Source organism: Mesoplodon mirus (genome assembly GCF_964341445.2).
Source record: "Mesoplodon mirus genome assembly, chromosome: 4".
NCBI lineage: Eukaryota > Metazoa > Chordata > Mammalia > Artiodactyla > Ziphiidae > Mesoplodon > Mesoplodon mirus.
The window spans coordinates 137,662,186-137,806,364 of NC_138979.1; positions in this window are offsets into that span (position 1 = coordinate 137,662,186).

The window sequence follows — 144,179 nt, forward strand, 5'->3', positions numbered from 1 at the left end:
TGAAAAGTACATGAGTGAGAGTAATGAGAAATAAGTTTCTAGAGATAGGTTTGGACCCAAACTTAAAGAGCCCAGATTTTAAAAGTGAGGAATTTGGACATTATTTTATGAGCCATAGCTAAGAAATTCAACATTAAAATATGATTATAACATGAGGAACTTAACTTTCTATGTTTAAAAAAATGGGTCTAATGCCAAGTAATAAACTTCAATCAAATTTACATGAATTCCCTGTGGTTTACCCCTATGAGAGCCTTAGATTTTTTTCCAGGTTTTTATTTGTTTTGATTTTTTACTCATAGCAAACACTCTTTTTAAGGTAACTAAATGTATAAATGTTACTTTATAAAGAAAAAGACTTTGATGATTGAAGAAAAGAACCACTAAAAAGTCTACCAAAACTCTGATTAACTATGTTTATACACATACTGAATGGCCTTTAAAATCCACATAGGAGATGGTCATAGTACCAAAGTCTCAATGAGCTCACCATATTATATGTTTTTAAATTTTTGGTGTATTAGCTCAGCTAATTTTAATAGAAACTCAGTTGACCTGAGGAACAAAACCAGGGATACATTAACTTGACACAAAAGTGATGCTGCAGCAGACAACCCCATTTCATTCTCATAGGGCAGCTCATTTTGGCAGCAGGTTGCACCCAAGTTAAGAACATGCACAGTTTTATGCCAGATCCACATGCCCAAGAACATACAGAGACCAGCACAGCAAGCTCATTGCCAAGGTAAGGGACATAAGAAGGGAAAATGTCAGCATAGGTAGGTCCAATGCTACTGAAAGAGCTTCAGGGTAAAAACAGCTTTCCAATCTAACCCATATATGGTGATGCTTCCTGGCTCTCTCCAGGGGAGTTCTATACAAATAGTTGGGCCAGAAGGTAGTTATACCCAAATGTCTTAATTTAATTGTTCAACTGAGCCAGAAATCTGTCTTCCCTGTAAAATAGAAGCAGCCATTTATGTATTTAGTAGCCACTTCTTTGGGGCTTCTCCAGGGTTTCTAGGGGTTTTAGTAAGTGCTTTTTAAGCAATATTTATGATAAACAGCTAATCAGTCAACTAACCAACAGAATTTACTTCTTCACTTATTTATTCAGAAAATTTAGTGAGTATCCACTATATCCAAGCACTGGACACTGAGGTTATAATGATGAAAAATATAGTCAGTACTTCCTCTCAAGGTTATAGTCTAACTGGAAAAATTACATCAAGTATCTGTTCTTTACTGTTATATGCTAAAAACTGTGGGTGCGTTAGTTGAGGAGACGCAGAAAGGGAGGAAGAGAGGGAGGAAGGAAGGAAAAAATAATACACCATGATACTGTCCTGATCTCAAGATTTTTTCAACCTAGTTGGAGACTCAGACACAAAATCAACAAAAATGAAACATCATAAACTTGGGAATGAGAATTTCAGCTTCAGAGAGATCACACACACACACACGCACACACACACACACAAGGTTTGAACTTTAGTATCATCTCAGTAATGTGTCAACAATTTTCCCTGTCAGCAAGGGAATTTGTCTGAAAAAGTCCCAATTAATGAGTCTTCCTCTGAAATCTGAGTTGAAATGCTAAAAGGGCTCTCCATGCTGTCACAAGGAAATTTGTACACATTTGAGAAATGGTTCTGTAAAGAGAAGCTTCAAGAACATCATTGCATTTGGAGTGCACCTGATGGGGAGACAACTGTTGGACATTATTAGATGATACCTCAGCAGCCGATGAGGTTTGAATGTGTAACTACTGTATTCAGATTCTGCCAAAAGTCTACATTGGCCCTGGTTCATTTGCTTTCCTAGTGTAACAGTGACTTTCTGTTGGTGACTGTGAAGCACAGAATCAAGATGTCCCCTTGAAGATAAACAGAAAATGCCCCTCCCCCTAATGAAAACTTCTTAAAAATGCAGAAAACATAAACATGAGCCATTATGATATATGTATCATATGTTAAAGCACAGAAAACTGGCGTGAAAATAGGTTACCTCTTGAAATCACCGTTTTTGTTAAAGCAATTTTTTTAGACAATAGAGTTATGACTCTAATACCACAAAACCAAGGGTAACAGAATATGCCAATTCTTCATTATCTTAAAACGGATTGACAAACTTGGAGTGATAGAAAGATATTTTTGCAATCTCTGTAGACAAATTCATCTCAGGGTGCACACCCTATGTGGCCACAAGTAAAACAGTGGTTGGCACTTCTTAGGAAAAGCTTAGTAAATATTTGTTGACTGAATGGATGATTTGAGTGAATGAATAAGTAAATGAATGCTTGCAAAGGCCCTCTGAATGAAAGGAGCATGGGAGGTTCCTTTTTACAAAGCAGAGTGAGCAAGGGAGAGAGTACTGTGAGACAAGGGTGAAGATGAAAACAAGGACCGGGTAACCCAGCATCCTGTGCGCCGTGGTAAAGAGGTGGACTGTACTCTTGGTAACATTGGGAAGCTTCTGATGGATTTGTAGCAGTACAATGACTTGATTTGTGTTTTAACTCTGATTACCACACTTAGAATAGAGTTAGGACAGAATATAAAGGACAAGTAGAGAGTTACGGTGACTGGGACCATGTGGGGTTGGTAAAGGAAAAGTAGATGGATCCAAGACATTTTAGAGGAAGAGTCAAGGATGACCACCAGGTTTCTGCTCTAGTGACCAGGTGGATAAGGAAACCGTTTGCCAGGATGGAGAAGACTGGATAGAGCCAGGTTTGGAGGGGAAACTCAAGAGCTCAGTGTTGATGCTAAGTTTAAGTTGCCTGTGAGACATTTGAAGGGAGATGACAAGAAGGCAGTTACAAATGAACCCTGAGCCCTGAAGAAATATCTAACTAAAGATAAAAAGTTTGGAGTCATCAGCATAGAGATGATACTTAAAATCATGGAAAGATCACATCATCAAGGGAGAGAGTAAAGACATGAAGAAGATCCAGGATCTAGCCCTGAGGACCTCCAGTAGGGGTTGATTAGAGCAGAGAGGCCAGCTAGGAAGGCAGAAAATCAGGAAAGGGTGGTGGTGTCACAAAACCCAAGAAAGGAGAATTTTATGAGAAGGAAGGCACAAACAACTAGGTGGAAGGCAAGTAAGCAGACGTTGGTAAAATGTTTCATTGGCTTCTGCACAGTCACTAGCAACTCTAGCAAAAACCAGGTTGGAACACAAAGGGCAATGAGAAAGAGGACATTGCATTGTAGACTATTCTTCCTAGACCCATGAACTTACCTCCAGATTTCCATAAATTCTCTCACTTGTTTTATTTTTAAAAGCAAACAAACAATTTCATATATGCTGCCAAAACTGACAGACCACTTACCATGAAATAGTTTCAGCCATTAAAAAGAAGAATTAAATGAAAAAAATTGAGAGTTCAACAAAAGATAAAACAAAGAAAATAAACATATATGTTGAAAAACAAAGTGTTAAAAGAATACATAATAATAAATTATGAAGGAATACACAGCAAATTGACAATCACGATTACCTTCGAGGGGAGGACTGTGAGGTATTTTCATTCCTCCATCATGTATTTGTGTAATATAAATTTTATACAGGCATGAGTTATTTTTATAATTCAAAAAAATAAGTTCTGTTTTATATTGTTTTGTTTCTTAGTGAGTACAGAGACTAAACAAAACACTGTTTCCAAAAAAGTGGCCATAATTTAGAGGGCTTTTTTTTTTTGGCCTTGAAGCATTATTTTTCTGATTAGCATTTATTTTAATATTTTGTTTTGTTTCACGTGTCTTTGCATTTGCTTTCTTTAAATGAAAAAAGCTACTTTTTTTTTTTTTTTTTTTTTTGCGGTACGCGGGCCCTTCACTGTTGTGGCCTCTCCCGTTGCGGAGCACAGGCTCCGGACGCGCAGGCTCAGCAGCCATGGCTCACGGGCCTAGCCGCTCTGCGGCATGTGGGATCTTCCCGGACCGGGGCACGAACCCGTGTCCCCTGCATCGGCAGGTGGACCCCCAACCACTGAGCCACCAGGGAAGCTGAAAAAAAGCTACTTTTTCAGGGCAGTTTGAAAATGTACGGCAGTGTTGGCATAGAGCAAGATACTTTCTCCATGGTACTTTAAATGTCATTTTGTTCATCTATAGTCACAACCAATGATTTAAATTCAGTCTGTCTTAATGTTTCCAATCCAGATGAGTGCTCAAGCTCACTCTTAACCCAAACATAACTGAAGCACAAATTTCATTGGTTGATATATTGTGGCCTAAAAGGGCTTAAACATTCTAACAGCTCTGTAAAGGGAAAGACCCTCCATTTTGCCAGAGAGCAGCAGGGTTTGGTTAGGGCTCATCATAAAACATTCAATAAGGGAAATCTTCCAAATGTCAGTCATCAACTTCCAAACTTTCCACCAAAAAAGAAATATACCTCAGTGCAGAGTAGTATCTGATCTGATAAGTGCCACCATGCCACCACAGAGGGAAGGCTATCTTCAAATGTAAGTTTAAATTCTCTTCCTTCTGTTTCTGCTTTTATGGTGAGTGTTTGATTGGTTTACTTTCTTTATTCTACTAAATCACCAATAAGTAATTTGAGGAATGCAGTGTTTTCAAAGCAAGGTCAGGCAATTTGGGATACTCTTACAACAGCTGACACATCAAAAGATCTGAAACTAGAGTATGTCAAAGCCATGTTTATACATCTAACATGTGTATCCAGCCTACTAGACAATGCTGCACAGAGGTTTTCTTCCTTAACCTTCTGGGTAACAGCTGGTTTCCAAGGAGGAAATTTCATTATTCTGGGGTATGTGTTCAACTATAGGTCCTGCTTGGCTTGTAAACTTGTCATTTTGAGTCTGGTTTCTATGTTTGTTGCTGAAATAAATACAGAGACAACAAATCTATGTGCTGAGAACCCAGAGTAGGAATAGTTTTCCTTTCATTTGCTCTGACTCACCATCCAACCAGTGCCACTGACCTACTGAACTGGTGGGAGGGAACACAAAACGAAGATGATCAATTAGCTCTGTGCCCTTCACGATCCTAAAGATGTCAGTCAGGACACACTCCAACTCCTATCTCTTCCCGGACACATGAGTTTTCTATTACCGAACACATTGTCTATCTTATTTTTATAATCCAAAATAAAATTGGCTGAGTTTTGTTCTATCAATTCTCAAAGTGTATCTAATTCCACCTGCTTACCAAACATCTGTGCACCTTACATTTTTTCTCTCATTGTTCTGTTTTACATTTATATAATTTCCTGACCCACTCAAAAAACAACACAACCCCCCCCCAAAAAAAAAAAACTCTGGGGAGTCAATCATTCAATTGTTCACATGCCAGGTTATTATTACCAGTCTGGGAGAAATATAAAATACTATTTTATTAATAATTAAAAGAGACTTAAAGCTCAAATATCCCAGCTTCCTCATTCTACAAATAAGTAGATGACTAAGCCAGTGATATGTGGTGACCCAATCAGATCACAGAGAGGTGGCTCTAACTAACCTAGAACTGATAATGGCAAAGCATTGGAAAATTTTATTCCCATGCACCAGTCAATAATAACAGCACTAAAGGAAGCATCAAACTGGCTTTGTATTATCATTCTCTAGGACTCTTTGTCTTGCCAGTAGATTTTAACATTCGGGAAAGAGGGGACAATGGTGTGTTCGTTTTAATCACAGCAGCACATCTTGGACATAACACTGCTTAGGAAATAGTTTCCATCTTCAGTGTGTTTGCTGGCTTTGTAGTTGGCCTCGTGGTAACAAGATGGTTTTTCAGTAACTAGCACCACTTGCAAACACAACTGTGCCCTGCAGAAGAAGGCCTGGCTCTTCCTCTGCATCTCCACTTTCCTAAAAGCACACCCAGCAGACCTCTGTCACATCACATTGGCCACAGCTGGGTCACCATGTCAGATCTGTGAACTCACCCACATCTGCGTAACACACTGCATAACAGCATGAAAGCTTGTTTGTATAGACACAGAAACAAAAATGCAAGCTGCAAGGTTATGTGTATATTATAATTCAGATTTATAAAAGTTGGCCAAAAAAAGACCTGGAATATACACTAATTAAAATAGCTTTGTTAGGTGGTATAAATGTTCCTTTTCCTTCTGTTGTCACTTTCTTCCTTCATATTATAAGATTGTTTTAGAATTTGTTTTATCTGATAAACTTCAATATTCCCATACGTAGCCCAGTTTAACTCGACACAAAACTTGGACCTCTGATCTCTCCCTTCAGCACTGAGTACCTGGGGATCTGGATGGTCTTTCCCAGGGCACGTGTGTCCCAGAAGAAGCTGGAGGTAAGCTCCCTGGATGGCAAGTGCTGATAGCAACTTTACTTTTCTTGTCACTGTCCAATGAGAGAGAACTGAGGGTCACTGAGATAAGTGGGGACAGGTCACATCACACTATTTGTGGAAAGTTGAGAAGGATGGCAGGGTTAGAGAGAGGTCTCATTCACCCTTGTGACTTCCCTATAGTCTCCTCAGATGCTGACTTCCAAAGGAGAGTGGTGACACTCTGTCGGATGACACAGGCACCTCACACACTGTGTGGTGTGATGTGATAAGAAGAACAGGAGCCCACAGAGCAGGTCAAATAAGCAGCCCACGCCTGCTGGGACACACTCATTGCAAGCGAAGAAGCAAAGGAAAAGAGATCAAAGCCATGAAACTTTACAATATTGGCTGTTGGATGATTTTCAAGACTGGGAGCTTATACTGTTTGTTTTATAAAACTTCCTTCTTATAAGTTGTGGCCAGGAAACTTAAAAATGAGAATACGGTGCCAGGCTACCAGGGCAACTCAGGATAGAAATGTTCTAAAGCTCATGGATGGGCTTTAGAACAAGCCCAAATGAACCCTCCCCAAACAGAGCTGCACCATGGGCTTCTGAAAAGCTCTACCCAGTTGCCGTCCTTCTTGAAGTCCTCCAACAGGTGCACAGTACTAAGATTGAATCTACTAACTAATTTATAGTAAACAAACATTGCTTTCTAAAGGTACAAAATGTTTGATATTGCATTTCAGGAAATAATAAATTAAAAGCATTAAATAATCACTACAAATTAAAATGAATTTTTAAAAATATATATTCTACTGACCTAATAAGAAATACAAATTAAGATGACACCAATGTTTTTCATTTACTATATTAAAAAATATATTTAACAATATTAAATGCCAGAGAAGACGTGAAACTGTAATTGATACTTCGGTGCTCATAGCCATGTAAATTAGAATTGCTTTTATGGAGAGTAATTTGGCATAAAAACAGAATGACCATTCTGTTGGAAAAGGCAAACCCATTGCAGAAATCTAATTCAAGAAATAATCCAAAACGCAGAAAAATCTGTATGCTCAAAGATGTTTGTCATCGTATTATTTACATTAACCTAAATGCTTGGGAGTCATTAAAATTTATCATAAAATATATCAATGGACTATTGTGCTACTGTTATAAACTGTAGTGATGAAGACTATGCTGAAGCACAGGAAAAACATAATTTAACTCACACTTTCGTTTTGAAATACAGAGAAAATGCAATATCCTTATTTTGTCTACAATTAATTTGGTCATCCTACTGAACTCCCACTCATTGATTAAAATGAGAAAAAAAATAACTTTTTTCTATTCTGTCCAGTTCTGAGATTTTGTCCAATGTAATAATTTAATAATAACAATGATAATATTCCCTTCAGGTTTTATTCGGGCTTTCTTGGATAAAATTTCTTGTTCTCTCAGCCAGCCTGTTTCTCTCTATAAGAGAATGGACTGGGGTATATGGTGACAATGAAGGGAGCAAACGGGGCCCCTAGCCTTGGCTGGACCTTCCTTAACTGCTGCCTCGCCTCCTCTGCTCTCTATGCTGCCCTGCTTGCATTCATGGATGAGATCTGCCCCTGGTATAACACGTAGCCTGGTCTCTCTTATTTCAGTGCATTAGGATCCCCTGGGTAATTTGGCCTCACCTCGGTGTGCACCACTGCAGAACTCTGAGCCTCAGCCGGGTGCCCACCCAGCCCACTGGCTTAGCCTGCATCCCAGCCTCCGCCTTGAGTGGGGCTGTGGCAAGCCCGCTGGTCTTGTTTCAGTATCTGTGCTGCATAGCAACTACTGCCCCAAAGGTTAATATTGTTTCAGCATCTGTGCTGCATAGCAACTACTCCCCCAAAGGTTAATCTTGTTTCAGCATCTGTGCTGCATAGCAACTATTCCCCCAAAGGTTAATCTCAGCTCCATGCCCTTTGCTGGAGCATCTTGCACTACTTTTCTCTCTGGCTATAGCCAAGGGGAGAAGAGGCAATAACCCCCTTCTTTCTGCTCAGGATTACCCTGAAGAGTGTACCTCCACTACTAACCTAGAAAAAGGAGCTCAGGAAACTCATATCTGAACGCTTTGTCCTCTCATTCCCTTTCTCCCCACCCCCCTCTCTCTCCTGCTCATACCTCCCACAGTCCCACAGTCTCCTGAGCCCAAAAAGTTTTACCTTTTCCTTTACTGTCCCTAAAATATACCTTCTTTCTTCTAATTCCCAATTAAGGCTTAGGGGTTGGCAGGAATACCTCCACTATACAGTTGGAGAACACTGCGAGCTAAATCTTCCAGATTCACTTGTTGATGTGCTGGCGGGGGCGGGGGGGTGGGAAGGTGGACACACAGAGAGTAAGAGGAGCTAGAGAATGTAATCAATCTCTCACTGTTCTTGACCTATTGCATAATTCTATTTTGAATGTCAAACCAAAATATGACCTTCAGCTTTCAGTTAGGATCCTTTATCCTTGAATATCAAAAACCCAATTCAAATGTGCTTCAACAGGGCTTCCCTGCTGGTGCAGTGGTTAAGAATCCATCTGCCAATGCAGGGGACATGGGTTCGAGCCCTGGTCCAGGAAGATCCCACATGCCGCGGAGCAACTAAGCCCAAGCACCACAACCACTGAGCCTGTGCTCTAGAGCCCATGAGCCACAACTACTGAGCCCACGTGCCACAACTACTGAAGTCCTTGCACCTAGAGCCCGTGCTCTGCAACAAGAGAAGCCACTGCAATGAGAAGCCTGTGCACCGCAACGAAGAGTAGCCACCGCTCACCGCAACTAGAGAAAGTCCGTGCACAACAACGAAGACCCAATGCAGCCATAAATAAATAAATAAATAAATTTATAAAATGAAAAAAAAGATGTGCTTCAACAGTGAAGAAGCCAGAGGTTTCAGAGGTAATTGATTTAGTGGTTCATCAACACCATCCTAGGTTTCTTTCATAACTTGGGTCTGCCATCCACAGGTACAACGCTGGACATGATGTAAAAGAACCATCTCTTCTGGTATCTTCATAAGAAAAGAAAAGACTCCCCACCATCACATCTTATGAGGAAGACTAAGGATTGACTCCTAAGCCACAGACTGGGTCACCCTCCCCTGAATCATGTAAGAGAAGACAATACCCGGACAAAATCAGGATTCTGTTAGCAAAGAAGACTGGTGAAATAGACATGGAGTAAGCAACCAACAAGCGTCTGGCCTTCTGGCTTGGGGCCTGGCATTTATTCTGTAGCAACCTCAGACTTTCATGTGCCTAGGGAAGTTAGGCACAAAAGTTGGTTACCCATTAAAGCAAAAAAAGAGAAAAGGATATTGAATATTTTTAAATATTATTAAATATTTTTAAATTATTTTTAAATATTTTAAATTTTAAATTTTTAAATTAAATTGAATATTTTTAAATTTAAATTTTAAAATTTTTTAATTTAAAATATTTTTAAATTTAAATTTTTAAAATATTTTTAAATTATATTTTAAATGTTGCATGTTTATAACAGAATGTTTAGTGACAAAAGCCAGTTGACTACAACTAAAACTGTGCTTAAAAATACATTTTAGGGAAAATAATTACAGAAGATGGCGGAAGAGTAAGACGCGGAGATCACCTTCCTCCCCACGGATACACCAGAAATACAGCTACACGTGGAACAACTCCTACAGAACACCTACTGAACGCTGGCAGAAGACCCCAGACCTCCCAAAAGGCAAGAAACTCCCCACATACCTGGGTAGGGCAAAGCGGAGAGATCCGCACACAGAGGATCGGTGCCGAGCGGCACTCACCAGCCCGAGAGGCTTGTCTGCTCGCCCGCCGGGGCGCGCAGCGCTGGAAGCTGAGGCTCGGGCTTCGGTCAGAGCGCAGGGAGAGGACTGGGGCTGGCGGCGAGAACTCAGCCTGAAGGGGGCTAATGTGCCACAGCTAGCCGGGAGGGAGTCCGTGAAAACTCTGGAGCTGCCGAAGAGGCAAGAGACTTTTTCTTCCCTCTTGGTTTCCTGGTGCGCGAGGAGAGGGGATTAAGAGCGCTGCTTAAAGGGGCTCCACAGACGGGCGCGAGTCGCGACTGAAAGCGCGGAGCCCAGTGACGGGCGTGGGACGCTGGGGCTGCTGCTGCCGCCGCCAAGAAGCCTGTGTGCGAGCGCAGGTCACTGCCCACACCGCCCTTCCGGGAGCCTGTGCAGCCCGCCACTGCCGGGGTCCCGGGATCCAGGGGCGGCTTCCCTGGGAGAACGCACGGCGCGCCTCGGGCTGGTGCAACGTCACGCTGACCTCTGCGGCTGCAGGCTCGCCCCGCACTCAGTGCCCCTCCCTCCCTCCCGGCCTGAGTGAGCCAGAGTCCCCGAAGAGGCTGCTCCTTTAACCCTGTCCTATCTGAGCGAAGAGCAGACGCCCTCCGGCTACCTACACGCAGAGGCGGGGCCAAATCCAAAGCTGAGACCCAGGAGCTGTGAGAACAAAGAAGAGAAAGGGAAACCTCTCCCAGCAGCCTCAGAAGCAGCGGATTAAAGCTCCACAATCAACTTGATGTATCCTGCATCTGTGGAATACACGAATAGACAACACATCATCCCAAATTGAGGAGCCCGGAGTCAGTGCTGTGCCTCTGAGGTGGGAGAGCCAACTTCAGGACACTGGTCCACAAGAGACCTCCCAGCTCCACATAATATCAAACGGCGAAAATCTTCCAGAGATCTCCATCTCAACACCAGCACCCAGCTTCACTCAACGACCAGCAGGCTACAGTGCTGGACACCCTGAGCCAAACAACTAGCAAGACAGGAACACAACGCCACCCATTAGCAGAGAGGTGGCCTAAAATCATAAAAAGTCCACAGACACCCCAAAACACACCACCAGACGTGGACCTGCCCACCAGAAAGACAAGATCCAGCCTCATCCACCAGAACACAGGCACTAGTCCCCTCCACCAGGAAGCCTACACAACCCACTAAACCAACCTTAGCCACTGGGGACAGACACCAAAAACAACAGGAACTACGAACCTGCAGCCTGCAAAAAGGAGACCCCAAACACAGTAACATAAGCAAAATGAGAAGACAGAAAAACACACAGCAGGAGAAGGAGCAAGATAAAAACCCACCAGACCTAACAAATGAAGAGGTAATAGGCACTCTACCTGAAAAAGAATTCAGAATAATGATGGTAAAGATGATCCAAGATTCTATTTCCCAGATCCAAAATCTTGGAAATAGAATAGACAAAATGCAAGAAACAGTTAACAAGGACCTAGAAGAACTAAAGATGAATCAATCATCGATTAAAAACACAATAAATGAAATAAAAAATACTCTAGATGGGATCAATAGCAGAATAACTAAGGCAGAGGAACGGATAAGTGAGGTGGAAGATAAAATAGTGGAAATAACTGCTGCAGAGCAAAATAAAGAAAAAAGAATGAAAAGAACAGAGGACAGTCTCAGAGACCTCTGGGACAACATTAAACGCACCAACATTCGAATTATAGGGGTTCCAGAAGAAGAAGAGAAAAAGAAAGGGACTGAGAAAATATTTGAAGAGATTATAGTTGAAAACTTCCCTAATATGGGAAAGGAAATAGTTAATCAAGTCCAGGAGGCACAGAGAGTCCCATACAGAATAAATCCAAGGAGAAATACGCCAAGACACATATTAATCAAACTGTCAAAAATTAAACACAAAGAAATCATATTAAAAGCAGCAAGGCAAAAACAACAAATAACACACAAGGGAATCCCCATCAGGATAACAGCTGATCTCTCAGCAGAAACTCTACAAGCCAGAAGGGAGTGGCAGGACATACTTAAAGTGATGAAGGAGAAAAACCTGCAACCAAGATTACTCTACCCAGCAAGGATCTCATTCAGATTTGATGGAGAAATTAAAACGTTTACAGACAAGCAAAAGCTGAGAGAGTTCAGCACCACCAAACCAGCTTTACAACAAATGCTAAAGGAACTTCTCTAGGCAAGAAACACAACAGAAGGAATATACCTACAATAATGAACCCAAAACAATTAAGAGAATGGGAATAGGAACATACATATCGATAATTACCTTAAATGTAAATGGACTAAATGCTCCCACCAAAAGACACAGAGTGGCTGAATGGATACAAAAACAAGACCCATCTATATGCTGTCTACAAGAGACCCACTTCAGACCTAGAGACACATACAGACTGAAAGTAAGGGGATGGAAAAAGATATTCCATGCAAATGGAAACCAAAAGAAAGCTGGAGTAGCAATTCTCATATCAGACAAAATAGACTTTAAAATAAGGACTACTAGAAGAGACAAAGAAGGACACTACATAATGATCAAGGGATCGATCCAAGAAGAAGATATAACAATTGTAAATATTTATGCACCAAACATAGGAGCACCTCAATACATAAGGCAAATACTAACAGCCATAAAAGGAGAAATCGACAGTAACACAATCATAGTAGGGGACTTTAACACCCCACTTTCACCAATGGACAGATCATCCAAAATGAAAATAAATAAGGAAACACAAGCTTTAAATGATACATTAAACAAGATGGACTTAATTGATATTTATAGGACATTCCATCCAAAAACAACAGAATACACATTTTTCTCAAGTGCTCATGGAACATTCTCCAGGATAGATCATATCTTGGGTCACAAATCAAGCCTTGGTAAATTTAAGAAAATTGAAATTGTATCAAGTATCTTTTCCGACCACAATGCTATGAGACTAGATATCAATTACAGGAAAAGAGCTGTAAAAAATACAAACACATGGAGGCTAAACAATACACTACTTAATAACGAAGTGATCACTGAAGAAATCAAAGAGGAAATTAAAAAATACCTAGAAACAAATGACAATGGAGACACGACGACCCAAAACCTATGGGATGCAGCAAAAGCAGTTCTAAGAGGGAAGTTTATAGCAATACAATCCCACCTTAAGAAACAGGAAACATCTCGAATAAACAACCTAACCTTGCACCTAAAGCAATTAGAGAAAGAAGAACAAAAACATCCCAAAGTTAGCAGAAGGAAAGAAATCATAAAAATCAGATCAGAAATAAATGAAAAAGAAATGAAGGAAACGATAGCAAAGATCAATAAAACTAAAAGCTGGTTCTTTGAGAAGATAAACAAAATTGATAAACCATTAGCCAGACTCATCAAGAAAAAAAGGGAGAAGACTCAAATCAATAGAATTAGAAATGAAAAAGGAGAAGTAACAACTGACACTACAGAAATACAAAAGATCATGAGAGATTACTATAAGCAACTCTATGCCAATAAAATGGACAACCTGGAAGAAATGGACAAATTCTTAGAAATGCACAACCTGCCAAGACTGAATCAGGAAGAAATAGAAAATATGAACAGACCAATCACAAGCACTGAAATTGAAACTGTGATAAAAAATCTTCCAACAAACAAAAGCCCAGGACCAGATGGCTTCACAGGCGAATTCTATCAAGCATTTAGAGAAGAGCTAACACCTATCCTTCTGAAACTCTTCCAAAATATAGCAGAGGGAGGAACACTCCCAAACTCATTCTACGAGGCCACCATCACCTTGATACCAAAACCAGGCAAGGATGTCACAAAGAAAGAAAACTACAGGCCAATATCACTGATGAACATAGATGCAAAAATCCTCAACAAAATACTAGCAAACAGAATCCAACAGCACATTAAAAGGATCATACACCATGATCAAGTGGGGTTTATTCCAGGAATGCAAGGATTCTTCAATATACGCAAATCAATCAACGTGATACACCATATTAACAAACTGAAGGAGAAAAACCATATGATCATCTCAATAGATGCAGAGAAAGCTTTCGACAAAATTCAACACCCATTTATGATAAAAACCCTGCAGAAAGTAGGCATAGAGGGAACTTTCCTCAACATAATAAAGGCCATATATGACAAACCCACAGCCAGCATCGTCCTCAATGGTGAAAAACTGAAACCATTTCCACTAAGATCAGGAACTAGACAAGGTTGCCCACTTTCACCACTCTTATTCAACCTAGTTTTGGAAGTTTTAGCCACAGCAATCAGAGAAGAAAAGGAAATAAAAGGAATCCAAATTGGAAAAGAAGAAGTAAAGCTGTCACTGTTTGCAGATGACATGATACTATACATAGAGAATCCTAAAGATGCTACCAGAAAACTACTAGAGTTAATCAATGAATTTGGTAAAGTTGCAGGATACAAAATTAATGCACAGAAATCTCTGGCATTCCTATATACTGATGATGAAAAATCTGAAAGTGAAATCAAGGAAACACTCCCATTTACCATTGCAACAAAAAGAATAAAATATCTAGGAATAAACCTACCTAAGGAGACAAAAGACCTGTATGCAGAAAATTATAAGACACTGATGAAAGAAATTAAAGATGATACAAATAGATGGAGAGATGTACCATGTTCTTGGATTGGAAGAATCAACATTGTGAAAATGACTCTACTACCCAAAGCAATCTACAGGTTCAATGCAATCCCTATCAAACTACCACTGGCATTTTTCACAGAACTAGAACAAAAAATTTCACAATTTGTATGGAAACACAAAAGACCCCGAATAGCCAAAGCAATCTTGAGAACGAAAAATGGAGCTGGAGGAATCAGGCTCCCTGACTTCAGACTATACTACAAAGCTACAGTAATCAAGACAGTATGGTACTGGCACAAAAACAGAAAGATAGATCAATGGAACAGGATAGAAAGCCCAGAGTTAAACCCACGGACATATGGTCACCTTATCTTTGATAAAGGAGGCAGGAATGTACAGTGGAGAAAGGACAGTCTCTTCAATAAGTGGTGCTGGGAAAACTGGATAGGGACATGTAAAAGTATGAGATTAGATCACTCCCTAACACCATACACAAAAATAAGCTCAAAATGGATTAAGGACCTAAATGTAAGGCCAGACACTATCAAACTCTTAGAGGAACACATAGGCAGAACACTCTATGACATAAATCACAGCAAGATCCTTTTGGACCCACCTCCTAGAGAAATGGAAATAAAGACAAAAATCAACACATGGGACCTAATGAAACTTAAAAGCTTTTGCACAGCAAAGGAAACCATAAACAAGACCAAAAGACAACCCTCAGAATGGGAGAAAATATTTGCAAATGAAGCAACTGACAAAGGATTAATCTCCAAAATTTATAAGCAGCTCATGCAGCTCAATAACAAAAAAACAAAGAACCCAATCCAAAAATGGGCAGAAGACCTAAATAGACATTTCTCCACAGAAGATATACAGACTGCCAACAAACACATGAAAGGATGCTCAACATCTTTACTCATTAGAGAAATGCAAATCAAAACTACAATGAGATATCATCTCACACCAGTCAGAATGGCCATCATCAAAAAATCTAGAAACAATAAATGCTGGAGAGGGTGTGGAAAAAAGGGAACACTCTTGCACTGCTGGTGGGAATGTGAATTGGTACAGCCGCTATGGAGAACGGTATGGAGGTTCCTTAAAAAACTACAAATAGAACTACCATATGACCCAGCAATCCCACTACTGGGCATATACCCTGAGAAAACCATAATTCAAAAAGAGACATGTACCAAAATGTTCATAGCAGCCCTATTTACAATAGCCCGGAGATGGAAACAACCTAAGTGTCCATCATCGGATGAATGGATAAAGAAGATGTGGCACATATATACAATGGAATATTACTCAGCCATAAAAAGAAATAAAATTGAGCTATTTGTAATGAGGTGGATAGACCTAGAGTCTGTCATACAGAGTGAAGTAAGTCAGAAAGAGAAAGACAAATACTGTATGCTAACACATATATATGGAATTTAAGAAAAAAAAAATGTCATGAAGAACATAGGGGTAAGACAGGAATAAAGACACAGACCTACTAGAGAATGGACTTGAGGATATGGGGAGGGGGAAGGGTAAGCTGTGACAAAGTGAAAGAGCGGCATGGACATATATACACTACCAAACGTGAGGTAGATAGCTAGTGGGAAGCAGCCGCATAGCACAGGGAGGTCAGCTCGGTACTTTGTGACCGCCTGGAGGGGTGGGATAGGGAGGGTGGGAGGGAGACGCAAAAGGGAGGGGTTATGGAAACATATGTATATGTATAACTGATTAAATTTGTTATTAAAAAATGGGAGAAAATAAAAAATATATGCATAAAAAAATTAAAAAAAATAAAAATAAAAAAATAAAATAAAATAATTACAAAATCTACCTTCCTATCCAAAACTAAATATAGATTTGATATTTTTTATAACTCCTAATACTATGTGTCTTAGCCTAGCAATTTTTATTAGTCCTATATTTTAAAAAATTTACACCTTTCATATTTCCCATTTCATTTTTTACAGGAATCTATGTTTTGATGTTAATGTAATATATTTTCTATCATAAATTATTTTTGTCTTTTGATTGATAAAAGCAGGCTGAGAAATAAAGCAAGGAGACCAAAAAATATATATATATACATTTTAGGGCTTCCCTTGTTGCACAGTGGTTGAGAGTCCGCCTGCCGATGCAGGGGAAATGGGTTCATGCCCTGGTCCGGGAAGATCCCACATGCCTCGGAGCAGCTGGGCCCGTGAGCCATGGCCGCTGAGCCTGTGCGTCCGGAGCCTGTGCTCCGCAACGGGAGAGGCCACAACAGTGAGAGGCCCGCGTACCGCAAAAAAAAAAAAAAAATACATTTTAATATGAGAAATAAAATACATCAAAATAATAATAGTGATTGTAGCTGAGGTCTTGGGACCGTTGGTGCCTTTTCCCCTAATGCCTTTTCCCCTAATTTCTAAGTCTTCTATAATATGAACAAATTTCTTATATGATATCAATATTTTAATTTTAAGAATTCCAAACTCCATTTATATAAATTCTTTTAAAATTCTCATCACCATTGTCCTCCAGCTTTATTTGAACATGCAAAATAATCTGTAAAGTCTGTCCATATTCATCTTACATATGAGGCACAAATACTCTCCATGAACAGGATAATTAAACAAAATAGCCCTCTGTCATAACTGCATGCTCACTGCATCAAAACTTGCCTTTAAAAGTACTCCTTCATTAAATCTGGAGCAGTTATTTCTACAATTTTTCCCACGACCACAAAAAAAAATTGTAATTATTTCCTATTTTTCAAGGCACTTTCTAATGTGAACAACAGTGACACAGAAACATTTAAGCTACCATTTTTGAGATAATATCCACCCTTAAAAGGGAACTCCTAATTCTATCTCCTGTTTTCCTCAAGCCCAAGAGTTAGCTTGGCTTCCCGAGTAGTTCACATTTTCTTTGAAATATTTAGGAGATTTTTACCATCATGCCAACTCCCATTTATGCAGAAGCTGATCCAGAATATATCGTGTTCTCCTGCCCTGCAGCCACCCGGCCATCCATCCTGCTGGGCTTCCCCACTAACTGCTGCTATTTGCATGCCTTCCCCCGTTGGTTGTGGGTATTGCCAAACATCTGAAAATCAACCTGTAATTTGCTTTCTTCTATCAATTCCAACCTATATAATTTATTGGCATAAAAATTAGTGAACTGTTAGCATACAGTATTTGTCTTTCTCTTTCTGACTTACTTCACTCTGTATGACAGACTCTAGGTCTATCCACCTCACTACAAATAACTCAATTTCATTTCTTTTTATGGCTGAGTAATATTCCATCGTATATATGTGCCACATCTTCTTTATCCATTCATCAGTTGATGGACACTTAGGTTGCTTCCACGTCCTGGCTATTGTAAATAGAGCTGCAATGAACATTGTGGTACATGACTCCTTTTGAATTACGGTTTTCTCAGGGTATATGCCCAGTAGTGGGATTGCTGGGTGAGAATGGACTTGAGGATATGGGGAGGGGGAAGGGTAAGCTGTGACAAAGCGAGAGAGAGGCATGGACATATATACACTACCAAACATAAGGTAGATAGCTAGTGGGAAGCAGCCGCATAGCACAGGGAGATCAGCTCGGTGCTTTGTGACCACCTGGAGGGGTGGGATAGGGAGGGTGGGAGGGAGGGAGACGCAAGAGGGAAGGGATATGGGAACATATGTATATGTATAACTGATTCACCTTGTTATAAAGCAGAAACTAATACACCATTATGAAGCAATTATACTCCAATAAAGTTGTAAAAAAAAAAAAATTAGTGAACTGAATAGTGGCTACTGCACCTTCATTCATATCTTCCTCACGACAATTCTAGAGTAGAAGAGCCTTGGGAAAGGTGACACAGTTGCTTTCTCTCTACATAACACTTGCTCATTTCTCCATTAAGAGACAGTTTCACTAAAATTTCTTTCTAATTCTATTTTTTGTTTTCCTTCCAATTAACCCTCTAACCTATATGTAGTCAGGGATGTGCATCTGCAGAGAAACAGAACCAGTAGGGTGCATGTGAGTGTATGTGTGTGGGTGTGTGTGGTGTGTTTAGTTCATTATAAGGAATTGGCTCATGAGATTATGGAGGCTGACAAGTCCCAAGATCTGCAGACAGCAAGCTGGAGAGCCCATGGTGTATTCCAGTCTGATAACCTGCAGGCTTGAGACATAAAAAGAGTCCATGTTTCAGTTAGAGTCTAAAGGCAGGAAAGAACTGGTGTCCCAGCTCGAGGTTGTCAGGCAGGAGTTCCTTCCTACAAAGGGGAAGGTCAGCCTTCTTGTTCTACTTGGACTATTGACTGATTGGGTAAGGCCCACCCACCTAAGGAGGGTGATCTGCTTTACTCAGTTTATTGATTCAAATGTTAATCTCATCCAAAAAAACACCTGCACAGACACACCCAGAATAATGCTTGACCAAATATCTGGAACCCTGTGGCCTAGTCAAGTTCACACATAACCAGCCCAAGGCTGGTTTTTTAAATAACTCTTTTGCTTTACCTCCTCCTCATCAGACTATATTTTCTTAAACTGCTTGCATATTGATTTCCATTTCTCTTCAACCACCTTGCCCTGTTGCTCCTTTATTTCCATTTAGATATCACCACTACGAGTTTCTTCTTCTGCAGATTCTTAATGGGGTCAGTATAAAACTTAGAAGATCTCACGTTGTTTTGGTGCTTTAAGCAGTAAGAGCTATTACTGTTAATACCACAGAGCAGTAAATGTGAAAGCATCTTTAAAACTTTTCTTGCTTCTTAGACAAAAAAAAAAAAAAAAGATGTTCATGTTAACTAAACATCATCAGCAGTTTTCAAAGAATTGAAAGCCTACTCTTTGTGAGAAAGGAATATAAAAATATGTGTAATCCCTCACAAATAAAATCTTTACAAAAACTGGGGGAAAAAAACATTCTTTTACTCTCATAATGTTTGGGACTTCCCTAGTGGTGCAGTGGTCAAGAATCCACCTGCCAATGCAGGGGACATGGGTTTGAGCCCTGGTCCAGGAAGATCCCACATGCCACGGAGCAACTAAGCCCGTGTGCCACAACTACTGAACCTGCGCTCTAGAGCCCGTGAGCCACAACTACTGAGCCCATGCGCCACAACTACTGAAGCCTGCACCTAGAGCCCGTACTCTGCAGCAAGAGAAGCCACTGCAATGAGAAGCCCGTGCACCATGATGAAGAGTAGCCCCCGCATGCTGCAACTAGAATAGCCCCCACTCGTGTGCAGCAACAAAGACCCAAAGCAACCAAAAATAAAAATTAATTAATTTTTTAGAAAATCACATAATGTGTACTTCACCACCTGTATAGATAAGAAATTTCCCTTTATTGTTCATGAATCTTGTAAACATACACTGATTTGGGCCGTACTGAAAAATACAAGCACAAAATATTATATGCTACTTCTTGGGAACTTCTTTCTGTGGAATGGAACAAATACTGAACCAAATTAAAATCCTGCAAAGGACACTGGCCATATCAAATGCGGGAGACTGTTTGCAAAAATGGCTGCAATCGTTCCCTTCCCTATCTTTGCCCTTGGTAGTCACATCTCACACTGACTCTGGGCTTGGCCATTTGACTTGCTTTGACCAATAGGATAATAGCAAACATGATACAAGCAGAGACTCAAAAAGTGTTTGCCAGGGCTTCCCTGGTGGCGCAGTGGTTGAGAGTCCGCCTTCCGATGCAGGGGACATGGGTTCCTGCCCCGGTCCAGGAAGATCCCACATGCCATGGAGCAGCTGGGCCCATGAGCCATGGCTGCTGAGCCTGCGCGTCCAGAGCCTGTGATCCGCAACAGGAGAGGCCACAACAGTGAGAGGCCCGCATACCGCAAAAAAAAAAAAAAAAAAAAAAAAAAGTGCTTGCCTTTTTCTGCTGCTTTTAGTAAATTGCAACTAGCACAGTATAAGAAACGAAAGACACTCAGCCAAGTCAGCTCCCTCAGCTGTACAAAGTGCTTTCACTAAAGTTAAGGTCCCCCTGAAGCCCAGTACAGCTCCCATAGAAGAGAGAGGCCTAGCTCAGAATCACAGGTGAGATTTGTATTGAATGTAGTAGATCTGAATCGGAGTCTTAGAGAAACCCGCAGAGATTTTAGGAGAGTTGTTTTGTTGCAAGTAATGTCAGCTGGGACTAACATGGACTGAGACACAAATGAAGAAAAGCCTCTGGGCCTCCAGCTTTCTATAAGAAAAAAAAAGCAGACTCAGAAAGTGATGCAGTTGCCAACACCAGCCATTTCTTACAGAAATGAAAGACATCTTAAAGGGTGGAGCAGGGAGCTATGAAGAACAATGGACTCAGGAGCCACACCAGGGAGCAGAACCAGTCCTAATCAAGGATCATTCCATGATCCCAAAGGGAATATGTCCTGGCAGCATGTGTTCAGTTGGATTTCAGAACTGCTGTGGACTATTATTAAGTTCTATGTGATTCCTGTTTTTTGCCTTTTGAACAGATATTTCCATTGTGGTTATCCTGGCTCTATCTCACAAGGCAGCTGTATAACTTATCTTTTTAGTTCATAGGTCCTTATATCAAGAGGATCTCCAGGCAAAGAGCCTCATCTGGACCTGATGTGGATCACAAGATCTTAGACTCAAGCTTGGTGACATAATTAAGAAGAGAGTTTTGGGGTCCTGAGCTGGGAATATTTTGCATGAGAGGAATGTGGATAACTGATGGCCAAAAGTCAGGCTATGGGTTGATTGTAATAATGGCCACAAGTTGTGAACAGATGTATATGTATAACTGATTCACTTTGTTATAAAGCAGAAACTAACACACCATTGTGAAGCAATTATACTCCAATAAAAAAATAAAATAAAAAATCATGGCCACAAGTTATTTCCATTTCAGTATGTTCCTCTGCAATGTGACTGAAACTGAGTGGGACCCTGTAGGGCCTCCCAGGTACAAATCCTTTCCATGTCCCCAATTTCTTGTTTGTAGGAAATAGGCTTCATTCAGCCTCCTTGAACTTCCCTGAGTTCCAAAGGGCAGATTCAAACAGTTGCTTATCAGGGAAGGGAGAGAATACAGAGACAAGGGAGGAGCAGTCAAGAAACAATAGTGCAGCCATGGGACAGGGTCCTGCTTCCTCCTGAAGGAATATACATAACAGTATCTTTGAGTTCTTCTGTAGGAACTAAGACCCCTACCCAGGTGGAGGATGGTAACTTCAGGCTGAGCACAAGATTCCTGGAGCACCACCCTGTTACCTCACCACCAACCAATCAGAAGAAAGAATCCACACAGTGGAAGATAACAAAGACTCTGACTCCCTCCTCAAATGATTCTCCCCTTAAAAACTGTCATGGTCGAGCAGAATCTTTGGGGTTGGTTTTTGGACACAAGTCTGCCATCTCCCCAGGTTGCCAGGCTCCTGAATAAAGCAACCTTTCCTTTCCAACCAACACTTGCCTCTTGAGTATTGGCTTTTGAGCAGCGAGCAGCTGAACCTGAGTTCAGCAGTATGACTATACAGTCACCCCCATTAAGCGGTAGACTCTACTTCTTCACTCTTCAATCTGGGCCATTATTATTATTATAATAATGTGGCCATTATTACAATCAAAGCATAGCCTGCCTTTTGGCCATCAGTTATTCACATTCCTCTCATGCAATCATATGATTGCTCTGGGAAATGATACTGGCAAATGTGACACAGCAGAGACAAAAATCATAGGGGCTTTCCCCCTTCCTTGCTGTGCTTTAAATCCTGAGTCCACCATATGAACAAACCCAAGCGTGCATTCTGGAGGATTAGGGGTCATGTGGCCTCTAAGAAAATAGAGGAGAATTTTGTCATTGTGGAGAGAAGGGAGGTCAAGGGAGACTTTTTAGAAGGAGGGAATGTTAACTGTTTGAACCAGAAGGAATGCTTTAAGTGTGGAATAATGTGAGATAATGAAGGAGGGATTACAAAGCAGGTGAGCAGCAGAATTTTAGGGGATCTTTCAAGGACCTATTTAGCTTCTACGGAAATAGTCAGCAGAACCCTGCCTCATTCTGGGGAATAGTAAATACAGCCAGGCTTTACCCACCCACCCCTCTTCAAGCCACAGCTGAGGACCCCTGGGATTCATGGTCCTGAGTTCCATAGGCACACCCAGATGGCCCTACTGGGTGAAACCACCCATCAACCTATCCAAGATCCTGAAACCCCTTCTCAGGCTTCTTCACTGAACTCCGCTCATACACATTTCCTGATGCCCGACTTCAACCCTGACCCTTACTCCAGCCTGATCTTCCCTGCCCTCCAAGGACAACCAGAGGCTGTTGCCCCAATATGCTTTTGACTTCTAGCCTTTGAACCTACCCCAAGTTCCCCATTTTCACCTGATGTTCAGACACCCAAATTTTGGCTTCCTGTGGGACTCAAGCTAATCTTTCTCTACATATGAATTCAGTTCAGCCAATGACTATCAAACACATGCTTTGTGAAAAGCCCTAGTCCCTGTGGTGCAGGATGGTCAAGTAAAAGTTCCCGCTCTCAGGCAGCTTAGAGATGAAGCCAGGCACGTGTCATAGAAGCTACAGTAGATTATTTGCAAAGATGGCGGCAACAATTCCTCCCATCCATGGAGGCAGGCCTCCTTTGGCATGAGACAGGTTCTCTCAACAATAAGTTGAGTCTGTTATTCCACTCCTTGAGTTCTGGCTGACCACTGACCGACTTTGACCAATAGAATGAGACAGAATGGCATTGTTTGATGTCTGAGCCACAGTATGAAGAGGCCTTGCAGACTGAGGTCTCATCCTCTTGGAAAGCAATGCTACCATGTGAGGAAGCCCAAGCTGGCCTGCGGGAAGATAGGTCCACAGGCCTCAGAGAGGAGCCAGTCCAATTTAAGACCCCTAGATAACTGCAGCGATATGGGTGGTCCCCAGAGAGACCAGCAGGAGAACCCCTCACCTAATGCCAGCTCAAATTGCTGACACGCAGAATCATGAGCAAATAAAATGACTGTTGTTTTTAAACCACTAAACACTGGGTGATTTGTTATACAACAAGAAGTAAACTTACAGAATTAAGGTAACTTACAGAAAAACATAGAGGAGGAAGAGATTAATTCTACCTGTGAAAACATCACTCATGCTTTCTGCAGATAAGTGCATGTTTTTAACAGGTGTTTATTTACCCAAATGAGTAACTGACTGGTAGGATTTCAGGCTGAATTACAAAGTGAAATAATGGGGCTGGAGGATCAACATTAACTAGAATGGTCCTACCTGGGAGCTAGCCTGGGTTGGGGAAGGAGTTTTCATTTCCCCTAAACTGCTCCTGATTTTCACAGCTTCTTCCCCATCTCACCACCAACTCTGGACTCACAATTCATTTTCAAGCCCTGGTGTATTGACAATGATGCCCATGTCAGTGAAAAGCAAGAAAGGACAGAATTAGAGTGGAGATTTCCTGTATAGAAGAATATCCATTTGATGTACATAAAAGACATGTATAGGTATTACTTCCATCAGGTAATAGCTTCCAAATAAAGTTTTTTCTGTTCTCTGCTAAAACTTTGTTTTCTACCTTAAACACACAAAAGGGAGAGTACTTAGGGACTTCCCTCGTGGCGCAGTGGTTAAGAATCTGCCTGCCAATGCAGGGGACACAGGTTCGAGCCCTGGTCCAGGAAGGTCCCACATGCTGCGGAGCAACTAAGCCCGTGAACCACAACTACTGAGCCTGCACTCTAGAGCCTGTGAGCCACAACTACAGAAGCCCGTGTGCCACAACTACTGAAGTCCATGTGCCTAGAGCCCGTGCACCGCAACGAAGAGTAGCCCCTGCTCACCACAACTAGAGAAAGCCCACGTGCAGCAACAAAGACCCAATGCAGCCAAAAATAAATAAATAAATAAATAATAAAAATAAAAAAGGGAGAGTACCTGCCATCTCCATCAACTAAATATGAAATGAATATTTAAAAGTTTGCAAAGCAAGAAAAAGTCATTATAGTCTATTCTTATACTCAGGTTTCAAACAATAAGCCCATTCCCCCCAGGAGTGAAAGAAGACCTACCACCGAAGATAATTAACACTACAAATAGTCCATGAAGATTGTGCGGGGTAAGATAAAAGCCCAAAATAGGAGCCATAACCCCAAAATCTAGGGCAGGACCAACACCATTTAATGACTAAAATTAATTGTAGTTGTGCCTCCCAGGAAGTGCTAGCCAGGATCTGGAGACCATAAATCTGAGATGAGCCATCTATAGCTTTCCTAAAGCAAGAAAGGATAGTATACCATGAGTAAATTCTAGACAAAGGGAAAACAAATTACTAGCTATAGTCTATGGGGAAAGGCAACATGGGTTCAAATCTCCCTAAGAGTAACATTTCAGACTTTCAGATTCAAGATGGAAACTTGAGCTCACAGATTGACCACTCATCCCCTAAATCCCATTGAAAGGACCAAGGAGGTCTAAAAAGTAAGACCTCTGCAACCAAGCAGGAATACAGGGAAAAGTGCCAACACAGAGTTAAAATGGAAATCTGAATTATGCAGCAGAATATGATCAGATTGAAATTAAAGTCCATTCGTGCAGAAGAGCCAACCCCTTACACAGGGAAAGGAGGCTCCCCTGAGGAGCCAAGTTCTTTAACAAACCTTAATAGGGACTTGGGAACCAATTAGAACCCGTAACAACTGTGGGGCTCTCTAACAAAACATTTTTTTCCTTTCTCTTTTGTCTCCCCTTTCCCTCCTCCCACTGCTGTTTTCCCACTGCTCATTTTTATATTCAACAAATATTTGTTGGACTTTCCAGGTGGCGCTGTGGTTAAGAATCCACCAGCCAATGCAGGGGACACAGGTTCGAGCCCTGGTCCGGGAAGATCCCGCATGCCGTGGAGCAACTAAGCCCGTGCACCACAACTACTGAGCCTGCGCTCTAGAGCCCATGAGTCACAACAACTGAGCCTGCAAGCCACAACTGCTGAAGCCCCTGAGCCTACAGCCCGTGCTCCACAACAAGAGAAGCCACCACAGTGAGAAGCCCACGCACAGCAACGATGAATAGCCACCACTCACCACGACTAGAGAAAGCGCAGCAACGAAGACCCAACGCGGCCAAAAATAAATAAATAAATAAATTTATAAAAGAAAAAAGAAATATTTGTTGAGCACCTCTTCTGAATCAGGCACTGTTAAAAGCACTTAAGATCCAGTGATGGAAAAGGCAGACAAGGTTCAGGCTCTCTGGAGCAAATATTCTAAAAGGAGACAAACAATAAAAATACCAGAAAACAGTGTATAATGATAAGTGCTCTAAAAAAATAAAAGAGTGATTTGGTAGATTTTCTGTGAGATGTCCTTACATTGCTCACGGAAAATTCTCTGAGAAGGTGACCTTTAAACTGATTATCAAGGAGTCAGCTATGCAGAGGTCAGAGGGAATAGCATTCCAGGCAGAGGAAACAGGTGGTACAAAGGCCTGTGGCACAAAACAGCTAAGCATGTTTACTGTCTCAGCTTAGACATCACTTCCTCCAGTGCATATTCCCAACCTGCCCACACACACAAGGGCAGATTCTAGCTGTTCTCAAAGCATCCTGTTCTCCCTCACTCCAGTATTATCACACTCTATTAAGATTGCTTGCTAACTTGCCCACAGCCTCCTCTGGAGTTACTCCCTAATGGTAGTAACCATGCTGTATTCTCAGCACCCAGCAATGTCTAGACATGGAAGATACCTAAACAATATTATTTAGTGAATTAACTAATCACTCTCTTATTCTAAGCCCAGTCCTCCTTCCACTGTAATATCAGAGAAGTGTTTGGGGTTTTTTTTTTTCCTTTTTTTATGTCTACTTCTTCCATCTCAGATTTCCATCAGTTCATATCTGGATAATTAAATCTTTGTTCTCTGTATTAAGCTCTTATATATTGTTGAGAACAATGGAGAGATGGATGTTACCCAGTCTACTTTCATTTTTAAATTATCAAAAATAATCTCCCTAGTCTTCATAATTTTCCTCTGTCATCAACTCTGTAAACAGCAGTCAAAAATACCTCTATATACTTGTTTCTATCAACTCAATGACATCTTTCCCAAATGCCTCCTTCTGTTTTTTTACCCTTCTTTTGATAAAGCCAGATCTCTGACTTTATTATTATGATTAGTCTGATTTTTAAATCCCCAATCACTTTCCTCAGATAATCACTCCTTTATCATTCCACTCTGCTAGCAACTGCCTATATGTTGACTTTACCCTTGGTACATTAAGTTCAAACTCATTCACTCTGTAGTCCCCAGACCAAGTAATGCCACATTCAAACATAGCAACCAGAGTGCTCCCAGGTGCCTGCTGCGATAAACACTGCAATCAATTCATTTGATTTTACTTTCCCAGGTTCCTAAGCTCATAACTTTTCTGCATATATGAGTATAATAAAAGAGGGGAATTTGCAACGCCTACAGCACATACACTCAGAAATGAGAAAGGGCAGCTGTCACTCACAATCTCAGAGGTTGCACTGTCCAGTGGTCTCTGTGTTCCCATGAACCTCCACACACATGATCCTATTCAACTTTCATAGCACTGTGTGGTGCGTCTAAATGGTACTACTTAGGATCTCTATTCAAAAAAAAAACAACTATGAAGCTCAGCAAGGTTAATAGAATGACAAAATATGATTCATATTTGGTGGCATTTATTCATTTATTCAACAAATATTCATTAGCACCTACTATCTGCCAGGTCCTAGTCTAAGTGCTGGAGACAACACCATGGAACAAGGCAAACAGCATCCCTACTCTTGTGAAACACATTCTAGTGAAGAGAGACAGATTATTAAAAAGTAGTCAATCAATAAGATACTTTCACAAAATTCTAATTGCTATTTTAAATATATATATACATATATATATATATATCCTGATAGCATGCCTGGTCAGGGCTCGGAGGAGTGGTGCTACTTGAGATTGGGTGGTCAGAGACAACCTCCTTGAGGAGCTAAGCTGAGATCTATCTGCATGAACAGGAGCCAGCCATGTGATGATACAGGAAAAAAGAGTTTCAGGCTTGGGGAGAACAAGTATATAGGCCTGGCTGGGAAGTGGTAGAGTTTAGTGTTTGAGTGATAAAGATAAGAGACTGGTTCAGAGGCCAAATAATTTGAGTCAACATCTCTGTAATTCTGTAGGTCTTTTCTTCATGGTCACAAGATGGCTGCTATGGTTCCAGATATTATGTCTATACTCATGGCAGAAAGAATGGGGAAGGACCAGTGTGCTAGATGTATCACCTCCTTTCAACAAGAAAGGGATAAAGAAAACCTTCTCAGAACCCTCTAGCAAAATTCAATTTGGCATTATTGGCCTGAGTGGTTTATAAACATCCCCCCGCCCCCAACCACCCATCTAGCAGGGAAGTAGGCTTGGAAAGCAGGGATTTTTCATAATTGGCTTCGATTAGTCTTGTTATATCAACTGGGAATATTGACACCATGGGAAAAAAATAAAAATTCTGTTGCTAAGAAGGGGAGGAAATGACTATTAGGTAGTCCATAATAGTGACTGCCATGATAGAGGAGAGAAGTAAAGATGAGGTCAGAGAAACTAGGAAGGACCAGATCATATTGGGCCTTGTAAGCCATGGTAAAGATTTTAGATTTTTTTCTAAATACAATGTAAACCATGAAGTATCTAAGTAAACACATGACCTGGTCCTATTTATATCTTTACAAGATCACTGTGTTGCCACATGAAAAAGTAATTGTAGAAGATAAGAGTATAAACAAGGACTTAGAAGGCAGTTGCAGTAAAACAGGCAAGAGACGATAGTGGCTTGACTAAGACAGCAGTAGTAGAGATGCAGAGGTGAATGAACTCAAAATATATATTTTGGAGTTATTGTTGGGAGGACTTGCTGGCACATTAGGTGGGGGTTGAGACAGGAAAGAAAAAAAGAGAGCTATGGTCTGAATCTCATAGATCCATTATAATAGCATTTACAAAAAAGACTCTGAAAGGCCTGGAGAGAAAAAAACACACGGGCTATACTTTATGTACATTAAGCCTGTGATGTCTGTTGGACATCTGAGTAGCAATCTCAGATCACACTGTAGTGGATGCTATGATATGTCCCAGTTCCCTCATCAAGATCAAGGTACTAATTCCCTCACCAGCCAGGAATGATGGCTGCTCATAGCTTATAGCTGAGTTCCTCCATAGACATTGTCCTTGGCCGAAGGAAATTGCTCCATCCAAGGTTATCCCCTCTCCTTGAGAAGGGTCCACATCCAATAGTTGGTTGATGCAGGGGTGCAATGGCCTGGCTCCCTTGCCTCAGTTTGAAACTACTTTGAAGCATGATCCTGTACCAAGAGTTCCCCATGGAATTGTCTGAGGCTTTTGCTGTGACTGTGTTGTACCTCATCTTCTCCCTCTGCCAAACCTGCTTCCTTCACTTCCTCACAAGAATTGTTCCCAAGATCACTCCCCAGTGAACCTCCTGCATATAAATCTCTGTCTCACAATCTGTTTCCCAGGAAACCCAACCTAAGGTACATGGTGCCAGGAGCAACTGAGAAAGCAGAATCTAAAATGGGATTTTGAAGTTTGTCTACCTGCTAATTGGCTGGCGATAAAGACCCCATCACTGGTGGAAGGTGCAAGACTGAAGCCCCTGGCATTTGGTAGGAGTACAAATGTTAAAATCTTCACTGTAGTGAACCAGGATGGGATACTGGCAGAAGGGAATGCACTGACAGGTGTAGAAGTAGCTATTATAGGGACAGTGGAATCAGATGGCAACTACTGAGTTTTATCAATATACTGGAGAAAGACAATGAAAAGCTGAGGGTGATTAATCAGTAATTTAAGGTGAATTATGAAAATCAAAGATCCTAGTTGATAAGGTATAAACACATTTTTATCTGCTGCCAAAAGATAGAAAAAATTAAGAATTAGTCTCAGGACTTAGTTACAAGGATAGCAGAGCTAAAGAGAAGGTTGAGTTCTCAACACTGACAAGTTTCCTGTGTCAAAGTCAGAGCTTTGGGTGGGAAGATTCCTGAGAATTGAGATGTAGACATCTAGGCTGAAGCACTTTGAAACCGTAAAATCCCAGATTCCCCTACATAAGTGTCCCATTCCCCTGTGTTGAAGATTAGAGCTCCCTCCCTGTGCAATTAATACAAAGTCCTGTACATTGCAAGACAATATGAGTGCCCCTTTCATGATCTTCCTCCAGCACCTCCCTTCCTAGTTAGTAACTAAGACCAGTGATCAAGATCAAGTCAAAATACAACCCAGCCAGAAAGTACTGGGTCTGTTAGAGGGACAGGCATCATACCCTGAAGGAACTACAGGACCTAGTCAACGTTTACCAGCAGGAGCCAGGAGCATATGTACAGGGTTGGATCCAGAAGGAGCTTGATTGGGAGAGACTGGGGAATAGAACAGAAATTTGTAAAAGGAATATAGGATTTAACACCCTTTCCAGGACCCCAAGAGATGGGACAAACATGCTGCTGAGCTAGTTCTTGGATGCTTGGAAATACTGATGGTCCATACTAAGTGACATAGAAATGCCAGAATTGTTATGGCAGATGATAGAAAATGGATCAAAAGACTCAGAGAAGTGGACATGCTAGAGTGGATATACTATTAAGTGTAGGGAACCCATCAACCCTCTATGTTCTGTTGGAGGACCAGAAGGACACTCTACTTAAAGCAATAAGTAAAGCAGCAAAAATGCTGATTAGAGAAGGACCAGCATTGTTGAGAAGCTCAAAAAAGGCTGTCCTTCATAAGCCAGGGCTAACAGAAAGAGGTACCACTACATAACCTTGCTCCCTAGTAGGAAAGAGGATGATGGAATCCCAAAATAATTGAGGCCAGGGGGCATACTTAACCATAAGCAGCAAGATAAGTGGCATTGTCAGAGTGGGATCCAAGGGCCTGATGTGCACAGAAAAATGGAGATAGTTAATAGAACATACCATCCACAGCTCAAGACAAATAAGTGGCAAGGGTATTTCTCAATCTATGAAATAAGAAAAATCAAGAATGGATAACCAGGAGGATTAGAGAAAACTCCCCATTAAACAGTTATGATTCCCTGTCTAACTAATTTCTGGATCTGAGCCTATTTTTTTCAGACCAGAACCCATAGACTGAAGGAAAGACTAGGTCCCCAGGATGAAAATCCTGAAGCACCAAGGTAAGTGTATATGGTAATGATTACCCAGTCCTTTGCCAAATGGACCTATGATCATATATTTGGATAACCATACATTGGTTAATGAGAAATACCAAGATATTTTGAGGAATACTGGACACAGGCTCCAAGTTGACATTAATGCTTGGAGACCTGAAATGTCATAAGGACCCCACTATCAGAGAAGGGATGTAAAGAGGTCAGATAATAAATGCTTCTATTCCAGGTCCACCTCATAATTAGTCCACTGGATCCAGAACACACCCCATGGTCATTTTTCTGTACCCCCCCTAAAAAAATATAAACATAATAGTTGGCAGAATCCCCAAGTACACTGGTTTTTGGCCTCTGGAGTAAGAGATGTCATGATGTGGGATGCCAAGTGGCAGCTTCTAAGCAATGCTCCCCAACTTGGCTAAGATAGTAAAATGAAAACAGTAGCATACCTGGAAGGAATAGTGGAGATTTGTGCCACCCTTAAGGACATAAAGGATACAGGTGTAGTCACCTGTATCATACCCCCATTTAATTCCTTGTTGCCTTCTACAGAAACTGAATGAATCCTGAAGAACAAAAGTGGACTGCTGCAAACTCAACCAAGTAGTGGCCGCAGTTGCAGTTTGTTGTGTCATTGTATCATCATTAGAGCAGATGGAAAAAACCCCAGGTACCTTGGCTCCAGGAATCTGGCAAGTGCAATTTTTTTCCATCTCTACTCAGAAGGATCAGGAAAAGTTTGTACTTATATGGGATATACAATAGTATACATTTATTATCTTGCCTCAGGGCTATGTTAATGCCCACCATCAGTCATGATAGGGTCAAACAGCCTTTACCAGCTAGACATGCTTCAAAACATCACATTAGTTCACTACACTAGTGATATCATGTTAATTGTATCAGATGAGCAAAATGTGACTAGTTTCTGACATTGGACCCCTTCCAGGCTAGAAGGGGCAGTAAATCATCTTGAATAGAGTCAATACTTACTCTAAGTATGGGTCTGCCATTTCTTCTGCAGGACATTAACCAGCACCACTATTTGAGCATCTGTATGGCATTCACAGAGTGTTTTTGATTCACCAACATAGGATCCCACATTGTATCTCATTAGGCCAAAGAGCATACTTCACAGTAATGGAGGTATATCATATACTGTAGCATCTAAAAGCTGCTGGCATTATAAGACAATGGAATGGCTTTTGAAGACATAGCTGAAGTACCAGCTTTGAAATGATACCTAGTAAGGAAGGGGTGCCATCCTCAAGGAAGCACTATTACCCTAAATCAGCCACAATTATATGGTGCTCTTTCCCTGATAGGTAGAATATGAGAGTTTGGGACTCAAGAGGCAAAAGTAGGAGTAGCCCCTCTCACCATCACTTCCAGCGATCCCTTTTAAAATTTGTGTCTCTTACAAATGTTAGGACTCTGGATCCCACAAGTTTAGAGGGAGAATACTTCCACCAGGGGACACAGCAAATTTTTCTGAGTTTCAGGCATATAGCATTATAATTTGACATCTAGATACATTACAAAGTGATAACCACCACAAGTCTAGTTACCATCCATCACCGTACAATTGACCCCCTTCACCCATTTCACCTACCCCTCCTAGTAACCAGTAATCTCTTCTCTGTATCCATGAGGGGTTTTTTTGTTTTATCTTGTTCTTTTCATTTGTGAAATCATTTGGAATTTGCTTTTTTTGTCTAACATATGACTCAGCATAATACCTTCAAGGTCCATCCATGTTTTTGCAAATGGCAGGATTTCATTCTTTTGTATGGATGAGTAGTAGTCCATTGTGTATATACACCACATCTTCTTTATCCATTAATCAATTGATGGACACTTAGGGTTTTTTTTCCATATGTTGGCTATTGTAAATAACACGGAATAAACAAAGAGATGCATATATCTTTTCAAATTAGTATTTTCATGTTCTTCAGATAAATACCTAGAAGTAGAACTGTGGGGCCATATGATGTTTTCCATGGTGATTACACCAATTTACATTCTTACCACAGTGTACTAGGGTTCCCTTTTCTCTCCATCTTATTCAACATTTGTTCTCTCTTCTCTTTTCAATAAAAGTCATTCTAACAAGTGTAAGGTAATAGCTCACTGTAATTTTGATTTGCATTTCCCTAAGAATTAGTGATATTAAACATCTTTTCATGTGCCTGCTGGCCATCTGTATGTCTTCCTTGGAAAAATGTCTATCCAGATCCTCTGCTCATTTTTTAATCAGGTTGTTTGTTTTTGTTATTGTTGAGGTGCATATATTTTGGATATTAACCTCTCATCATGTGTATTGTTTGAAAATATCTTTTCCCACTCAGTAGGTTAACTTTTGGTTTTGATGATGGTTTCCTTCTCTGTGCAGAAGCTTTTTAGTTTGATGTAGTCCCAGTTGTTTATTTTAGCTTTTGTTTCCCTTGTCTTTAGTCAGGTCCACAAAAACTCTTAAGACTAATGTTAAGAAGTTTGCCACCTATGTTTTCTTCTAGGAATGTTATGGTTTCAGGTCTTGCATTCAAGTCTTTAATTCATTTTGAATTAATTTTTATGTGGTGTAAGATAGTGGTCTAATTTCATTCTTTTGTGCATGGCTGTCTAGTTCTCCCTGTACCATTTATTGAAGAGACTACCCTTTCTCTACTGTATGATGTTCTTTACACCTTTGTTGAAAATTAATTGTCCACATATACCTAGGTTTATTTCTGCACTCTCAGTTCTGTTCCATTGATCTGTATGTTTGCTTTTGTGCAAGTATCATACTGTTGTGATTGCTATAGCTTTGTGGTATAGTTTGAAATCGGGAGCATAATACCTCCATCTTTCTCATTCTTTCTCAAGACTGTTTTAGACTTTTTGTGGTGCCATAAAAATTTTTAAATTATTTGATCTATGTCTGAGAAACATGCCATTGTAATTTGATAGGCATTACATTAAATCTGTAGATGGTTTTGGGTAGTGTGGACATTTCAACAATGTAATTCTTCCAATCCATGAAAACAGAATATTTTTCCATTTATTTGTGTATACTTCAATTTTTTTCATCAGTCTCATAGTTTTTACAGGTCTTTCACTTCCTTGGTTAAATTTATTCTGAGGTATTTTATTCTTTCTGATGCAATTGTAAATGAAATTGCTTTCTTAATTTCTCTTTCTGATAGTCTGTTATTAATGTATAGAAATGCCACAGATTTCTGCGTATTGATTTTGTATCCTGAAAATTTACTGAATTAATTTATTAGTTCTAACAGCTTTTTGGTAAAGTTTTTAGGGTTTTCTATTTACACTATCATGTCATCTGAAAATAGTAACAGTTTTACTTCTTCCTTTCCAATTTGGATGTCTTTTATTTCTTTTTCTTGCCTAATTGCTCTGACTAGGAGTTACAATACTATGTTGAATAAAAGTGGCAAGAGTGGGCATCATTATCTTGTTTCTGATCTTAGAGGAAATGCTTTCAGCATTCCACTGTTTAGTATGATGTTAGCTATGAGTTTGTCATATAATACGGCCTTTATTATGTTGAGGCATGTTCACTCTATACCCACTTTGTTGAGAGCTTTTATCATAAATGGATGTTGAATTTTGTCAAATGCTTTTTGACAATAGCTCAGATCTATTGAGATGATTGGTGATTTTTATGACTTTTATCCTCCATTTTGTTAATGTGGTGTATCACATTGATTGACTTGTGGAAGTTGAACTATCCTGGCATACCTGGAATAAATCCCACTTGATCATGGTGTATGATTCTATTGTATTGTTGGATGCAATTTGCTAATATTTTGTTGAGAATTTTTGCATCTATATTCCTCAAGGATATTGGCTTGTAATTGTGTCTGTGTGTGTGTGTGTGGTGTCCTTGTCTAGTTTTGGTATCAGGGTAATAGTTGCTTTGTAAAATGTGTTTGGAAGTTTTCCCTCCTCTTCAATTTTTTGGAAGAGTTTGAAAAAAATAAATATTAAATCCTCCTTGAATGTTTTGTAGAATTCACCATGGAAGCCATCTGGTCCTGGGCTTCTGTTTGTTGGGAGACTTTTGATTACTGTTTCTCCTCACTAGTAATCGGTCTATTTATATTCTCTATTTCTTCATTATTCAGCCTTGAAAGATTGTATGTTTCTAGGAATTTATCCATTTAGTCTTCACATTTGTGTGGTTTTTCCCATTCGTTTTTTCTTGTGATTGATTTCTAGTTTCATACCATTGTGATTGGAGAAGATGCTTAATATGATTTCAGCCTTTTTGAATTTATTGAGACTTGTTTTGTGGCCTAACATGTGATCTGTCCTGGAGAATGTTCCACATGCACTCGAGAAGAAAGTGTAACTGCTGCTTTGGGTGGAATGTTCTGTATATGTCTATTACGTTCACGTAGTTTAATGTGTCATTTAAGGCTGATGTTTCCTTATTGACTTTCTGTATGGATGATCTATCCATTGATGTAAGTGGACTTTTAAGGTCCCCTACTATTAGTCTGTTAATATTTGCTTTATACATTTTGGTGCTCCTCTTTTGGGTACATATACATTTATAAATGTTATATCTTGCTGGATTGACCCCTTTATTATTATGTAATGCCTTTCTTTGTCTATTATTACAGTCTTTATTTTAAAGTCTATTTTCTCTGACATGAATACAGCTACTCCAGCGGTCTTTTCATTTCCTTTTTCATGGAATATCTTTTTCCATCCTTTCACTTTCACTCTATGTGTATCTTTTCTTCTCAAGTGAATCTCTTGCAGGTGGCATATAGATGGCACCGTATTTTTATCTGTTCAGCCACTCTATGTCTTTTAATTGGTGAATTTAATTCAGTTACTTTAAAGTAGTTATTGATAGGTATGTACTTATTGCCACATTGTTCATTGTTTTCTGGCTGTTTTTGAAGTTCCTCTCTGTTCCTTTCTTTTTCTCTTTCTCTCTTCCTTTGTGTTTTGGTGGTTTCCTTTAATGTTATGTTTAGATTCCTTTCTCATTTTCTTTTGTGTATTTACTATAAGTTTTTTCTTTGTGGTTACCATGAGATTCACATATAATATCCTATGTAAATAGTAGCCTGTTTTAAGTTGGTAGCAACTTAAATTTGAACATATTTCAAAGTTTTATCTTTTTACTCCCATCCACATTTTATACTCTTAATGACACATTTTACTTCTTTTCATTGTATGTATTCCTTAACTAATTACTGTGATTTTAGTTAAGTTCACTACTTTTGGCTTTTAACATGTATACTTGCTTTATAAGTGATTGATCCACTACCTTTATTATATATTTACCTTTTCCAGTGAGATTTTTACTTTGACGTTTTCTAATTATTAATTAGTGCCATTTCTTCACTTTAAAGAAGTTCTTTTGACATTTTTTGTAGAAACAGTTTGATAGTGATGAACTCCTTTAGCTTTTGCTTATCTGGGAAACACTCAATCTCTCCTTCAATTCTGAATGATAACTGCTGAATAGAGAATTCTTGGTTGATTGTTTTCTCCTTTCAGCACTTTGAATATATCATGCCACTCCCTTCCGGCCTATAAAGTTTCTGTTGAAAAATCTGCTGATAGACTTATGGGATTTCCTTGCATGTAACAAGTTTTTCTCTTGTTGCTTTTAGGATTCTTTCTTTATCCTCAGGTTTATCATTTTAATTATAACGTGTCTTGGTGCGGGTCTCTTTGAGTTCATCTTATGTGGAACTCTCTGAGCTTTCGGGACCTGGATGTCTGTTTCCTTCCCCAGATTAAGGAAGTTTTCAGCCACTATTTCTTAATATTTCTGGCCCTTTCTCTCTTCTCATTCTGGGATCCCTAAAATGAGAATGTAATTCCACTTGATGTTGTCCCAAAAGTCCGTGAAGGTATCTTCACTTTTTTAAATTCTTTTTTCACTTTGCTGCTCTGTCTCTATAAGTTCCATTGCTTTGTCTTCCAGCTCACTGATTTGTTCCTCTAGCTCATCCAGCCTGATTTTGAACCACTCTAGAGTGTTTTTCATTTCAGTAATAATGCTGTTTGGTACTTTCTTATATTTTATATCTGTTTGTTAAAGTTCTCATTGTGTTCCTCCCTTCTTCTCCCAAGTTCATTGAGCGTTATGACCATTACTTTGAACTCTTTATCAGGTAGATTGTTTATCTCCATTTCATTTAGTTATTCTTTCTATTGGAACATATTCTATCTCTTAATTTTGCCTAATTCTCTGTAGTTTTTCCTATGTATTAGGTAAATCAGCTATCTCTTCCAGTCTTGAAGAAGTGGCCTTATTTGGGAGATGTCCTGTGGGGCTCAGAAGTGCAATCCCACCTCACCACCAGAGTCGGGCACTCAAGGGGTGTCCCCTTCATGGACCACATATGCTCTCCTGTTGTGGTGGGGCCAGGGCTGGCCTCTGGACCAGCTATGGGGACTGACAGTGACTGCTGTAGGGTACTGGTGGAAAGCTGGCCCTGCACTGGCTGGGGGGCTCAGCAGCTGCTGCCATGGTGGGTGGGTGGGCTATTGTTCAGTCAGCTGTGAGGTCTAGGTGATGCACAGGGTTGGGCAGGGCTCTCAGCATGTGTGGTGCCAACAGGTTAGATGGAGAATTCCCAAACAGTGCCCACCAGTGCCAGAATTAAAAAGGTAGCCTGAGATTACATAAATGGCTCACGTCTTGGTTCTCAGGAATCACTGCACTGGTTCCTGCCTCTCCATCAGACACTTCAAGATTAGTAAGTGGGTCCCCTTCACCATGGTCCATGAGCTTTTCAATCCAGTGTTTTTGTGCTGGTTTTCGAGTCAAGTGAGTTTGTATATTAGCCCTTTAAGAGAGAGTTTTCTGTTCCCTGAAGTTCCATAGTTTTCCTGTGCACATTCCCTATTGGTTTTCAAAGCCAGGTGTTTTGAGGCTCATCTCTCCTGTGCAGAATCTAGGGGTTGGGTGCCTGATATGGAGGTTGAATCCTTCACTCTTCAGGGAAAAGATTCATATCTCTGTGATCCTTCTGAATTATGGATCAGCACATCTAGGGTGTGAGTTTTTCCTCAGTGAGCTTATATCTCTGCCTCTTCTATCTGTCTTGATGCTGTCTTTTTACCCTCTGTTGGGAAGACTCTGTTCATCCAGTTTTCAGGTTTCTTTCCAAGGGAATTATTTCATATGTAGAATTATAGATTTACTGTGTCTGTGAAAGGAGGTGAGTTCAGAATCTTCCTACACTGTCATCTTGAACCCTCATATCCCAGTTTTCTCATACCAGAAGACCAGCAGGCAAGGAAATGAATTGTCATCCTGTCAGTGGTGATTGACCCAGATCAACAGGGTAAGGTATGGGGTGCTGTTAGACAATGGGGACAGGGAAAATTATGTTTAGCTCCTAGGTGATCCACTGGCATGTTTTGGTACTCTCTTGCTCAATTTTGAAAGTAAACAGACAAATACAGCCACCATGACCTGTGAGGGGCATGGTGACCAGGCACTCAGACTACTGAGGGATGAAGATCTGGGTCACCCCACCAGGTAAGCCACCTAGACCATCAAAAGTGCTGAGGGTGAGGGGAACCTAGAGCAGGGAGATGATGAGTACCAATAGCAGCCCTGAGAGCAGCTGCAGCAATAGAGGTTGTAGTTTATGTCACTGGCTTTTCTTTTGCAAGTTTCCCCAGTAAAAAGGAACCACAGATAATCTTAAAAGAGTTGTTCTCAGAAGGGGTAAAATTATTATATGAAGCGAGTGGATCCAAGTGGTATGAGATGTGGAATTTGATGGATCCTTTGGTGCACCATCCAGATCCCTCCTGAACCAAAGCACTCATTCTTTCCATGTGACAAGCATTTTGGGTGCTCCCAGGTGAGTCCTCAGGAATTGCCCTCAGCTATATGGAGCAGCCTGAATCCTAGGTTACTCTTTCTTCCCAGGGGCAGCTCCCATCACATTACTGGTCAATGCAGGGATACAAAGGCCCAGACCCCGCCTCTGTTAAGGACACTTCTGGAGGACTCTCTCAGCTCTAGAAACTGGCCAGGTATTTTGTTGCCATTGCATTCTTCAACTTGCCTTTTGCCCCAGTCTGCTTTCTTCATTCCCTCACATGGGTTATGCCCAAGGAACCTCTTGAATAAACTTTCTGCTTGCAAATCTCCACTTCAAAGTTCGTTTCCCAAGGAACCCTCTTCTGCTTGCCCCCAACTCTCCTCTTCTCTCTCCCTCTCCCCTCAAGAAAAACGAATTCACATTTGTAGTTTCGAAGTTGCAAAATCGAACTTTTAAACATGGGTAGTAACAAGTAAACTGAAGGAAGAAATAGCAATAGTCTTTGATTACTTTAAAAAGATGAACATGAAGAAAATGAAGTCATTATTACATTCCTTTTTACTGACTAAATTAGCAGCAAGCCTGTTAAAATTAGAGATGCCCTAGTTAGCACCATGTATATACATTTAAAAGTAAGAAGCAGCCAATCTCTCATCCTTCCTCCTGATATGGAAAAAACTTTTGAAAACTTTTTGTGCAGCACTAGAAAATAGTGAGAATGTAAAGAAATTTCTGATTTTTTGTTTAAAGTAAGAACTAAATAAGGGCTCATTAATAGTTTAGTGAGAAATTAGCTTAGAAGTCCTAAAAGAATATACACATGTTAAAATAGTTTGTATGTTGAGATTTAAAAGATTTTTAAAATATTTTTATTAATGTTTTTCCATATTAGCTAAATTTTTATTGTAGTTGATTTACAATGTTCTGTTAGTTTCAAGTGTATAGCAAAGTGGTTCAGTTATATATATATATATATATATATATATATATATATATTTCTTTATTAGATTTTTTCCATTATAGGTTATTACAAGATACTGAATATAGTTCCCTGTGCTATACAGTAGATCCTTGTTGTTTATCTATTTTATATATAGTAGTGTGTATCTGTTAATCCCATACTCCTAATTTATCCCTCTCTGCCTCCGTTTTCCCCTTTGATAACTAAAAGTTTGTTTTCTACGTCTGTAAGTCTGTTTCTATCCTGTAAATAAGTTCATTTGTATCATTATTTTAGATTCCACATATAAGTGATATCATATGATATTTGTCTTTCTCTGTCTGACTTATTTCACTTACTATGATAATCTCTAGGTGCACTCATGTTGCTGCAAATGGCATTATTTCATTTTTCTTTATGGCTGAGTATATTCTATTGTATGTATACATACCACATCTTTTTTTGTCCACTCATCTGTCAATGAACACTTAGTTTGCTTCCATATCTTGGCTATTGTAAGTAGTGCTGCTATGAACATTGGGGTGCGTGTATCTTTCCAATTAGAGTTTTTGTCTTTTCCAGATACGTGCCCAGGAGTGGAACTGCTGGATCATATGGTAGTTCTACTTTTAGTTTTTAAGGAACCTCCATACTGTTCTCCACAGTGGCTGCACCAATTTACATTCCCACCACAATGTAGGAGGGTTCCATTTTCTCCACACCTTCTCCAGCATTTATTCTTTGTGGACTTTTTGATGATGGCCATTCTGATCAGAGTGAAGTGATACCTCATTGTAGTTTTGACTTGCATTTCTCTAATAATTACATATTAGCTAAATTTTTAATTAAAGAATAAAGCTCTTTTAGATTGGTGGTTGCCAGAGGAGGAGAAAGTGGGGCGCAGTGGTGTAAGGGTGAAAGGAGTCAAAAGGTACAAACTTCCAGTTATAAAATAAGTCAGTCCTAGGGATGTAACATGTAGCATGGTGACTATAGTTAATAATACTGCCTTTCATATTTGCAAGTCATTAAGAGAGTAGATCTCAAAAGTTCTCATCACGAGAAAAATAAATTCTGTAACTATGTGTGGTAATGGATCTTAAATTGTTGTGGTGATCATTTCACAATATATACAAATATTCAATCATTTTGTTGTATACCTGAAACTAGTATAATGCTGTATGTCAATTTTACCTCAGGTTTTTTTTTTTTTCAAAGATTTTTTTGATGTGGACAATTTTTAAAGTTTTTATTGAATTTGTTACAATATTGCTTCTGTTTTGTGTTTTGGTTTTTTGGCCCCAAGGCAGGTGGGATCTTAGCTCCCTGACCAGGGATCAAACCCACACCCCCTGCATTGGAAGGTGAAGTCTTAACCACTGGACTGCCAGGGAAGTCTCTACACCTCAGTTTTTTAATGAAGTTGGTTTAACTTTGAAAAAACTTTAAGACCACTATGTACATAGAGCCTCTTAACCCTAAACATGTGTACTTAAAATTGTTTGACCCTTTCCATGAATGTATTTGGATATAAAAGCTCTGGGAAGTTATACACAGACATAAATTAATATCTCACTGATGGTCGAGATATTTGAAAAGTCATCCTCAGTGCTTTCTCCTCCCTCTCCAGTTTTCCCACATATCCCTCTGCCACCAAAGCTCAAGTTCAAGACCCTCACCACTCAGACTCACATTATCTTTCACCTGAACCACTCCAACGACCTCTAACTCTTCTCTCTTCCTCAGGTTTGGCCCCCTCAAGTCTCTTCTCCACAAGGCACTAGCTCACTCCCTTTCAGGGTCTTCTCAGATCACCTCTCCTACCTTCTTTTCCAACTTCACCCTCAACACTCTCTACACACTAACCTGCTTATGGCTCTACACTGCAAAGTAGGCTGTTTCTCCCAAATTTCTACAGTGAGTCTATTTATTTATCAGTTTGTTTGTGGTCTTAAAAAAAAAATTGAGGGTGGCTACTTGTTTCTCCACACATAAGTAAAAAAAAAAAAAACGATCAGAGGTGATAAGGGCAGCACTGGTGAGGAAGAAGGCAGAAAGAGGGGGTTAGAGGATGCTAGTAAGAGTGAGAATGGATGAGAACAGTCCCCGCCCTGAGTAGTTTGCAGGCTTTTCAAGAAAACTTTCCTTTGGATAGGAATTCATAATGTAATATACATAAACATTAAGTCTGGTTGACAGCTAAACAGAATTGTAATGTAAATACAGCTTGTTTGAATGTCCTCCACCTTTTAGCACTTTCTCACAACCACCAATTCAACTTGAAATTTCTCAGACTCTCCTCTACAGAATGTTACTGTGTCCTGAGCTATTAGGAGATACGTGAGAAAGAGTCTTGTGTTAATTGGAAGTCCCATTAACTTATTAAAAGCTCTGAAGACATTACTTCATTGTCAAGTATGTGAAAACACATATATTTAGCAATGAGTCTCAAAAGCCTTTCAAGTATTTATAGTCTTTGACCCAGCCACTCCAAGTGTAGGACTTTATCCTAAAGAAATAATCCTGGACACATGCACAGATTTTCCCACAAGGATGTTTATCCTCCTGTGTTGTATATTTAATAGATTAAACAAGGAATTAACATGAAAGTCCAATAGAGTAGAGCATTGGCTATATAAAGTACGGGATAGCCATAGAGTAGAATGTTATGCAGACAAAAGCAATGATATAGAACATTTAATGACATCTGAAAATGTCTCTAAAATATTAAGAGGAAAATGCTTATACCTGAATATGAAAGGACAAGTCCCTTTTTTAATTAACTGCTATCCAAGAGGGAAAAGTCCAGAAAGACTTATAACTGGGGCTTCAAACGCAAATATCTCACCATACAGGCAGATAAACTAGGACTAGGGGGTTCTTTCCTAAAGACAGCAACTCCTACTCAGTTCTGAGCCTTGACATGCCAGAATGCAGAATGCAGGTCACATGATACTAATCCTCAATATTTCAGAAGCTAGAAGATATGTGGGTTTATGAGACCCAATTTTTATATGTTGACACTCTAATTCAAAAAAATGTAAATATTACACAGTCAAATAAAACACTTCTGCAAACTACTGTTAGCAGCTCTGATTTATGCAGAATGTCAACAGAGGTTACTTCTGGGTGTCAGGATTTCAGGTGATTTTTATTTCTTCCATTTTGTTGTTTAAGCTTTTTCTGAACTGTCTACAATGAAAAATATCATTCTTATTTTTTTTTAAAAAAAGCATTTTGTTTGAATTTTTAAGAGTTCAATAGTTATCCTTGCCACTGAAAATAGAATAGCTGGAATTTAAGAATTTTGGCTAGAAATAAAGACAAAGTATTAACCAACCCATATAGTGGCAGTATGAAGCATAACATTTACACAAAGTGTTACAAAATTAGTGTATGTCCTTCCAGGCCTTGGGATTATCTGGAAAAAAATCTTTCTGGGGCTTCCCTGGTGGCGCAGTGGTTGGGAGTCCGCCTGCCGATGCAGGGGACACGGGTTCATGCTCCGGTCCGGGAAGATCCCACATGCCACCGAGAGGCTGGGCCCGTGAGCCATAGCCGCTGGGCCTGCGTGTCCAGAGCCTGTGCTCCGCAATGGGAGAGGCCACAACAGTGAGAGGCCCGCGTACTGCAAAAAAAAAAAAAAAAAAAAAAAAAAATCTTTTCTGACATTTTAACTGATTCTTTGCTTTTATTCAAAACATTGGCAATGCTACAAATATAAACAACCTAAGGTTATGGAAATTGTGTTATAGCAATTCTTCCCCAAAAACCATAAGAAAAATAGATCCATCTATCCAGAATCCAAACTGGGTTCCTTAGAAGTTCCATGGTCAAATCGATTTGGAAAGTACTGCATCTAGAATCCAATGCATACTGACAAGACAAGGCTCTGAATTGTCCTGCTGTTTAAGCATGCACCCACACACACACACCCAGGTGGTTTTGTTTAGTCAGAGAGTTGCAAACTGACGTGTTCACAGAACTCTTTTCTTGGAGCATCTATTACCACCCCCTACATGCTCATATTCTTCAGGCATCAGATCAGAAAACATAGAATGAGTCAGAAACAGGAAAAAACTAATCCCTTAGAAATCCATTCTGTATAATTGATCATCTGGAGTGAATTTCCATATTACATCGTCCACCTTTTTTGAAGAGGAAGACATACTTCTGGTATTTAGAAACTTGAGGAACAAAGAACAAAGATTAACACAGCTGTTACCAGTAAGGTGTATGTCAAAAATGCACACATTATAAAGGGTCCTTTGAGGTCAGGCTTTGGAGTCTAATAACAAAATGATGCTGAACTAAAAGTCGGCGGGTGTCAGCTATGGGACCAAAAGGAAAGACTGCCTGAAAATGGTTTTCGTTTTTTAAACAATTTTACTTAGACTTCAGTTAATAGGACTTCTAGTCAGTACAACGGTAAAAAATAAACTGCCTCCTTTTATTTTAAAAGAAAACAACTACTGAAGCTCTAAGTCAGTCTAAGGCAACCTGGCACTTCAAAACCATATCCCCTGAGTCAATTGTTTTAAAATAGACTCTATCTTCCAAAAACGCCTGACATTTGACTATTAGTTTCTTTACCCACCACAGCTGCATCAAGGGCACCTAGAGTGATTAGAGAGTAACATTTCTTCATTTCCTTTCTCCCCTCCCCCTCCCTCTCTCTCTCCCCTTCTCCCACTCCCCTCCCCTCTCTCTCTCTCTGTATTATGCTGGTTCCCATCATGATATGAGACCAAGGGAGCAAGGCAGACTAACCTGTTTGTGAGGTTTGTGCTTGCATGTGTCGACTTGCATTACAGGATCATAACACTGATGGCTATTTATTTTTACATGTATTGTTTTGTCTGCAAAGGATAATATATCAAGTTGCTGTCTGACAGCTTCCTTCCAACAGACCCCAGCCTCAAGGATCCAGCTCAGCCTGCTTTCCCTCCCAGCTAAACTCCAGATGTTACCTCCTCTCCCACTGAAAATGGGCAGCATCTTCCACACAGCAGAATTGTTTTTATTTGGGGGGATTTTATTTTTGGTTTTCCCTGGTTTTGACTTGTCCAGGAGCTATACTATTCCCCAGTGATTCAGCATTTTGCTTGCAAAGTTCAGAAAATGGCCCCTGGAGAAGAACGATGCCTCTGTGCTTCTGTTTGTTTGTTCACTAACTCTAAAGAAAACAAACTTCTGGTCAATAACCACTTGTTTCAGAAATGGCACAGCCACTAAAACACACCAAAAATCCGAAAGACATTTTTCAGGGCCAGGAAAAAACAAAAACCAAAAACTATCTTTTTCAAGGATCCCAGTAAATACAGGGAAGAAGATAAGAACCCTACAGTCTTTGTGCCATAATAAACTTAAGTGAACGCAATTTTCCAACCCAGAGCTCCCCTTTGCAGTTTACCACACAAAAAGGCTGTGAGGGCATATTTTTTCCTTTGAATCATGTTCCCCTTCACATTCAGTTAATAAAAAGGCTTCTTTTGTGAGAGCCATTTAATGTTCAAAGGGCTCTTCAAAATGCATGTGAATAGCCTTTGGAGAATTCTTGGAATACCAATCTAAATGTGTATCAATAACAGGAAAGCTTCATTAGCGGTAAACAAACCCCAATGCCAAATTCCATCGTCACTGGTCCCTGAAGTCAAAGGCAGGTTAGAGTTTGACCTTCCACACACCTCCATCCCTCATCATTCAAATGTCAGAATCAGCTACTACTGGACAAACAGCTGTGGCAGGCTGTCACAGCTAAACTCAATTCTGCTGCTGTTGTCCAACCATAACACAAAAAGCGCAAAAATGTCCATGGTCCCCATGTTTCAAAAAACTCCTTCCCCTAAGTCACAGCTCCCCAGTGCATCTGAAGCTCCATGAAAATCCAGGGGAAGACATTAACAAGGCTTGCGTCCTTCCCTACCCCATCCCAACCCTGTAGGCATCTTTAAACTTTTTCCAGCAAAGAAACAGACCATAAAGCCCTAGGAAAAGTAGGTAGGAACTGGGTCACAGAGAACAGACCGATTGATGTGGTTTTCCATTTTTCACCATTTGGTCCGAAAACAAACCACTTTGGGTTTGAATTTTATTAGGGGCTTTTCTTTTACTCTTTCAGGGGGAGTCCAAATCCTGCACTGAATGCAACATGGTCTTGCAAAAAAAAAAAAAAAAAGAACTCTGGAGAACTCTGTCTCTTTGTTTTTTGTTTGTTTATTTGTTTTTATTTGTTTGCTGATACTAAGGAAAATGTATTTCTGGTAAATAACCCCTTGTCCTGAGCTGTCACAGCCTCTGGAACACAATGAAAATTAGTTTTATAGTAACTGTCGTCCATTGACCATTTGATTCACATGTTCTAATTTACATCAGCTTCTTGCTAACCATAATAACAGAACTAACCAAATATATTGGGCATTTATTAGGTGCATCTTACTATTTCACAAAATTCTGTTTAATCCATACAGATTCTCCTTCAACTGGGGGTGTGGAAGGACAATGCTATTTTCACCTAAACATAAGTTATACAATCAGTGAGCTCAAATAAAAGCTGCCACTAGCTCCATATATCCACCACTCCCAAACCTACCTTCCAATCCACACCTCTTCTGGGTCATAGACCCATACATCCAACTCAACTTGGATATCCCACAAGCCCCGCAAACGCAGTTTATCCAAAACTTAATTTGTCTTTTTTAGCAAACTTCTATTCCTCCTCTGTTCTCTACGACAGTAAATGGCATCAACAAATCCAAGACCAAAGCCAGAAATCAAAGAATCATGTGACCTCTCTTCCCCTTAACCCCCACATCCAAGTCCACTGACCAAGACACCCTTAACACTCTCCCCTGTTGGACGTAACCTTAGGCAGAGTTCTTCCTCACTCTAGGCCCTTACTTCCCTTTTCTTAGAACATTCCCTTTAGAAAACCTGTAATTATAAATTCTTTTTCTGCACATTTGAGATGTATGTAAATCTTTTAAAAACCCTAGGGCCAGTTTTACAACCCAGGACTGTCTTTCTCCAGGACCTGGGAACCATCTCTTTGAACTGTAATCATCAAGAAGTGTGCCCCCATCTCCCGGTCTCTGTGGGAGGGCAGAACCCTAACTTTGGCTAACACCTAGCTCCACATTATAAAACTACACCCTGTACTCAGCCATAAAAAGAAACAAAATTGAGTTATTTGTAGTGAGGTGTATGGACCTAGAGTCTGTCATACAGAGTGAAGTAAGTCAGAAAGAGAAAAACAAATTCCGTATGCTAACACATATATATGGAATCTAAGAGAAAAAAAAAAGGTCATGAAGAACCTAGGGGCAAGGCGGGAATAAAGACATAGACCTACTAGAGAATGAACTTGAGGATATGGGGAGGGGGAAGGGTAAGCTGTGATAAAGTGAGAGAGTGACATGGACATATATACACTACCAAACATAAAACAGCTAGGGGGAAGCAGCCACATAGCACAGGGAGATCAGCTTGGTGCTTTGTGACCACCTAGAGGGGTGGGATAGGGAGGGTGGGAGGGAGGGAGATGCAAGAGGGAAGAGATATGGGAACATATGTATATGTATAACTGATTCACTTTGTTATAAAGCAGAAACTAACACACCATTGTAAAGCAATTATACTCCAGTAAAGATGTTAAAAAAAAAAAAAAAAAAAACTACACCCTGTAACAGAGACACAAGAAAGCTTACTTTGGGGGAGGTGGGTGGGTAAAGCCGATCAGTAAACACAGATGACCTGTGTTTTCTCTTAAAATCCTCCCGTCGCAAGGAGCTTGTCCAAGATGGTGGAGTAGGAAGACCCTGAGCTCGCCTCCTCCCATGGGGACACCAAAATTATAACTATTTACAGAGCAACCGCTGATGAGAAAGACCAGAATCTATCAGAAAAGATCTTCTACAACTAAAGACATAAAGAAGGAACTACAGTGAGACCAGTAGGAGGGGCAGAGTTGAAGTATAGTTAATACCCCTATACCCAGGTGGGTGACCCAGAAAAGGGAAAACAATTACAATTGCAGAGATTCACCCCAAGGAGTGAGGGGTCCAAGCCTCACATTGGGCTCCCCAGCCTGGGAGTCCTGCACTGGGAAGACAAGCCCTCAGAACTTTTGGCTTTGTAGGCCAGCAGGGCTTACTTTCAGGACTCCCAGAGGGATGTGGGAAATAGAGATTCCACTCTTAAAGGGCACACACAAAATCTCATATGCTCTGGGACCCAGGGCAGAAGCAGTAATTTGAAAGGTGCTTGGGTCAGACCCACCAGCTGATCTTGGAGAGCCTCCCAGAGAGGCAGGAGGAAATTGGAGCTCACCCTGGGGACATAGACACTGATGGCAGCCATTTGGGGGAGCCCTTTCTACCACATGGAGACTGGTGCTGGCAAGCACCGTTTTGGAATTCTCCCTCTAGCTTATTAACATTGGGGCCTGGCCCTGCCCTTGCCAGCCAGCCTGTAGGCACCTGTACTGGGATGCCTCAGGCCAACGAACTAGCTGGGGGAAGGGGGAGGCCACAGCTACACACACCAGCAGGCAGGTTGTCTTAAGACACCACCACCCCCAAGTCCACAGCCATCTGAGGATTCATCCCTGTCTACCAGGGGGCCCAGAACGTGGCCCCACACACCAGCATGCAGGCACCAGAGCTGGGACACCCAGGGCCCCACAGCCAGAAACCCTGGGACCCAGCTCTGCCCACCAGTGGGCAGGCATCAGCCCCAGGACCCACTGAGCACCAGGCCCTCTCACCAGCAGGCAGACACCACCCTCAGGACTATCGCCTCCCCACAGCCTGCAATGGAAGGGCCTAGTCCACGCATCATCAGTCCAGCACCAGCTCTGAAACACCTTGAGCCCCTCAGTCAGCCATCCCAGGATCCAGGCCCACTCACCAGCAGACTGACACAAGATTTGGAACACCTTGGGCACCACAGCCAGCTGTGTCAGGAAGTAGTCTCACCAGCAGTCCCATACCAGCTCTGGGACCCTTGTGTCCTACAACCAGAGACCCCAGAACCTGGCTATGCCCACCAGTGGACTAGCACTAGCCCTAGGACTTGGCTTCACACACCCACATACCATGGGTAAGCATCAGCCCCAGAATATCCTGGATCCCCACGCTGCCCACCAGTGGGTAGACACCAGCCCCAAAACCACCACAGCCTTGCAGCTTGCCTTGTCAGAAACTAGCCAACACACAAGCAGAGCAGCACCAGCCCTGGGACACCCTAGGCCCCATCCCTGCCCACCAGCAGGCCAACTCCAGCTCTGGGACACCTTGGGTCCCTTAGCCAGTGGCCCTGAGATCCAGCACCACCCACCAAAGGGATGGCACCAGTGTGAGGACTCCCAGGGCCCTGCAGCCAGAGACCCAGGGACCCAGCTTTGCCCACCAGTGAGTCAGCACTAGCCCTGAGACACCTCTGGGCCCCATTCCCACCCACCATCAGGCCAACATCAGCCCCAGGAGCCCCCAGGCCCTGGCCCCACCCACCAGCATGCCAACACCAGCTCTGAGATACCTTGGACTCCTCAACCAGCTGCCCTGGGATCAAGGCTGACTCACCAGCAGGCCAGAACAAGCTTTGGAACATCCTGTAACCCACAGTCAGCCAATGCAGGAAACAGCCCTATCCACCAGTAGGATGACACGAGATTTGGGAACCCCAGCCCCACAGCCACCCACCCCAGAACCTGGCTCTATCCACCAGTGAGCCAGCAGTAGCCCCAGGTCCCCCAGGTTTCTGCAGCCAACTTCCTCCTGACCCAGCCCTATCAACCAGTGACTGGCAGCCTCTGCACAAAGCAGACCTTGGCAACCAACTGGATAGGAGACAGCAATGCTTACCAGACAGCCCACAGCAGTCAGCCCACGACAACAGAAGGACCCACGCACCCCTAGAGAATACAGCTCCAGTCACCAGAGTGGGGTGCACTGCTGGGACACACAGGACATCTCCTACAAAAGGCCACTACTCCAAACCTAGGAAACATAACTAACCTACTAGATACACAGAAATAAAAATAGCAAATTGGGCAAAATGAGGTGACAGAGGAACATGTTCCAAATGAAGGAACAAGATAAAACCCCAAGACAAGAACTAAGTGAAGTGGAGATAGGCAATCTACCTGATAAAGCATTCAGAGTAGTGATCATAAAAATAATCAAAGAACTCAGGAGAAGCATGGATAAACAGAGCAAGAAGTTCGAAGTTTTTAACAAAAAGTTAGAAAAGAAGAACCAAACAGATATGAAGAATATAACAACTGAAATGAAAAATACACTAGAAGGAATCAATAGTAGGTTAAATGATACAGAGGAACAGATCAGCAAGCTGGAAGACAGAGTAATGGAAATCACTGAAGGTAAACACTAAAAAAAAAAAAAGAATACAAAGAAATTAAAACAGTTTAAGAGACCTCTAGAACAACATCAAGCATACTAACATTCACATTAAGAAAAGAGTCCCAGAAAGAGAAGAGAGAGAGAAAGGGGCTGAGAACACATTTGAAGACATAATAGCTGAAAACTTCCCTAACCTGGAAAAGGAAACAGACATCCAAGTCCAGGAAGCAAAGAGAGTCCCAAACAGGATCAACCCAAAGAGTTCCACAACAAAATACACTGTAATTAAAACAGCAAAAATTAAAGATAAATAGAGAACGTTAAGAGCAGCAAGGGAAAAACAAGACAGACAGAGAAAGACCATCACTGTATGTCATCACTCATAGGTGGAATCCAAAAAATAAAATTAACAAATGAATATAACAAAAGAGAAACAGATTTACAGATATAGAGAACAAACTAGAGGTTACCAGTGGGGAGAGGCAAGGGGTGAGGGGCAAGATAGGTGTAGGGAATTAAGAGGTACAAACTACTACATATAAAATAAATAAGCTACAAGGATATATTGTACAGTGCAAGGAATATAGCCAATATTTTAAAATAACTTTAAATGGAGTATAATCCTTAAAAATTTTGAATCACTATGTTGTACAACTGAAACTAATATAATATTGTAAATCAACTATACCTGGATAAAAAAAATTTTTTTTTAATTCTCCCAACCTTTGTTTTAGGGGAGCTGAGCTCAGAGTAAGCTCTGCTCTCTCTCCCCTATTGCAATAGCTTTGAATAAAGTCTACCTTGCCTGTTTAACTTAGCCTGGTACAACTTTTGCTATTATACCAGCCAACCTAACCCCTTAATACCTCTTTCATTTATCTCATTCTATAGCCAAATCTTTAATTAGGGCTGTAGTCTCACTCATCTGGATGATTACAGTCATTTCCCAACCAGTCGCCCTGATTTCAGTCTTCCTCCTTTACAATTCCTCCCTACACTGTTGTAGCCAAAATAGTTCCAAAAATGAGGTTTAATCGTACACTATCCCTACTTAGAAACCTTCAAAGTTTTCCCATAGTTCATATGATGGTGTGACTCTACAACCACATTTCCCTGAAACAGTCCTGGTTTTAACCTATTATTGCAGATAAATTATTATTAACATCTTTCTTTCACTCTCAGAAATGTCCCAGTTTAGAAGAGAATGACTTCTTAGTATGGAATCTAAGGGCTAACCTCTGACTTCATCTACCCCACTCTTGTATACACACCATACTCAACCACAACAAGCTGCTTATGACAGTGGACCTCAATGCTGGCTGCACATTAAAATCACCTGGAATGCTTTGCAAAAGTGTATATAATTAAGCTCAACACCAGACTAATTAAATCTGACTCTCTAGCAGTGGGTCTTAAACACTGATCAATTTTTTTTAAAGCCTACCCAGTAACTCTAATTTGGAACGCAACTGAGAATCCCTGACATCTGGTTGCCAGATCAACCATATCGTGTTATTCTGTTTCTTCCACTTGCAAGATCTTAAAGCTTGGTGAGCCTCTACTTTTCTTAACTGTCCTCTCATCTGTGAAGCTCTCTCTGACCTTTTACAGTACCCTGTACATGCCCTTATTATAGGACTAACAACAACAAATTACAATTATTTATTTACATGTTCCTCAATAGCTAAGTCCTATTGATTCATATTCAATGTGTCTCACATCTGTCTCATCTCATTTCCTCACACTAGCTCAGTTTAACCTCTCAGGTGCCTGACTGCATAAGCTCCTAATTTCTGTTTCCAATCCCACCCCCCTCCAAATTGCTCCCAGTTATCTTTAAAAATCAATTGAATGGTATCATTCCACTATTCAAGTTCCTCATGGCTCATCACCTTCTAAAATATAATATCCAAACTCCCGGTGTGGAATTCAAAGGCCTTCCCTAGTGACTCCAACATACACCAGATTCCTCTTCCCCTCACTCCTAACAACACCCACTTCCAACCCCACAGGGTGACTCATCCATCCCGATCAAGCCACCATGCTTTTGCTTGAGCAGCTCCTTCTACCTGAAATGACTTACTCTCATTTTCCAAAAGGCAAACTCCTTACTTTCAGAAGTTCTGCTAAACTATTACTTCTCTAAACCTGTCCACCACCAAGAATTAATCACTGCCTCCTCCTTGTCACATTTTCCCATTTTAAATCGCTATAGATCACTTATCACAGTTTGGTTTGCTTTATATAAATGCCTGCCTCCCTCCTCAACAGTGAACATCTCTAGGACAAAAGCCAGATGATACTAGCAATATCCCCAATAAGTGATTGTTGAATTCATTTGAGAAACCATTCTTAAATCACTAACTGGTAAAGTTAAGATAGGCATCTCTAATCATTTCTGTCCCCTAACCCATGGGTGGAATTGGAAGTAGAAATAGCTTAGATCTCCAAGTCTTAGTATTATAAGAATTGTAGAGCTTAAAGAAGTCTCTGGAGACTGGGTTGAGACTCTTTCCAGACAAAAGTTGAGACTCTTTCCAGACAAAAGTATTTTCAAACATGATCTTTATTAAGCCAGTGCCTTCTAACTTCTAGATTTTGATTCTGTATTTTAACCATGCTCACGGGAAGCTCATTTATTGATAGAAGTGACACAGCCAAGTGATTTCTTACCAGATCATCTTTTTTTTTAATATTTATTTATTTTATTTTTACTTATTTGGCTGTGCCGAGTCTTAGTTGTGGCAGCATGTGGGATCTTCGCTGCTGCATGCGGGCTCTTAGTTGCGGCATGCATGCGGGATCTAGTTCCCCGACCCAGGATTGAACCCGGGCCCCCTGCATTGGGAGCACAGAGTCTTAACCACTGGACCACCAGGGAAGTCCCCTTACAAGATCTTAAGAGAGTTCAAGGAGATCTTCTCATTTCCAACCTTTATAGCAGAATTTCAAAGCCCCTGTTTTTACACTAAGAGCTACTACAAGCTGCAAATTGGAGAGTTCTGAAGCCTTCTTTGTGCCCTCAGAAGATTGATACCACTCTAAGACATATGCTATATCCTTAATTCTGGGTTAGCAGTGGTTTGTACAAAAAGTAATATCCAATGATAGGGTCTCCCACACACTTCCAGGAATCATTTTCACTGCCTTATCAAATATCAATGGTACCTGCCTCTGCATTTAGGATAAATGAGGTATAGAAGAAATACATTAGGGATAAGATCCAGAATTTTTTCTGAAATATCCTAAAACATATCATTCTCTGAAATTTCTCATGGACAAAAATGCAAGTAAAGACCTTGGTGCAGATGAAAATTTCTTAATAGTTCCTTAAATCAGTGCTCTTCTACAGATTGTTACCTGAGCCAAATATATGTAAGACCTCTTCCTTCATGGGCAATACGATGAGGTCAGTGATCATCGAGTTATGAATTACACCAGAAAACATTTTTTATAATTCTGTATTTATTTTGAAGTATCTTAGGAAAAAATATTATATATAACTAGTACAACACACCCAAGGGTCTTGTGGCTTAGAGTGAGACAATAATTGCAACTGCAGTAACCCATCTTATTCTGACTGAACAAGGCACTGTGCCCTGGCATGAGCTTGAATGTTTCACATCTTTAGGAATTGACTTTCTTAACTTCTTGGGAGTATTACTAATGATGATGGCCTAGATCTCTAACACAGTTCCCCACATACCATGTTTATACATACAAGAATTCAGTGAAGGGTATGGAAACATGGCTCTTTTGGACGACATACACCTGTGAGTGACACTCTCAGTGCTAAGTGACACCAAAATCAAACAACAATACTACTGAAGTAGAACTTCAACTTTATTTTAAACTAGGTGACTTTAAACCTACTATCTCCTTATTATTGACTACTAAAAAATTCCGTTCTTCTCCTTAAGGGACTTACTTTTAGGTATACATTTTGTAAATCAATTACATTTATAACGATATTATTGTTTTTCTTTGTTCTTTACTTAATGACAGTGCGGAGTAGGGGTTATTTTCATTTTATTTATTATTATAGTTATCTCCTATTTGTGACAATTGAAACTGGTTTTTACTTGTGATAATATTTCTTTTTTAAATGAATTTAAAGATTTTTAGAAAGGGAGTATATTTAAAGAAAAACAAGTAAATAATAGTACAGATGAGAGGAAAATCATAAAGATGGCATAACAGATATGTTTTGGAAACACTATCCTAGGGAAAAGCTCTTTATAGAGATGAGCCCTCTTCCGCAGATGGTAAATAACACACACTTTTACCACTGTCATTTCCAAAAGCTAAGAACACATAAGTAGGCAGCCACAAAGAATATCACTCTAGAAGACAGAGGGAAAAAAAAAATTGGAAAAAGCATTTGGGTTTTGGATAGTACAGAAAAACTCTAGCAGGGATGAGTAAATTTTGAATCAACACCAATATAATCAAAGACTGCTTTAGTCCATTTTTAACCCCTTAGGTCATTCCTCCTCTACATAATGTAAAATCTCAAGCTTTCCAGAGAGAATCAGTAATAAGAAAAAAAAAAAATACTATCTCCCAAGCATCCTCACCAACCAAAAAAAAAATGTTTTTTATGCCTTATGTTTCACTGTTTGTATTTTTTAAATAGGGCTCCACATACAGACATCTGAGGAACTGTATTCTGGTAAATATGCTTTTACAAACTCCCCATTTTGGAGATTTCCTAAGACACACCTTAGGGAGTCATGCACCATTAGTTGGGAATTACTCTCTACCATATATTACCATTATGAAAAGGAGAAGCTGCTCTCAGTAACCAAGACACTATTCATTACTCCCTACAAAGGCACATTATAATTACTTCAGACTGTTTAAATTTTCCCAGTGATAGTGAAATGCACTGTTAGAAGCCATAGTTACCTTGCTCCAATAAAGACAAATTATAGAGCAATACAATTAAACTAAGTTATTTTCATTCTTATTTTAATAACATGAGAAGATTGAATTTGAGGTAACATAGCAACTCTGTAGCTTGTAACAGAAAAATAGAAGTAGCAAATATGATTTTTATAATGAAAATGAAACAATTGGTATGAAGGGAATGTAAGCCTACCCTGATGAACATTCCTAACCTTGCAAATTTGCATGAAGATAATTTTTATACAATGTCAAATGCCAAGACTAAAAATGGTTCAACTATACTTTAACGGATAACACATCTACAATGTGTATTGTCAAACACATGTCAAACAAGTTGTAAAATAAAATCACAAACCAGGAAAGGTAGGAAAGCAACACCATAAGGTACATATGGAAGCATCAGTGTTCTTCCAAAATTTACTTTCTATGTAGCAGAGTAACCATAAAGAACTTCCAATGTACCCAAAACTTGTTACATAATAAATAAAGGACAGGGCTTCCCTGGTGGCGCAGTGGTTGAGAGTCCGCCTGCCGATGCAGGGGACATGGGTTCGTGCCCCAGGCCGGGAAGATCCCACATGCCACGGAGCGGCTCGGCCCGTGAGCCATGGCCGCTGAGCCTGTGCGTCCGGAGCCTGTGCTCCGCAACGGGAGAGGCCACAACAGTGAGAGGCCCGCGTACCGCAAAAAAATAATAATAATAATAAAGGACATTGCTAAAAAGATGATTGTAGGCATGTATTATAGCAAATACCACTAGTTGTCCCTCAACAACCATTCTACACTCTTTCATAGTAACAGAACCCCTTGTTTTTAATTGAGTACCTGGCAGCCCAGAATAAACACTACATTTCCCAACCACCATTGAAGATAGATGTACCAATATGACAAATTATGAACAATAAGATGTAAAGAAGAATAATAGATGCAACTTCCAGGAAATGTCCTTCCAGGAAGGAGGCTTCCACTTTGCCTTCCTCCTTCCTGCTGGCTGGAGGACTAACATGATGGCTGGAACAGGAACATGTTACATGTCATGTTACATGACATGTCTCATGTCTCAGAGCATGACACGCCTTAAGAAGAGCATATTAACGCAGACACATAATGCAAATCCAGAGCAGAGAAGCAAAATGTAGGAAGCCTAAATGTCTGAAACCACAGAGCACAGGCCCTGAACCACTTACCTTTAGACTTTAATATGAAAATCAAGTAGATGTCTATCTTGTCTAAGCCACTGTTATTTGGGGTTTACTGTCACTGTCAGCCAAACCTTAACCTAATGCACACGTGTATACATTTTCAACCACACGTGAAATTTGTTCCTTCTGACAACTTGTCAAATTGCTTGAGTTTTACTGTTTCAAATCCTTTTAGAACACATTTATTGTGGATTGTTTAAAGCATTAACTGCTATGAATGAATTGTAGCAAATATATATATACAAGTAATGCAAAAAGAGTTCAGTATTTATTCATCTAATGTAAATGTTTCCAATGCTTTTAAAACTCTTGCATTTCACTGATGAGTAAAGGAAGGCATAAAAATAAGTAAGTTTGTTCAAGTCCACACTCAACAAACATTAAGTAAATGATAAACTTGAAGTGAAGCTTAGGTTCTGTCAGGTAAGATGGACAAAAAAATAAGTAAACAGATAAATAAGGATGAATGGAGACACAATGAAGGCAATAAAGGGTTGAGATAGAGCCTAGCAGGCAGGAGGAGGGGGATGGCAAGCCAACTTTTGATCAGCGTCATGGAAGGCTAAGGCCTACGGGTAAGATAGAAAAGGTTGCAGGAAAAGACAACTCAAGCAGAAGCAGGTTCAAAGACCCTCAGGTGGACAATGCTTTACACTTAAGTAACTGGAGATGCCTCTTCCACATTCCTGCAGGATGCTGTACTGTGTAATGATGCCACACTTCCCTAGGTACCATGAAAGGATTTGTAAATGCATGATTGCTTATTCTCCCAACAGAGCACATCAGTGGAAGCATTTGCACTGAGACTTGAATCTGCCAACATCCATGCTACCATGTGGAGAATGGATAGGGAAAGAGACACCAGGGGCTATCATGGATCCTAACAGCCACTACAGGACATTGGCAGAAGAGCCTATCTGAAATAGAGTCAAGATCAGTAACTCTAGCATGAGCATCAGAAAAGCTCACCAGGCTTCTGACCTGGAACATTCTCCAAAACCATAATACCTTCTGCTGCTCTTTTCCTCAGTCCCTCTTACACTTTCTTCTTGCTCCATGTCTACAATAAAAAGAAAAAGAAAAAACCTAAAACAGTACAGAAAGCTACTAAATGACAAGTAGCAGTTCGTGGCCCTTTTCTGACCTACCAATAATCTCTCTTCTCAGATAAACTCACTTCCATCAGTTTCTGCTTTTAGTTCCTTTGTTGGTTACCACCATATAGCTAAATGGTGAATTATGCCTACTTCCTCATTTATCAGTTTTAAACAGTTTCTATTTACTCCTTGCTTTTGTTTTTTTTTTTACTTACTAAGCATCTTTCAGATCTTTCCATTATCAATATAAAGAGTCTCTTCATTGCTTTTTTACAGCTGCAATAAGTTTCTCCTAGATACCCACATAGGTCACTCCATCACTTTCTTTAAATCTTTATTCAACTCACCATAAATTCCAATGGGCCCAGCAACAATTCAGAATAAAAGGAAGCAGTACATTTAAGATCAGGCTCAGGCTGATCCATAGGTCTCAAGTAAGCTGGCCTAACAAGTGTCCCAGATCCCCATGTCACCTACCACTCTTGCTCTGATGCCTTCCTCCCAGCTCTTGGGGGGTGGGAGTGGGGGTTCCCTGTGACCAGCTGATGGAGGGTGAAAATTCCCAAGCTTGAGTCATGGGTGGGTCAGCTCAGTATGTGTGGGCAGGCAGACATGGACCACTGCTGCACTGTAGCCCCTTCAATTGGACCTGAAAGACAATGGAGAGGGGAAATTCTCCCAATGGGCACAACAGCCAGTCACCTACTTTGTGTGGAGAGTAAAGGGGCATGAGGTAAAGATATACAAAGACTCATAGGTGCTTGGTCAGGGGCCTGGAAGACTAGAAGATCAAGAACAAGGAGGTCTGGGAAGAGGTAAGTTGATAGACCTATGGGAGTGGGCACAAATGTGAGGAACGTTGAATCACACATTAATATCCACCAGAGAGAACATACTTCAGAAAAAGCACTAAAAAGTCAAGCAGACAGGATGACTCAGCCAGTGGATGTCAGCCAGACTCTGTCTTGAGCCACCCTTGCATGTACACAATGTTCTCATGAGCAGAGTAATCACCTTGGCAGAACTGGAGACTATTCTTGGGATCACAGGTTGGGCTCCCTCTCGTCAAGGCTGATCTGGCTATAGCTGCTGAGAAATATCTGACCTACCAGCCATAGAAACCAACAATGAGCCCCTGAGATGGTACCATCTTTCTTACCAATGGGTCACTTAGTAGTAAATTAATTACATTAGACCCCTTCCATCCTAGAAAGGGCAATGTTTATGCTGGCTGGAAAGGATATATACTTGAGGTATGGAGTTGCCTTTACCACCTACAGGTGTCTCATCCAGCACCATTATCCAAGGACTCACAAAGTTTCTGATATACCAACATGGATCCTATATACCATCACCTCAGACTAAGGAATGCACTTAAGTAGTATAGGCTGACAACCATGGCATCTATAGACCCTATCATATATCACACCATTCAGACGTTACCAACCTGACAGAGCTATGAAACAGCCTTTTGAAGTCATAGCTGATGTGCCAGCTTGGAGATGACACCTGGAGAGATGTCATATATATATATATATATATATATATATATATATATATATATATATATATATATATAGTACTGTGCCTCAATAGCCAGAACACATAGGTTCAGGAACCCAGTGATAGAATAAGAGAGACCCTGCTCATAAACTCCTAGTGACCCACTTAGGGACTGTTTTCTTCTCTACCCCCAAGACTTTAGTCTTTGTGGGTCAAGAGGTCCTTGTTTCCAGAGGGGGAACCCTTCCACTAGGGAAAAAAGTGAGAGTTCCACTAAACTGAAAGCTACAGCTAATTCCTGGTCACTTTGGGATCCTCAAAAAATACACCAGCAGCAAAGAAAAAGGTTACCATACTTGCAGAAAAACTGCAATAATCATCGGGAGGTAAGACTGCTGCAACAACATAACAGGTGCTTGGAAAAAATGTGTTAGGCATTAAAGTGATCCAATGGACATATCTAGCTATTACCATGCCCAATCATAACTGTAAATGGACAGGTCACAGCAACCACAGATTAATAAGGACCTGGAGCCAAAGGCTCAGACCTCTCAGAAAAGGCACCAAACAACTAAGCAGACAGGATAACAAAGCCAGTGGGATCTGGATTGATTCACCAAGCAAGCCACCTAGAACAGCAGAAGTATTCACCAAGTACTCACCAAAAGGGAATAGGAGTCTGGTAAGGGTGGGAATGGAGGGAAACTATGAGTATCAGTGATGAGCTAGGACAAACTACTGCAGTGGAGGGTTGTATCTAATCCTGCTAACTTTCCTCTTCTAAGTTTTTCCAGAAATTGTAACCACCCAGAATTCTCAAGATGTATTTGAATGGAGTGAACTTAATGTGAGAACAAAATGATCTAAGCACTGCAAGGGGTGGGTACTTTAATGGATGCTATCAGTACTCTGCCCAAATGTCCTTTTTAAGCCAGCACACCTAGCCCTAGCTATGAGTATTGAGTAATGACAACTCTGTCCTTCTAGGAGAATTTCCCTCTGTCAAATGGGAGTTGCCTTGCACAGGAAGCTTCACCCACCACCACCAGGAGGCAGATCTTGGTCAATGACTGGATAGAACGTGTCTCAAGATGGGATCGACTCTACAAAACAATTTACACTGCAGGGCTTCCTTGTGGGTTCAGAGTGAGCTGGCCTACAGCTGAGACTACATTCTTGCTTATCTTTTTTTCCCTGCTTTTCTATAGATAGTACTTTCCCCCCAATAAATCATATGATTCACTAAGGTGCCATCCCAAGTTCTTCTCCTGAGGAACCCAATCTAGAAACCATCATACTGAATTGATTCTGGAAAAAATAAAATTCACTCACTACAGTTTCACAGTTTACATTGTATTTTTTTCCTAACTAATAAAAATAAAACTATTTAAATAAGAAATAGCATACTTTCTAAACTGAGTCTACTAGGGTACATCCACTTAAATTATTTTTCTGAGTGGTTTAGTCAAAGCATGACCCTGTGAATAAAATATTAGGGTGATGTGATCTTTCTATAATCATATTACATGGCAATGTACCATGAGCATTTCAACTTAAAGTTAATATAGCTTCACTAGGAAACAACATACTCTGACACAGCAATTATGATCATTGAAAGCAGGCCCTACCACCAGCTCTATCATGGGAAAATTACAGAACAAAACTCTTCTCACTCTACCTATAAAATAAGCAGTCAGCCAAATAGCCTCACCTACCTACCTTAAGACCTCCTAGGGGACTTTTAATCTGCCTAAAGCAAAATTGAGAAGACGAACATGCTCAAGAAAAGATGCTCAACATTGTTAATCATCAGAGAAATGCAAATCAAAACCACAATGAGATCTCACCTCACTCCTGTTAAAATGGCTATCATCAAAAAAGACCACAAATAACAAATGTTGATGAGGATGTGGAGAAAAGGGAACCCTTTTACACTGTTTTGGGGGATGTAAATTGGTGCAGCCACTGTGGAAAACAGTATGGAGGTTTCTCAAAAAACTAAAAATAGAACTAGCCTATGACCCAGCAATTCCACTCCTGGGTATATATCCAAAAAAACCCAAAAACACTAATTCGAAAAGATACATTTACCCCAATATTCATAGCAGTATTACTTACAATTGCCAAGATACAGAAGCAACCTAAATGTCCATCAACAGAAAAATGGATAAAGAAGATATGGTATATATATGCAATAGAATATTCCTCAGCAACAAAGAAAGAATGAAATAATGTCACTTGCAGCAACATGGATGGACCTAGAGATTATATACTAAGTGAAGTAAGTCAGACAGAGAAAGACAAATATCATATGATATCTCTTATATGTGGAATCTGAAATATTGATACAAATGAACTTATTTACAAAACAGAAATAGACCTACGGACATAGAAAACAAACTTATGGTTACCAAAGGGGAAAGGGGGTGGGTGGAGGGATAAATGTGGAATTTGGGATTAACATACACACATTACTATATGTAAAATAGATAAACAACAGGACCTACTGTATAGCACAGGGAACTATATTCAATATCTTGTAATATCCTACAATGAAAAAGAATCTGAAAAAAGAGTAGTTAGATAGATAGATGACTGAATCACTTTGCTGCACACCTGAAACACTGTAAATCAACTATACTTTAATTTAAAAAAGAATATTATAAGATGATAAGTGCTATGAATAAAAATACAGCAGAGAGGGTGGATAAGGAGTCCCATGTATTATGTGATGCTGGGAAGGAGTGTACAGTTTTAATTGGGTGGCTAAGAAAGACTCACTAGAAAGGTGACAATTAAGTAAAGACATGAAGTAGGTAAATAAATTAATGCATTAAATGCTCATAAAAAAAGATTACCCCAAACTATTCATAGTCCTTAAACTCTTCGGTTTAATTACACTCTGTTCCCTGAAATAAAATGTTAAATTCAACAGATATCCCAAACTCATAATGTTTTCAATATTTATTCAACTCATCTCTAGTTCTTTAACCTTTTCTCTTCAAGCTTATTTTATTTTTTTTCAGTGCTCAATGAATTCCTCATGTGGTCTACTGAGTCCTACTTACAGTCCATAATGGGAGCTTCAGATCAAGAGAAGTGAATCTTGAGTGCTTCATAACCAACTCAGGCTACTACATTACTTGTTTGGATTTTGAATTTCTTCACCTCTTAAGATTTTAAATATCCTTCCATCTAGTTACAACTACCTTTGCATATGACAGAATCCTGCAATTTTGCATATTCTCCATATCTGATAGGACCTTATAACTCATAAATATATTAAAATGATGTTCAAGTAAATTCTGGTTCTCATGGCCTTATCTGGCTTTGCCATCCCAGCTCTTTAAGGTCATTCTACTGACAAGCACTTTATTAACACCTGCCTTAAAGCAGCCTAGAATAGATGATAGGAATATTCACTCTGGAGTCAAAACATGGCTATGCCAATCATTGCCTGAGTCACCAAAGCAAGTCACTTATACCTTCTAGGGTTCAATTTCCCTACTGTAATATGGAGAAGATAAAATTGATACCTTTCTTATTAAGTTGTTGCAGGGATTAAATAAGAATAGTGCTTAAAATGCTACCTAACAGGGCTTCCCTGGTGGCTCAGTGGCTGAGGGTCCACCTGCCGATGCAGGGGACGCGGGTTTGTGCCCTGGTCCGGGAGGATCCCACATGCTGCGGAGCGGCTGGGCCCGTGAGCCATGGCCGCTGAGCCTGCACATCCGGAGCCTGTGCTCCGCAACAGGAGAGGCCACAACAGTGAGAGGCCCGCGCACAGCAAAAAAAAAAAAAAAAAAATGCTACCTAACATATAACATGTGCTCAATAATTTTAAGTATTATTTTTATCATTATATTTCCAACTTGTGACATATAGTTTTTTATATACATTTGCTATTTGTCCTCCTTGATAGTAAATTCCTATATGTCAGAATCTAAGACAATCATCAATTTGAGATGACTTCCATATACATCCTTTAAGTAAAAGTTGAATCGAGCATATAGCTTGGTTCTTTGGCTCCTAATATACTTAGGCATATGCTAATTTAAATAGTTTCAATGCTCTACTTTTGCACTTGCTCCACTAGTGAATTTTACTAACATAACACAGGTTGGCCAAAAGGAGTCCCCCTATTGTTTTCCTCAGGCTGACAGGACCTCCCCTCACTACAGCTGGGTGCTATCACCCATCTTCTCTCAGATGCAGTACCTCTGCTCCGTGTTCCACCTCTTCAAGATGGCTGATGGAACCCCATTCTTCAGTATCAAGTGTCCTGATCACTGATGCTTTGTGCCAAATTTTCTGGCTGTCTAAATTGGGTGTATAACCTGCTATGTCCATCTGGACTTGAATTCCATGTTTATGTGGATCCATCTAAATCCATTGCCCATTCCTACAGTTCTAGTTGTCTGAATCATTACAATAGTTATATGGCTTTATATTTTATGAAGTACTTTCAAGGATATTTTCTTCTTTGATCCACCTATGAGATAGAAGTATTCATATTATTATTCCTAATGTGGACTAGGAGGGATTAGAAAATGTCAGAGAAGTAGTAACTCACAGAACAAAGACTAGAACAAGAATATACAGTGTGAGTGTACTGTATTTATGCTAAGAGGAAATAAAGACCAGAGGCTGTCCTGAATCCAAGAGAAACAACTGAAGTTGCCTTGAGTATAAGCATAGAGGCTTCCTCTCTAACACAAGCCTTTGAGAACTACACAAAGAGTTGATTCTATGAAAACTTGATTCTAAAGTAGATACTAGATTCCCTACAGTTTTTCTCAATCAGAGTTCCACTAGAGAACTGAATCCTACAGAATATGATTGGTATGTAACTTTTTCCTCAATCCTTCCAAGAATGGAACAAGGCTAGTACCATTCTAGAGACATAGGCAAGAAGTTAATTCATTATATCCATTGGATTCGTTAACACATTAGGGCATAATTCCTTTGTGGAATCTTGGTTCAGAAGAACTAAATGCATATGAGAGAGCTTACATTAGACCTACTATGCAGAATAACAACTCCTCCTGAAATAACTGCTTCCTCTTAAGAATTAAAACAAAATATCAGACCTAAATAAATGACTCCTCTAAAGAGTGGGCAATCCATGACCATTTACAGTTACTTCTCCAACAGTGACCTTCTTTTTTAGGTGTCAAGCTTAACAAGGGCAATGCCTTATGTTTAAGCCCTATATATATATCAGTGCAGCAAAAGAAAAAGTCTACTAATAACCTCAGACTATATGCCTATTGAAACCACATGTTTCATTATGTGGGGACCAGGGAAGATAATGTAAAAAGTTTAGTGCCTTCCAGTCCTTCTAGGTGGGAGAACATCTCCAAAAAATATTCTTCAGGCAGGGGACCAGCCAGAGCAGCTCAGACTATGAACAAGGGTGACATCAGGGGTCAAGACAGATGATAAACTTTGGAAGCAGGCTGATTGAATCAAGCCGGACAGTTTTTTCTGCAAATGGCTTTCAGAGATTTGTGGAGGCTGTTTCTAGAGGCTGTAAAATTGATCCCCATTGACTTCAGCAGGGAAATGATGACCTACGAGCCCTGTTTTGATGGTGGATTGGTGAGCCTAGGCCATCTGGCAGTAAAAACAAACCAACCAGGACTGTTCTGAGCTGACTAACCACCTCCAAGCAAGGAAACAAATCTGCCTTTGCCATTAATACATCTCTTAGTTCAAATAACAAGCAAAAGGAAATACTACCAGCCGGATTCAAGGGAACAAAGTCAGGGGAGTTTTGCCTCCCATTTATTTCCAACCATAAGCTCTTTTTTTACACGTTAAACATGTTTAATTTGAGAATGAAGTAAGGAAGGAAATGCCCTCAGAGAGGAAAAAAAATTGTGAATTTAGAACAGAAGCATAAAGGCCTAAGGAAACAGACCCCCAAGGAATCAGAATAGAATATTATTTGAATAAATTGGCTTAATCAAGATTAATTCTGTTTCTTAACAAGCAGAATTGTTATTAAAGCTAAGTAAGCAGTGGCCTGTGTCCAATTAGGGCAGACAGTTCTTAGGGGAAAGATGGAACAGGAACCAGAGAGAAAGCTGCCCTCAATGTAAGGAGGAAGGGAAAGCCCTCTGGCGAAGCTGTTTAACACAAAGACCTAAAAGTGGGATGAAACACAGCTTTAGTGGAGACAAAGCCTCCATTTATTCTCACTCTTAAAAAATTAAAATGCCCTTGAAAAAGATAAATAAGTATAGAAATTTGCATTTAAACACGGCCTGATCCATTTATGAAAGTATAGCTAACACTCCATCTACTCCAGATGCCATACTAAGTGCATTGTGAATTCCCTCCTTTCGTCCACTCTCCTCTAGCCCCCACTACAACCCTAGGGGAGTATTATCTCTTTTGACTGAATTAATTGCTTCCTTTTCTGCTATTTGGGATTTTTTTTTTAATACTCATTGTGTACCTGTGCAGGTACTGTGTGTGCCAGGCACTCTGCAGGACTCTAGATATGGTTGCTGCCTTCAGGAAACTTAAAGACAGTACAAATTCTTAGGAAAAAAAACAGAGGGCTGTGGAAGAAACAATGAGGGGAGGAGGCACCTATTTAAGTGGTCAGGTCAGCTGAGACCTGAAAGAGGAATAGGAACCATCATATGAAGAGCAAGAAGGGAGAGCATACCAAGCAGAGGACACAGCATGTGCAAGGGCCAGGCTGAAAAGAACTTGGTGTATTAACATTTTAAGAAGGTAGGTTGGTGAGAGAACAGTGAGCAAGATGGAGGGGAGTAGGAGACATGTTTACAGAGAGGAACAAGGGTCAGCCCCTGTAGGGGGTTTCAGAACTTGTTACAGAGTTTAGTGTATATTAAGTACAGTGGAAGCTCCTGGAGGGTTTTAAGCAGGGGTGATATAAGATCTAATTTGCATTTTCTAGATAATTAGTTGATCTTTGGAGAGTATCTTGTAGGAATTCAAAAGGGGAAGCAGAGAGACAAATGAGGAAACTATTGTCCAGGTAACAGAGACAGTGGTGGCTTGGACTATGGGATGGCCATGGAGAAGAAATAGAGTCAAGATATGTTTTGGAGGCAGAATTAATAGAACTCAATCTTGTACACTATTCTGTAATAGCACTTACCACACTTCCTTGTAACTGTTCCTTTGTCTCTTTCTGCCAGTGACTGTGAACTCTTTGAAGGCAGGAGCAATATTTTACTAACCTGGGTTCCTCAGAGCCAACCATAAAGTCTGATAAACCCTCAAAAAGGATTTGATAAATGTATGTTGGGCTTCCCTGGTGGCACAGTGGTTAATCCGCCTGCCAGTGCAGGGGACACGGGTTCGGGCCCTGGTCTGGGAAGATCCCACATGCCGCAGAGCAACTGTTGCACAACTACTGAGCCTGTGCTCTAGAGCCCACAAGCCACAACTACTGAGCTCACATGCCACAACTACTGAAGCCCGCATGCCTAGAGCCAGCACACCGCAACAAAGAGTAGCCCCCGCTTACCACTACTAGAGAAAGCCCGTGCACAGCAACAATGACCCAATGCAGCCAAAAATAAATAAAATAAATAAAATAAAATAAATAAATTTATTTTTTTAATGTATGTTAATAAGGTAGGAAAATGCAACTACCTTGTCTTACGTAGGTTAGGACTACAAAAGATCAAAGCCAGCAAGTACTATCCTGAAAGAAATACAGTCATCCTAGTTACTCCTCTAGGTCAGGGACCCACGGCCACTATGTGGAGCATGTGCAGGTTCTAGCTAAGGGGCATGTTGATATTGTTGAACTTGGATGATCCAATCTCCTGCTGGTAAAATATCAGTAGAGATAGTATAGTAGAGTGATTAAAAGAATGGACTTTAGTGTCAGGTTCAAATTCTTCCCCAATCCTTCATAGCTATATAACTTTGTGCAAATTACTTAACTTCTCTGCATTTTATCACCTGTAAAATGGGTAATAATAATACTTATTGTGGAAGGCAGAATTATGCCTCCCCCCAAGTATGTCCACATCCTAATCCCTGGAACCTGTAAATATGGTACATTACATAGCAAGGGGGAATTAAGGTTGCAGATGGAATTAAGGTTGCTAATCAGATGACCTTAAAATAGGGAGATTATCCTGGACTAGCTGGCTGGGCCCTAGGTAATGACAAGAGTCCTTAAATTTGGAAAAGAGAGATACAAGAGTCATTCTCCAAGTGATACAGTGTGAAATAACACTCTACTGACTGCTGGCTTTGAAGGAATGCAGGAATCTTCTAGAAGTGGGAAACGGCAAGGAAATTGATTCTCTCTTAGAGCCTCTAGAAGAAGGTGGCTGTGCCTAACGCTTTGATTTTTAACCCAGGGAGACCCATTTTGGACTTCTGACTTACAGAACTGCAAGATAATAAATGTTTGTTGTTTTGAGCCACTGGATTTGTAGTAATGATACAGCAGAAATGTGAAGCTAATACATTATTACCCTTCAGAAATACTGCGTACCTCTAAATGAGTCAGTATGTGTTAGAGTATTCTTAACACAGACCAGAGCATTATAAGCATTCTCTATCACCCTGTATGAGGATGTCTGACCAGTTCAATGTCCTTGGTTGCAAAGCCCACTCAAAATAACACTTCATTATACAATTACATAAGTTATGATAAATACAGTCAAATATAATTATGTAAAGAGAAGCCTTCAATACACAATTTTAGACATTTTGGCTTAAGATACAGACAACATTTTTAAGCATTTTCTAAGTGCTTAATCATTTAAGTGCAATATCATTTCTCTCTCACCAAGTTGCTCTATCTGGATAGCAAACAATTGAATTAAGTCTAAAGATCGGCTTGATAACTCCAGATGCCAGTTCTAAAACTCTGAATTGTCATGGGATTTCTTGCCTCCTCCTTCCCATCGCCCAGAAGGGAAGGATTTTTATATGTGTTGTTAAACATCTCTGTCATAAATGAATAACCTGAGCCAACGTGAAGAGAATCATTTATCTTCTACCAATTAAGAAAGGACACACTTCAACTATAATCACTAGCTTCAACTAAAATCTCCTTAGTTTAATAAATACATCACTGCCATTTATTAAAATACAATACGCTTTGCCAGGAACAATCTTCTACCCTGTATACCTGGTTAAGTCTCACTGGAGATTCAAAGTGTAATAGCAAGTGAGAATTTAATGCCTGACCCCACTCCATTCATGATTAAACCAGTCTTATAAAAACTGGACCATTCCTGGAATGTTCATGACCTACAAGGCTAAAGATGTCATTGTCTTCATGAGAACCATGTATTGAGAGGAAGGCTCTGTTTATTCCAGTCAGGTTTCACCCATCAATTTACAGCTTTCTAATTTCACTTCTTGGTAATTGTTCCCTCAGCATTTCCTGTAACTGTGCCTTATCTGATTCTTTCACTCCAGACTGTTATTTTTATTGTAATGCAAAACAGAAAACATTTTTGAATTATAATTGCAAGTCCTGACTGGTTTCCCATTTGATGCTGAATAATTTAATCCTGGCTAATTAGGTGTGTGGAACCCCCAACTCGCCCTGCAGCAAGGCTTACCCTGACTTCTGATGATGCTTCTGGAGTATGGCTAATTGTCAGAAGCCAGGTATAGTGATAATGAGCACATCTTTGCCTCTCTTGCCCTCATGAGAGAAAGTGGAAATTTCTAAAGTGGTATTTAGATGAGCTATGATGCTTTTGCAAGTATTCTAAATTATCAAGTGGAACATCCTGAAAATGACCAGACCATCAATCTTATCTACCTCTCTCTTCAAAGGGAAGGTGGCCACATTAAGAGTCATACTGTAGGGTTCCCAGGAAATAGAAAGTTAACCTTAAGCCACTTTTCACTTTTTTTATTTTTTAAGAAAACTGGGCAATTACCTTTGCTCTGCAGTCTTCACAAACTCGAGTTTATTCTTTTGAAGATTTAAGTAGTGTTACAAGGTGAAGATTTGTGTCTGTGCTAATTAGCAGTTCCTACTTCAGTTTGAGGACTTATTCTAAGAAAAGACAAGGGAAGCCTATAAGATCAGAGTACCTCTGGAATCCTCACAGAAATGCTTCTTTGACAAATATAAATTTGCAGGCTGAGAAATCACATCTACTCTTAAATATGTTTTCATCAGAATCTGACAATGCTGCAAGGACCTTCTGCCTATATTCATTTTATTAAATGTTGACTTCATATCACCAACCATTTTCATCTTTTAGAAAATGTCCTCTTTTCCTAAAAGGAAAAAGAAAGCTGCCAACATAACTTTAATTCTCTTGCTGACACAGCTTTTTATGTTCTTATATTTGCATTTTTTTTCTTTTTTGCATTATTTGGTCTATTATATGAAAGGATCTCCTTGCAAGTATCGATAACAAAAAATTCAGGAGGACATCAAATTCAATTGGTTTTCTTTTTTAAGGGATGAAATATATCCAAGGAATAAGATTTACAGAGCTGAAAAGGAGCTTTAAGACCCTTCTACATCTGAGAGCATATATTGGAAGTCCTGCTCAGTATGCCTCTCCCACAGGGACTTTTGCTTGGCTGCTCTGCAAAGCCAGACCAGGCTTTGTAAAGGCTGTGCAATAGGGCAGGTATCACCTTTGACCACAATACAGGCAATTTTGCATCTATTGTAGTACACTCCTGCAACCTCAGCCATTTACACTAACCACATGCCCTTTGCACACAGGTTTGACCAACAGCCTCATTTCTTAGCAAATGGCACTGCCATCCAATCATCTGCCCATGACCATTGCTGGTTAGTGACTGTACCAAGGGTGAGAACCAGAGACTCTCAATTCTCTCCATGCTGTTATCACCTTCACCACACCCAAGGGACTGAAAGATTCACTAATTCTTTTTTTCATTTAATCAATTTTTATTTATTCAAATTACATTAAAATGTTTTGTGGTTACAGCAGAACATACATTCTTAGAACTTACAGGCTGGTGAAGGCAAACTGATGCTAAAAAAAAAAAAATCATAGTATTGGAGAGCCAAGAAGTGGTATATGAAACATCTGAGGAGAAGGATGTCACAATTTCAGTACCAGATATTTTCTGATAAACATTCCCTCAATGAATAAATGTAATTTTCTTGGTTAAAAATGAATTCATCTTTGCTCATAGCACAAAAAGTTTCCTCAAATTTTTTATTTCTTAATAAAACATTTTCTATGAGTACTAGTTATAAAATAAATATTTTAAATTTATTGATGAATTCACTGAAGATTCACTAATTGTTATCTTGCCTTTCAGCACTGCTTCTCATATCGGGGACCCTGAGATCCACACCTATTCACAGAGAAGTTACCAGGTAACTGACAGCTGAATAAAAACTAGAAAATTAAGAGACTGTGAAAAGTCAAAGATTTCTTCATACAAGCTCTAATGAATAAGGCTTTTTTACTGAAATTCCTTCCAGTTTTTGGCTACTAGTTATTGTTTACTGAGCAATTAGTATGTGCCAGGAGCATGCAAAACAGTTTACATTTAATTATTTCATATTATCTCATTTAATCCTCACTCTCCTATGAAGTAGGTCTTGCTTTACAGATAAGGAAACCAAGGCTTGGAGATAATTAATAAATCTGCTAGGGTTACACAGCTAGTAAGTGACCAAAGCAGAACTTTATCTGAAAACAGAGCCCAATATACTGCTATAATCAATTAGTAACTCCTCCCCCATAGAGTCAAATCAAGTAAAATTTATTGAAAATAATTTTCACTCTATTTGTGCCTTTTATCCTGGACCATCCTTGATCAAAGGAAATATGTTACTAGCGTTCTCCCAAAGCTTGAAAATTTTATTATTATAACTTTCTTAAACATCTCTCAAAAAAAAAAGGATGAATGATACATCCCAATGGTAGAACCCTTTTGGGCTCTTGTCTAAATTCATTATATTGATTCTTATTATGTTTTCAATAAAATGAAGAGTAACTGCTCACTACCCACTGGACTATATCCTTTTATATTCCTTTCCATTCTCTTGTTTTTCTCACACATTAAACAACTCCAAATCCTTAAGGTTTTATTCCAAAAGGGCCCATTTCCAATAGTGTAAGCATATCTACATTGTTCCTGTCAACTAAAAAAATGCACAACCTAAAAGTTGAAAGTTATGTTTAATTCAGTGGACAAATCTGAGGACTTAAGCCCAGAACAGAGCATCTCAGATTACTCTGAGAGACTGCTAGCTCAGAAGAGGCAAGGTGGGGAGCCAGGATATATAGGAGTTTTTGCAACAAAGACCACGTAGTTGGAACATCAAAAGATCACTGTTAAAAGAAAACCAGATATCTCAAGTTAAGGAATTTAGTGCTGTTCTACGTATGGGAACATGCAAGAGTCTGGGCTCACTGAAATCATTCCTTTGATATGCACCTCAGCTATCTGGGGCCAGTAACCTGTTTTCTCACGAGTTTCCTCAGAGTACAGCTTTGGTGGGGGGGAGGGGAGGGGGACAGTGTGGGGATGGCTACAGTGGTAGATGATGATTCTATGGCGGACATTATGTTTCCATCCTGAGCTCCCACAGGGCTCACCTTGGGGGAGGGGGATGGAGGCTGTGGTGTTGCTTGATGGCTGCAACATTCTTTGTTAACTGATATGGCAGGCAATACTTTTCATTCACATTCCTAAGTGAGTGGTCTTCTAACTGGGGTAGGAGTGTGCAAAAGCTTTCCCTTAAGCTCTCAAGCAGTCCTTAGAGGAGCCCATTTCAGGATCCTCAAATGTCTAAAAGTGATCTTCCTGAGAACAAATGTCCTCAGGGCACCATGCTGACTCTCCGTTCCCTCCTGCTCTTTCAGGAGAGACCTTTCCTAGTCTATGAAAGAAAGGCAGACCTTCCCGAGCTAGATCTCACATCAGTACATTGCCCTGCAATGTAGAAACCTCAGGCAACAAAGAGACAGTTCAAAACACTGCTGAGAAAGTCACTCTCTAACTGAGCTATGTATCCTTCTATAAACCAGATGATTTCCAATTTCCTGTTTTTAAGCTGGTTAAATAAAGACCAAGTCAAACAACTCACTGATAAAAACTTTTTTCCCCTATTCTAATGAAAGAGCACTAGTTGATTTTTCTTTGGCATTTAACTTGAAAGGAGTCCAAAGAATCGACTGACACAAAAATAACCAGCTTTCCATTTCTTCTCTAATGAACGAGGTTTCAAATAAATACAAATATAAAAAATGAAAACATTTTATACTGATGTTAACTCTGTTTCATTCTAGCAAAATTCATCCACAGATACAAGAACTAATTTTTTAAATTTCTGTCTCATTACGTGATGCATTTCCAATTTTTTTTTTTTTTTGCAGTACGCAGGCCTCTCACTGTTGTCGTCTCTCCCGTTGCGGAGCACAGGCTCCGGACACGCAGGCTCAGCGGCCATGGCTCATGGGCCCAGCCGCTCTGCGGCATGTGGGATCCTCCCGGACCGGGGCATGAACCGGTGTCCCCTGCATCGGCAGGCGGACTCTCAACCACTGTGCCATCAGGAAAGCCCTCCAATTAATTTTTTATTTAATAATTATCCCAACCTGTAATAATAACCCTGTACAGGACTTCCCTGGTGGTCCAGCAGTTATGACTCTATGCTTCCAATGCAGGGATCTCGGGTTCAATCCCTGGTCGGGAAATTACAATCCCATGTGCTGCGCAGCACAGCCAAAAATAATAACAATAATAATAACTCTACACAGCAAAAATGTTAACACTTTGAGACTTATGGTGAGAGAAATACATAAGATAAATCCAAGTTCAATGTAAATTGCTATGGTCTTTAGACTCTCAGAGAGTTAAAGGGAAATGCAGTAAAATAAAATAAGAAGAAGGTAACAGTCTTATTTTGAAAAGTCCACATTCACATGTGGTAAAGTACATCTTTTCATTTACTCAAATTTATGTTAAAATTTTTAGAAATTAACTTAAAAATGTGGGAAGGAATATTTTGTTTTTCAAAATTCTTTAGAGGTACACAAGGGGAAAAAATTAAAGATAATCTCTTCAGCCAACTCTAAAGCTCTCTTTATCCTTCTTAGTATTTATTCCTGTAAGCCTAAGTTGAATAGTCTTTAGCAGAAATATCCGAAAAAATCACAATGTCTTGATTAAATCTTAGCCCAGTACTGCATCTAGGAGAATTACATTATGATTCCTACATCTTTTTCTATTTCCTGTTTAAACACCTCAGACTCACACTTTTTGAGATAGTTCTCATTCCTCACTGGCCCACAAATTCTCTTCTATCTTATGTATGGTTAGCCACTGTATACGTGTGTTATTACACGTCATGTTAAGATAAATTAGCAGTGAACCCAGAAGGGGCAGAAAATGTTCACTCTTTGGTCTTCTTCCCATTCACTGCTAGGGAACAACTTCAGGCAGATGACTTGGAGTGACCAGACATCCCTTAATGGCTTTCCTTTGTTCCTTTTCTTCCCTAGGTCAAATATGCCTATAAAGCTTGAGCCCAGTTAAATTCCCTCTGTCAACAGGGATAAGGGAGAAAAGGAAAAGAATATAAGTGTCCCCCATCTGATATATAAAATCAATAATTTAATACTTTTTAGATTTGGCATGGGGAGCCAAGGAGTCTGATTATGTTTTCAGACTCTTTAAAAACAAGATTAGACCTCAAAGGACCAAGGGTCAGGGTTGCCATATATACAACGAAGGTCTGGATGGTGAATATAGTCCAGCAATTTCATGAGAAGGATGGATCTGTTAGCTTTTGGAAAGGATCTGGGGAATTACTGTAAGTCTGGTGCTTAGGTCTTTCTCTCTCTGAACTGCCTCTAGCTTCTGAGAGTTGATTGAGCTCATGTGGTCAACAAAATCTCCTAAGTTCCTGCCTGACAAATGGTGTTTCTCTTTTCTTACTCTTGACAGTGTGGGCCACAGCCTTCAGAGAGGATGGACCTGGTTACCCCAATATCTAGTTCTTTTACCAACCCTCCTACTCAGGTTAGGGTATATCTAACCATAGAGGCAATGAAAGCAATTTTCCCTTATAGATATTAATGGAAGGCACTCAATGAGCATTTGGGGGCCTCTAGGTTCAAGAGCTGCCGTGGAAAGAAGAAGCATCAGGAAGGAAGGAGGGGGGCCAGGGAAGGAGCAGAGAGAAAGAGGAAGAGGAGGAAGAGGGGAAGAAGGAAGAACATCCCCAGCCATAAAGAGCATATCATCCAGCTGGGAAGGCAGGATAACAACAGAGAACATGTTCAAGTAAGGAAACCATTCAGATGCTTAGTCATGACTTAAAACCAAATATGACTATAGACACAGCAGGGAATAAAAATAAGCACATTTCTTAATTAGGATACTTCTTAACCTTCTAGAGCCAATTCTAATTTTTTTCACACAACCAAGAATTCTTGCTACTTGCTAAATACAGAAATAACCGTAAACAAAAATAAAGAATTTCCACCAACACTTTTGCATTTCACCATCTCACATTTCTTTACAGGGACCCAGGTTCAGTCAATGTCACGCTGTGACTCCCACAAGTAAGGTATAGGGTAGAAGTGAAGCTAGCACTTTCCTTCCAGATAAATGTATAATTAAAATCCTGATTCATGGATTTGCTAACTGAACATCCTGCCGTGGACATAGGACATTCTTGGCAGGAAGAATAAGGAACTGTTCCAGAGGGCTCACATTGCCTTATTATTATTATTTTTTTTTTACCTACTTCAATATGCCTGTCTTAGAACAGTGATTGGAAATAAAAGAATGTGAGTGGGAGTTAATTCAAGAAGGAGATAAAAGAGAAAAATGGTTGTAGAAATGTGATAGGTGCTTCGCAAATGAGAGGAAATTGGAAGGGGAGTTCACCTCCTACAATGGGGCTCTGCTCTTGAAACCCAAGTCATTAGGAGGAAGGAGTTTGCTCTGTGTTTCCATCCTGGCATGGAGAGCTATGTCAGCCCCTGGCTGACTCCACCTGGTTGTGCTCTTACTAAGTCACCAGGCTGTATGTTAACCACCCATGTCCTTCTAAGTAATGGGGTTTGGAAATTACAGAGAGTGCCCCTGGCCCCAGGGCAGAAGCGCCAGTGTGCTCCTGAGCAGTCCAGTTCTGCAGACCACCCCCACCCATGCTTTTCAACACCTGCACAGATGTCTTGAGTATCTGATTTTCTCCATTCTTCTTCCTCTCCACTCCATTTGAACATCAAGCTAGCTGGGAGGCTCTCTACTTGGTGACTTCAATCCTGCAAACCCTAGCTCTAATACATAGTAAATATCTGATTAATTTATGAATTTATGAATATTCATGCTCATTTCCATTTCTTTCCCTTCATGATTTTCTGACAATTTTAGCACAGCACTTTCAAAGCCATTTCTCTGTTCCACAAGCCCCTGGTTGTGTCACCCTGTCCTCTAGATTCTCAGTGCCTACCTGGAACTGGGTCAGATTTATGGACCATTTGGTCTGGATCTCCCGTGGCTGGTACCTTCGTGGAAGTGCTCCCCTACTGACTTCCAACTAACGCTTGTATTCTCGACCTCTGAACTCAGTTGCCCCCCTTCATCCCAGTATGTGCACAGTTAGCATCATCTAGTCATAGAGTCTAACTTAGCATTCCCAAAGGCAATACTGTTCTATGGAATGCTAATTCCGTGGGATGTTAATAGTTGTTACAAGAAAAAAAAAATCTATGAGCAATGTGTGGAAATGCCATGTATTATTTTCCCATCTTGGAGATTCACATCACTGAGAAGTTCTGGTGAGGAAGTCGGGGGATAAGGGGACAAAACTTTGTCTACACAGGATTTCTAACTTATTTCAACATGGGCACCTTTTGTCATGTGACGCCTATGAACATGAACATCCCATAAAGCGTTAATCCCTACAACACATTTTGAAATACACTGATATAAACCTGTTCCAGGAGAAAATTCTGAAATTAAGTATGGAGGCCACACCAGCAAGAAAGTCATCAGTATCTGATTAGTGTAAATTAAGGAAGACTTGGGAACAAGGGGAGTCTGGGGGTTGATCTCTAGAAAGTGATGGATAAAACTAGGAAAGAGAAAGTAAGGGATGCTTTCAGGGTAGTGAGAAAGATAAGTCTAGGACAGGTAAGTCTGAAAACTCTGAGAGTTGGCAGTGAGAGTTGGAAAGGAGGAAATCATAACACACTTGGTACAGTCTTTTAAAAAAATGTTTTACTTAAAAAAATAGTCTATTCTAAGGTCAGTAGTTATAGCTTAGTATCTAAAAAATAAACTTCTTTTCAAATTCTTGGTTCCCTCTGAGCCTAATTTTTCACATTCTGATTACACACTCCTCCATTTGCTCTTGTCCTTAAAAAAAAATCATCATACAACTAAAATACTACATAAAAGAAAATCGTGTCCAGACTTGCTATTTACCTTTCTGATTTTACCTATAATATAAGCACATTTATCTCTCCAGGGATTTCTAGTGTAAATTGAACAAATCTTTCACTTTAATAATACAGCCCCATGGTAATTTGAATCTCAGCAATTTCTGAAATATCATATTGGTAAAGTAATCCTACCACACAAGGTTTTCCTTTTCACACATATGCCAAAATGAGATGTACCCACTAAATTGTACCCCAGGCGCTGAATGGCAGTCTGTTATTATTAAGAAAGGTTGCAAAGATCCCAGCTCTGCCAAGTGTTTGCATATATAAATTTCCAGAAATCCGAGGTGACAGACGATCTGTTGTGTGCCTGAAGATAAAAGCACCTCGTTCACTGGGCTTCCCTGGTGGCGCAGTGGTTGAGAGTCCGCCTGCCGATACAGGGGACACGGGTTCGTGCCCCGGTCCGGGAGGATCCCACATGCCGCGGAGCGGCTGGGCCCGTGAGCCATGGCCGCTGAGCCTGCGCGTCCGGAGCCTGTGCTCCACAATGGGAGGGGCCGCAGCGGTGGGAGGCCCGCGTACCGCAAAAAAAAAAAAAAAAAAAAAAGCACCTCGTTCACTATAACCAGGCGATAAGCAGCACAGAACATGAGTAATGCTAATCCCTCACTAGTCTTTCTGCCTTCATAATTGGGTTGCTGTTGTGTCCAAGACAAGGGTGGGATTAATTTCCTATAAAACATAAATAACAATTTTTCTGTAATGCCTTCCTCAACTCTGACATACACACACATACAAGACTCAACTCTCCTATTCAAAGAATAGGGAATCTCTTCTCTTGCCCAATATGGAATCCTCACCCTGCTAATGCTCCCGTCATTTTAAAAGGTCTTCAGACGCACTGGAGCCACAACAGCATATACAGCTTTATTTGCACGTGGGATTTCAATTCACCTTTTCATCCTTCACTCTCACAAATCCCTCAAGCAGCAAACTCTGGGACTGTGATGTTGGCAGAGGCCTATGACTGACTCACGCTTTCCCAGGAATTTTATTCTTTGGTTTGTAAAGTATTTATTTTGTAGTTCCTTTTCATAAATGTTCTTCCCCAAGCAACTTTTTGTTAATTACCACACTGGTTGAGTGACTGAATTCAGCATTTCATTAGAATCCCTCAGTAACAATAATTAGTTTGAGCATTCACCCATAGAGATTGCATACCTGCAAAAGGGCAGGGAAAGGGAAATGTTTTTAAGACAAATGCATTTGTTTTCCTTCACTTCCCCATTTAAAATGAACTACAGCCCCCCAGCCAAAATAGAAATAAAACGCACTACTTTAATTCCTTCAATCAGAAAATATCTGTTGAGTACCTCCTTATGGGTTAAATACTCTGCTAAGTCTTGGGGAAAGCAAAGGTTATAACTCGGTTCATACATCAAATCAGTGGTTATCAACTGAGTACAGTTTTGCCCCCCAGAATATTTAGCAATGTCTAGAGACATTTTGGGTTGTCACAGCAGTGGAGGTGGTGGGAGCTGCTACTGGCATCTACAGTGCACAGGAGAGTCACCGCACAAAGATTTATCCAGCTGCAAGTACTAGTAGTACTGAGGTTGAGAAACTCTGCCCTAAATGGGAAATGTGGCTACATACTAATTTGAAATACTAACTTATTTTTGTCCCTGACTTTTCCCTTTTCCTTCCACTGCAGTCAAATAGGTACAGTCAGCCCTATGCTCCTTGCCTCAGGGCAAGTAGGCTCACAGCCAGGAAACAGAAGCTTACAAGACTGCGATTTTTATGGGAAGAAAATCTGAGAGCAAAGACAGAGTTTCTTGCAAAATTTTGAAAGAGGAAGGATTTCCCCAAGATTAGAAAGACGTGCTTCTGGATTAGGGGGAGAGAGACGAGAAGGAGAGGGTTGATGTGTCTCAAGAACAGAGGGAACTGGACTTCCCTCGTGGTGCAGTGGTTAAGAATCTGCCTGCCAATGCAGGGGACATGGGTTCGATCCCTGGTCCGGGAAGATCCCACATGCTGCGGAGCAACTAAGCCCATGCACCACAACTACTGAGCCTGCGTGCTGCAACTACTGGATCCCATGCTCTGCAGCAAGAGAAGCCACCACAATGAGAAGCCCACACACTGCAACGAAGAGTAGTCCCTGCTCTTCATAACTAGAGAAAGCCCACGCCCAGCAACGAAGACCCAATGCAGCCAAAAATAAATTAATTAATTAAAAAAAAATCTCCAGTGTTTGGACCCAGCCATCAATATTTAAAAAAAGAACAGAGGGAACCTAAGCCTTGCTTACTGGCAACACTCCTAGGGATCCAGAAAGACAGGAGTGGTTCATGGGTTGCATCTGGATCTTAGGTAGCCCTGCTGAAGATTCCCACACCCCAAGCATGGCCAAAGAGGTCACATCCACAGGGATGATGGCCATCTGAACAAAACCCACTACTCCTGGGCTTGGGGCCCTATGATAACTGTAGTACAATCCTAGGGATATATTTGAGGAGAGGGGATTCCAAGAAAGGATTAAATTGTTTGGGTTTTTTACTTATCCAGCAGCATAGAGGCTTAGAGACAGAATTATTATAGAAATCAAATCCATTAAATTTCTTGAACACCTGCATTTATGAACTAAAGAAGTTTAACTCTACTTTGGGAAACAGAACTTCCACGGGAAACAGGAATTGATTAGAAAATCTTCTGTGGTGACAATCCCCTCAATCTCCTAGACACACAACAAACATTTATTTTGTGCTCACGTTTTAAGTCAACTCCTGCAGCATCATATGTTTTCTCATTCTAGGACTCAAGCAACTCCTGTGTGCAACAAACCAGTCTTGTGGCAGCGGGGATGAGAAAGAGAGCTAGCAGAAACACAATTTCTCTAAGGAGAACATGGTACTTGTCACATGTGCTCACATTCCATTGGCCAAAGCAAGTCACATGATCAAGCCCAACAGCAATGAGGTAGAGATGGATAACCCTCTTACAGGGAAGGGGGAATAAACTGTACACAATATTAATAATTACCACAAAGAGCAAACATCAGAAAATATAACAGTGGGCTGGTTTGAGAGACTGCGGAAATCCTCAGAAGGTGAAAGAGAAGATGGTCAAAAAAGGCTCCAGGGACTGTGTGGACATGAGATGGGAATAAAGGCAAGAAACAGACCTTGTTTGATGTCCTACTATGTGTCCAGAGCTAAACAACTCCATTTCTCACTTTGCTTCAGTTAATCCAACCATCCTATGAGGAAACAAACACACTACCTTGCCCATGATCACTCACGTTGCAGGTGATTAAATATCTGGTTATAAAATCCACACTCTTTCCAACACATGGCATAAATGAGGAAAACTTAAGACCATTAAAAGGAAGAGGGACTAGTATTGCAGGCAAAAGAAAAGCTAAGAACATAGTCACAGACACAGGATTTTCACTTTCACCTCACAGTTAAAAATCTGCCTTGATCAGGACAGCAGTTTGAGTTGGAGAGTTGTAAGAACCAAAGATTAGCCGGAGATCAGGTCATGGAGGGCCTTTAGAGCCCAGAAGAGTAATAAGGGGAGAAATGATAGATTTGGGGTCAAGACATCTTGCCATTAATAGCTAGATGAACTTGGGCAAGTGCCTACAGGCTCTGGAGTTCAGCTCACTCATTTATGAAATGGAAAGGTGTGGGGACAGATGATTTCTAAATTCCCTTAAGGAGGCAATGTGTAGAGGTCTAATAGATTTTAGGGAAAGGTCATTAACTCAACCTCTTGCTTTATTATCCCTTCCCAGTTCACCAGGCAGCCAAAGTTGCTGGGAAGGAAGCAAGATGCACCAGACTCACAAAGCCCTGACTCTGAGGATAGGGAAAGTGGCCACATTTGTCCATTTTAGCAGGCCGAAAATTTTGACTTTCTCTAAGAAACCACTGTCACTGATGTGATGAATGAGGTGTTTAAGAGAGATCAATGTGACAGGGAGATGCTACACAGAATGGAGAATGGGGCTGGCATCAGAAAAGGCAATTGGAGGCATCTGGCAGCCGTTTTGGTAAGAAGGCTTAGAAGGGGAAAGCAGTGGGAACAGAGAGGAAGGGGCGTTTAGGAGACTTTTCTAAGGTAACAATGGAAATGTACAGGTCTCGGAGTGTTAATTGGGGTGTGAAGTCTAAACCGGGTTCTCTTCTGAAATGGATTCTGGAAATCATTTGTGAGTGACTCAAATCCTGCCCCTTTCACCTTCTCAGGGTAAAAACCATTCTGTGCTTTTTTAACAAGCCAAACAAATCAGAACTTGGGCCACTTTAAAGTGCTCTAATACCACACAGATGGGAGCTGTTATACTCCGGTAACCTGGCTAAGTACATTTTAGGTCCAATTGTAAAGGGCCCGTTATTTACAGCAGCACCGGCAGTGCCAGGCGCCCTGTGGTTGTGCATTGAATATGAAAAGGCAGTGATTACCTAGTAAAAGTTTTAAATGCGACCTCCACCAATTTGTCTCCTGGCTCAACAGGGGGAAAAAATGACTTTTATACAGGAAAATACATAAAATAGGTACTTCCTAGCCACACCAGCTGAAACATGACACGTTTCCAACATCTTAGGTGACTTTTCATTCCATAAAGTTTAAATGTCAGAGTGAGGACATAGGGATTCTAATCTAATGACCACCTTGGATATTTATCCAATCTAGAAGGCAGACAGCAGATGAAATCCAAACATTCTGGGAGGAGGAGAAAGGAGAGTGCCAGTCCTCTCAGTAGAGATATATAAATCAGACAACACTGATTTATATATTTTAACCAGAAATTTGAGCTAAAAGTGTACCAGAAATGGGAAGTGGAAGAAAAAAACCTATTCCCAGGGTCAGCGCTCAGCCATGGTCAGCACTCAGCAAAGGTTTGTCCTCTCCCCCAAAGCTTGTGGTCTCACAGAAGGACAGACACCTTCAGGAAATTTTCCACCAGTTTAGCTCACAACAGTTGGTCTGTCAGGACTTAGGGTTTGAAGGGATACAAGTGAAAAGAAAAATATGATCTTATCCCTGAAGAGTGAGAACAGAGAAGAAGTGGCATTGAAGAGGTATTTCCAAGACCTTTGAAGAATTCAACTTCACAATTATTAAATAATCATTCAAGAGAAAAATCCACCCAGTTCTGTAGACAAGAGCTGTGCTGAGAACAACGTAGACTGGGAATCTCCTGAAGCCCTGGTCGACTGCCGCCGATGGTCTGGGCCTCAGTTTCTTTTCGTTTCATCATTGTGCCCAGCACTGTGTGCCAGGCACTGTGGCAGGAATGGGAAACCATGATATGGCCCCGAGTCTAGCAGAGGAGACAGTACTAAGGGTATAAACTACATGACCAGCAGAAAGAACCAATGGACTCAGTAGCTGCTCAGGCCTCTGGCAGTTCCAACATCCTCTGGAGCCTCCAAGCTCAGAGAAGGACCCAGTCAGTATGGGCAGAAATGGACAAGGAGGGATTCGTCCAGAGGTGAGACTTGAGTTGTGCCCTTGAGAAACAGGTAAGTTTTGAAAACAGCATAGGATGAGGGCGAGGCAATGTAAGCAGAAGTGAAAGAAGAAGAAATTAAAGAAATCACCTTCCTAAAAATTGGATCCATGTAGGGGAGTAAAAAGAGATAAATCTGAGTCAGATTAAAGAAAACCTTAAAAGCTAGATCAAGAAGTTTGGCGCTTTTCCTATGAGAAACCAATAGAAGTTTTGGGGTTTTTTTCTGTTTTGTTTTGTTTTTTGTTTTTTGTTTTTTGAACAGGGCTCATAGAATCTGATGAAAACAATGTATTGCAAGGACTGAGCCTATTAATAATGTTAAACACAGGATGGATTGAAGCAATAGGGACCAAAGCAAGGAGATGAACCAGAAGGTTATTGCAACACTGGTCCTTGAACTGGGGGTGTGGAGGTGACACTGATCGGAAGCCACAGTCCTCTGCCAAGATGAGACAGATTTTAAACAGAGGAGTGGACAAGACCTGGCAAGTGACCACAATTACAGGACAAACAACAGAAGATCCAAAGTGACCCAGAGATCTTAAGGCTGAGTAAGTTGGATATTAATAGGGTTACTTACAGAAAGAAAAAAGCTGGGAAGGGACATGTGCATGTGGACAGGTGACAAGCTCATCCAGAGTAATGCCAGGCTTGAACTTTAGACATACAGGGAAGAATGGGCTTGCAGCTGGTATCTATCTGTTGCACCTCTTTACTTTTACAACCATCTATGAATCATAAAATGCCTTAGCTCAGCTAAAAGACAAACTGCTCCATTTTTAGCTGTGTATTTCAATTAAACTTCAGCCTGGTCATTTACAGTCACACTGTATCCTCGCTCTAGTTAATTGTGGGGACCATACAAGGTCACTCTTGCCAAGAAAGAAATTCAGTGACAATACATAGTTCCTTGTTTTAATCACAATTCTGTACAACACAAAGATAGACACAGACAAGGAGACTGAATGAGTAATTGTAATGCCTTCCCCCCAAAACAAAGAAAAATTCGTTTACCCAAAGCAGGTAACACAATTATCATCATAGTGACACCCCTGGAAGGAGAGACTGGATGACAGGATACTGAAGTAAATTCTTGAAACACACCCAGTCTCAGGAAATAAACAGTAGAAATGGCAAGAATTTAGTCTTTTCAGAGAAAAGACACAAAAGACAGCATTCCCAATAAACAAAGGAGACGAAGGAGACAAACTGGCAAAAGAAGGAAAACCCAGTGGAGAGAGCTGTTCCTTGAACAGTCACTATTGAGAACCAGAATTTTTCTGAGGACTTTGGGGAAAAATTAAGAAATAAAGCAAGCATGAGTCAGATAAGACCCTTTAGGAGGCAAACATTTAAAACAGAATGTGAACACTTTCAAATCTCAGACTTCACTAGAAATGATCAAAGCTGCTTTCCCCAAGTACAGACCACTTTGTTTAACCTATTTAATGTATTTTTGTAAGCTAAAGAATAGATTTACAGTTGAGCTCTCAGTGTAAATATTTGGAGATCTTTTAAAGGGCTAGCACACTAAAGTATTAGAAGTATTGGCTTAATTTCTTAATTCTTTTCTAATGAGAATTTTTTAAGACTGCCCGCTCTTTTAAATTTGCATAAATGATTTAAGCTTCTTGAAACCAAACAAAATGGGTGTGCCACTGACTTTGAGAGAAGTTACAACTTTTATTTTTAAATCCTTCTGGAGGTGGGCTATCTAATATAAGGCAACTTCCAGTTTGATCCTTGCTATATCCATACCCAACCCTAGGCACAGACTGCTTCTACGACTAAACTGTTCAGCATCAGAAAGACTAGCATCTCTACTGGAGTTCCAGCACCCTCTGGGATTTATCACTCCCCATTTCTCAATTTACACAGGCTTTCATACGTGAAAAAATTCTCACACTCAAAGATAAAATTACTATTAAAGTTTTAGACAACCTGGAGATCATCCAGTGATGATTTTCTTCAAGGAAAAAGAAAAGGTGAAAATGCAAATACTCAGAAGAGAAAATACACTCACGCAGCTACTTTGAGTGTCCCATGAACCAGAATGTCGCCTAGCTATTTATCATATTCCAGAAAATGGAAGTTCCCCATTAATGAAAAACGGCAACCTTCCCAGGTCAGGGAGTTTAACAATTGGGGTCTCTCTACTCCACTAATAGTCTTGCAACATGGAAAACTCTCTCTGATGGGTTCCAGTGCTCCCCCCAAAAAAATGAAACTCACTTGCTCAAATATGATAAAATTCTAACCTGATCAACTGCCAAACCTAAAAATACTCATTCTAGTAGGACAGAACTATAATAGCACTTGCCTTATTCCAACTGCCAGCAAACTCAGATGCCTATGCATGGATCCATGCTTAGTGATTAAGCAAAAACCACAAGAAAATAATCAAAAACAAAAATATATAAATCATAATGGTTTACTAATTTTTCAACAGCCTTCTACATTTTCAACAAAAAAATAATTCTTAGGAACATAGATTCAAGCAGACTCAGTCTTATGTCTTCACATCAAGATCCAGATGGAGATGACTCTAACCCACCTTTTTGCCAGCTCATGTTTAAGTTCAGCATGGAATCATTGTCTGTGGGACAGACTGCTAATTGTCTCACAATATCCATTCTCCCCCTACCTCTCACTGTTACAGAGTGTCAAAGTTTTAGGTAGGCACATGGCTACCCAGCATAAGTAATACAGTTCCTTCTTGGTCATGTGACTAATTTCTGACCAATAGGATGGAAGCAAAGTGATACGTACCTGCAGCTTCACCCAGAATCCAATGTGAGTGTGACAGTGGTCCCAACTCAGGCATCTTGAGATCAGCAATATCAGTAGTGGCGTTTGCACTCTTCAGTGATTGGCTACATAGTGCTGAGCCTGGTTCTCTATCCCTCCCAGAATTCTGTGAGCTGTTGGATATCCTTTCCTATTTAAATGAGCTAGAGTTGGTTTACATTGCTTACAACTTGATAACACTGACTGAGACTCAGGTGTGAATAAACATGTGAGGTCCCTGCCCTTGTGGAGTTCTCAAAGTCCAGACATTACATTGCTCTCTTTAGCACCTTCCTGCCAATGTGGAGTCCGTCTGTAAAATGAGATTAAAGTCGTGGAACATATCTTTAACAAACACATCAGAACATATATATTATGAATCTTAGGCCCCCTCCAAGTGAAATCTTTCTTCATAGCACAATTATTATTTATTTATTTAAAGAGTGGTACTACCACTCTTTAAAACTTATAGGAATTGCTTGAGAATCACCTTGTGCCTGACATTTATTCTATTTGTTTTTTGAAAACGTGTATTTAAAATTTTTAATATTACGAAATGAAAAATTATACCTTTCTCAACCTTTGCTTTGGTTTCCTAGTTCCCCTCCCTAGAATTAGTGTGCTACCTGTTTCTTCAAATCCTTCCAGAGATAATACAAATAGAGAGAAAGATATATATATATAGATAGATAGATTCTTATAAGCTTAGAAGTCAATATATTTATATCCTTTTTAACAAAGCTGGTGGTATACTCTTCTGTGCCTAGTTTTTTTAATATAATATCTTGGAGATTGTTCCCTATCAGCACATATAATTCTGCCTCATTCTTACTAATGATGGAATAGTATTCTAATTTATGGGTGCTCCATAGTTACTTAACCTGTCTCCTATTGTTGGATATTTGTTTCCTCTAATCTTTTCCTGTTGTCGTAAATAATCTGTACAAGATTCTTTCTGCACTTTCATGAGTGTATCTATCAGATAAAATCTAAGTGTAATTGCTAGGTCAAAGGTTAAGTTCATTTATAACTGATGAGTATTTCCAAAGTGCCCTCCAAAGAGACTGTGTAAATTGTTACACTCTTAAACAATGCATGAGAGTGTCTGGTCCCTCTCTTCTCCCCCACTCTGCCCCTTTTTTAACTCTCTTTGGTGATGGTAAATTTCCATCTTCTGAGAATAGGTTTAACTTCTGAAAACTGCCCCCAAGTCATTCAAAGCCAACCCTGATAAATAAAAGCACAATCTTCTTAGGTAACACAATTCTGAGTACAAGATGAGCTATGGCTCTAAAATAATTAAATGTGTTTTCTTGTTTGGTTTGTAAAGTGATTCTGAAGTTAGCTCCAAAAGGAGGTCCAAACATATTCTGGGCAACAGTATCGTCATTCAAATAAGTGCACTGCCTCCCAGAGGGATTCTGTTGAAGGGATACTGCTTGACAAAGTTCAGTCAAAAGTAGAAGATCTGGTGTATCAATTCAACAATGCTTATTGCATCATAGTCACACTACATGTGAAATGTAAAGATCAAGTCATGAGGCTTCTTGGTGTCTGGTTTATGCAAGTCAGCATCATTACTTTATACCCAGTTTTTTATCTTTTATCCTTATGAATCCTCACAACTTCCTTGGGTTGAAGGTAGCCAAGTGGTATTTTATCTCTGCTAAACCTAAGAATTCCAGAGAATCTCAGTGACTTACGCACAATAACACTCACATAAAATTCCACAGAACACAGTGCGTCGCCACGGAAATCCTGGAAAGTAATCAGTTTGTTTTTCTGTTGACCTAAGAAACCCTTGGGTTCCATTATGATTCCAAGGGTCATTGATAGAAAGGACCCTCAGAATCATAATTCTGAGAATTATGCATATGTTAATAGCATTACAATTAACTAAAATTCCTCCAAATACAGGGTGAAGACAAGTAAAACTTAGACATACAACTAGTAGCATTCAAGTGATGTTTAACAATTACTCTCAGTTCTTGAGAGGGAAAAATCTCTCTTTGTGATATTTGCCAATATCCGTGTTCCTACCATGGCTGATTCCAAACTACCTACATAACATCAACTGGCTCACAAAATTCCTGAAAATTTAACAGTAGACACCACTGCATGGCAACCTTAGTATTTTCTTTTTAGTCTTTGCAGATAAATATATTTCATTAAAAATATATGTGATTTTACAATATCCCTCTAAGTTTCAGGGAGAAAAAGGTTATCTGAAATACAGATATTAAAATAATTATGGCTTTTACAAAATGCTTCTCCAGTTCACACATCTTTGATTGTCTTTCTCTGGTGAAAGAGGAACTGATTAGCATTCTTATATTAACCTTAGTATTTTCTAATTTTTATAGCATGAAATTTTTACCTGAAATTTCAAATTCTTCAGGGCATCAATACACTACACCTCTGACTTTTGTACTACTGTGGATTATTGTGTTTTTAGTTCATATATTTCTGAACTCAAACTTTGCTTTAAGCTTCATTATCCTCAATGTACTGTGCTTCAAAGCATGTAAATTCAATTTTCATAAAAATATATTTTTACATAGGTTGATATGTGAGTCTATTAATGTTCACTCATTCAGCACTTCCCTTCTAACTTTTTCTCTATCTCATAAATATGAAATGGGAAGAGAGCAGGAAGCATGTACAAGACCATTTTTCTATATTTACATAATGAAAAAGTTACAAATAACGTGAACAAAGGAGTCAAAAGGTAATTCAATACATAGCAATTCAGGACATCTTGATAGATGGAATATTTTGCAAGGAATCTGCTTAAATGGCTGTTGAGACAACACATTGCTCTTGAAAAGATAAGTCTCCTAAGCCACAAAAGTGTTCAAAGACTATTTAACATGCTAATCAGCTCAGTCTGTACATGTGTATATGTGTTTGTGCAAGGTGTATCACAAAATAAAACTCTATGTGGACTTCCTGTAACATTCTTCAAAGTAATCGCCACAACATATGTACACACTCAGTCATGCTTACATTGCCCAAAATGTTTCCGGAACTGCAATCAGGACATGTATAAATCACAAAGGGAAATTAAGTCCATACATGTCTTTATAATCACACCTTATTTAGACGAAAAACTAGAACCATCCCACCATACAACTTGATGATCAACCTTATTCACCAGACTCAACTCCAAGTGACTTGTAGACATTTCCAAAGATCAAGTCCACCCTCAAAGGATTCAGATTTGTCAACATTCAAAAGAAGCTTCAAAAATATTCTGAGCAGGGCTTCCCTGGCGGCGCAGTGGTTGAGAGTTCGCCTGACAATGCGGGGGACACGGGTTCATGACACGGTCCGGGAAGATCCCACTCCGCGGCTGGGCCTGTGAGCCATGGCCGCTGAGCCTGCGCGTCTGGAGCCTGTGCTCCGAAACGGGAGAGGCCGCAACAGTGAGAGGCCCGCATACCGCAAAAAAACAAAAAACTCTGAGCAGTAGCTGCTTCACTGAAATAACTGTGTGACCTTTCAAGGTGATGACTAAAAGGACACAGTCCTTGTTTAGATGTATATACTCTGGCACATTTTTTTTTAATCTCATTACATTATGGGAGGCCATATCACATAGTGGTCAAAAACACACATCTGGGAGTCATTTGTGGTCTGTCTCCAACATTTCCCAGCCATGTGAACTTGGACAAGTTATTTACTCTCTCCATGCCTCACTTTCCTTACTATCATCTGCAAAATAAAAGTGATAATATACTCCTCTTGTTATCGTCTTGAGACTGACACAAGGATAATATGTGTAAGATCCTTAGCTCTATGCCTCTAATGTGATACCTACTCAATCAACAGTAACTATTTTTTCTTTTTATCTTTATTATCAGTTACATCTCACATAGCCCTGCATGTCCTTTTTTACAGGTGACTTTCTTTATACTTTTATCTCATCTGTTAGAAATCTAGAGGCACTACCACACTTTTACTTTATTGAGAGGGCTAAACTGGGCACATTGGAGTCCCTCGAGCTAGAAAGAAGAGACATCACGGTAATAATTACTATTCACATGTGGTAGAAAAGTAGGGAGAAATTATACCTAGACAGCAAAACCATATTCCTGGGAAGAAATTATGATTCAAATGGAAGCCTAATGGAATATAATCAACTCTATTCTTAGCTGAAAATGTAGTAGTGGTTACATTAAACAGAAGTTTCATATGGGAAAAATAAGCAGTTTCATTATTCTTGATCTCTTCATCCTTACACACCACCCTAAGCCCTAATCTCTTGCCCCTGTTCATGTAACATTATGAGCCCTATGGGAACTCCAAGGCCCCACACTCTGTGCCCAACAATGAAGAAAGTCCCAGAAGAGTCACCACATAGGGAAGAACAGGATGGAGCTGAACCAGGCAGGCCCCAGGGACAAATTCTCCCTCCAGCGCACCAAGAGGAGTCAGTAGCATCTTCAGGGAATTGTGTTACTCACCAAGACACCTTCAGATCAGGGGCAAGAGGAAGACAACTCAAAGAAGCAGAGAGAGATGTCAGCTCTCCTCACCTTACTTTCAAGCTAGCTTTGCCTCCTTTCTTTAACATAGCCTTCTTGGGGGTCCTTTAATATTTGCTAAAAACTCACAAAGTGTTAGGCGTGGCCCAGAACCTATAGGGAACATTCTCTTCCCACTAGGAAATATTTCTAGACATTAACTTCTGGGAAATGATAAGGTGCATACATTGCACATATAGAGGGTTATATAAATACTTAACAATTGAAGCATTTTTAATACTCTGCCCACAAAAAGCCATTACCTCTGTCTTTATGACAGAAGGTTTAATGTCGCTGAAGCTTGCTGAAGTGTAATATTCACTTGAACACTAAGGTCCAATTTTATAGCGGCAATTTTTTATCCCAAATCATAGTCACAACCCAATCCAATTCAAGTATTCTGATACCACATCTTCCATGAAATAGCTTTTCTTCAGCCATGCTTACTTTCCAGCTCACTGCCTTCCTACAACCCCAGAGCCTGGTCTAGTGCTCGACACAGAGCACATACACAATAAATTATGGGTGGAGAGATGATCACTTCAAAATCATAATGCGGCTCCTTAGGAAAGGTGCCCCAAACAAGTGAAAGAATAGTAATAACTACCATATGTGTCAGGTACTTTAGGTATGTTATCTCTAATCTTCACCACCACCTTGCAAGGCAGATGAAATTATTATCCACTTTACACACAGGAAGCTGAGACGTAGAGCAGATCAGTAGCTATCTTGCCCAAGAACTCAGAATTACTAAATGGCAGAGGTGGGATATAAACACAGTCTGTCCATCTCTAGAAGTAGAACTCTTAACCACTTTGGTAAATTGCCTCTAACCTGGGAAGTCCCCTCAAAGAGATCCCTCATCTACCATGTAACAGCCACCAATTTCCTCCTCTCCTGACAGGATCACTATGATATTGCCTCTTCTTGTCACCAAGAATAAAATCAAAGCTTCCAATGCCACCCAATTATGACACCCTCATCTGCTTCCTCTCCGTTTGCAGAGGTGAGCAGGTGTAGCCCAAGGCTTGGTCTTCACATATATTCTGGGCTCCCAGAGACCTGGAGAGGAAAGTACCCTCCATTTCTCCTCCTGCTGTTCCCTTAAGTGCTGTAGGGCTAAGTCAAGCGACCATGTGCCTTGTGAAGAGGACCATGCTGTATTCAACCTCACTCTTCTTGTCTTACACCAAATTCACTCTCCCCAGGACATCTTTCAGTCCTTCATGCAAACAGCCTCCTGGAGCATGTGAGGATCTACAGCAGAATTACATTTTATAGAGACTTGGGTTCTAAAATCAGAGAGCCATAAAAAAGAACGAAATAATGCCATTTGCAGCAACATAGATGGACCTAGAGATTATCATACTGAGTGAAGTAAGTCAGAAAGAGAAATATAAATACCATATGATATCATTTGTATATGGAATCTAAAATATGATACAAGTGAACGTATTTATAAGACAAAAACAGACTCAGAGACACAGAAAACAAACATGTTTACCAAAGGAAAAAGGGGGTAGGGGAGGGATAAATTAGGAGCTTGGAATTAGTAGATACAAACTACCATATATAAAATAGATAAACCACAAGGACTGATTGTATAGCACAGGAAACTGCATTCAATATCCTGTAATAAACCATAAGGGAAAAGAATATATATATATATAACTGAATTACTTTGCTGTACACCAGAAACTAACACAACACTGTAAATCAACTATATTTCAATACGAAAATAAATAAATAAATAAATAAAATCAGGGGTACAGCAAAATAAAATAGATAAAATTACCCTTAAAATCATACACAATAAATGTAAATAACTATAATATATAAATCATATCTAAATTAATTCTCTATATAAATTACCCTTAAAATCACCCACAAAGTACCCTGTTTGTGATTTTGTGTATTCAATTCTGTAGTCAGAATTCTTATGCAGATTTAATTTTGAGAACTACTAAGCTAGAAGGAAAGTCTAGATACAGATGCCTACATACTCCGGTCATTCTGCCCATCAGAATGGGGAAATGTTCCTGGCTGCTTGGAGGGTACACTCCAGTCTTTTTAAGGTATAACACCTTTATAACACATTAAAAGATGTGTTATGACATTCTACTCTAGGGTAGGTTCTGAAGACAGAGAGTAGGTTGGGTCTTTGAGTAGCAGCAGTGTAACCCAATTACCTGCCCAGAGAGAACAAAGAAATCCAGGGATAAATACAGCTCAATTTCTCAAACTGAGATCTCTGTTATATAAGGAAAGATGAGAAAGCAACTCAGGAGAAAATTAACCCCTGGCTACTTGCCTCTGTCTTGCATGGCTGTGTCTGATTCCTTTCTCCTCTTATTTTTTTTCATTCTTTTATCTATGTGTAGTTTCCTTCTATAACTATTTCTTGGACATCTTTATAAAGTGGTTAGTCCTGGGCTCAGTTACTACATAAATCTCCAAATTTCCTTAGACATTTTCTTTTCCGTGGAAGTTTCCTACTTGTTTCCTCCTCTGTTTCCTCATAGCCAGCCAGAGCTTTTTTTTTTAAGACTATTTTTATTGCAACATCTTTAATATTTATTTATTTATTTGGTTGAGCTGGGTCTTAGTTGCAGCAGGCTGGCTCCTTAGTTGCGGCATGTGAACTCTTAGTTGAGGCATGCACGTGGGATCTAGTTCCCTGACCAGGGATCGAACCCAGGCCCCCTGCACTGGGAGCACAGAGTCTTAACCACTGCACCACCAGGGAAGTCCCCCAGTCACAACTTTAAGGAGCAACACCACACTTTGGTCTTCTGACACTTTGGCCCATTTTCAAATTCACATCTCCCAGCTCCTTTTATTGACCAAGGTGTGACTGTGGAAGAGATGCCATCTGGGTGAATTCTGAATTATGTATGAAAAGCAGAAAGTCTGAGGATGAGCCAGCACAGCCAACAGATCTGGAAAAACATGCTGTGTCTGAAGCTCAAGGCTCACAGATGTCCCCACAGCATAACATGAGGCAGCTGGCCCTGCACCTCTATCCGTAAGTAAGATGATGTCTAATCTGTTGCTTTCATTTTCTGAGTAATTCTCAAAAGTTTTTAGGAAATGTTCACAATAGTCCTTTTTATAAGAAAAATCACTTTTGGAGGAACACAAAAGGAGACCAATTTAAACTGGTAAAGAGCCAACACAAAAATAGAGCAAAGATCTTCCCAAGATGAGTAGGGAAGCCAGAAACTCTCAGGCTGGAAGTTAACTTGGTCAGGAAGTCAAAGTCTTGAAAAAGGAAAAGCTGTAAAGCTTTGATTAAAATTCCCATTGCTGGTTATATTTATATGACTATTCAGGTGCTCATAAAGGAAGGGCATTTTTATGAAGAACACTGTATATCACTTTGAATACATTTCCCTCTACTTTCCTTTGCTCCTTCCTCCATCTTTTTATAATGATATAAATTAAAGGGCAGAGGCATCATGTGATAATGATGGATTTTCTCTGCTATTTGGCTTGTGCCACAACAAACCTTAATATTATTTTAGCGATGTGAGTTGTTTTCCTAGAAGGATCAGCCTGTTCAATACAGGCAGAGGTAGTGCTGAAGAATTAGCTGGCTTGGCCTGAGGCAATCAATAGATTGACAAACTAGCCTTTTTTAAGTCCAAGACCTATTTTATAGGAATATTAAGCTAGCAGTATTCATACAACAAAAGGACCTGAAGCCTGCACAAAAGGTTTCACAGCTGAAAGCATTCACAGGACACTTTTATATCTTTAAAGAGGTTCCAGTATACTCAGAACCAGCCCAAGGCAGGAGGGAGGGAGCACTAAGTAGACACAGCCATTTATCTGAAATAACTATGGACAGGTTTAAAAATACACAAACACAGCCTTGAATATCTAGGAAGGAAAAAAAAGGTACTTTGAATTATCCTGTGGCTGCAGCAACTTCAAACAATGCTCCTATAGCTATTTTAAAAACATGATGTGAGAAGCAACATAAGTGAGTAAAAGATGAAAACATGATAATGGAGAGGCGCAATAGTGGTGCCCTTTCCCCAGGTGTCATGCAGAGTTTTCATTGCCCAGCCCATATGTCCCTGTGTCCGAAGGTGGAAAAGTATTTTAAGTTCAAAGGAAGTTTGCCCTGAGACTTGCATAGACCCTCCTGACAAATCATCTTATTATGCTTATTATGCGATTCCGGCTGGCTGCAGATGGATTGGAAGGGAAGTGTCAGAGGAAGAGATGTCTGGGATGCAGATTTGTAGGGGTTTCAGCCTACTCAGAAAGATGCTGCCATTAGCCTCATGATCAGTCGCTGGGAACTGCTTAAATGCATTTCCCCCACCAAAAGCTAATATGGAACATCAGCCTCTTCAGTCATCAAAGTCTACAGGGGGCCTTGCACTGAAAAAATGAGCTGCTTTCTCAAGGGAAAAAAAAAAAATTCCTCCAGTGGACTCCTTCACTATTATCATGGACTTTCCCATTATGGTGCTGTTTATTGCTTTTCCCCTCTCCCAGGTTTTTTAAATGTCCCCTATTGAAAAGCCAGAACCTCATGCAGTGAATTTTGATTAGAAGTTCAAATCATCTCTCTCCTAACTTCAACCTAGTGTTCGAAGTGTACTGGGATGGAGACCTGTAATTCCTAGCTAGAGCACTGTAATATTTCAGACAAAGGATATGGTAAATGATAAAACAGGCAAGAAATCATTCGATTAAAAAAGACAGTGTAAAAAAAAAAAAAAGACAGTGTGAGCTATTTCCCTCTAGACCACATGAATAGCACTCCTACTGACCCCTCTGGTATCTACGTAAGGTGAAATCGAGCCTTTCCAAGCAATCTGCTGCAAGGCCAATGCCAGAGAAGGCAGCTGGAGGATGAAAATCAGAGCCCGGGAGAAGCAGGCACAACAGTGAGGAGAAACACTGATTACACCCCAAACCAATGCAAGATGCTGACAGGGCTCTGCGGTAGGAAAACCTGGCAACCAAATTGCGTCTCCTGAGCCCTGCCCATCAGTAGGTGTTACTATTCATACATGCAAATCAACAAGCACTGTGCAGAGATTAAAAGAGAGAGGGAGGCAGAAAATGGTAGGAGGAAAAAGATTTCAGCTCAGGTTGCAGATCAGAGTGGCAAGCATTATCATAAATATAAAAACTAAAATTCTCTCATTCTGGTTCACAGGTGCTTTGCTTTAAGGAAAAAAAAAGGTAAACCACAGATTTCTTTATGTTAAAAAAGCTGCCTAAATTTTGTTCTATCATTGAACAGCTGTTCTTTCAAATTCTGGCTAAGCCCCTTCAATCTCTGTCTTGATCAGTCTAATTATGCAGTGGGAGCATCTACTAAAAATCTAATTCCAACCTTGAATTTAGTTCATCACTACCCACAGCAATATCATTATTTATTCTAGTCCATGGATCCTGTCCTGGAAGTGCCTGGGGAACATGTCTGAGGGTAAATACAGCTAAGGGCATGTGTGATGTGCAGAATAATTACTCAGATGCCCAGGTAATATACAGCAGAGAAAACCCCATGAGTAGATTCCTGTTGGCATAGGATTTTTCCATGATGAAGTTAGTGCTTATTCTCCCAGGATGCTTCCCTGAGATGTTAAAACTCTGACTGTTCATTACGATTATGCACATACAGCATCACTGTAAACCGAATTATCAGCTAATGGGGACAATGTGAAGATCCACAGCCAACATCAAAAGAGTGTCTTCTCCACCCTGGGGAAGCCAATGATAGGCCAGGAATAGAGTCTGGGCATGAAAGCTCCAGGAATCACTAGAAACACCGGTATGAAAAACATTACCACCAGCCTGGATAAACTGAAGGTCCATTACCAGTTCCCAGCCCTAACACTCAAATAGAGATGTGTCAATCAGCCAGATTTGTGACCCCCTGACTCAGCCAAGCTCTGGTTTCCCCTGGAATGAAAATAGGCCCCAAATGGGGTCCAAGTTAGATGTAGGATAAGCATCTCCCCTTCCCATTTGGAGAAAAGTACCTCTTTAAACAATTTGTGTCGATGAGAGCCATTTTTTTTTTTTTTTTTTTTTTTTTTTTGCGGTACACGGGCCTCTCACTGTTGCGGCCTCTCCCATTGCGGAGCACAGGCTCCGGACGCACAGGCTCAGCGGCCATGGCTCACGGGCCCAGCCGCTCCACGGCATGTGGGATCTTCCCAGACCGGGGCACGAGCCCGTGTCCCCTGCATTGGCAGGCGGACTCTCAACCACTGCGCCACCAGGGAAGCCCGATGAGAGCCATTCTACTAGTAAATCTTTTTAGGTCTGGAGGCATTTTAGAATGGTGATTAATAGCCCTTCACATTTACCTGATCCTTTCATACACTGATTCATTTATCTCATCCTACCATCTAGAAATTCTCCCATCCAGAAATCTACTGCCATGACTAATTCACCACTTATAAAATATTCTCTATAATAATTACCATCTTCTGCTTGGTTTTAAAATGTGCTGATTATTTTTGCCAAGGATGTTAAAGTGTCCTAAGTGCTATCAGATCCCTCTTTAGAGCTGAGAAAACAGATCCTAACTAAACAGCTGGAGCAAAGCTCTCATGTTCCCAAAGTTCAGAATTAGTCTTTGATAAAACCCAGATTTGACATTTGGGGGGAGGGGGGTCCATTGTTGAAGTAAAAGAAGATCCAAATCACAGAGGAAACAAAGTAGGGTCTTCTCTCACCCAACCTCATCTCGTATTTCCAATTATATATGTATCCCCACATCCATTCTAGAGAAGAGTATACCTCACCATCAATAGTAAAAGCAGAGGTTTTTTTTTTAAAGAAGAAGGTCTGAGATAAGTCATGAGGAAAAGAGGATTTCAATTAGGATCCTGATATTAAAGCAGGGAGCAAATGAGGCCAAAATCCCATACCCAAACATTCTTTATGAATGAAATACCTCAAACTTGTCTCTTTCTAGTCGACTCAAAATAAAATTCACCATCATCTAAAATTTGAAGAATCGATCCTCACATTTAGCATTAGAAAGTTGGTTTCTCTTCTCATATGTTTCCATGAAAAGATGATTTTTCCATCATTCTTCTTGTTGACTTGTTCTGTGACAGTGACAGTCTTTCTGGATTCATGTCAGAGACATTATCATCCTCAGAAGTAAGCTGTTGCTTTTGTGAGGAATTTACGTATTCTGTTTTGCACAAATCTTACAGGTCACTGTCGTTGTTTTCAAATAAAAGAATTTCAAATCAAATTCTTTGATACTCCTTCCTTTGGTGGAGTTTAACTCCCCCTCCTGTGTGTGGGCCAAGTGACTCTCTTTTAATAAATAATTTGTAGCAGAAATGATAGAGCATGACCTCCAAGGGTGAGTCATGAAATACACTGAGGCTTCCGTGTTGCTCTCTCTGTTGGGTCACTGGCTCTGGGGAAATGCCATGTTGTGAGGACACTCAACCAGCCCCATAGAAAGGTCCATGTGGTAAGGAACTGAAGCCTCCTTCCAACAATCTGCACAAATTGGTCAAGCATGCGAGTCAGCCACCTTAGAAGTAGCTCCTCCAGCTCCATTCAAGCCTGCCAAGGACTGTGGCCCTGGCCACATCCTGACTATAATCTCAGGAGAGACCTTGAGCAGAAGTTCCTAGCAAAGTCCCTTCTGGATTCCTGAACCACAGAAACTGTGTGAGATAATAAATGTTTATTGTTTTATGCCACAAAGTTTTGGGGCAATTTGTTATACAATAGATAACTAATACAGTCACCATTATCACTAAAAATTTATAGGGCACCTACCCTGTGTGAGGCATGCATGTAACCCACGTATGTGTGTGTGTACAGTTTCCTTTCTGAAGAGGTTATGCTTTTTCTTCAATGGAAGTCCCCAATCTTGAGGGAAAGTTTTGAAACAGGAGTCTACAGACTCCACTAAACTCATTTAGAGAAACAGGTTTTCCCCACCCACTCTTTTCTTCACTCTAGAAAGGATTTTGTTTGTCATTTAAAAACAAGTCTTGCTGTTATCATGAGTGTCTTCAGAATCTGATACTGTGCCATATTTATGCTTTGTCCTATTTGTTGCTTTCCAAGTGCAGCTGAGACACAGCAACACTTTCAAATAACAGCCGAAGAACACAAATTCTTGGAAGAAAGCTGTCACCCGGTTTTATTGGCAGCACAAAACAGGTTTTAGCTGACAGGACACATATAAATATTCCTGATGCCTGCTTATTCTGAATGTTATGTCTCCCTGGCTTGTCATTAACAATACAGATCAACACTTTAGACTCCCAAATAGGGAAGGAACACCAATGCCAACAGAATGACAGTGCCCATGGATGGCACAGACGATCAGGCAACTATTTAGAAAAGCTTATCTCAGGAACTAAATCTCAGGCAGTCTCTTTCATCTGATTTACCTTTTATAGCTCTTTCCATTTTAAGAAGGCCTAAGAAATGTCTGCCTCCCTCTCAACAAATGTTTCTTCTCCTTCTGCACTTGATCTTTGAAAGGCTCCATAGGCTAGTGTCCTTCCCATCCAGGAGACTGAGCCATTCCTGACCCCAAACAGAGCCTCTCTCCAGATCACCGGCCAGTGCAGCCACAGGTCAAGGAACTGAGGGCCTGGGCTCCAGCCTTGGTACCAACTCCTGAGGTGAGGCAGCCCCCTTGATGTTTTCTGTGCCTGGACATTGGCATTTCAGAATTTAAAAATAAAATGAAGTAAAGGAAGGAAGGAATTTAAGAAGTTAGGAAGAAGGAAGGGAGGGAGGGAGGGAAACAGATAACAAAGAGATCCAAAGAACCCTCAGCTTTCAGTGCTGCTCTTGTTTAGTTCCAAGAAAATGCCATTCAGAGGGTGACACATATCAGTGCTCAACACTTTTGGCAAGAAGTAGAAGCAGTATGATTCAGCCATTAGACAGCCTGGCTTTGAATCCTGGCTTAGCCTTTTCTTGGGTTTGTGACCCTCAGCAAGTAAGCTTTAGGTTATAGGCTATAAAATGGGGTGATAGACTAGTCCCCATCTCTCAAGTGTATAAGGAGATTTAAATGAGGCTGTATGTGTAAAGCAGTAAACAATACCTGGCATATAGCCTGTGCTCAAGAGATGTTAGCTGTTCTTATTTGTATCATGAGTGTATGATTGCGTGGCCACTGGAGGCTATGTTTCTCAATTAGCTCTCTGGTATAAAGAGCAACCATCCATCTGAGGACTAGAGTGTAGATCTCCCAGCTTTCCTGCTTTCCTGCTTTGCATTACCCTAGAGTCATCTAGAGTAGTAATCACACCGCATTGTTGAACAACAGCCGGGAGTCAAAAGGGGTCTGGGTTAAGGCAGATCACAATTAGAGGGGAGAGTTGGGCATGGAAGACATATAGTTAGTACCACGCCAGGTAAGTCCAGACACTTGGATGGAAATGAAAGAATGCCTTTGCCTCTGGCTCTAAAACAGCTGGGATCAGCACAGAGAACAGTAGCACCCTCTCCTTCCCGTGCGAATGCTGTACAGATCAAGTTTTCAAAACCATGGATAGCTCTTTGAGATGCACTGCCTCCAGGGACATCAGCCACAGAGATACCCTGGGCACCCAGGCTGGTTTGCACTCCTACACTCAGGGAGCTACTGGAACCACAGCCCATCCCCAGACCCCCTCACACGCACACAGACACTTCCATATGCACTGGATGGAGCAGGTGGGGAAACTGAAGCAGGAGAATGGCCACTCCATATCAGGAATAACCATGGTTTCCCTTGGCCCCTAGACATTCCTTCCCTGCCAAAGCCACTTCTATTTTTTGAGGGTCCCCATAAGTTAAAAATAAAGAAATGGGGCTTCCCTGGTGGTGCAGTGGTTAAGAATCAGGGGATGGGGCTTCCCTGGTGGCGCAGTGGTTGGGAGTCCGCCTGCCGATGCAGGGGACACAGGTTCGTGTCCCAGTGAGGGAAGATCCCACATGCTGCGGAGCAGCTGGGCCTGTGAGCCATGGCCGCTGAGCCTGCGCGTCCGAAGCCTGTGCTCTGCAACGGCAGAGGCCACAACAGTGAGAGGCCCGCGTACCGCAAAAAAAAAAAAAAAAAAAAGAATCGGGACACGGATTCGAACCCTGGTCTGGGAAAATCCCACATGCCAGTGGAGTAACTAAGCCCACGTGCCACAACTACTGACCCTGCTCTCTAGAGCCTGCGAGCCACAACTACTGAAGCCCTCGCACCTAGAGTCCATGCTCCGCAACAAGAGAAGCCACCACAACGAGAAGCCCATGCACCACAACGAAGACTAGCCCCCGCTTGCCACAACTAGAGAAAGCCCGCACACAGCAACGAAAACCCAACGCAGCCAAAAATAAAATAAATAAAAAATAAACAATTTTTTAAATAAATAAATGGAAAATTGGTGTGGAAAAAAAAAGCCGATTAGGAAGTCACCTGTAGGACCGAGTCACTGGGGCACCCAAGAGGCTTGTGAGAGTCTGAGGTTTCTTTATCGGGGACAAAAACTTGTATTCCACAAATAGAGCTATTTCTATATATGAATATGACTAGAAGTAACCCAAAATAGCTGGTATCAGATCATCTTTCCTGAGAAAAAGTTTTAAGGGAGTGGATGGAAAGGGGAGTGAGCTGGAGACAGAAGGTGGGAAGTGACTGGCCAGGAGGTAGGTCATCATGAGGGGTGTTCTCTAAAAAGCAGAAGCCAAAGCGGGATGAACATGCAAAAAATGTAGTAGGGGAAATGCCTGTGAGAGCAAATGAGGAGGGAGCCAGAGAGACTTGGAGACCCTCAGAGTACAATGCCGATCTGAGCCTGAGTGAAGGAGTAAAGGAAGGACAGAAGATTGGATGGAAGCACCTTACACAGCAGTGCAGTTCTGAGTTCAGCAAGGCCATCGGGGAGTCCCTGAGCCAAAGCTGACAATCAGAGGAGTCTTGCATCTCCCAGAAACAGCCCCTGCCTCATTTAGTCATTGGCTGGGGGCAGATGAGCAGAAGCATGGCCTTGGCAGAAAATAGTAAACAATACTGTACTATAGACTTGAGAACTTGCTAAGACAGTAGATCTTAAGTGTTCTTCACACACACACACACACACACACACACACACACAAATGATAATTTTGTGAGGTGATAGAGGCGTTAATTATCCTTATTGTGGTAATCATTTCTCAATATATACATGTACCAAATCATCACGCTGTATATCTTAAATGTATACAATGTTATATATCAATTATATCTCAATAAACCTGGGGAAAAAATAACAATAATAAACTATAAATAAAAAAAATTTTAAAGAAATTTGGGATGGGTTTCAAAGCACAGCAGCTGGGCCCTCTGTCAACTGTGTTTCCCGCAGTCAGGAAACCTGTCCATCAGGGACCTGAGAGGCACATCTCAGGGCTGCCACAGGAAGGGAGGCTGGGAGTTGATAGACCAGTATCGTCTCCTGTAGTGCTAGAACCAGCCCTGCCTGCATCAGCATAAGACAGGTAAGATTTTAGCACCCCTCATCAGTTCACAAAGAGCCACAACTTGCTCCGGATCCCATCCGAAGCAAATCCATGAGGACACAATAGGCCAAACAATCTTCCTCAGCCCTTCGCTGTTTTTTGTTTGGCTTATATCTTGGAATTCCCACCCAGAGCCCCTAGAGGACGTGATCTAGAATACAAAAGATTCTATGGGGAACCTCTATTCTCTCCTTTCTCCCCCCTCCCCTTGGAGCTGCACTAAGCTCTGGGTGGAGAAAGAGGGAATGGTCTCTGAGGCTGTCATATCAGGTAGATCAAGACTCAGGTGGACAACCATGGATGAGCAAGGGAGAGTGTAAGTTTGGGAAGCCAAAAGGAATTTTCTTCTATTTCATAACTTTGCCTGGTATCTACCTAGATGTGGGACGAGGGAATTACATCATCTGTGATAGCATTCACCTAGATTTCACTTTTCAAAGAGAACTGGTTCTCTTCAATTTCTCCTGGCTCTCAGCCCCTCAGGAGACAAAGGGTGAAAGAGGGTCTCTCTCTGACCCTCAAGTGAGCCTCATTTGCCAGGAAAAGGGGCCCCGGCTTCCTCTGACAAAGTTGACTAAGAAAGCTATTTATTGGCAAATAACTGTTTTCAGCTCCCTAATGACCATTATGAGGCTCCTTGGGTACCTGGTAAGACTGTGCTTAACTAAAGAGGTGCATTAACAGAGTCAAAAGGAAGGTAAAGAAGGCAGTCTTAAAGGACTTGCTTTGACAAAGAGCATCTCTGCAGGTTCTTATTTCATTTTAAAACATCCTTGAAGAAATTTGCTATGTGCTCTATAATGTTTCTAAATTATAACAGGAAATATAGTCATAAATTGTATCCAGATCATATTTATATGTTTTAACATTCAGAGGATTAATGCAGCCAGAGAGGCAAAAAAAAGAATAAGTAATTCTATATATAAAATAGATAACCAATGAGGACCTACTGTATAGCTCAGGGAACTATACTCAATACCTTATAATAACTTATAATGGAAGACAATGTTTAAAAAACTCTGAAACTAACACATTGTAAATCAACTATATTTCAATAAAAATTTTTTAAAAAATAAAATAAAAGTTAACATTAAAAAAAAGAATAAGTGGGGCTTCCCTGGTGGCACAGTGGTTAAGAGTCCGCCTGCTGATGCAGGGGACATGGGTTCGTGTCCTGGTCTGGGAAGATCCCACATGCCGTGGAGCGGCTGGGCCCGTGAGCCACGGCCACTGAGCCTGCACGTCCGGAGCCTGTGCTCCGCAATGGGAGAGGCCACAACAGTGAGAGGCCCGTGTACAGCAAAAAAAAAAAAAAAGAATAAGTAACTCTACCTGGAGAGTAAAATAATTAAAACAATATTCCCCCAAACAGAAAAGGAAAGTGGGAGGGACTTAATTGTGCTATTTTTGTATTAATTTTTTCTTTTAAAGGTAAGATTTTATGTATAAATAGACAGACATTATATGTAAATAAAATAATTTCTTCTTCAAACATACATAGGGGGACTTCCCTGGTGGCGCAGTGGTTAAGAATCCGCCTGCCAATGCAAGGGACCCAGGTTCAATCCCTGGTCCGGGAAGATCCCACATGCTGTGGAGAAACTAAGCCTGTGCACCACAACTACTGAGCCTGTGCTCTAGAGCCTGCGAGCCACAACTACTGAGCCTGCGTACTGCAACTACTGAAGCCCACGCGCCTAGAGCCCGTGCTCTGCGACAAGAGAAGCCACTGCAATGAGAAGCCCGTGCACCGCAACGAAGAGTAGCCCCCACTCTCTGCAACTACAGAAAGCCCGTGTGCAGCAGTGAAGACCCAACACAGCCAAAAATAAAATTTAAATTTAAAAAAATATTAAAAAATACATACATAGGAATTTGGCTGGGTTATTTTTTTCTGTACTCTATAATAGAGTTGTACTTGTTTTGCATTTATTCCTGGGACCCAAGAGATATGTTACAGTTACTGCAGAAATTATTTATCCCTTGTATTTGTTAGGTTTGAATATTCATCTATTCTTGAATAGCAGACTGATTGTGACACCGAAATCCTGCATAATTTTTTTAAAGATGCTGCTTAATAACTAAGCTTAATGTGCATTCAAAACAGCATCTGAGCAGCAATAGCTCCTACCTTGCTTCCCGCTCCAGTGTAAGTCAAGTGGTGGGATTAGCCCTCTCCTTCCTTACTCATTTGTGTTAAACTCAGACTAAACTCTTCCCTGGGCTGGGGAACACATCAGCCCAGCCACCTCTCACTTCTTAAACTAAACTGGCATGAGAAAAGGAAGGAGAATTTATGAAAGCCTATTGTGTGCCTAGCATTGCACTGGATCATTGTTTCTTAACCCTTTTTTCATTACTGATCCCCTTAAGGAGAATTTTTAGACTTTTTTTTTTCTAATCATTCCCCTCTCCCATTAATGTTTAATACCACAAATACACTCTATATCTGTTTATGTACTGTATGAATATCTGTGCTTTATACACGAAAGTATAAAGCATTTTCGTCCCCTAAGAGCCAGTTTTTACTCCCTTCAGGGTTGATATTTTTCCCACTGAGAATGATATACTAGATGCTCCACATAAGCCATTTAATTTGATTTGAGGCAGCATAGTATCAAAATTAAAGTATAACTCTGAGCCAGACTGACAGGATTCAAATCTGAGCATTACCACTTCTCAGAGGTATGATCCTGGACAGTTAACTTCAATGTGCCTCAGTTTCCTCATCTGTAAAATGGGAATAATAATAGCATGCAATTAAGAAGATCATGTGCAGGCTAACTCAGTTAATATAACAATAAGTATACAGTGTTTAAAATAGTGCCTAGCACAGAGTAAGCACTATACAAGTGGTTGCTGTTTTATTAGCAAATCCAAGAACCCTATAATATCAGTATTATAAGTATTATAAAGCCTATTTTAAAAAAGAAGAAACATACATTCAGAGGAAGATAAAATAACTGGCCTAAGTCCACAAGGTTGGTAAAGGCAGAAGCTGGGACTGAAGCCCAGATCTTCAAGACACCAAAATATGCATTTTCTGTCTATATCACCTCCATTATACAGTAGTCCCACCTTGTCTCCAGTTTCCCCTTTTGCAATTTCAGTTATTCATGGCCAACCATGGTCTGAAAATATTAAATGAAAAATTTTAGAAATAAACAGTTCATAAGTTTTAAATTGTACACTGTTCTGAGCAACATAATGAAACCTCGTGCCATCCTGCTCCTTCCTGCCCTGGACGTGAAACATCCCTTTATCTAGCAGATCACCCCCCACACCCACCCCACACCCCAACCCCCCTTAGTCACTTAGTAGCTGTATTGGTTATCAGATGGTTGTCATGGTATCAACCATGCTTGTGTTCAAGTAACCCTTATTTTACTTAATAATGGCCCCTTCAAAGCACAAGAGTAGTGATGCCAGCAATTCAAATATGCCAAAGAGAAGCCATGAAGTGCTTACTTTAAGTGAAAAGGTGAAAGTTCTCAAAATATAAAGAAAGGAAGAGAATCGGATCCTGAGGTTGCTACAATCTATGGTAAGAGTGAATCTTCTATCCATGAAATTGCAAAGAAGAAAAAAGAAATTTGCACTAGTTTTTCTGTCACACCTCAAACTGAAAAATTTACAGCCACAATGTGTGATAACTTTAAACTTTATCATAGGTATATATGTATAGGAAAAAACATAGTATATACAGGGTTCAGTACTATCCATGGTTTCAGGCATCCACTGGGGAGTCTTGGAACATATATCCATGTGGATAAGGGGCGGGGAACTACTGCACCATGAAACTCACAAATGATACCTCTGAATAACTCCAATCAGTGCTTCCCATTGAATGCAAACCATAAACAATATACTCTCCTGCCTTCCACCTCCAATATTTTTAAAAAACACATACATCACTCCTTTAAACACTAAGAGACAGTGTCTTAGTCCATTTGGGCCACTGTAACAAAATACCATAGACTGGGTGTCTTATCAACAATGGAAATTTACTTCTCACAGTTGTGGAGGCTGGGAAGTCCAAGATCAGGGTACCAGCATGTTCAGGTTCTGGTGAGAGCCTTCTTCCAAGTTGTAGACTGTGGACTTCTGGTTTTCTCCTCACAAGATGGAAGGAGTGAGGGATCTCAGTGGGTTATCTTTTCTAAGTACACTAATCCCATTCATGAGGGCTCCATGCTCATGACCTAATCACCTCCCAAAGGCCCACATACTAACACCATCACATTGAGCATAAGAACTTCAACATCAATTTTGGAAGGACACAGACCATAGCACAGTGCCTTGACCAGTCTCTCCATTAGACAGTAGTACTCTCCCCAACAAAGGACACTCAGTTTGCTCCTTCCATTGTAGGACCACGGAGGCCATTAGGTGTCATGCCATATGGTATTTGTTTTTCCTTTCTAACTTACTTCACTCTGTATGACAGACTCTAGGTCCATCCACCTCACTACAAATAACTCAATTTCGTTTCTTTTTATGGCTAATATTTGGTTGTATATATGTGCCATATCTTCTTTATCCATTCATCTCTCCATGGACACTTAGGTTGCTTCCATTTCCTGGCTATTGTAAATACTGCTGCAATGAACATTGTGGTACATGATTCTTTTTGAATTATGGCTTTCTCAGGGTATATGCCCAGTAGTGGGATTGCTGGGTCATATGGTAGTTCTATTTTTAGTTTTTTAAGGAACCTCCATACTGTTCTCCATAGTGGCTGTATCAATTTACATTCCCACCAACAGTGCAAGAGGGTTCCCTTTTCTCCACACCCTCTTCAGCATTAATTGTTTGTAGATATTTGGATGATGGCCATTCTGACCGGTGTGAGGTAATACCTCACTGCAGTTTTGATTTGCGTTTCTCTAATGATTAGTGATGGTCAGCATCATTTCATGTGCTTGTTGGTAATCTGTATATCTTCTTTGGAGAAATGTCTATTTAGGTCTTCTGTCCATTTTTGGATTGGGTTGTTTGTTTCTTTGATATTGAGCTGCATGAGCTACTTGTATATTTGGGAGATTAATCCTTTGTCAGTTGCTTCATTTGCAAATATTTTCTCCCATTCTGAGGGTTGTCTTTTTGTCTTGTTTATGGTATCCTTTGCTGTGCAAAAGCTTTTAAGTTTCATTAGGTCCCATTTGTTTATTTTTGCTTTTATTTCCATTTCTCTAGGAGGTGGGTCAAAAAGGATCTTGCTGTGATTTATGTCATAGAGTGTTCTGCCTATGTTTTCCTCTAAGAGTTTCAGAGTGTCTGGCCTTACATTTAGGTCTTTAATCCATTTTGAGTTTATTTTTGTGTACGGTGTTAGGAAGTGTTCTAATTTCATTCTTTTACATATAGCTGTCCAGTTTTCCCAGTACCACTTATTGAAGAGGCTGTGTTTTCTCCATTGTATATTTTTGCCTCCTTTCTCAAAGATAAGGTGACCATATGTGCGTGGGTTTATCTCTGGGCTTTCTATCCTGTTCTATTGATCTATATTTCTGTTTTTGTGCCAGTATCATACTGTATTGATTACTGTAGCTTTGTAGTATAGTCTGAAGTCAGGGAGTGTGACTCCTCCAGCTCCGTTTTTATTTCTCAAGATTGTTTTGGCTATTCAGGGTCTTTTGTGTTTCCATATAAATTGTGAAATTTTTAGTTTTACTTCTGAGAAAAACACCATTGATAGTTGCAAAGGGATTGCACTGAATCCGTAGATTGCTTTGGGTAGTATAGTCATTATCATAATGTTGATTATTCCAATCCAAGAACATGGTCTATCTCTCCATCTGTTTGTATCATCTTTAATTTCTTTCATCAGTGTCTTATAGTTGTCTGCATACAGGTCGTTTGTCTCCTTAGGTTGGTTTATTCCTAAGTATTTTATTCTTTTTGTTGTAGTGGCAAATGGGAGTGTTTCCTTAATTTCTCTTTCAGATTTTTTACCATTAGTGTATAGAAATGCAAGAGATTTCTGTGCATTAATTTTGTATCCTGCTACTTTACCAAATTCATTGATTAGCTCTATTAGTTTTCTGGCAGTTTCTTTAGGATTTTCTATGTATGGTATCATGTCAGCTGAAAACAATGGCAGTCTTACTTCTTCTTTTCCAATTTGGATTCCTTTCATTTCTTATTCTTCTCTGATTGCTGTGGCTAAAACTTCCAAAACTATGTTGAATAATAGCAGTGAGAGTGGACAACCTTGTCTTGTTCCTGATCTTGGAGGAAATGGTTTCAGTTTTTCACCATTGAGAATGATGTTTGCTGTGGGTTTGTCATATATGGCCTTTATTATGTTGAGGTAGGTTCCCTCTTTGCCCACTTTCTGGAGAGTTTTTAAAATAAATGGGTGTTGAATCTTATCCAAAGCTCTCTCTGCATCTATTGAGATGATCATATGATTTTTATCCTTCAATTTGTTAACATGGTGTATCACGTTGATTGATCTGCATATATTGAAAAATCCTTGCATCCCTGGGATAAACCCCACTTGATCATGGTGTATGATACTTTTAATGTGCTGTTGGATTCTGTTTGCTAGTATTTTGTTGAGGATATTTGCATCTATGTTCATCAGTGATATTGGCCTGCAGTTTTCCTTTTTTGTGACATCTTTGTCTGATTCTGGTATCAGGGTGATGGTGGCCTTATAGAATGAGTTTGGGAGTGTTCCTCCCTCTGCTATATTTTGAAAGAGTTTGAGAAGGATAGGTGTTAGCTCTTCTCTAAATGTTTGATAGAATTCACCTGTGAAGCCACCTGGTCCTGGGCTTTGGTTTGTTGGAAGATTTTTAATCACAGTTTCAATTTCAGTGCTTGTGTTTTTCCTGTTTAAGTTTTCTATTTCTTCTGGGTTCAGTCTCAGAAGGTTGTGCTTTTCTAAGAATTTGTCCATTTCTTCCAGGTTGTCCATTTCATTGGCATATAGTTGCCTGTTGTAATCTCTCATGATCCTTTGTATTTCTGCAGTGTCACTTGCAGCTTCTCCTTTTTCATTTCTAATTCTGTTGATTTGAGTCTTCTCGCATTTTTTCTTAATGAGCCTGGTTAACAGTTTATCAATTTTGTCTATCTTCTCAAAGAACCAGCTTTTAGTTTTATTGATCTTTGCTATTGTTTCCTTCATTTCTTTTTCGTTTATTTTTTTTCTTATTAGTCATCAATTTTATACACATCAGTGTATACATGTCTATCCCAATCACCCAATTCATCACACCACCACACCCACCCATCCCGGCATTCCCCCCTTAGTATCCATACATTTGTTCTCTGAATCTGTGTCTCAATTTCTGCCCTGCAAACAGGTTCATCTGTACCATTTTTCTAGGTTCCACATATATGCATTAATATATGATATTTGTTTTACTCTTTCTGACTTACTTCACTCTGTATGACACTCTCTACATCCATCCACGTCTCTACAAATGACCCAATTTCGTTCTTATTTAGGACTAAGTAATATTCTATTCTATATATGTACCACATTTTCTTTATCCATTCGTCTGTTGATGGGCATTTAGGTTGCTTCCATTCCCTGGCTGTTGTAAATAGTGCTGCAATGAACATTGGGGTGCATACGTCTTTTTGAATTGGGGATTTCTCTGGGAATATGCCCAGTAGTGGGATTGCTGGATCATATGGTAACTCTATTTTTAATTTTTCAAGGAACCTCCACACTGTTCTCCATAGTGGCTATATCAGTTTACATTCCCACCAACAGTGCAAGAGGATTTCCTTTTCCCCACACCCTCTCCAGCATTTGCTGTTTGTAGATTTTCTGATGAAGCCCATTCTAACTGGTGTGAGGTGATACCTCATTGTAGTTTTGATTTACTTTGCTCTAACAATTAGTGATGTTGAGCACCTTTTCATGTGCTTCTTGTCCATCCGTATGTCTTCTGTGGCGAAATGTCTATTTAGGTCTTCTGCCCATTTTTGGATTGGGTTGTTTGTTTTTTTATTATCAAGCTGCATGAGCCATTTATATATTTTGGAGATTAATCCTTTGTCCGTTGATTCGTTTGGATATATTTTCTCCCATTCTGAGGGTTGTCTTTTTGTCACGTTTATGGTTTCCTTGCTGTGCAACAGCTTCTAAGTTTCATTAGGTCCCATTTATTTATTTTTTATTTCCATTACTCTAGGAGGTGGATCAAAAAAGATCTTGCTGTGATTTATGTCAAAGAGTGTTCTTCCTATGTTTTCCTCTAAGAGTTTTATAGTGTCAGGTCTTACATTTAGGTCTCTAATCCATTTTAAGTTTATTTTTGTGTATGGTGTTAGGGAGTGTTCTAATTTGATTCTTTTACATGTAGCTGTCCAGTTTTACCAGCACCACTTATTGAAGGGACTGTCTTTTCTCCATTGTATATCCTTGCCTCCTTTCTCACAGATTAGTTGACCATGTGTTTACCTGTGTGTGGGTTTACCTTTGGCCTTTCTATCTTGTTCCATTGATCTATGTTTCTGTTTTGGTGCAGTACCATATTGTCTTGATGATTGTAGCTTTGTAGTATAGTCTGAAGTCAGGAAGTCTGATTCCTCCAGCTCCGTTTCTTTCCCTGAAGACTGCTTTGGCTATTTGGCATCTTTTGTGTCTCCATACAAATTTTAAGATTTTTTGTTCTAGTTCTGTAAAAAATGCCATTGGTAATTTCATAGGGATTGCATTGAATCTGTACATTGCTTTCGGTAGTATAGTCATTTTCACAGTATTGATTCTTCCAATCCAAGAACATGGTATATCTCTCCATCTGTTGGCATCATCTTTAATTTCTCTCATCTGTGTCTTATAGTTTTCTGCGTACAGGTCTTTTGTCTCCCTACGTAGGTTTATTCCTAGGTAATTTATTCATTTTCTTGCATGGGAAATGGGAGTGTTTCCTTAATTTCTCTTTCAGATATTTCATCATTAGTGTATAGGAATGCAAGAGATTTCTGTGCATTAATTTTCTATCTTGCAACTTTACCAGTCATTGATTATCTCTAGTAGTTTTCTGGTGGCATCTTCAGAATTCTCTATGTATAGTATCATATCACCTGCAAACAGTGACAGTTTTACTTCTTTTCCAATATGTATTCCTTTTATTTCTTTTTCTCCTCTGATTGCCGTGGCTAGGACTTCCAAAACTATGTTGAATAACAGAGGTGAGAGTGGACATCCTTGTCTTGTTCCTGATCTTAGAGGAAATGCATTCAGCTTTTCACCATTGAGAATGATGTTTGCTGTGGGTTTGTCTTATATGGCCTTTATTATGTTGAGGTAGGTTCCCTCAATGCGCACTTTCTGGAGAGTTTTTTATCATAAATTGGTGTTGAAATTTGTCAAAAGCTTTTTCTGCATCTACTGAGATGATCATACGGTTTTTATTCTTCAGTATGTTAATATAATGTATCACATTGATTAATCTGCATATATTTGCATATATTGAAGAATTCTTGCATCCCTGGGATAAATCCCACTTGATCATGGTGTATGATCCTTTTAATGTGTTGTTGGATTCTGTGTGCTAGTTTTTTATTGAGGAGTTTTGCATCTATGTTCATCAGCAATATTGGCCTGTAGTTTTCTTTTTTTGTAGTATCTTTTTCTGCTTTTGGTATCAGGGTGATATTGGCCTCATTGAATGTGTTTGGGAGTGTTCCTTCCTCTGCAGTTTTTTGGAAGGGCTTGAGAAGGATGAGTGTTAGCTCTTCTCTAAATGTTTGATAGAATTCACCTGTGAATCCATCTGGTCCTGGACTTTGCTTTGTTGGAAGATTTTTTAATCACAGTTTCAATTTCATTACTTGTGAGTGGTCTGCTCATATTTTCTATTTCTTCCTTGTTCAGTCTTGGAAGGTTATACTTTTCTAAGAATTTGTCCATTTCTTCCAGGTTGTCCATTTTATTGGCATAGAGTTGCTTGTAGTAATCTCTTAGGATGCTTTGTATTTCTGTGGTGTCTGTTCTAACTTCTCCTTTTTCATTTCTAATTTTATTGATTTGAGTCCTCTCCCATATTTTCTTTATGAGTCTGGCTAATGTTTTATCAATTTTGTTTATCTTCTCAAAGAACCACCTTTTAGTTTTATTGATCTTTGTTATTGTTTTCTTTGTTTCTATTTCATTTATTTCTGCTCTGATCTTTATGATATCTTTCCTTCTGCTAACTTCGGGTTTTGTTTGTTCTTCTTTCTCTAGTTCCTTTAGGTGTAAGGTTAGATTATTTATTTGCAATTTTTCTTGTTTCTTGAGGTAGACTTGTATAGCTATAAACTTCTCTCTTAGAACTGCTTTTGCTGCATCCCATAGGTTTTGGATTGTCGTGTTTTCATTGTCATTTATCTCTAGGTATTTTTTGATTTCCTCTTTGATTTCTTCAGTGATCTCTTGGTTATTTAGTAACATAGGGTTTAGCCTCCATGTGTTTGTGGTTTTTACATTTTTTTCCCCTGTAATTCATTTCTAATCTCATAGCATTGTGTACAGAAAAGATGCTTGATATGATTTCAATTTTCTTTAATTTACTGAGGCTTGATTTGTGACCCAAGATGTGATCTATCCTGGAGAATGTTCCATACGCACTTGAGAAGAAACTGTAATCTGCTCTTTTTGGATGGAATGTCCTATAAATATCAATTAAATCTATCTCGTCTATTGTGTCATTTTTAGCTTCCATTTCCTTTCTTATTTTCATTTTGAATAATCTATTGGTGTAAGTGAGGTGTTAAAGTCCCCTACTATGATTGTGTTACTGTCAATTTCCCATTTTATGGCTGTTAGCAGTTGCCTTATGTATTTAGGTGCTCCTATGTTGGGTGTATATATAATTGTTATATCTTCTTCTTGGATTGATCCCTTGATCATTCTGTAGCATCCTTCTTTGTGTCTTGTAATAGTCTTTATTTTAAAGTCTATTTTATCTGATATGAGAATTGCTACTCCAGCTTTCTTTTGATTTCCATTTGCATGGAATATCTTTTTCCATCCCTTCACTTTCAGTCTGTATGCGTCCCTAGGTCTTAAGTGGATCTCTTGTAGACAGAATATATATGGGTCTTGTTTTTGTATCCACTCAGCCAGTCTATGTCTTTTGGTGGGAGCATTTAATCAACTTACATTTAAGGTAATTATCCATATGTATGTTCTTACTACCATTTTCTTAACTGTTTTGGGTTTGTTTTTGTAGGTCTTTTCCTTCTCTTGTGTTTCCCGCCTAGAGAAGTTCTTTTAGCATTTGTTGTAAAGCTGGTTTGGTGGTGCTGAATTCTCTTAGCTTTTGCTTGTCATAAAGGTTTTAATTTCTCCATCAAATCCGAATGAGATCCTTGCTGGGTAATCTTGGCTGTATGTTTTTCCCTTTCATCACTTTAAATACGTCCTACCACTCCCTCCTGGCTTGCAGAGTTTCTGCTGAAAGATCAGCTGTTAACCTTATGGGGATTCCCTTGTGTGTTATTTGTTGCTTTTCCCTTGCTGCTTTTAATATTTTTTCTTTTTATTTAATGTTTGATAGTTTGATTAATATGTGTCTTGGCGTGTTTCTCCTTGGATTTATCCTGTATGGGACGCTGCACTTCCTGGACTTGATTAACTATTTCCTTTCCCATGTTAGGGAAGTTTTCAACTATAATCTCTTCAAATATTTTCTCAGTCTCTTTCTTTTTCTCTTCTTCTTCTGGGACCCCTATAATTTGAATGTTGGTGAGTTTAATGTTGTCCCAGAGGTCTCTGAGACTATCCTCATTTCTTTTCATTCTTTTTTCTTTATTCTGCTCTGTAGTAGTTATTTCCACTATTTTATCTTCTAGGTCACTTATCCGCTCTTCTACCTCAGTTATTCTGCTATTGATTCCTTCTAGAGACTTTTTAATTTCATTTATTGTGTTGTTCATCATTGTTTGTTTGCTCTTTAGTTCTTCTAGGTCCTTGTGAAACGTTTCTTGTATTTTCTCCTTTCTATTTCCAAGATTTTGGATCATCTTTACTATCATTACTCTGAATTCTTTTTTAGGTAGGCTTCCTATTTCTTCTTCATTTGTTTGGTCTGGTGGGTTTTACTTTGCTCCTTCATCTGGTGCATATTTGTCTGTCTTCTCATTTTGTTTAATTTGCTGTGTTTGGGGTCTCCTTTTCACAGGCTGCAGGTTCATATTTCCTGTTGTTTTTGGTGTCTGCCCCCAGTGGGTGTGGTTGGTTCAGTGGCTTGTGTAGGCTTCCTAGTGGAGAGGACTGGTGCCTATGTTCTGGTGGGTGGGTCTGGATCTTGTCTTTCTTGTGGGCAGGGCTGCATCCATTGGTGTGTTTTGGGGTGTCTGTGAACTTAGTATGATTTTAGGCAGCCTCTCTGCTAATGGGTGGGGTTGTGTTCCTCTCTTGCTAGTTGTTTGGCGTGGGGTGTCCAGCAGTGGATCTTGCTGGCCGTTGGGTGGAGCTGGGTCTTAGCACTGACATGGAGATCTCTGGGAGAGTTCCTACTGATTGATATTACATGGGGCCAGGAGGTCTCTGGTGGTCCAATGCCCTGAACTCAGCTCTCCCTCCTCAGAGGCTCAGACCTGACACCAGGCCAGAGCATAAATACCCTGTCAGCCACATGGCTCAGAAGAAAAAAGAGAAAAAAAGAAAGAAAAGTTGAAATATAAAAAAATAATAAAATCTTTTTATTAACATTAAAAAATATTAATAATTTTTAAAAAGAGCAACCAAACCAATAAATCCACCAATGATAACAAGCACTAAAAACTAAGCTAAGACAAGCATAAAAATCAGAAACAAATCAGTCTCAGACAGCAAACCTCAAGTCTACATTTGCTCCCAAAGTCCAACACCTCAATTTTGGGATGATTCATTGTCTATTCAGGTATTCTACAGATGCAGGGTACATCAAGTTCATTGTGGGGATTTAATCTGCTGCTCCTGAGGCTGCTGGGACAGATTTCCCTTTCTCTTCTTTGTTTACACAGCTCCTGGAGTTCAGCTTTGCTTTTGGCCCAGCCTCTGTGCTTAGGCCTCCCTCTGGTGTCTGTTCCCCACCCAGACAGGAGGGGCTTAAAGCAGTGGCTGATTAGGGGTCTCTGGCTCACTCAGGCCACAGGGAGGGAGGGGTACGGTACTCATAATTGGAATGCGGGGTGACTCTGCGGCAGCAGAATCCAGCATGACGTTGCAACAGCCTGAGGCATGCCGTGTGTTCTCCCGGGGAGGTTGTCCCTGGATCATGGGACCCTGGCAGTGGCAGGCTGCACAGGCTCCCGGGAGCATGTGGATAGTGACCTGTGCTTGCACACAGGATTCTGGGTGGCTGCAGCAGCAGCATTAGTGTTTCATGCCCAGGTCTGGGGTCCAAGCTGATAGCCAAGGCTTGCACCCTTTTTGAAGCTCGTTTAGGCAGTGCTCTGTCTTCTGTGGGCAGATGGGGAAGGAATCTCCTCTCCTCATGCACCCCAAAACAATGGTTTCTTTCCTCTTAGGCAGGTCTAGACCTTTTCCTGGACTCCCTCCCAGCTAGCCGTGGTGCACTAGCCCCCTCCGGCTGTGTTCACGCAGCCAACCCCAGTCCTCTCCCTGGGATCTGACTTGCGAAGACCGAGCCTCAGCTCCCAGCCCCCGCCCTCTCCCGGCAGGTGAGCAGACAAGCCTCTCAGGCTGGTGAGTGCTGGTTGGCACCGATCTTCTGTGCGGGAATCTCTCCGCTTTGCTCTCTGCACCCCCATTACTGCACTCTCCTCTGTGGCTCTGAAGCTTCCCCTCGCTTGCCCACCCCCCATCTCCAACAGTGAAGGGGCTTCCTAGTGTGTGGAAACTTTTCCTCCTTCTCAGCTCCCTCCCAGAGACGCAGGTCCCATCTCTATTCTTTTGCCTCTGTTTTTTCTTTTTTCTGTTGCCCTACCCAGGTACATGGGGAGTTTCTTGCCTTTTGGGAAGTCTGAGGTCTTCTGCCAGTGTTCAGTAGGTGTTCTGTAGGAATTCTGTATTTTTGATATGATGCAAAAAAGTGCTTATGGCCTACAAACGTCTTAGAGTGACCACCAGGCATTTGATTTATATTAACATTGAGTAATACTGGAATAGTTATGTGCATGTGGTTTTGAGTCCTCTTTTTAAACTTACATTCCATTGTGAACATTTTCCCATTGTTTAAAACCATGATTTTTTTTTGATGGCTTTATGTTCTATCATAGGGGTAAGCAAGCTATCAATTATTTAGTCATTTCTCTCCTTGGAGCACTAAATTGTTTTGTTTTCTTTTATTTTTTTGTATTCTATATAAAGCTACCAGAACAGTCTTATACATAGATTTTTTTTTTTTTTGCGGTACGCGGGCCTCTCACTGTTGTGGCCTCTCCCGCTGAGGAGCACAGGCTCCAGACGCGCAGGCTCAGCAGCCATGGCTCATGGGCCCAGCCGCTCTGAGGCATGTGGGATCTTCCCAGACCAGGGCACGAACCCGTGTCTCCTGCATTGGCAGGCGGACTCTCAACCACTGTGCCACCAGGGAAGCCCTGTACATAGATTTTTGCATAAACCTCTTACTGTTTCCACAGAATAAATTCATAGAAGTGCAATTACAGAGTCAAAGTAGGTGTATGTTTTCAAGGTTCTTGAACATAGTGTCAAATTACCCAGTAAGAAGGTAATGCCACCAGCAGTACACTAAAGCCCCTATGTGTTCAGTCTCCTCCTGTGTAAAATGGGGATAATAATAGTGTGTACCTAATAAAGTCATTGTGCTGGTTAAATTAGTTAATTTAAGTAAAGTGTTTAAAATAGTGCATACACTCTTGTCACCTACACTATTGTCAGTTTTCAAAATATTCTCCAATTTGCTAGGTTAAAAAATAATATATTGCTGCTTTAATTTCTATCTCTTTGACTATTATTGGGATTGAAGACACCTCCATATATATTTTTTCTTTTGTGAAGTATTTGGTCATGTCTTTTGCTAATAAAAGGAGAACTTTCAAAAAGATCCCCCTAATAATGCCCTTTATATTACATCCTAGTTAATGATTCTTAAAGCTGCTGCACATTTTTTTTAACACATATTTGAGGCTCAAAAATTCAAACAGGTCCTAACTTTTTATTACTCAGCTTTTGTTTTATAGCAATTATCACTTACTTTCCTGTAAGGCCTATAGAAAAAAAAAAACTATCAGAGGTTGATTTTTTAATGTCCTTCAGCATTAACCACAGGTAAATCAGCCTAGATGTTGTCATCATAAGAAGACTTACCATGTTATTTAACTGAAAGAACTGTACGGAAATAGTTAAAAGCATCATGCAAAGAGACAAATCTTTCTCCCAAAACTCCCAAACAGCCAGACTCCATGTTTCTTCGTTGTGGTCCACCAGTCATCCCAATAACCTAGGAGAAGTCCTGGAAGATTTATTCAAAAGGCAGATCCAAGGCCCCTCCTCAGACCTCCAAACTTAGGATCTTGGATGACTGGGCCCTAGAATCTGCTTATGTCACAAGCTTCTTGAGTGATTTTCTGAGAGTCACAATGCTAAAGTATGTCTAGTTTGCCAAATCACGTGGTTTGTAATGTCTTACAAAGAATAATTAAACCAAAGGTATGATAGTAGATTTAGTAGATACCTACCACCCCTATGGTAGGTATCTACTAAATTTAAAGCATTATTATTTCTATTAAGTGTGGATCTCCTACTAATTTGCTAACTGATCAACACAGATAAATAGAGACTTGTCCCCTGCCCCACCTCCATTTCTAGCTGTGTGACCCTAGTAAATTACTTCATTTCCTGAGCCTCATTTCCCCATTTGCAAAGGTGGGAAATCATGCTACCTGTCTCATGGAATCATTCCAAGACTGAACTTAGACTATGTATGTTAAGTGTCTAACACAATTTCTGGCACCAAAAAAATGACAGCTCTTACATCAGTGGGATGAAAAGTTATGCAGCTGAGGAAGAGAAATCGGTCTACAGTAACAGCTGATAATAATGGAAAACCAGAGTCGACAAACGACTTTCACAGGCAATTTCTTGTTTGACCCTCTGAACGTTTAGGTGAGATAGGAAGAAAACATATTGTTATCATATCCCTTTTACAGACTGAGGCGACTGAAGGCTGACCAAGGCTATAAAGTTAGGTAGTTGGTAAATAGCAGAGCTTGAATGACTGACTTTAGAACCCAATATTTCAATACTTGTTAAAAACTAAAAAGCACGGAGTCTTCAAGAGGGTCTATTAGTCCCTTCAGTCATTTCATGAATGGAAACATTCTCTAGTGTATTCAACCTAAAGAATGCCTTTTCTGGGTTTAGAAAGTACGATAAACAACAGCTAAATGAAACCGAGAGCAATTATCATTTTTCCAGAATCTAGCTTGCTCTCATTTACTTTCAAGGTTACCTACAGTTCAAGAGAAACCATTGTGGCCATCTTCAAGGCTTCCACACCACAAAAACTATTCAAGGCAGGTTTAAAGGGCAACTCAAAATGCACTCTTCTAAGACCTCACAGCCTCTCACACTTAGAGCTAGTGGTTCTTTCCTGGTTCTTCTTACAGCTCCCAAGCACCTTCCTCCTTTGCTTTAAAGAGTATTTGCATAATATTCATGGTGAGATTTAGGTCTAAATTATCAAAATGAAAATCCTCTGTCCTGAGGTATAAGCTAACAAAAACAGATCTCATTTTTATTCAATTCCCTCAACTCCTGATGTGGAAGATGCTCCCGCTCGTCTGTACCATTTTTCGTTGTTTCTCCACAACCAAAAATATTATCTGAAGAATCATAAAACTATGAGAGAAACAACTCATTGAGATTGTAAACAGCATATTTCTCTTTACAGATCAATGCATCATTTGAATATAGCCTCGTTCTGTGTTCCCAGTTTTGAGTCAGGACCATTCTCATAGTTCAGCACTTCATAATTACATACAATTAACAGCTTGGAGGCTGAGCAGCAGAGTGACTGGTAAGCACTGAAAGCTTCAAATCTGTCTTGCAGTAGTGTATATTTTTTTTCTCCCTTGATGTTCTTTATTGTTGTTTTGCTTGTTGCTTATTAGCATACCTCTGGGAAATGTTTCAAAGATGTAATGTTAACGAGCAAACACTTGCGAGATTGCCAGTCATTTCAGAGGACTTTCTTTCCAAGGCACAGGAAGGGGGTAAATAAACTGACACATTGTTATGCAGCAAAATCGAATTATGCAGAAAATGCAAAATTATGCAAAGTATTATTTATACAGAGGATAGCCCTGAAGAAGTCAGGGCATCATTGATTAGCAGTAAGAAAGTAGGAATGGATCTGAATTTTACTGTCAACTAAAGAATCTTGTTAATGCAAAGAGCATCACAGATATTTCAACGCAAGAGGCAAGAGTTACTCTATCTGTCCCTAAGCTTATAGACCAAATGATAGGGAAAATGAGCTAGATAGGGTAAAGGAAGTAGATGTTTGCAAGGGGAGTAGGCCTGTACAAAGGCCTATACAAAGGCCTGTCAGAGATTCAAGGCTCACTACAGGATAATAATAAAATAATAAACACTATAATAATAGCATGAACACAGCCAACATTAATTGAATGCTTACTCTGTCCCAGTCATTGTTCTAAATGCCTCACGTGCACTAACTCATGTAATCCTCACAACCATTCTGTGAAGTAGAGGAAGTTATCAACCCATTTTACAGTTGAAGAAACTAAGGCTCAGAGAAGCTAGGTAACTTGCCCAAAGTCACACAGTGAGTAAATGAGCAAAGACAGAATTTGAACCCAGAAGCCTGCTCTGAAGCCCCTTCTCCTCAGGGCTGCTAAAAAATGGGGCTCCACTCCTGGGGTGCATATTTGACAAGCAGGTGATTCTAATGGAAGTGGTCTGCAGACCACACTTGGGGGAAAAAACTCTGCTGAAACAAGGGGAGTGCTGCTAGCAAACTAAATGGTTTGCTGAACAGAGTTGTCTTTATACTCACTGCACAGAGTATAGTGTGCACACAGCAGTCCGAAGCCCCATTTAGTCACACTCATAATGATTCCTGGGTGGTACAAACTCATCCAAAGGTACTCTGCCCTTTTACCAGAAGATAGGGGACACAAAGAGTCCCCAACATTCAAGATAACCACACGCGTGGGCCATACCTGGAGGACTTATCTATGGAAAGTGCCAGTCTTGATGCCTGGCCTTTGTAGGTGCTCAATAAAGTTTGTGAACAGAATCTCCCTTCCAGAAGGCAAAGGAAATTGAATATCCACTTTTCAGCAATTTAGAAATCTCAAGGTAACAGATACGCAGCTCGCATTTTTGTCAACAAGACCCCATCTCCCCAACAAGACCCTCTGTGACAATGCAGGTCACAGAGCACTTCCTTGTAATGGGTTTATTCACCCTTGCTTTTTAAAGGGGTTTTTGAAGTTCTTCTTTAGAGAGAAGTTGTCTGATGGCAATATCTTTCTAGGCTTCTAGCAGAGTTTCCTCCTGCTACTGGCTGAGGTGGCAAGATGTTGCCCAAATCTTCTTACTTAGCCCTGATTACCCTGCCTGTGAATGTTAGTGAGGGTCTGAGCTGAGGCCCTAAGAAGGTTTGGATTTATCCTCTTGGATATCAGCAGACCAGAAACATTCATTTAGCCCTTTCAGAGAGCTGTTAAGAACTCTTATGCCACACACCCCAGTGAGCACAGGATTTGCTCTCAGAGGCACCAACCAAACAGCCTCTGAGTGAGCAACGCATGACCTGCCCTTGTTCAAAGGCTTTCACTGATGGTCAGACTTTCCATCTTTAAAAAGGGAGGATTCAGCTCCCAGTGCCCGGGACTCCCTAACATAGCCCACCTCTGTGCTCCACTCACCTGTTTCAGGATTCATCACATGCCGAGATCTGACCCTCAGCCTCACCACTTGGAAGGAATGTGTGATGTTCGTGGATCAGCTGTTGGGATGTAACAGCATCAATATTTGTCCAGGGTCACTCTAATAGTCAACTAGTTTCTGCTGAAATGGATCAGGCTTCTTACAAGACATGCTGCAAAAGGGTGAATACCTTCCCTCTAACATTCTGTTCAGTGTTTACTTCACTGAAACACTCCATTACTGCATGCTGAGCAAAAGAAGGGACACGGGGAGGAACCACTTTAGTGGTGATTAAGTTCAGAGTCATTGTTGAAATTATTTGCATTTGTCTGAGTAACAGTAACTTTTAAGACTATATCATTTAAAGAAATGGTTAGATATTACTTTTCTGGCAGCAACAATCAGGCATTTTTCGTAAAATGGCTTCCTTGCAAGAAAATAGCCAAATAATGGCAGAAAAACACCCAGCTCTAAATACAATGAAGCATGAGAGGCAAAGTCAAGATTTAAATGGCTCTCACGCTGTGGGGACAGACCAGAGTCACTGAAATGATGTCTTGCTGTTTCCAGGCACACTGGGAGCCTCTGCTGAGGCACTAATGGGCCCCGCACAGGTCTTTAGAGTGACTTCCTCACAGGGCATCTATAATAACTGGGCTTAGGGTTTTACCAGATGAAGTAAATTCAGGGCCGAGCGCCTGGGAGAACAATAGCTTCTCTGCACCAGAGGAGGTGTGCAGGCTTCCTCCTGGGGCTTGGGCTGGTTCCCACTCCTGTTTGCCCCCTTGTTTCATGAGGCTAACAAAACATATCTCACACACGAGGCCTCCACACAGGCCCATAGAGGCCCAGGGGAACTCTGGAACCCCAAAGCCGATTATTTTCCTATTGCCACCTTGCCTTCCTTGTCCCCACCAAAGATGGGGGAGGTGGGCAGGGACCTTTACAAAAGTAACACTTAGAATTAGTTCTTAGGTTGTACCTCTCCGCACAACCAGAGTTCCATAAAAAGCTACCTCTGATTCTTGGTAATAACATCTTGTAACCGAGCAGCACCCTACAGGGCCTCCCCAGGACAGACCCCTGCCCCATACGCTCTGCCATGGGGCAGAGCTCCATGGGGCTTAAGCTCCTCTCTTAAGCACCTACATAATAGTATCTGATGCACATTTCCTGAGTTGTCTAACAGATGCTTAAACTACCACCAAATGGAAGAAATTAACTACTTGATGACCATGAGCACATAGCCCCCAGACCTACTGGTGCCTAAGGATTGATAATGTTAACCCCTGTGACACTGCCCTGTTACCTCACCATCAACCAATCAGAGAATTGTGCATGAGCTTATCACATACCCTGAGACCCCCCCTCCCCTTTCCCTCACCTGGCCTTTAAAAATGCTCTGCTGAAACCCTCGTGGAGTTCAGGGTTTCTGAGTACCAGTCACCCATTCTCCTTATACGGCACCTTTAAAATAAACACTGCACTTTCCTTTACCACAATCCAGTGTCAGTAGATTGGCTTTACTGCACGTGGGAGAGCAGACCCAAGTTTGGTTCTGTAACAACTTGAGTTATATTTTCAAGTAAGAACTACAAGTTTAAAATCCCTTCCAATTCATTTTATATATTGTTTCCAAGTTTGTCTTCGATTCAGTTCAAAAAGTGTGTACTGAATGTCTTGAGAACCTATATCTTCCCAGATATATCTACTTCCCAGATATATATCTACTCAGATCAAGAACAAGCCCTTCCTCTGGAGGTCAAGGCCATCAGTGAGCCAGCCCCGACCTATGTCCAACCACATCCTCTCCTATGCCTCATCAGCCACCCCTTCTGGAAGGTCGTCTTTCGTTAACTCCACCACATCAGCTTTCCATCAGTGTCGGAACTCACACAGCTCCTCCACAGCATTCCTTCTGTTCTTCCTGTGATGCATCACATTTGTCCCCAGCTCGACACCTTCCTGGAAATCTTCTCCCAGAACAAACCCCCTCCTACTCTCTCTCAATTTATTCCTACACTTCCTTCTAGGCGCTCCTTACAATTTAACCCACATGCAACAGATCTTTGCTGAGGGCTGCTGCTCTACAATGCTCTGTCCCTTCCGGCATTTGCTCCCATTTAAATATCCCATTTTTCTCCTTGGTTTCATATATGTACAGTTTCCTCCAACTGGGATTTGACATTTGCAAAACTAGAAACCAAGTCGTTTACTTCTTTATGTGGATTCACCCCCACATTCATCTAATGCCTACTGTGTGCCAGTCATGTTGTCACTCAAAGGATCAAAAATGGTACTTAGTATAGAATGTGCATTGAATAAGTAAGTAAACATTTGTTGGCTTAATAAACAGACTCAGAACCCAACAGGCTCATTTGGGTTCCATAGTTTCTTTTTATTTTTGTAGAGAGGAAAAACCTGTTAAATACATACACATCCACTCGGTTTACATTTTTCACATGCAGGATGCTCTCTCTATACGAGCAGCGAGGACATCATTTTAAGCATTGAGCTTGATACTCTCTGCCATGGCAGGGAGAATAATCCAACCAACACCAGGTAAGTTGTCCCACTGTGGGGAGGGGAAGAACCACAGACTCTCTCTTAAGACATGCCCTTTGCACTTGGTGACATGCAGACTCAGCTTGGGGCCCTAGCCTGAAAGAAGCACAGTCACACCTGCTCAACCTCTGCAAGACCTGACTCCCCTGTGATGCCCCAGAACCTGCCCAGATGGAAGCCAGGTGGTGATGGCCCAGCCTCCTAAGTGAAGCAGGTGGAGGGGTGTTCTCTCTAGCTCCTCATTCACAAGCTTCTGCTTTGCTCAGACCCAACCACTGACACATGACAACAGTCCACTGTGGAAACAGCAATTCCCAAAAGTGGCCACATCAGGGCAATTGCAGGAGAACACCAGCCCTCAGGACAATCCTGGGAGACCAGCCAGGCAGCACATATTTGCCACTGAGATTCCATCTCCCCCACCCAACCCAAGCCATTCTGGGGGTGAGAGGGACAATAAGTAACCAAATGGAATTTAAAATCCTGGCTCCGATAGGTATGTGACTGCAGGCAATTTGCTTAACTTTTCTCTCAATTTCTTCATCTATAAAATGGGGCCCATAATAATACCTACTCACCAAATGTGGAGAATTAAACAAGCCAAATCAGTGACAGGCTTAACATAGTGTTTGTCACCCCATAATAGATCATGATTATTATCATTAACTGTGATCACTGAAATCCAAATTTGGACTTTTTCTCTCTGATCCTAAATGGCCACACATCAAGTGTTTTTGCAAAAAATCTATTAGCTTTTCCCTTCCTTCTCATTTCTGCTCACTCTTCGATTTTCTCTTTTGTTTCCTCTTTCCCTCCACTCCTATGATTACTGACAACCAGGAAACATAAAGGCTAGTTCTGAAATTACATTTAAAACAAGAGGAAGGGAACCCTCTTACATTGTTGGTGGGAATGTAAATTGGTACAGCCACCATGGAAAACGGTACAGAGGTTCCTCAAAAAACTAAAAATAGAGTTGCCATACGATCCAGCACTCCCACTCCCACTGGCATATATCCAGACAAAACTCTAATTCAAAAAGATATATGCACCCTTATGTTCATAGCAGTGCTATTTACAATAGCCAAGACATGGAAGCAACCTAAATGTCCACTGACAGATGAATGGATAAAGAAGATGTGGTACATATATACAATGGAATATTACTCAGCCATAAAAAGGAATGAAATAATGCCATTTGCAGCAACATGGATGCAACTAGAGATTATCATACTAAAGTGAAGTAAGTCAGAAAAAGACAAATACCATATGATATCATATGTGGAGTCTAAAATATGACACAAATGAACATATCAATGAAAAAAAACAGACTCACAAATGTAGAGAACAGACTTGTGGTTGCCAAGGGGGAGGGGGGTGGGAGAGGGAAGGACGGGGAGTTTGGGATTAGCAGATGCAAACTAGTATATTGAGGATAGATAAGCAACAAGGTCCTACTGTACAGCACAGGGAACTATATTCAGTAACCTGTGATAAACCATAATGTAAAAGTATATGAAAAAATATATTTTTCTTATATAAAAAATATAACTCAGGGTTACTTTGCTGTACAGCAGAAATTAACACATTGTAAATCAACTCCAATAAAATTAGGAAAAAAAAGGAAGTGATGGCTCATGTTAAACCTGCCTCCAGTTTTGTGCACAACACTGCAGCTCCATCATGTGTCCTTTTTTTGGGGGCCACACCGTGAGGCTTGCAGGATCTTAGTTCCCCAACCAGGGATTGAACCTGGGCCCTTGGCAGTGAAAGCACTGAGTCCTAATCACTGGACTGCCAGGGAATTCCTTACCTGTCCATCTTTCATGGTCAAACATCACTTCATCCACGTCCCATCACGGCCATCTCTGCACTGGGAATCCTTTAACTTCTCAGAAAACAGTGTGCCATTTTAGAGATTTTCCGTGTGTACCAATTAGGAGACTGCAATAAGAAATTTTCTCATCCAGTTTGTTCCAAAACAATGAAGCATTCCAATCTCTTCCATTTTGACCAAATTCACCCAGAAAGTAAACTATTTAGAAAAAGAGAAAGTGTGTGTATGTATGCTGGAAAAATGGAAACTTGTCTTTGTTCATGTGACATTCTCTGTATTCAGTTAAACTATTTGGGCCTTGTCTTTTCTTGTAAGAAAGGAAATACAATACAGCACATGAGTCCAGATTTTCCTGGGATTTGGCAGGTCTGTGGATCTTGTTTAATTCTCCATTTACTGAATCTTTCATTATTAATAGTTCAGTCTCTCAGTGTGCTTCTGCTGTAGTGATGGAAAAGTGTTTGCCCTCTAGGAGCCAAATACAACATCTAATAGATCTGTTGACATGCTCTTTGGTAAATTAGCCAAGAAAGCAGATTTATCCTTCATTTATTAAATACGGAGACTGCTTTACTAAATAGCACTTTTCTTTATTTAAAATGATGTACTTGAAAAGACTATCAGAGTTGAACAGCTTCTCCATACCCTGTAGCAGGAGGCAGGATAATGGCCCAAAAGATGTTGACATCCTATTCCCTTGAACCTGTGACTATGTTAACTTATATGGCAAAAAAAAATGTCACTAAGGTTAAGGACTTTGAGATGAGGCAATTATCCTGAATTACCTGGATGGGTTCATTCTAATCATATGAGTCCTTAAGAGTAGAGACACTGTCCTAGCTGTGGTTAGAGAGAGAGATACAAAGACAGAAGAAGATGCAGAGAGATTCAATGTTAGAAGGACTTGACCGCCAGTGCTGGCTTTGAAGACTGAGGGAGGGGCACGAACAAAGGAAGACTGAGGAAAAGGCAGCCTCTAGAAGCTAGAAAAGGCAAGGAAATGTATCTCCCCTAGAACATCCAAAAGAAATGCAGCCCTGCCTATTCCTTGATCTTAACCGAGTGAGACCCATGTTGCACTTTTTGAATGACAGAACTGTAAATAACAAATTTGTATTGTTTAGCTCACTAAGTGTGTGATAATTTGTCTCAGCTGTAATAGAAAATAAATACACTGACTCCAACTAACCCTTTGAAGTCAAAGCCAGTCAGAATGTGAGGTTCTGCTAGCAAGCTAGGGAGTTTCCATTAGAAAGGGGCTGACCTGCACTTACTAACAAAGTTTAATTTTGGTTTGGAAAAGCATTCTGTGTTTCAAACCAAAACATTATTGCCACATTTCATTAAAGCCTAGCAGATGGCCTGATGCTCCCCCAGCAACAGATACCATAGGGGCTGAATAGTCTTCTTTTGGCCCTGCTCCAAGGCATAAATCAATCTCCAACACTAAATATATAAATAAATAAATTTTCTAAAAAGTGGACTGGGTTGCAATTGCAGCTCTCTTTGCCCATGCTATTCAGTTGCTCTTATGCAGTAGCATGAATGAATGAATAAATGAATGAATGTCTAGTGATTGGAAATGCCAAACAGATGCACAAAAAGGGAAATAGACAATGTTTAAGGATTATAGAGGTTATGAATTGTAAAGTCATTAAGAAATAGTGGGGCTCTTTGGTGGGGCTAATGGCGGACTCTGGGAGGGCTCACGCCAAGGAGTACTTCCCAAAAATTCTGCTGCCAGTGTCCTTGTCCTCACAGTGAGACACAGCCACCCCCGCTTCTGCAGGAGACCCTCCAACACTAGCAGGTTGCTGAGGACTGTCCGGAACACCTTGAGTTTGGACTGCACCTCCCCTGATCGCCTGCAGCTTTCCTAGACAAAAAAGTTTGCCAAGCCCTGGTCTAGAGAAACCTGAGCTCCAAGAATTACATATGGGAGGAAGTGAAAACATTTAAATTCTCAATTGTCAAGTAAAAGGTTATTATGTATTTCCAAAGATTCGTCCTCAAAGAATCCATTGACTTCTGCCTAATAAAAATGTGTATTAGAGCAACAGCCAGCTCTACTCACCACCAGTCCCTCCCATCAGGAAACTTGCACAAGCCTCTTACATAGCATCATCCACCAGAGGGCAGACAGGAGAAGCAAGAACTACAATCCAGCAGCCTGTGGAACAAAAACCACTTTCACAGAAAGATAGACAAGATGAAAATGTAGAGGGCTATTTACCAGATGAAGGAACAAGAAAAAACCCCAGAAAAACAACTAAATGAAGTGGAGATAGTCAACCTTCCAGAAAAAGAATTCAGAATAATGATAGTGAAGATGATCCAGGACCTCAGAAAAAAATGGAGGCAAAGATCAAGAAGACACAAGAAATGTTTAACAAAGACCTAGAAGAATTAAAGAACAAACACCTAGAAGAATTAAAAAGCAAACAGAGATGAAAAATACAATAACTGAAATGAAAAATACACCAGAAGGAATCAATAGCAGACTAACAGGCAGAAGAACAGATAAGTGACATGGAAGACAAAATGGTGGAATTCACTACTGCAGAACAGAATAAAGAAAAAAGAATGAAAAGAAATGAAGACAGCCTAAGAAACCTTTGGGACAACATTAAATGCAACAACATTTGCATTATAGGGGTCCCAGAAGGAGAAGAGAGAGAGAAAGGACCCAAGAAAATATTTGAAGAGATTATAGTCGAAAACTTCCCTAACATGGAAAAGGAAATAGCCATCCAAGTCCAGGAAGCTCAGAGAGTCCCAGGCAGGATAAACCCAAGGAGAAACACACCAAGACATGTAGTAATCAAATTGGCAAAAATTAAACACAAAGAAAAATTATTGAAAGCAACAAGGGAAAAACAACAAATAACATACAAGGGAACTCCCATGAGGTTAACAGCTGATTTCTCAGCAGAAACTCTACAAGCCAGAAGGGAGTGGCATGACATATTTAAAGTGATGAAAGAGAAGAACCTACAACCAAGATTACTCTACCTGGCAAGGATATCATTCAGATTCGGTGGAGAAATCAAAGCTTTACAGACAAACAAAAGCTAAGAGAATTCAGCACCACCAAACCACCTCTACAACAAATGCTAAAGGAACTTCTCTAAGTGTGAAACACAAGAGAAGAAAAGGACCTACAAAAACAAGCCCATAGCAATTAAAAATGGTAATAGGAACATACATATCAATAATAACCTTAAACATTAATGGATTAAATGCTCCAACCAAAGGACACAGGCTTGCTGAATGGATACAAAAACAGGACCCATATCTATGGTGTCCAAAAGAGACCCACTTCAGACCTAGGGACACATACAGACCGAAAGTGAGGGGATGGAAAAAGTGAGGGGATGCAAATGGAAAAAGTGAGGGGATGCAAATGGAAATCAAAAGAAAGCTGGAGTAGCAATACTCATATCAGATAAAATAGACTTTAAAATAAAGAATGTTAAAAGAGACAAGGAAGAACACTACATAATGATGAAGGGATCAATCCAAGAAGAATATGTAACAATTATAAGTATATATGCACCCAACATAGGAGCACCTCAATATATAAGGTGACTGCTACCAGCTATAAAAGAGGAAATCGACAGTAACACAATAATAGTGGGGGACTTTAACACCTCACTTACACCAATGGACAGAACATCCAGACAGAAAATTAATAAGGAAACACAAGCATTAAATGACACAATAGACCAGATAGATTTAATTGATATTTATAGAACACTCCATCCAAAAAAACAGCAGATTACACTTTCTTCTCAACTGCACATGGAACATTCCCCAGGATAGATCACATCCTGGGTCACAAATCAAGTCTCAGTAAATTTAAGAAAATTTAAATCATATCAAGCATCTTTTCTGTACACAATGCTATGAGATTAGAAATCAATTACAGTGAAAAAACGTAAAAAACACAAACACACGGAGGCTAAACAATACGTTACTAAATAACAAAGAGATCACTGAAGAAATCAAAGAGGAAATTAAAAAATACCTAGAGACAAATGACAATGAAAACATGACGATCCAAAACCTATGCTATGCAGCAAAAGCAGGTCTAAGAGGGAAGTTTATAGCAATAGAAGCCTACCTCAAGACACAAGAAAAATCTCAAATAAACAATCTAACCTTACACCTAAAGGAACTAGAGAAAGAAGAACAAACAAAACCCGAAGTTAGCAGAAGGACAGAAATTATAGAGATCAGAGCAGAAATAAATGAAATAGAAACAAACAAACAAAAAATAGCAAAGACCAATAAAACTAAAACTTGTTTCTTTGAGAAGATAAACAAAATTGATAAACCATGACCAGACTCATCAAGAAAAAGAGGGAGAGGACTCAAATCAATACAATTAGAAATGAAAAAGAAGTTACAACAGACACCACAGAAATACAAAGCATCCTAAGAGACTACTACAAGCAACCCTACACCAATAAAATGGACAACCTGGAAAAAATAGACGAGTTCTTAAAAAGGTATAACCTTCCAAGACTGAACCAGGAAGAAAGAGAAAATATGAGCAGACCATCACAAGTATTGATATTGAAACTATGATTAAAAAATCTTCCAGCAAACGAAAGTCCAGGACCAGATGGATTCACAGGTGAATTCTATCAAACACTCAGAGAAGATCTAGCACCAATCCTTCTCAAACTCTTCCAAAAAACTGCAGAGGAAGGAACTCTCCCAAACTCATTCTCTGAGGCCACCATCACCCTGATACCAAAACCAGACAAAGATACTACAAAAAAAGAAAACTACAGGCCAATATCACTGATGAACATAGATGTAAAAATCCTCAATAAAATACCAGCAAACAGAATCTAACAACACATTAAAAGGACCATAGGGCTTCCCTGGTGGCGCAGTGGTTGAGAGTCCACCTGCCGATGCAGGGGACACGGGTTCGTGCCCCGGTCTGGAAAGATCCCAAGTGCCGTGGAGCGGCTGGGCCCGTGAGCCATGGCCGCTGAGCCTGCACGTCCGGAACCTGTGCTCTGCAACGGGAGAGGCAACAACAGTGAAAGGCCTGCGTACTGCAAAAAAAAAGAAAAAGGATCATACACCATGATCAAGTGGGATTTATCCCAGGGATGCAACAAGGATTCTTCAATATACACAAATCAATCAATGTGATACACCATATTAACAAATTGAAGAAAAAAAACCATACGATCATCTCAATAGATGCAGAAAAAGCTTTTGACAAAATTCAACACCCGTTTATGATAAAAACTCTCCAGAAAGTTGGCATAGAGGGAACCTACCTTAACATAGTAAAGGCCATATTTGACAAACCCACAGCAAACATCATTCTCAATAGTGAAAAACTGAAACCATTTCCTCTAACATCAGGAACAAGGATGTCCACTCTCACCACTATTATTCAACATAGTTTTGGAAGCCCTATCCTCGGCAATCAGAGAAGAAATAAAAGGAATACAAATTGGAAAAGAAGAAGTAAAACTGTCACTGTTTGCAGATGACATGATACTATACAAAGAGAATCCTAAAGATGTCACCAGAAAACTATGAGTGCTAATCAATGACTCTGGTAAAGTTGCAGGACACAAAATTAATGCACAGAAATCCCTTGCATTCCTATACACTAATGATGAAAAATCTGAAAGAGAAATTAAAGAAACACTCTCATTTACCATTACAACAAAAAGAATAAAATACCTAGGAATAAACCTACCTAGGGAGACAAAAGACCTGTATGCAGAAAACTATAAGACACTGATGATAGAAATTAAAGATGATACCAACAGATGGACAGATATACCATGTTCTTGGATTGGAAAAATCAATATTGTGAAAATGACTATACTACCCAAAGCAATCTACAGATTCAATATAATCCCTATCAAATTACCAATGGCATTTTTTACAGAACTAGACCAAAAAATCTTAAAATTTGTATGGAGACAAAAAAGACCCTGAATAGCCAAAGCAGTTTTGAGGGAAAAAAATGGAGCTGGAGGAATCAGACTCCCTGACTTCAGACTATACTACAAAGCTACAGTAATCAAGACAGTATGGTACCGGCACAAAAAAACAGAAATATAGATCAATGGAACAGGATAGAAAGCCCAGAGGTAAACCCATGCACCTATGGTCAACTAATCTATGACAAAGGTGGCAAGGATATACAATGGAGAAAAGACAGTCTCTTCAATAAGTGGTGCTGGGAAAACTGGACAGCTAAATGTAAAAGAATGAAATTAGAACACTCCCTAACACCATACACAAAAATAAACTCAAAATGGATTAGAGACCTAAATGTAAGACTGGACACTATAAAACTCTTAGAGGAAAACATAGGAAGAACATTCTTTGACATAAATCACAGCAAGATCTTTTTTGATCCACCTCCTACAGTAATGAAAATAAAAACAAAAATAAACAAATGGGACATAACAAAACTTAAAAGCTTTTGCAAATCAAAGGAAACTACAAACAAGATGAAAAGACAACCCTCAGAATGGGAGAAAATATTTGCAAATGAATCAATGGACAAAGGATTAATCTCCAAAATATATAAACAGCTCATGCAGCTCAATATTAAAAAAACAAACAACCCAATCAAAAAGTGGGCAGAAGACCTAAATAGACATTTCTCCAAAGAAGATATACATATTGCCAAGAAGCATGTGAAAAGCTGTTCAACATCACTAATTATTAGAGAAATGCAAATCAAAACTACAATGAGGTATCACCTCACACCAGTTAGAATGACCTTCATCAGAAAATCTACAAACAATAAATGCTGGAGAGGGTGTGGCGAAAAGGGAACCCTCTTGCACTGTTGGTGGGAATGTAAATTGATACAGCCACTATGGAGAACAGTATGGAGTCTCCTTAAAAAGCTAAAAATAGAATTACCATATGACCCAGCAATCCCATTACTGGGCATATACCCAAAGAAAACCATAATTCAAAAAGACACATGCACCCCAATGCTCATTGCAGCATTATTTACAATAGCCAGGTCATGGAAGCAACCTAAATGTCCATCGACAGACAAATGGATAAAAAAGATGTGGTACATATATACAGTGGAATATTACTCAGCCATAAAAAGGAATTAAATTGGGTCATATGTAGAGATGTGGATGGATCTAGAGACTGTCATATAGAGTGAAGTAAGTCAGAAAGAGAAAAACAAATATCATATATTAACGCATATATGTGGAATCTAGAAAAATGGTACGGATGAACCTGTTTGCAGGGCAGAAATTGAGACAGAGATGTAGAGAACAAACGTATGGACACCAAGGGGGGAAAATGGCGGCGGGGGGGCATGGTGTGGTAAATTGAGAGATGGGATTGACATGTATACACTAATATGTATAAAATGGATAACTAATAAGAACCTGCTGTATAAAAAAATAAAATAAAATTCAAAAACAAAAAAAAGAAAAGAAATAGTAAGCCACTACCAATCCAATCTCCCAAAAGAAAAATTTCTCTATTCCTTATTTGTAGTGATTATATCCATAACTAGGAAGTCAAGGTATGGACTGGTAATTTTTGCTAAGGATATCGAACACTTACATAATTTGATGGCCTCCTGTGGTAGAATTGTACTGCTTCTACTAATGAAGAGAGTGAGTTCCTAAGCACATTCTTTGTCAGAAATATGGAGGCAGAGAATTCCCCTAAGTAGAAAAAAAAAAAAAAGGCTTAGCCTGTAAATGCCTAGTTGCAATAGCACTATAATAAAAATACAGTGAACAAACACAAGTGATTGCTTGATCTCAGATCTTTCCCAACTTTGGGGGAAAGGAAGGAGCTGAGGTAGGATGGGAAAGATTGAAGGGCTGAGGATACTGAAGTCCAACCTCACAGAGGTGGTCACCAGCAATTAGAGGCACCTGGACACTGGTGCTATTTAATTTATTCCAAATGGCACAAACTCAAGCCCAATATTTGCACAGTTTACATGGGCTTCAGGTTTATTCTTTTCAACACTGCTGTTGTGATAAATCTTGCTTTCCAGAAAATTCCTTCATCAAGGTATCAGCATATATTGTGAGTTCCCAAAATTTTATACTTGCAATGGTTAGACGAGTAAACAGAAGCAACCACAGTGAAGTTTCTGCAAAATTGACTACGTAATGTGAAAATTCCTGGTTGCATTTGTTCTCAAAAACCAACTGAACTCACAGAATTCAAGTAGCCACTCCCCCTGTGGCTTCATGATGTAACTAAAAATGTTACAAATTTGAGGAGAATTCCATTTTTTTCCATTAGGGACTATGCAGCAATCATACTTTTTCCATATGTGGCAAATTGACAGATGACAGGATCCGTGACGATAACAGTTATAGATCTCCCTAATTGCCATCCAGAGTAAATTAATACATTCCTACCCTTAGTCTTCCTTCAACAAGTACAACCAAGCATTCTCATTAAACTTGGACAAAACAGAAAGGACAAAACAAAACTCTAGGGAGTTTTGACTAAATATAATCAGAACATGCACCAGAGAAATCAGACACTGTGTACATCTGGAGAATTCAGAGTCAGTCCTATTTGACGGCACATTTACTCCATTTATCTAGGATAAAACAGTAGTCTGTTGGTGTCTGTATTGTCTCAGTAAGCTGAATTTTTATTCAGATACTGTCAGAGGAAACTTCTACTCAATCCATTTGACTTCTCTCAAACCAAATGGAAAGAAAGTTCTCTAATTATCACTACTGTAAGACTCAGACACTCAGGGACCATTCCAACTTCCAAACTTTCTACTTTACTAAGCCCAAAGTCAATAAAATTTTCCCCTAACTATATATTTCTACATCTAAAAACACCTACTGTACAGCTTCACAAACCCAAAGCAACACAAAAGTCTTGCTACAGAAGCTGATTTTTTTTTTTAATTGGGGTATAGTTGTTTTACAGTGTCGTGTTAGTTTCTACTGTTCAGAGAAGTGGAGTTCCCTGTGCTATACAGCAGGTTCTTATTAGTTACCTATTTTATACATATTAGTGTATGCTTGTCAATCCCAATCTCCCAATTCATCACACCACCACCACCCACACCCTCTTTCCCAACTTGGAGCCCATACATTTGTGAAGCTGATTTTTTTTTAATGAAAAAGATGGCGTCACCATATTCCTCATCAATTTGTCTCCTTCAATATGTGAAACGCCTTCAAAACAGGTTTTCAGATCAAAGATGACCCATACAATACCCAAATTAGCTAAAAATTAAAACAATAGGTACAAATTGAACAAATTTTCTACTTCTGTGCTGGAACCACTCTCAAATTACACAAAATCCATTCTTGAAGATTTTTCTAGAGATATTAAAGAAAAACATTCTCCTTCCTAGATTGTCATTGAAACATGAATATGTGGTTTTTCCCACGATACGTGAAGGCAGCCAAAAGTGAAATGCAATGTTAAGGTCTTCACATTTCTGTTGAGTTCCTTCTCTGTCCCTCTCCTTATGTGGAGGACCATACACCCAACAGACAATAGAATCAAGGAAACCAAAAGAAGAATAGATTTCGTAGAGTTCAGTACCAAAGACGTCTGCAAAATGTGGCAATGCAAAGTCAAGGTACAAGTAATACAAGAGATTTTAAAGATATGAGAATTTAAGTTCAAAAATAATCCTGGCTTGCTGGCTGCTCCTGGCTTGGCGTTGGTACCAACAGTCACCAAGAAATGTCAGAGTTTTGTGTGTAACCTCAACAGCAAGATTTAAGATGCTGAAACCAGTTTAAGGCGGGTGGGACTGGTATAGTATACTGGTTGGAAGCCTAAGGTTTAAATCCCACGTCTACGACTTAAGAGCAATGATCTATTCTCTTAAACCTCAGTTTTCTCATCTATAAAATGGAGATAATAACAAAGTTTAATCTCATAGATTATGCAGATGAATTGTATCATATAAATCCTCTAATATACACTGGGAAGTTAAAGTGGAGTTCATGTAAAACATGATTTATGTGAGAAAGGAAGGGGATTAGATAATAGAGATGAATGAAAATAACTTCAGCATGATGAGGGATTCCCCAGCAGGGAGAGGGGAAGACAAAACGGGATGCTTTTAATGGGAGTCTTTAAAGATGACCACAGAACATTAAATGTAAGCAGAACACTAATGTGTGATTGTTAGAAAGACCTAGAGGTATGATCACTATTTGCACCCAATTCAAATGTCAATTAGGCTGAATATAGAAACAGAAAAAACTCAAAAAAGTGTTTCAAAAATGTATGCCTCTCTTACCCTCCACGTTTGAGAGGTTAATGAGAGAGGTGAAAGACTGATACTTAAGCAATGAAGCTTCACTGTCTAATCCTACATATGCTGGGGAATCCTTGAGCTGTGCTTGACATGAGGAGGTGCCGAAGTCTTGGGCAGAATCCCAGGGTTGGTCCATACAAGGCTCTCAGTGGGTAGATGCTCCTGGGACATTTTTAGAAATAGATAACTGTAACACTCAAGCCACACCTACCACTGAATCTGGCCTGCTGGAACTATGTACATTTCAGGAGACATTCTACTACTTGGGAAGCACCAGCTTGTACCTTCTCTACAAGAGCTTTCACTGGAGGAGTATAGGAAAGAAATTGAAGACTTCGCCTCCTTGATGCTCCACATAGAAAAGACTTCCCCCAAAAGTGAGTTGTTTTTACATAATAACCCAAAAGTTTCACCGTGTTCAAAGAAGACACTGTAATACCATCCAGGTGCACAAATATTGATGAATAAACTCAGTATTTCTATGTAGAGCTGAAGAAACTCAGTTGTTTGAGGACATAAAGTCCATCGTGTGCCAAGCAGTGTGGCTGCTCCCCAACAAAGAATGAACTCAAGTAGATAAACGCAGCAGAGCATGTGCCTCCAAAATGTCAGGAAGCTGAGGGTGGGGAAGACACATGTTCCTGCTGGACCCTAACTCGTCAGGTGACTTGTGAAGGTCCCTTCTCTGGGCCTCAGTTTTCTCATTTGTAAAATGAGGTATTAGGACTAGATAATCATTAAAATTATTTCCAGGACTCTTCACTTATGAATCAGGGATGGGTTTGGTTTTTCTGGGTTTTTTTTTTTTAAGCTTCCACCACTATTTCCTGCTATGACAAGCTTCAGCACTACATCCAGGACCACAGCAAATGTCAGGAAAAATTGACTCTAGGCCCAGAAATGGCCCTGAGTTGATCATGGGGTCTCTCGATGCTGGGCTGGGGAGAAGGCAGCCCCTTCCTGTAGCTTAGGGCAGGGTAGGGACACCACCTGACAGCAGAATAAAGAATGTGGTTCTAACTTCATCCTTTTACTCCTTCCCCCTCTATTCCAAAGCTGCCTGAGGCAGTTACTGACTTAGGAAGACGGTACTAGAAGCTGAAGCTCCTTCAATTAAAGCAGTCAACAAGTCTGATGGTGAGGAATATTTATTAAAAGAAAAATAATAAACTCTGCAGTGTGCCTGAACTACAGATTGCCTGCAAAATGGCCCATGTGGTATAGGTATATAAACTTTATTGCCTAGTAAAATTTGTGTCTTAAAACTCTTAGCAAGAGCCTTCATTTGACTAAGTCACTTTTTTCCCCTTGGCTGGCCCAGATAGAGAAGAATAAGTGACACTGAATATCGTATTAGGCACTTGCTTTTTGTAGCAGATACGCTCTTCTTTGTACTGTTCTAATGATTTGGCATATAACTTAACTGCCACCTGAACAAGGAAGCAACTGTTCATACTATTTTTATACAACTTAGCTCAAGATTCTAACTAAATTCAGGATCCTTTGATTCTTGAAAGGTCATTTCCTCCTTTGGATCTTTGATGTTCTACCCTCTTTAGGGTTTGTGTGTGTGTGTGTGTGTGTGTGTGTTGTTTGGTTGGTTGGTTTTTATTTATTTATTTATTTATTTATTTATGTATTTGGCTGCGTTGGGTCTTCATTGTTGTGCACGGGCTTTCTCTAGTTGTGGCGAGCAGGGGCTACTCTTCGTTGCAATGTGCAGGCTTCTCATTGCGGTGGCTTCTCTTGTTGCAGAGCACGGGCTCTAGGCACGCGGGCTCAGTAGTTGTGGCACATGGGCTTAGTTGCTCCACGGCATGTGGGATCTTCCAGGACCAGGGCTCGAACCCATGTCCCCTGCACTGGCAGGCAGATTCTTAACCACTGCACCACCAGGGAAGTCCCTACCCTCTTTGATATATATATGTTTATATGATCATCACAGTAATGATTATTTAAAGTTTGGATTTTTTTCTGAAATGTGTTGTCTATTGAGTTCAAATGAAATGCAGAGCAGTATTTCAACATCTCACTGGTCTTGGAATTCGGATTCTGGATGGCAAATCTAATATTTCTTTCTATTTTCTTTGAATTGTTAAGAGACCATGTATACGTGTTCTTTTGAATTTACAGTCAGCTCTGAAATTACAATGTAATAGCTTTAAAATGGCCCAAAGTGCCTCTAATGGGAATGAATTATAATGGAAAGTATCAAGAAAGGCACTGAGCATTATTTGGAAGGCAGCTTTGTTTCTGTCCTGGTTTATCCTTTACCAATGGCTCCATTAGGGTATCACTCAATCAGACTCTCTGCTGGATAGCAAGTTTACATTCATCCATGTACTAATCAGTCAAAGGAGAGCAGAAGGCTCTACTCCTGGAGAGCTATGGCCCCTTGAGAAGAGAAGCTTTCTATTTCATAGATTTTAATTCTACCAATGGTAAAATGCCACATGGGATAGATCCATTGCTCTTTTCACAAAATGTATTTCATGCCCTTCCCTTGCCTCTCCTGTAAGAGCTCCATTGATCATCAAGGCTAATAGCCTCTTCTAAATAAATAAGAAGATATTTCACACTACAGGGTGTGATGAAGTGAGGTGCTACTTAATTCTTCAGCCTTTCAGAAGCACATGTTGTTTCTCTTGATTATTAAAAAAATGTAACAATAATACTAATATAATAGTAATAACCACAGTTATAAAGTACTGATTACACACTGGACACTGTGCTAAATGCTTTACATACATGAGCTCATTGAAAACACACACACACACACACACACACACACATCGTAGAGGGCAGCAGTGTCCTCATTTGAAAGATGAGGAAATTGAGTCTTAGAAAATTTAATCAGTTTCTGAAGATCACATAAGGCAAACCAAGTGGAACCAAGTTCTAAGCCCTACTGATTCTGAGCTGGTGCTCTTAGCCAGTCTTGTATTCTGCCAATAGTTAGAAAACATCTTAGAAAATAAACAGGTGACTTGGAATTAGTGTCATGAGGAAAAAGCACAGTTGCTTAAATAGCTTTTTGAAGAATTTCTTCAGGGAGAAAGCTGCCTTGATTATGCATATATCGTAATTTTTTTAAAAAAGCTAAAATGAAAGTTTGCCATTTGCAACAACATGGATGGACTTAGAGGTATTATGTGAAATAAGTCAGAAAGAGAAAGACAAATACTGTATGATATCACTTATATGTGGAATCTAAAAAAATACAACAAACTAGTGAATATAACAAAAAAGAAGCAGCCTCACAGATATAGAGAATAAACTAGTGATTACCAGTGAGGAGAGGCAAAGGGGGAGGGGTAACATAGACGTAGGGGATTAAGAGGTACAAACTACTATGTGTAAAATAAGCTACAGAGATATATTGTACAACACAGGGAATACAGCCAATATTTTATAATAACTATAAATGGAGTATAACCTTTAAAAATTGTGAATCATTATACTGTACACCTGTAACTTATGTAATATTGTACATCAACTATACTTCAATAAAAAAGATCAGATAACAAAAACAAAGGATTTATTAGGTGCTTACTATGTGCCAGGCATTTCATTTCATTTCATTCTAACTCATTAGATCCTCGTTACAATTACCATTTTACATCATGACAATGACCATCTTACAGACAAGAACCCTGAGACAGGTAAAAGTGAAGTAATATGGGGAAACCACACTAGCAGTAAAGGTGGAGACTCAATTTGGAACCAGCTTGTTTGGCCCTAGATCACACCCTCTTAACACGACCCTCTGTTGCCTCTGTTTAGTGATTATGGACAGGTTTCATCAAGAAAATAAAATCCTAGGGACAGAATCTGAAAGAACAAAAGCCAGACAATGAAACAGCTAAGCTGGGTCTGCATAAGAAATTAACAGGAGTTGTGGAATTTAGGAACAGGGCAAAAGACAAAGAGGGACCCCGAATCATCACAGGAAGTTGCCATCCAAGTCCAAAAGATGAATAAGAAAAAGCTCAGAGATGGGAATAGACATAGGACCATTCAAAAAGGAGACGTGTCATATTTTATTTTAAGCCGCTGGTCGTGATGCACTGCTGAGTAACCACGCCATGCTCACAGAGCCTTAAGAGGGAGCGCTTTGGGTACTAAGGGAACTGGGATGGTGTGTGGCAGAAAGCTGAAGTAGAGAAAAGGGCCAGCAGGTAAGGAAGTAAATTGCAAAAGGTCAGGAGAGATGGCCGGGAGAAACAGAACAATCCTCCGAAGATCCAGAGATGAGATGACCCACCATAAAACAGGATAGAGATTCTAGGCAATTTCACTCAGTCTTAATGGACAATCTCACTGCAACAAGCTGGAGGACTTGGGGACACCCAGAGAGCTGACATCTGGGTTGGGTTAGACTTAAAAGCTTCCGATTTCTAAAATTAAACACCATTCAGTAAGTATTGATTGATTGCCTACTGCACACCAGACCTTATTTAAGATACTAGGGTTGGAATAACAGTGAGCAAAACAGACTTGTCCCCTGCCCCATTGGAGCTTATAATCTAATGGGGAAGGCTTACAATTAAGCAATAAAATGCACCACGGTGTGACACAAGGTATGGTACCTGGTAAGGGAGGTCCAGGTACTAGGGGAGCAGATAGCCAAGGTCCCTAAGCTAGTAGAGAAGCCATGATGCTTACCTTGAATTGAAAACTAGAGCAATGGGAGGAGTTCTGTTTATACAGACGAAAGGAAGAGGAAGCACTGAGGGAAGTCAGGAAAGAGCCCTGCACGTTTGGGAATGGACAGGAGGGGGTATCTGGAACTTCGTACAGGGAAAAGGAAAGATAAAGGGAGTGGCAGCAAGAGATGAGGCTGTTGGGACTTCCCTGGAGGTCCAGTGGTTAAGATTCCTCGCTTCCACTGCAGGGGGAATGGGTTCGATCCCTGCTCAGGGAACTAAGATCTGCGTGCCCCGTGGTGCCACCAAAAAAGAGAGAGAGAGAGAGAGAGAGAGAGAGAGAGAGAGAGAGAGAGAGAGATGAGGCTGTAGAAGGTACCTAAGGTCAGGTTTTGTGGGTCTTGGAAGCCACAGTGAGAAATTTGGAGCAATAAGGAGACAAAGTGTTAAAGGGAGTAGTGATATGTTCAGATGAGAGCAGCAAATTTCTTAAAAATTAGGTGACAAGGGCATTAAAGTTGTTTTCTTTTCCTGAGCTACAGGTCTGGGATGTTTTTCAGTTGATAATAAAGTTTTCACTCCTACAATGAGATCTATTCCAGAGTCATGTCTACTGAACCCACAGTTATCACCCTTCCATCTGTTGTGTTGATTCAGATTCCCCAAAATTATTTTACTTATTTAGAATACAACCTCAGTGTCAGTCAAAAACTCTTCTAAGGACTTTGCAAATATTAATCCTCAGAACAACTCTATAAGGTGAAGCCTACTATTATCCCCATTTTACAGACGAAGAAACTGAGGCTGATAGCAGTTATACAGTTAGTAAGTAGTAGATACATGATTCCAATCAGCAGATTGGCTTCATGGTCCATGCACTCAAAACGCTACCCCACATAGCCTATCTGATTGATTTGGGGAAGACTAAAGACCAAATGGTCGGACATACTTGAGGCAATTCAGGATCTCCTCATTCTTGGCATTTTCCTGATGCCCAAACTGCTTGCACGGGAAGACGAGCAAGACCATGAGATGGGTGCTGATCCTGTCCATCCCAGCCTTCCCTTTCCCAGACCACAGCTCCTCACTAATAAAGTGCCAAGTGTGAGCAGGAGACAAAAAAAAAAAAGACAAAATGGTCTAGAGAGAACCCAGACCCAAGTAGGCACAACAGGCAGTCGTCATCTGAACAAATGTTTATTGAGCCTGGGTCAGTCTGGGGATACAACCTTGAATATGGCCCGGTCCCTCCTCTCCCCCTTGGAGTGTCCGATCTAGCAGCAAAACAGAAAATTATCCCAAATCACAACCCATGTGAGAAGAGTGATGAGCAAGGAGAGTGTTAGCACGTGGCGGGTGGCCCTCTCACTCCCTCTGGGGCAGGGATGCCACCAGCAGAGAATTCCCGCAGAGGATGATGCTAGAGCTTCCACTGAAGGGTAAGTGAGATCTGACCAGCTGGGAAAAGAAGGAAGGAACATGCAGATTCACAGTGGTTTTGTCTAGGGAATAGCAAATTGTTCAGCTTGGCTAGAGATTGGGGATCACTGGGCAGAATGGCAGGAGATGGGACTGGAGAGGTGGGAAGTTCCAGGCTTATCTGAGCAGGACTGTCCCTTGATAAACACTCAGAGAACAGCCACGTTCTCAGAAAGCACACATTCTGCTCGTATAACCAATCAAATGGTAAGTATTCGTAGCCTGAGAACAAAGGCTCAAATGTCTCTGTGGATTTTAAGGTGTTTCTTTGGCCAGAAAGTTTTGCTAAAATCTTCCTCCCCTTAGACTTCCCTAGTGGTGCAGTGGTTAAGAATCCGCCTGCCAGTGCAGGGGACACGGGTTCGAGCCCTGGTCTGGGAAGATCCCACATGCTGTGGAGCAACTAAGCCCGTGCACCACAACTACTGAGCCTGTGCTCTAGAGCCTGCAAGCCACAACTACTGAAGCCCACGCACCTAGAGCCCGTGCTCAGCAGCAAGAGAAGCCACCGCAATGAGAAGCCTGTACACTGCAACAAAGAGTAGCCCCCACTCGCTGCAACTAGAGAAAGCCCGTGCGCAGCCACGAAAACCCAACACAGCCAAAAATTAATTAATTAATTAATTAATTAATTTTAAAAAATCTTCCTCCCCAGGTCCTGAGTCTTTGCTCTTGGGGCCAATTTTGAAACTGCAACATCCCCCAAGTTCCCTCCCCTTGGACCTGGCATCCAAGTCTTGTGAGTAAATTGTAGATTATCCCATGTAAGATGGAGTAATACCTTATAAAAGGGTACCTACTCTACCTCAGGACTTCTGTCCCTCTGAAAAATAACCGAACGCTATGCCAAGCATAAAAAGAAATCCCTAAATCCCAACACAATCATTTGGAAACAATGTATCAATTTCTGTCACATCAAAAACACAGAGCAGTGTTTCAGACCTGCATGCATGTGTCTTCAAAATACCTCCAAGCCACTGCGGGTTTTAACATCTCTCCTCTAATGGTAATAGTCAAAACAATTCTACTATTTAATTAATTGTTTTGATTTTTTTAAGCATTATGCCTGCAAGAGATTTTAAGCCAAGAACATAATTTGACAAACCTAATTACACACTTCATACACACTCCATACATAAATACATATGTATGTTCAAATGAAAAGGCCAGGTTGGAATTGAAACCACATAAGCATAAAATTAATTAACATGACTTTATGTTATTCTCTACTTAATGCAAAGAGCTTTGCAATAACTTTTATTCTTGATGGCTTCCAACCACCCTGTGGGGAGCACTAATATCATTTAACCACAAATACTGCAGATACAAGGGGGTCCATAGAGATTACAGGGTGGCTATGATTTTGTATGAAGTGAAGCAGAAGACAAAAGTTGAGACAAAATCTAGGTAATTCAGGAGAGAGAAATGCTAATGAGGAAAAAAAAAAGAGGATATCTATTCCAACCACCTGTTTTACAGGTGAGAAAACAGAGGTTCATTCAGAGAGAGAAGGTAGTTGACCTTCAGGTACATGGCCTGTGAGCAGAGAACCAAGGTCATAGCCACGTTCTGCAATGTCTGGTTCAATGTTTTTTCCAATTCTTTACTTGTCAAACTAGTCTGTACATGACCCCTGAGGGTCACAGAAGAGAGCCACCAAGGGCTCACGGTCACACCATAAAGCATGCGTATCATGTGTACTTGAAGACTGGAGGGGAAATAATATTATTTATGCAATCTTTATATAATTCTAATATTTGAATATTAGAACAATACAAATATAGTATGGATTTTAAATTTTTTAATTGCATGAGTGTTTTTCAAAATACAACAGGACACTTCACAGAAAGGCTGTGCTTTTGCAGAAGGCTCTTTGGACCCCCAGTAGATTGTCCCAGCAAGCACAGTCCCCCTGTTCCCTGCAGCCCAGACACAACAGTGCCTGCCCCAGGGAATCAGGGTGTCCCGTGAACGTGGACCAAGTTCTTCTCACTCACCCTCCCCCAGACCGGGTCTGACCCTGTAGAGTCTAAGAAGTGGTCTGGGAAAAGGCAAGCTTTGGGAGGGGCTAATCCCGAGGTCTGGGTCATCCCTCTGCAAAAGCAGGAAAAGGAAAGAGGATAACTTACAGGGGAAGTTGTAAAAGTGAGACACAAACTCTTTGGGAGAGCTATAAAGCCACTGTTAAGTCTCTGCACATAAGAGGCAGCCTGCCAGAAGTGCTAATAGCCAGAAGAGTAGAGATATTTTCTGACACTCTAGTTATAAAGGCCTTGTATTTGCTCTTAAAGGCAAAAAGAAAGGCTCCCTCCACCACTGGACATGAGGAAGACCTGAATCAGCCACCTGGCCAGACCCAAGGGACCATCCTACAGCAGGGTCTGGTGAGACTGTAGTTTAGGATATAAGGGGCACGGTTCCAGGACAGGGTTGTCTCACTGCTCCCCTAGCAAGGAGGAGATGGTTCATGGTCACGGATCAAAGCCATTGTGGTCACTCAGCACCTCTTGGTCTTAGCTTTTAAGGCTCCTACTTGTACATTAGCCATACCATGCTTCATGCTAGAGCTTTTCTCTGCCTTGCAGTTTCTCTTTGTTCTTGGCTTTAAGAAAGAACTTCCACTTTCCCCTGCAAACCCCTCCTGCCCTCCAGGTTTCAGAGGGTGCGTCTGTGAGTTTTTGTCTGTTTCATCTTGTTTTTGTTTCAAACTACTACTTCCATCTTGGTCATGTGGCTGCCCATATGTGAGTTCTACCATGGCTTAGATCACCGTTAGATCCCACAAAACAGCAGCTTAGTAACTTGTTATTCCTATTTTTAATCAGTTGTATTTATCAGGTCAAAAATTAAATCTCTTAGAAACATTTTTGCCTAGGGGCATCTCTTCCTCCTTTCTCTGTGATTAATTTTTCTCTGTGCATGTAATTCTTTAAAAGTACTTGCTTTCCTTCCAGAACGTTAAATGTGTTTGATTTTTTTCTAATTCTATTAACTTATCAGTCATAGAACCTCAGATATCACCAGTAAGGCAAATTATAATAGAACTGAGAAATAGCAACTTACACACTTTAGAAAGGCAGTTTAATCGGTGTTAGAATCACCAGGCTCAGAGGCACTGAGTACTGAGGGCAGGAGTGAGATGCCAAACTGAAAATCACAATTAAATGAAGCCTGCTTATTAAAACCTCCATTCTATGTACAGGTACACATCTCTTGGCAGGAGACAAGGAATTTGGGGGAGAAACTGAATGGCGCAGAGAAAAAAATCTAACAGTCCTGATCTTTAAGTCTTCCCTGAACATAAGGTATGCTTATAACCTGATCACACTACAGAGTAGTCTACCTTATGCTCACAGAGTTTTCTATCAGCGTTTTTGTGTCTCACATTTAAATGGAAACAGACAACCAAAGATGATTAGAAATTTGAGAAAAGACTTCAGTATGGAAGAGTGAGATCATAAAAACAAATAGAAAAGAAGAACTTGGAGGAAATGGATAAACTACAATCAAAGAAAAAGAGAAACTTTTTAAAATCCATATTAAATGTCCTCAGTGAGTGAAAAGAATGTAGTGCGGTCAAGAAACAGAAACAAGAAGCTAATTTTTTTTAAATGAGGGCACAAGAAAGAGTTATTGGAAATTTTTAAATAGATATGAAAGCAAGAAGAAAAAAACTCAGTAAAGTTTGGAATATGATCTCAGTCAAGGAAATCTCCCAAAGTTGAAAAAAAGATAAAGAAACGGAAAATAGGAGATGAGTAAGAAAATTAGAGAATTGCTCGAGAGATCCAACCAGAAATAAGACAAGTTCCACTAAGAGAGAACAGAGGAAAACAGAGGAGAGAAGCCATCAAGGAAATAATACAAACGGGCCCACAGTGTTCCAAGCACAGTGAATAAAAAAAGACTCAGACCAGGAATAGATTCTAAAATTTCCAGGAAGAAAAAAGGGAGGCAGAGTAAGGCAAAAGGAAGCATAAGACAGGAGAACAGAGGAAGAGCATCCAACACACAAAGTGAGTGAAGACAAGTCCTGGGACATCAGCTGTGCATCACGCCTAGAACT